The sequence below is a fragment of the Artemia sp. Qi Xiang Cuo genome, chromosome 6 (genome assembly GCF_049724085.1).
Source record: "Artemia sp. Qi Xiang Cuo chromosome 6, ASM4972408v1, whole genome shotgun sequence".
NCBI lineage: Eukaryota > Metazoa > Arthropoda > Branchiopoda > Anostraca > Artemiidae > Artemia > Artemia sp. Qi Xiang Cuo.
Window position 1 is genome coordinate 69,911,561 of NC_142799.1, and position 125,690 is coordinate 70,037,250.

At 35.8% G+C, this 125,690-nt stretch overlaps 1 protein-coding gene across 2 annotated transcripts; it reads right to left on the reverse strand.

The window, feature by feature from the left end:
• Positions 1–14,488: 14,488 nt before the first annotated feature.
• On the reverse strand, positions 14,489–109,627 carry LOC148951556 (proteasome activator complex subunit 4B-like). Of its 2 annotated transcripts, none has more exons than XM_089091194.1 (11): positions 109,506–109,627; positions 88,342–88,602; positions 83,923–84,063; positions 78,449–78,565; positions 74,873–75,375; positions 70,006–70,354; positions 52,907–55,656; positions 50,222–50,476; positions 38,801–39,534; positions 29,977–30,189; positions 14,489–18,465 (listed from the first exon to the last, which is right to left on the reverse strand). In XM_089091194.1, exons 2-11 carry the CDS (start codon positions 88,575–88,577, stop codon positions 18,331–18,333), a joined length of 5,433 nt encoding a protein of 1,810 aa, XP_088947320.1. In that variant the 5' UTR covers positions 88,578–88,602; positions 109,506–109,627; the 3' UTR covers positions 14,489–18,330. The 2 variants fall into 2 exon arrangements, with proteins under 2 accessions (XP_088947320.1, XP_088947321.1); XM_089091195.1 differs by having other exon boundaries at positions 109,527–109,620.
• Between the last annotated feature and the right edge of the window lie 16,063 nt (positions 109,628–125,690).

Below are 125,690 nucleotides of genomic sequence, written 5' to 3' on the forward strand. Positions count from 1 at the left end.
TGCCCTGGGGCCATATATGGTTTTTTATTGAAATCTTTGTCGTAGAAACTTGAAAAAGGGCTCATTCGATTTGAAATTCAAAGGGCTAGTACCCTTTTTAATAGTCGAAAGTGATTTGAGGGCAACTAGCCCCTTTCTCACACCCACCTTTTCCCCAAACACATCCAATCAAAATTTTTAGATATCCATTTTATTCAACGTAGTTCAAATTTTTGGAAATTAGGTCTTTCAGGATGACAACCCCTCCCCCACAGCCCTCAGGGCAGGGGTTGTAAGTTTTGCCCTGGCGGCATTTAAAGTTTTTAATTAAAGGCAACTAGCCCCCCTCCCACGACCATCATTCCCCCAAACACATCCAATCAAAATATTGAGATAGCCATATTGTTCAGCCTAGTTGATTTCCAGATAGAAAATATGTTTTTGAGGAGGACATTCCCCCACAACTCTCAGGGAAAGGGTTGTAAGTTATGCCCTGGGGGCATATAAGGTTTTTTTTATAGAAGGCGTTGTCGTAGCAACTTCAAAACAGGCTCATTCGATTTGAAATTCAAAGGGCTAGTGTCCTTTTTAATAGTCAAAAGTAATTCAAGGGCACCTAGCCCCCCCCCCTTCACGCGCATCATTCCCCAAAACACATCCAATCAAAATTTTTGAGATAGCCATTTTGCTCTGCGTAGGCTAGTTGATTTCCAGATAGAAAATATATTTTTGAGGAGGACACTCCCCCATAACCCTCAGGGCAAGGGTCTTAAGTGATTGGAGGGCAACTAGCCCTCCCCCGCGCCCGTCGTTCCCCCAAACACATCCAATCTAAATTTTGAGATAGCCATTTTGTTCAGCGTAGGCTAGTTGATTTCCAGATAGAAAATATGTTTTTGAGGAGGAAATTCCCCCAAAACCCTCAGGACAAGGGTTTTAAGTTATGCCCTGGGGGCATATAAGGTTTTTTATAGAAGGCGTTGTCATAGAAACTTCAAAACAGGCTCATTCGATTGGAAATTTCAAAGGGCTAGTACCCTTTTTAATAGTCGAAAGCGATTGGACGGCAACTAGCCCCCCCCCCCCGCGCCCATCATTCCCCCAACCATATCCAATCAAATAGCGACGAGCACACTGCCTTTCCATCGTAAACAATAAGTAGAACAACAGGGAATTTTTTTTTTATAAAAGACAGTGGAACGTTCCACTGTCTTGTATAAAAATTTCCCGGTTGTTCTACTTATTGTTTATAACATCCAATCAAAATTTTGAGATAGCAATTTTGTTCATTGTAGTTGATTTTCAGATAGAAAATATGTTTTTGAGGAGGAAACTCCCCCACAACCGTTAGGGCAAGGGTTTTAAGTTATGCCCTGGGGCATATAAGGTTTTTATAGAAGGCGTTGTCATATAAACTTCAAAAAAGGCTCAATAGATTGAAAATTCAAAGGGCTAGGGCCCTTTTTAATAGTCGAAGGTGATTGGAGGGCAACTAGCCCCCCCCCCCACGCCCATCATTCCCCCAATCACATCCATTAAAAATTTTGAGATAGCCATTTTGTTCAGCGTAGTTGATTTCCACATAGAAAATAGGTATTTGAGGAGGACACTCCCCCATAACCCTCAGGGCAAGGGTTTTAAGTTATGCCCTGGGGGCATATAAGGTTTTTATAGAAGGTGTTATTATAGAATAGCCGAGTCAAACTCAAAACGAGCAGAAATTAACATAAGTTGGGCGCAAAACCCCTATGCCTTCCCAAGGCCAGAAAAAAAATTTGCACTTCACTGAAAAAAGGCAAATGAATTTGCATTGTCAGTTTAATATAGATCGTGGCCGTACCAAATAAAAAATGTTTTAGATGGATTAGGATTATCCTATATTTGGAATGAGGGGCGAGGGACCTCAGGTCGGGAAGAGTTGTTTTTGGCTTTGTTTATATAGTTAGTATAATAACAGTAAGTACAAATGTAGAGCAATGCAGTTAAAAAATCTGGAAAATCGAAGTTTCATCACCAAACTGAATACATATTAGTATTTGATTACTATTTTAAAATAGCATTACCAGGGGAGACAGTGAGGGCGTAGTTTCTGATCCGAGCGAATTGCCTCCCACTAAGAAATTAGAAAAAGAGTATTTGAAAGAAATAGGGTGGCCCCAGATACAGATGCGGATTACTCTTGCCCCAGATGTAACCTAGGTATTGAGGATGTGGCCCATATTCTCACCGAGTACCAGCAACTTTCTCTATTAAGGGAAAAGTATTTTTAGGGTGGTAACTTGGAGTTCCGGGGTATCCTGAAAACGACTGTAAAAAGGACAATCAGGCAATTATGTAAATATGTAAATGAAGCGTTGACATCAATGAGTGAAACTTGATATTTATGTTATTTTTCTTGTGGAGTGTAATTAAGAATACTGTTCTGTATGGCCTGTTTTTTGGCTTATAATAAATTATTATTATTATTATTATGCACATACTGATATTTAGTAATCAAAATTTTAAATTATTTGATTTATTAAGTTTATAAAAGTAAAAACATCCTCATTTGTGTCGGTAAAGTGCAAATTTTGTTCTGGTCTTGGGAAGGATAGGGGTTTTGCGCCCAACTTATATTAATTTCTGCTCGTTTTGAGTTTGACTCGGTTATTTATTGTAATTTCTGTTCGTTTTGGGTTTCATTTATTTATCGATTCTGATTTGTGGTAGTTTCAAGCTTGGTAGATTATTTTATTTTATTTTTGCTCATTTTTTGTTTAATGGAGTTCTTTACTTTTCTTTGAAAAAATTAGTCTGCGGAAAAAGTTTTTTTAATTAATCTTAAAAAAGAAGATGTAGCCTTAGTGGATGTATTTTTATAAGACTTATTTTTTATGAACACTTGTAAAAACATTTGTGTTTTTTAAGAAGTATTTTGTATGTTTTAAAAGCCTTTCCTGATTTTTAAGAATTATTTTGTATATTGTTAAAACACAACCATGCACTCCCATCAATCATCAATGAAAATCAAGTAGTCAGCATAATAGATATGACAAACTTATTTGTATACCTTCCAAGGTAAATAAACTACAATGTTTAAGATACAAATATTGATAAGAATTGTTGCTAACAATGATAATTTTTATTACTGCTAAATGGAGTTTTTATGCTTGCTTAGTGGATGATACGGTTAGCGCCCACAGACGAAATTTCAGGAGGAGGGGGCTCACGTGGTTTCATGAGAACATCCAATGTTGAATACGAAAAATCTCAAAACAAAACTATTAAATACAAACTAGCATCATTCAGCCAGGGGGGCTGGAGCCCCCCACTGCCCCCCATATGGGCTCCCATGGAGCTAGTGAACAGGACTTTTTAGTGAACAGGACTTTTTAGTGAACAGGACTTTTTAGTGAACAGTGCTTTTTAGTGAACAGGACTTTTAAAACACATTCATAAATCTTTTTAGTGAACAGGACTTTTAGTGAACAGGACTTTTTAGTGAACAATGCTTTTTAGTGATTGCCAATGCTTTTTAGTGAACAGGACTTTTAAAACACATTCATAAATCTTACTGCTATAAGGCTCAAAATATTTTGGTCTATATTACGGATCCGCCATTTAAAATATTTAAAAAAAAGTTCGAAAACCGGAATGTCTTATTAAAATTACAATAATTGTAACTTGCTTTATTTTAATTATTTTAAATATAATCTTGCCCCTTAAAGTTACTTCATATGGGAAAACTTGGCCTCTGGGAAACTTAGCGGAAGATGCTCAATACTTTTTCAAAATGTATATGTATTAAATTTGAGTAAATATAATTAATAAAAATCAAAGAGAGGATTAGTGGCTATAGCAGACAACTAGTAAGTTGGCTACTAGTTTCTCACTTGCTTGCACTAATTACATGTAATATTTGACTAATCTTAACGAGTAAAAGGAACTGCCGAAACCTCCAAAAAACGTACATAGATGGTATGGAAGAGCCATCTAGGTATCTTTTTGCCTAGATGGTATCTCTTGGATGGTATGGAAAAGAGGTTTTTTTTAATATAATACACAATATATGTGAATTTTATAAATGTAAACCACGGCGTCTAAAGGAGGCTAGCTGGACCATACTAAATATTTTTCAAAAATATATATATTCATTAAATTTGGCTTAGTAAGAACTTGTTTTATTTAATTTTCATTAAAAACAATTTTTGAAATTTTCAGTAATTGTTTTTAATGAAAATTAAACAGAGGATTAGTAACTATTGGTGATACCTCTATAAAAAGAAACACGCCTTGACCCCCACCTCCTGGGTGGTGCGGAAAAGAGGTCGTGTGATAAAATGATGTTCTTTGAGATTTTTCTAGGTTGAAGAAACATTGCCAAAAAAAAGAAGGCTGAAAAAGAGAACAAGGAGGTTGTCTAAAAAAGGGAAGCGAGTCGGGAAGAGCTGGAACCAATCAGGAATCAAGTTGCACATTACTTCCATCCTTTTAAAGACATAGGAAGAAACCGAAGACGACGGCAACGTTCTTCTGTTCCGAAGACACAATCGCGATGAAATTTCCTACGTCGCCGCACTTGCCAACAAGTTATTGTCTATTCCTGCGACTAGTGTGACCGCAGAAAGACTATTTTTGGTGTTAGGCCTGATAGTGGCTATGATAGTGACTTAGAAAAGAAATGGCCTCATTCCACACAGAGTGGATAAGTTGATTTTCATTCATAATAACTATAGCCATATCCCGCAGTTCACATATACTTCTGAAGTGTTTCTCAAATAGTTGTTTTTCGACGCTTCGATAGTAAAAAATAAAATGTAATCACGGTGATGATGTAATTGAAGTTATACGCGCGGCAATTTTTAAGGAATAAAAATAACACTAGTTTTTACTGTCAGTTTGTTTAGAATTACACAATTATTGTACAAGCTCACTCTCCTATAAAGATTTTGAAATGCAACAGCCATTTCATTTTTTACCAGATTTCTACTTCTGTTGATGAATAATGAAGAAGAGCAGCGCCCGGCCAGCGACTTGCAAAGTTCCTACCTCATGAATAGGTAGAATATCTTGTAAATAAAAATTGGGTTTGAGGAAGACTTAAATCTATTCTATAAATTATATTCAACAAATTTCTGTATATGCCTTATATGCCCCCAGGGCAAAACTTACAACACATGCAATGAGGGCTCTGAGGGGGTTATCATCCTAAAAGACACAATTTCCAGAACTTTCAAATACGTTGAACAAAATGGATATCTCAAAAATTTGACTGGATGTGTTTGGGAAAATGGTGGGCGTGAGAGGGGCATTAGTCGCAATCCAACCACTTTCAACTATTAAAAAAGGCACTAGCCCTTTCAATTTCCAATTGAATGAGCCCTTTTGAAGTTTCTACGACAGCACTTTCCATAAAAACTTTATATGCCCCCAGGGCATAACTCACAACCCTTGCACTAAAGGCTCTGAGGGGGTTATCATCCTAAAAGACCTAATTTTCAAAACTTCCAACTGCGTTGAACAAAATGGATATCTCAAAATTTTAATTGGATGTTTTTGGTAAAACGGTGGGTGTGAGATCGCTGTCCAATCACTTTCAACTATTAAAAAGGGCACTAGCCCTTTCAATTTCCAATTGAATGAGCCCTTTTGAAGTTTCTACGACAATGCTTTCAATAAAAAAAACTTTATATGCCCCCAGGGCATTACTTAAAACCCTTGCCCTGAATGCTGTGTGGGGAGGGGCTGTCATCCTTAAAGACCTAATTTCCAAAACCTTCAACTACGTTCAATAAAATGGCTATCTAAAATTTTGATTGGATGTGTTTGGGGAAAAGGTGGGCGCAAAACCCCTATACCTTCCGAAGTCCAGAACAAAATTTGCCCTTTACTGAAAAATATAAATGTTTTACTTTCATAACTTTAATAAATCAAATAATAGTAACATTTTGATTACTAAATATCAGTATATGTATATTAAACTGACAATGCAGATTCATTTGTATTTTTCAGTAAAGTGCAAATTTTGTTCTGCCCTTGGGGGAATGATGGGCGTGGGGGGGGGGGGCTAGTTGCCCTCCAATTACTTTAGACTATTAAAAAGGGCACTAGAACTCTCAATTTCCAATCGAATGAGCCCCTTTTGAAGTTTCTACAACGACCCCTTCCATATGAAGTGCCCTGCTCTTGGCTAGTTGCTTGGCTAGTTGGCTAGGGGGGCTAGTTGCACTCCAATCACTTTCGACTTTTAAAAAGGGCACTAGCCACTCCAATTTCCAATCCAATGAGCCCTTTTCGAAGTTTCTACGGCAACTTCTTCGATACGAAGTGCCTGACTAAGAAGAAGAAGAAAAAAAACACATTGTGGCCACATCGTTCTTTACTGAAGGGGCGTGGGGGGGCTAGTTGCCCGCCAATCGCTTTCGACTATTAAAAAGAGTACTAGCCCTTTAAATTTGCAATCAAATGAGCCTGTTTTGAAGTTCTACGACAACGCCTTCTATAAAAATCTTATATGTCCCCAGGGCATAACTTAAAACCCTTGCCCTGAGGATTATGGGGGAGTGTCCTTCTAAAAAACATATTTTCTACTGGAAATCAACTACGCTGAACAAAATGGCTATCTCAAAAACTTTTATTGGTTGTGTTTGGGGTATTGTTGGGTGTGGAAGAGGGGCTAGTTGCCCTCCAATCACTTTCGACTATTAAAAAGGGCACTAGAACTCTCAATTTCCAATCGAATGAGCCCCTTTGCAGTGTCTACGACGATTCCTTCCATATGAAGTGCCCTTCTTTAAAGGAGAAAAATAATACATAGTACATTGTTCCAACATTGTTCTTATACGCCTTCAGGGCATAACTTAAAACTCTTGCCCCGAGGGTTGTGGGAGAGTTTCCTCCTCAAAAACATATTTTCTTTCTGGAAATCAACTACGCTGAACAAAATGGCTATCTCAAAATTTTGATTGGATGTGTTTGGGGGAATGATGGGCGAGGGAGGGGGCTAGTTGCCCTCCAATCACTTTCGACTCTTAAAAATAGCACTAGCCGCTCCAATTTCCAATCGAATGAGCCTGTTTTGAAGTTTCTACGACAACGCCTTCTATAAAAACCTTATAAGCCCGCAGGGCATAACTTAAAACCCTTGCCCTGAGGGCTATGGGGGAGTCTCCTCCTCAAAAACATATTTTCTATGTATAAATGATACATAGTACATTGTGCAAACATTGTACTTATATGCCCTCAGGGCATAACTTAAAACCCTTGCGCCGATGGTTGTGGGGGAGTGTTCTCCTCAAAAACATATTTTCTATCTGGTAATCAACTATGCTGAACAAAATGGCTATCTCAAAATTTTGATTGGATGTGTTTGGAGGAATGATGGGCGTGGGGGGGGCTAGTTGCCCTCCAATCACTTTCGACTATTAAAAAGGGCACTAGCCACCCCAATTTCCAATCGAATGAGCCCTATTTGAAGTTTCTACGACAACTCCTTCGATACAAAGTGCCTGTCAAAGAAAGAAGAAGAAAAAAAAAACACATTGTGTCCACATCGTTTTTTACTTAGGCAGCGCTAGCGCGCTGCCTATGATTTTTGTTCGTTTCAAGCTTGATTTGCATATTCAATCTAAGCATTACTCGCTTTAAGATCTATTTATTCATTTATATTATTTCTTGTTCTACGGTTTTGCTATGATTGTTTATTTAATTTCTGTTCATTTTGGGTTTCATTTATTCTTTAATAGTAATTTCTGGTCATTTTGAGGTTGAATTTCAAAAGATATTTGTATCTGCTGAGCTTAAGTTTAAAATGGCCGTTACTTTTCTCTGAAAAACTTATTCTTCGGAAAGTTTTCTTAATTGATTATTAGTAAAGATCGCGGATCCAATGAAGATGCAAAAAGTAGAATAGCCAAGGCCCAGGGCGTTTTTTCGCAGTTAAATTAAGCTTGGAAAAACTAGGAGATAAATCTGTGAACCCAAATTAGAACATTGGAAGCTATAGTAATAACAATGGCCGGTAATTTGCAGTGGGCGTCACATTTGCAGTGGAAAGTGAAAACGTCATTTGATACCTTTTTTAATGCTCTTTCCTAATTCAAGAATCGCTTCTGGGGCTAGTTGCATCTTGTGCCCTTAAAGGGGCCCCAAAGATATTTCATTTTGTAACCACACAAAGAAGTTATCAACACTAGTCAAGTTATTGAAAAATGGTTAAAAATATATCACAAGTTTATAAATAAGTTGTTCAAGAGTAACATATTCCAAAAATACTTATTTAGAACAATTCAAACCTCATTTATTTGGCAACTCAAACATAAAATTTTTTCCTCCCGTTTCAATGCCATCGACAAAAATAGCGCTGAATTTTGCGATTCGAAACTTTGCCGTCAACAATTCATGGTATATATTTGCACATTAGAGGGGTGGGGGTGGGCAAATTTCATGGCAAAGTTGCATTTCGCCATATAATTTACCTAGGATTAAAGTAAAAACATAATTTGATGCTTGTTTATGCTCTTTCTTTATTCATATGAAATACCTCCGGGGCCCATTTAAGGGTTCAAGATCCAATAACCCCCAGAAGCCACTATTGAATTATGAAAGAGCATAAAAAAGGCATCAAAGGGCGTTTTCACTTTCATCTTAGCTAAATTATGTGGCCCACTGCAAATTTACTCAGTGGTCAAGTATCATTGTGAAATGTGGCGCTTCAAAAGGCAAAGGAAGATTTATGAAAAATATTCCATATGAATCGCCTAAGAACAGTTTTAAATATCCTGACTGACCGTACCTCAAATAACAAGCTGTACCAAAAACAATATTCTATCCCGCTTACTAGGGATACAAATGGCTTGGACACATTTTACATATGAAGGTTGACAGATTACCAGATTATGCTTTCGGCCATCCATCTAGGGCAAAGCGAAAGAAAGGTTGTCCCTCCTCCTGCCCCTTGAACGGATGGAAAGAGGACACAAGGAAGGATTTAAAGGGAATCAGAATTTTGAGAGGGGATAAGGAGCAAGGCCTTGAATAGACTAGGGAAAAGGAAGAGCGTGTGCAGCAGTGTTGGTCCCAGGTGGTTTGGTGCTGCAGCTAGTTACCAGTATTAAAACAAATTAAGATTTGAAAAAATTTACAGTCCATCAATGAAGTTTGGCCAAGGGCCAGAAAACTAGTTCTGTCCTTATATTTTCCAGAATAATTCCCTTCTTGGTTTAATTTCTACTTATAAATCTATACATTCTACTTATCTCCTAATTTTTGTTAGTCGTGTGCCTCACATTATGCTTTATACGCTCAGTATTTTAATGTTAGCCAAAAGCATTTTTTTATTAGCATGAAATCGGGACTTGTCTTCTGTGGAGTAGGGGGTACCATGGTGCCAATTCACGAAAATGCAGGGATGACAAGAGTCTTCTTTCGATGTTTTTAAATACAACTACTACTAACACCTTACCGCAGCACCAATCCACCAAAGGCCAACACAGCTACGCACGCCCCTCCTCCATCCCACCCTACTCAAAACCTTCCTCTTTACACCCTCATAGGAAGTTCCCATTTCCCTCAAATCTTTCCTTGCAACATCCTCCCACCCCTCTTTTCCATTTAGACCAAAATGGTTGGCCGAAAAAGATAAACTTTAGGAAGACACAAAAAGGGTATTTTTCAAAATCTAGAGAGAGGGGAACTTTTTTGTTTGTTTAATAAAAATACCAGAGATAAAACATTTTTCAAAATCTAAAGAAGAGTGAAATTGCCCTTCCCAATGGGTGCCCTTGCTTCAAGATTCCTTCATGTTACCCAATACATGTTTGATCCAAAGAAAAACAAACAAACAGAGTCACATACACAGTTCTATCTGAGATTTGGATGATGTGTAACCTTGATTTTTTTTTTTTTTTGCCCCGAGAACGTGTCTCTTGGTCCAGCTCCCAGCGCATTACAATTTTTTATTATATTCAGGACAATTCATTGCCTCCTTGGTTAATACTCCAATAGGGTTTGTTTACTCCCACAATAAGATCTAGTAGAAGTGTGCTGCCTGAAGACTCATTTTCGACATGGCCAAATAATAAAGATTATAATGGACTCCATCTATTGACAACCGTGTGTCTATTTCAACATAATATTGAGTATATATGTGCAAGAAAAGCATAAACCAAAAGGGTTAAACAAGAATTATCCCTGGTTCACACATGAGCAAAACTCACTTGTCGAGTCAATTTGATTACTAACTTTATCAATATTAGTTGCTTGGTCATGCAATTAATAAAGCTGAAACATTATTAGGGAACTAGGAAATTTTTCTAAACAACAGGAACAGTCACAGAAAAACGTCTGAAAATCTGGGCGAACTAAAAATATCGCGTGAACATAACGGGAATCAAAACTGTTATAGAAGCTACTGATAAATAATGCTTATGTTTTCAGTGTGAACCAGAAGATGAAATATATTAGAATCACCGAAAATTGACTGCCTGAAAAATAGATTTCTTATACCAGCCTGATTGTAGGATATAATTAAAAAGTGTTTAAGCTCACCTGTAGCTAGGAATTTTCGGGGCATCAATTGCTCAATTACACGAATTTTTGAGCAGTCCTTTGCCGTGACATAAGACTTGTTTGAATTTAAATTCTCCGCCAAAATATGAGTCGAAAAACAAAATCACTGCGCATCTAGAACATAATCACCGGAAACGAAAAACAACAGAAAAAATACAAAACACTGAAAAAGGTAGATCGGCTTGTCTTGGGAGAGGCTTGTATTTGAGCTATGTGTTTTTATTTTTAAAGGACGAATGGTTGTTTCTTAAGGGATAGGATTGAATGTAGCTTCAATGTATTCAATACGGGTCCCAAATTTCACTTGGACCTAAATCACCACCGTCTCTATTAAGACTTGGTGTATTTTTTTTTTTATTCAATAGCCTCTCTGAATTTTGTTTCCAACATTTATGAGTTACTGATAGCATTCTAACTCTGTCGAAGTGAACAAGGTGAGACGAATTTTCAAAAATGAGGATTGTAAAGGGGGAATTGTATTATATCCCAGCTTTTTCAGGTAGCTTCAGCAAAGTCAGCATACTCTTTTATCCTCTGGTCTACGGGTCACAAATTCCCATCTAAATAGCCGTTACCCCAACGGCAAGGGGTCTCATAAACGCCAGGCTCTTAACTACGATGAAAGTTATCTTTCCTTTTCTTTACAGTGGAAGAGGTTGTGGTTTCGAAGGGAAATTAAGCCAGAACACCGAATTTTTCAGTTTCTTTTTTTCAAATAAGTACAACTTCTTTTAAGAAAGGTAATTGAAGACAAACAAGGTCTGCTTACTCTCTCTGGTTCCAGAGGTAAATAAGCAAAAATAAGACTATGTTGAGAGGAGATTGTGGCATCAAAAGGGTACTTTTGCAAAAAAAGAAGGAAAAGACAATCTAGGCGTCCCACTCTATTAACTAAGAGATGAATAATAAGAGGGCGAAAATTCCATATATTCTTAAACTCAGAGACAAGAAAAAATCATAAAAATAAATATCCATCAACTCAGAGACTATAACAACAAAATGAGAAATCTTTCCTTAAGCCAAAATAAAAAACAAAACAAAAAAGCCCTTTTCACCTGATGTGGCTATATGTCTAGGGAAGAAGGGAAGAACCCTATGCTATGTTTAATCATTTTCATTTATTACGGAAGCGTGAGGTTGTTCCGAAGAGTAAAGTGGGAGCTGTACAGCATGTTAGCAAAGAATCTGATATGTTTATGGGTCTCAACGTGCTTTTTGGCACAAAGCTGTGTATTTAAAGTTTGTTTGTTTCATTTTTATTATCAGTTAAATCAACCAGGAACGACTGAGTGTCAACACCCAACACCTCAAAATCACCCAAAGAAAACAAAATGACATATATTTTTGGAAATAAAATAACAACCTATTTTCAGAGACAATATAAAATGAAACGAGAAGTCTTTCCGCCTCACACGGAATAAAAAGAGATGTACTATTTAATTAATATGGAGAAAACAACAAGGAAGAAACATCCCATATATTTCTACGTCTGAGATTAAAAAAGAATGCACAAATTAAAAAATAACTATCCATTCCCTTGAAAAAAAGAAACTCTTCAGTGCTCCCCAGAACAATCCAAATACAGTAATATATCATATTTTCTTTAAAATAAAACAACGACCCTTCTCATAGACAACATACTACGAAACGAATCTCCTATATTTTTCCGTCTAAGACTAAAAATGCACAAAAATAAAAATAACTATCCATTCTTCAAGACAACACAAAAACGAAATGAGAAATCTTTCTTTCGGCAACAAAAAAAAAAGGTTCTTTCCCATTATATGGGAACTTATAAGGAAACCAGTCACAAAAAAACCCGTTTTTGACGTTTTATTTCAAGACACCGCTATACAGTAACGGAATGCTTAGCCTGTGTTTTCAATGCGTTTACGATATTTAAACTGTTGTTTTTTGGGGTTTAGGGGGAGAAAAGGTACCTAGGTTAGGTTACGTATTTAATATATGCAATGCTTCACCCCCAACCCCTAATTTGCAAATATATAGCCCAAATTTGTTTCTAAACTATTATATTTTCATCCTGCTTTGTTTTATTTCATTAGCATTAACCAAACTTGACTTTTTAGAAGTGCCCGTATAGTGGGAAAATACCAAAATAATAATAATAAAAACAATCACAGACTGTAAATTAATATTTGGAATAGAAAAGCCTATAAAGTCCCTATAGGTCCGTGATTCCGAACGTGAGGCGCAGGACCCATCAGTGAGACATGGAAACAATTTGGTGGGTCATGAACAGGAAGTGCATCCTTCGGCTGACAATACTTTACAGCCTTAATTTGAAAAAAACAAGTCATGTGAACACCGTCACATTCAAATGCATTTAAAGTGCAAAAATGTTACATGATAGCATTGCCATGACGTTGTACACTGTATAAAATGTGTTGTATTCACGCACAAAAAAGATGGCAAGTTAATGCCCTTTTAAGCTTCCTTCAGGTGAATACAGGTAAGATCTTGAATAACAAAATTTGAATATCACGACGAGGCCATGGCCCAGTATCGGTTGGTAACCACTGCTATAGGCACAGATGACGGTAAAGTTCTACATAAATACCGCCCTCTGAAGCCAACCCATTCCGTATAAAAAAAATAAGCTTCGTGTTATATGTGCTATACGATAATACGAATGGAGCGTTATAGGGATAGAGAAGGAGTGTATATCGAAGGCGATGTTAAGTAATACAAAAAAATCAAGTTAAAAGTTAAATAAATAAAAAAAAATTACGTCAGCCTCGTTGATTAATAGCCATGCCTCATGAGTGGTTATCGAACCTGTTCTAACGATTGATGATTTATAAAGATCGTTAGATGTCTCCTAATTTTAAACACATTATTTACCATAATTTTCCATGTAACTTTCATAACTTCAAGCTGTAATTAGTCAACAACTTCAGTTCACAGGGAACATGTTTTGATTCTGCACTTTGAGCAGTGAGCACACAGGCATGGCCGTATATAGGGGGGGGGGGGTTACCCGGTTCAAACACCCTCGAATTTTTTGTTTGAATCGCAAAAAAGTAAGAACAATACAGATAAACAATTGTTTGTGTTTTCTGAGTTTTTTCACACACCCCCCCCCCCCAACCGAACAAGAAGCCTGGATACGGCCTTGCATAGACTACATTATTCTAATACGAGTCAAGCATAAAGTTGATAGTTATTATTAGTAAGCGAACAGAAAAATGTAGTTACATATATCGGAAAAAAGAATAATTTTACTAGGTGCTAACAGCTTGACGCCAGCCATTTCCAATGTAACACTGGTAACTTCAAAACCCAATTAGTCAATAGCTTCGTTTTACAGAGAAAGTGTTTTAATATTGCACGATCAGCAGTAAGCATAAAAGGTACTTTTTTTTTTTTTTACTGAAACAAGTACAAAACTAATAATTATTATTAGCAGCCAACAAAAAAAAATATGTCAGAAAAAAGCATAGTTTTAACAGGTTATAATAATATGACGCGTCATTCTTATTCTTAGTTCATAGAGAAGCCCTTGCCACGTTTGAGTTAGCATATCAGCTGACCTGACGAGGTGTTTTGTCGTTTTTTTCGATCCTCTGTAGATACGGCAGACATTGGATAAAAAGTCCGTTGGTTTCTTTGTCGAGATATAAATTCAAGCGGCAAAATCAAAATGGAAAATGAAATGTATGATAAAATACTTCCTTGCCTCTAGGCTTCAGTTTTTACTGCATAACGTCGAGTAAGTGTTTCAGATTTGTGATTGGATGGGAGTTAAGGAAATTTACCAACAATACAAGACTGGTGAGAACTTTTATCTTTTCTTCCGAAAACGCAATTTTTACTGAAACTAGTTTACCTGTCGCACGTTGCTGCGATCTTAAAAGAAATTCAAGCTTCCGCGGAGACTCCCCCCACCCACGTGTTAATAACGACCGTATTTTTAAATTTAACAGTACCTGAACCCCCCCCCCTTGCGGAACAATCCCCCTACCTTAGAAGAGCTCCCACATGCAAAATAACGATAGTATTTTGAAATTTAAAAGTATTTGAAAAACGCCAGGCGTTGTTGGATAATTAGTAACCACAAAATGTGAACGAAAGCAACTGTCAATTATTTGTGTTTGGGGGTCTCTAGTTTTAGTCAGCGCGAAAAGTATTAAGAGGACCTGGGGGGGGGGGAGGAGACGGAGGGGAATTTTATACCTAAGATAGATTACATAGGAAGATTTTGAACTACTCAGGGTGCTCCTACTAGCACATTTTTAAAGAAGTTCTACATCGGTGCTAGTATGTAAATGATTCAATTTGTTTTACCTTTTTTTTGCACCTAAAATTGTAAAATTGTCATAAAATTGTTCAAATTGTCATCCATTGTCGTTCTATTCCAAGTCGACATAAAAGACAAAAACCAAACACTAAAAAGTAAAATGTCGACGGTCCGTCGACTTTATGATGCTAGCTCAAACGCACCTAATTCGCTTGCCAAGACAATTTTGTTGCTAATTTAAGCAGTTTTAGATGCTTCGTCAAGAAACTTACTGACTTGAAGAGACTGAACAGTTACTGGGATACTATACAATTTTTCTAGAAAACACCAACATCCGTGAAAGAAACATTCCTATGTGAGCGTAACGCCGGTTTCACTTTGCCAGTTTATCACTTACTCTAAGTGGTTTACGCCATGGAGCTTGAGTAAAGAGCTTTTACATTGAAGCTCCCTAACATAAGTTTCTGTATGCACTATTTAACTCTAAAAAAAGATGAAGAAACGTTTTCTATAATATATCTTTTATAAAGTTCGTGGTAAAGAACTGCAAGTAAGGAGTGATTAAGCCCAATAGTAACCGAACCCCTAAAAAACAGGATTTTTTATAGCAATTGATATATCAAGAGAGTTGCTTTTTATGCTGATACCGAATATATAAAATTCATTGGGTTTAATGTTACCCATCAAAAGCTACGAGCCCGAGAAAATTTGCCTTATTTTCAAACAAGGGGGAAAATACCCATAAAAATCAAGCGATCTTTATAAAGACCACATTATCAGATTCAGCATATCAGAGAATCCTTTGATATGCTGTCAAAAAGCTTTACGTTCTGTCACAATTCTTTAAGAAAGACTGACCAAACAAAAGGGTCTTTGAATTTGAATGAAAAGTATTTTTTAAGAACTCTAAGACTTTAACGCAAGGAGCAAGGGCTGAGGAAGGCATAGCCCCTTCATATACGGAATTATTTCTGTTCGCTGTAAGTTTTAATGTTGCTCCCGAATTGCAGTTGGTAAAACTTTTTTTTTTAATTTAATTTTATCTAACAAAAAGGAAAAAATCTAGAAGAAGAAATGGAATCAATTTTTTTTTATTCTAACTCCAGCAGTGATGAAGACTTAGCTCTGTCAGCTGTGTTACTTAAGGAAGAGGAACGAAAATTGAGAAAGTGGAGCAGCCTCTGCGGGTACGTGGAGCAGCCTAGATAGGCTAGGCTAGATGAGCATTGCCTTCGCATGCTGTATTATCAAAGTATCAAAATCATCCATGTTCAACTTAAATTATTCAAATCACTTTCGAAATTTCTATGTTGCGTATGTTACGGATCTTAAGTTGAAATTTTTTAACTTTGTAATCGGCTTACGTTACGAAGCTTAAGTAGCTTACGCTATGAAGCTTATGGGTCTCACGGACCTTAAGCGAACCAGTGTGAAAGGCCTACTTAGCCGATATGGAATCGGCACAACGGCAACTAAAATTACTCGCTAATGCAATTTCTGAATATTGCCTATCTGTATGATCCAGGGTTATAGATCAAAACTAAATAATATTTCTTAATAATATAGACTTCATTTTTAAGGACAAATCATAACAATCATAACACTGGTGGACAATGATTTTGCTATCATAAAATTAAAACACTAGAACCCAAATTACATTCCCCCCCCCTTCATAATTTCCTACCATGGTTTGTTTAGTTCGGTCAATCTGTTTAGGGAGGTCTTATAAAGCAAATTCTAATACTAGATCAATAAATTAAGAAGTGTTATCTAGCACCCACAATTTTTGCGTAAGGATAATTAAAGCTTTTTTCCTAACTGAAACACCAGTAATTCTAACAAGAAACTTGAAAAGTAGTTGCGTGAAAACCGTAAATGCTAGAAAATTTTTTTGATTTTATTATAATAAATACACTAAGAAATCTTCCTTAGTAATGAAACCTCTTTTGACAAATTAGTCAAACTTGGTCAGACAAGTGTCACATAGATATATTTAGGGGAATTTAAGGATGTTTTTCTTAATCAAATTTCAGCTTGCAAAGGTCTGAAATGCAGAGTCGAGTATAATTCCGTTAAACTGTTTCTAATTTTGTGCTGTATCTGACAGAAAAAATGAATATTTGATTTTAATTTTTGACTGAATAAATTTTGATTTTAGCATAAGAAATATACCAAAAAATGTTCCTCAGTAATGAAATGTCTTTTGACAGATTAGTCAAAATTGGTCAGAAAAAGGTCTCATAGTTATATTTGATTTCCTTACTCGAATTTCAGGTTGCAAAAAAAATGAATATTTGCATAAGCACTGGTGTTCAAAAAGCTTTATTCTACGCATCAGCGAAAAAAGCCAAACTAAACAAATATAGCAAAACCAAAAAAAAAAAAAAAATAGAAAACAAGAAAAATATAACGTTAATACTTCAGCACTCGCAAAAGACAAATTATAATAAAAAAGAAAAAATATAAACAATGCAGTCTTTAAAACAAGAATCCAGAAACTAAAAACCAAAAAATAATAAAGAACAAATTATAGAACAAAAGCAGAATATAGGTTATAATAAAATAAAAAAGAGGCAAATATACAATCAAGTTACTCCAATCCTACTCGGAGCATTACATTCTGGATTAGACTGGAGTACCTCAATTGTTTACTATGATTCCTTTTTATGTTTGATTTGTTATTTTCTAGCTTTTAAGATTTCTTTTATTAATTTTCCATTCTTTTTATTTAGGCTTGATTATTCTCTTAGTCCGTTAAACTTGTTGATCTTGTGATTTGGTTGAGCGGTTTTCCATTTCCTTGCGGTTTTGTTTTGCCGTTTGTTTCCTTAAGCATAGTTTGGCTGTGATAATTACAAAAATCGTCATTCTTGTTGCGAAAACAATAAGACCCTCCAAGAGCAGCCTTAAGAAGCCCACAGATGAGCAGTTTGAGATATACACAGCACACCAACGAGCCTTGCAAGATAATTACCCGCTATAATAACGTTCTGGCTCCAATAAGGAATACCGAGCTTTCGCAGGTCAAGGACCAATCATTTCAGACCTCAATTTTCCCCCTGGGATGACCTAAAGGACGGGGCGTTCGCAAGAAATCTCAATACCAATCGACACAGGAAAGCAGTCATGGAGATCAAACCTAAACAAGTCATGGAAAGTTAGACATTATGCCACAAAAACGCATAAAAATAAGCTAGGACCGTCTCGAGCATTTACTTGGAATGGAAAATCGTTCTAAGATTCTTAAATTTTTTTATTCACCTATAACCAAAATTTGATTATTTCTGGATCAAGAATAAGAAAGGAAGTCTATTGAAACTATGGCCACTTTTTTTTAGGTGGGGAGGGGGCATGGAAAAAAATCAAGCTGTGCTCATTACCCTGAATTAAAAAAAAAAGATAAATTCCCTTAGTGAAAACTGGTAAACACTTTGAATACGGCCAGGCATGTGAAAATACTAAACTAAAGATTTCCAGTTCTAAAGAGGTCAATTTTAGTCTAAGAGGTGTCACTTCAGCCCTTAACGACTATGAATACGTCCAAATTAGGCGTAGTAGCTTGGAGAAACGAGCAGGTCTGTTAGCATTAAAAGTTGGTCTTCAGTAAATTTTTCTTTGTGCTCATGCCAGGTTTCATGATGTGTTCTTTTGAAGTCACTCAGCGTCTTTCTTACACTTCCCTGGAAAAAACGAATTAGATTCAAAAAAGATATGTGACATTCAGGGAGGGAGGAAGCTGGGAACAACTTCTCCTGCTAAAATTCTGGATTCTAATACAAAAGAGATCATCACAGTAATACCTGCGCACAGAGAGGGGGGGGGGGGCATAGCTACCTGTAATTACCCCAGAAACAGCTCCCAAGGAAACCCCCAGAAAATTATTTCCCTAAAAATACACTTTTTTTCATGTCTTGAGTGTTCCTCCCTAGACGGACTTGAATAATAAAATACACATTATTTTTTAAACAAAAGTAAAAACGACGTTAAATTTCAAACAGACAACCACCACCATGAACAGGGGGAGGCGGTGGAGGCTGTTGCCCATCCGACTCGTAACGTTCAAAGGGTTGCTGGAGCTGCAGACATTTTTCTATTTTCTGGAAATCGTAAAACACTTACCAATTGGGCCTCTCTTTCATTATAGCAAGTTTTTTCCTAAGGCCCAAATAACACCATGAACGTCGCGAGTGGGGGGGGGGGGGCAAGAGTAGCAATAACCTCCCTCTCTCTCAGGATAATATTTCGCTCGTTTTAAGTTTTAGACTCACTGTTTAAAACTTAAAACGCCTTTAAAAAACCTGTTTTCAAAAAATCGAATTTCTATTTATTTTCTAATTTTTCATTTAGATTTTATTATCTCATAAATAAGCGGGCATACCCTCTTTTATAAGGGTATGCCAACCATCTATTTTCAACACTAAATTTGAATTTTGACTTCATAACAAGGAAAAAATAATCAGAACAAATTCTATTCTTTTTATAATGTTCAAATGTATGGAAATACGATATTAAATGGGCACAATGAGTATACATGTAAAATGAATTTTCTATCATATGCTATCAACTGAGGGTAACCATTTAGTTTACTTATTCATACAGACAACATAAAAGCAAGCCTAAAACCGCCAAAAACAGACAATTTCCCAACGAGATTTGAAGCCACACCCTCGTAAAGCGGAGCCATGGTGAATCAGCGTGTAACCAACTCGAATACAAAGAAATAATGTACAAGTCTATAATATTCTGTCTCAAGTTTCGAAACAGACAATTAGAATAACAATTAAAAAATTATAAGGAGAATTAAAAATCTAAATTAAAAAAGTTAAAAATTATATAAAGAGAGCTAAAACACAAAGACACAAATAGAAATATTCACTTGGTATACTAAAAAGTTAATTAAATCTGCCGACTTGGACAGACTCCTTTTCGGAATAGAAGTATTTGTGGCTGTGTTGGTAAAGAGTTAGAAGTCAATAAAAAGTTGAGGACTCACTTGCAGACGTGATTGGAAGAAATGCCCAAGAGAGGAAGAAATGGTTTCTATCTCCCTGCAGGTAGATTTATATGATAGAGGTCTATGGACGGGATCATATAATGGACGTCTTTTATGTTTAAAAGGGATTCGTGTGCTCTGAGTATTTGTCAGTCTTTCAGAACACTTCAATTTGTATTTTACATGTTCTGAGTTAAAGTAAATAGCCTCCCATTGTCTAATCTTGCATTTCAGAGAGTTCGAACCCCAACACCTACAAAGAGCAATTTTGGCCACACGCTACCATGAGCTTGAACATTGTATCATTGCTACACGCATAGCTACTCCAGCGTATCCACACGCATCGTAAACACACGTATCCAGGTATTGATAAGTAGCCTCTATTGTTTTTTTCCGTCCTTCAAAACATGATCTGTCTTAGCAGCTACTAGTAAATGAGTATTATCAACAAAAATAAGAAGCATTGTCCATAATCATTGCATCCTATCATTGACATCTGTCTTAAACATACCTTCAGATCATTCACGTAGATAAGAAACAGTGGCACATAGATCCCCGTGGCAGACTACATGGCACAAACACCATTATGACTGAGCCCAGTAGTGTCCTCTATGTTCTTTTTTCAAGAAATGAAGTTTTAATCAAATCCATTGTTTTAAAATAGGTTCCATCGTTCTCGAGTTTAGCCATACATTCCCCTGGTCGTTACTGGATGTTGCTGATTATATCTTATTGCGTCCACTTTGATATCTATATCTCAACTATGCGTGTACACGCATAGGGTATTAGTAAATAATTTCTGAGACCACACTGGCTAATCATGATAAAACATAGAATCGCGGAGAAAACCAGGACAATTAATTTAATTTTGTGTTTTTATTTTAAGGTTTGGTTTTTTATATTTTTATTCTGCACTGAGGACGATCAAGCGGAGGCTTTGACCGAAATATTTGCATAATTTTTCAATTTTTTCACTGGCTGTTAATTGTCCTCGTTTTCTTCGCGATTTTATATTTTAGGGTGTTAGTAAATGATATAACCGTAACTATGGACGTATTTGCAACAATGGATATAACCAAGAAATAAATTAAGCCGTTGTGTTTCGATACTACCCAGTGGTGGATCAAAAATTTTCAGATGGAGAGGGGGAGGAGACAGCCTATCTTTTTTTGGCAGGACAGATTCGTATAATTAGAAGTTGTAACTGTATTCTGAACAAAAATAAACTTCAACCAAGCCAAGGGGGCGACCGCACCATAAATACTACCCCAAGGTGCTTCACAGAAAAAATAAAAACAACCACAATCTGGTAATGGTATTAAATGATTTGGTTGTCATTCCAACGATACAATACTGACTTTTGAGCAAGGAATGGATTCTGGAAAAAGAAGGGGCTATGTCTATCAATGTCAAGGAGACAAGGAGCAGAAAACCAGCTGATCTGGATCAACGTTCACACCAAACAATTTCCTTAATAAGATCAATCTGAACAAGGTATATCAGCATAAAAACCATATCACTCAAGAAGATGGCACTCTAAAGCACTCTTTGTGTACTTTAATTTTTTAAAGTACAGTAAAGTAAAGTAATTTTTTTCTTTAACTTTTTGGAAGCGATTCTTTGAATAGCTACCAAAAACCCTGTTTTCCAAACCCCTTAGCCTCATCAGTTAAGCATAATATAATATAATAATAATAATAATAATATAAAAGTAATAATATAATAACAGATAATATAATAATGCTTAGTCCCAAATAGCTGCGTTACATCTTACACGAAGCTTGCTGGCGCAAGTGGAAAAAAACACGACCGTACCAAAATTTTTCGTTTTCGTGCAATATGACACTTTCTTTAGGCATTGGCATGAATGGTCTTATAAAAAGCACTAATCTCAAAAGCGATAATCCAAAAAAATATAATCTATCAAATGAGGCCCTAGTCTCCAACCGACAGCTATTCAGTAGACCACTAGTGTAAGGAAAAAGAAAAAAAACATCATGGCACCCGAAGGGACTGTTTTTTTTTTGTTTTTTTTTGCGTATGGCATTTGGTGTTGGTAGTCAAAGTTAAAGTAGGCATAGGACTGCAAAAAAGGTAAAAACAAAATTAATGCCAACGATAGGAAAGTGTCGAAATGAAATAGAAAAAAACACACACAAAAGAATGAGAATCAATTATGACAGACCTTTTTAGATTTGTTAAAGGTTAAGTCCAAAGAAACCCCCCCCCCCACCCCTCGACATACATGCCCGTTACATAGAATTTAACAAATAAAGAGCTCAAATAAGGATAGGTCCTTTTCTATTCTATACCGACGTCGTACAGATTTTAACAAAATGCGTCCTTAATGTATTACCCATTAATGCCTTACATAAGTCAATAACTCTTTTGTTCACAATAAGGTGAATATAATTTTGGTACACTCTTTCACCCGCTGCGTCAATTCAAAATGGAAAAACGGTCAATCAAATGAAAGGCAAAATAAACTACAAATAGTGCATAGCTACTTTAAAACAACAATCCATATAACTAGTATTATTGTGATTGCTACAACGTGGCAAGGACGTACCCAGGGGGCGGGGGAGGGGTGGTGGTTTAGAACCCCCCTCCCGAAATGTTTGTCCGACTCGTAAAACAGTCACAGTCACACTACCATTTTTTTAATGATGAAAAATTTGGCAATTTTCTAAATACACCCAAAACGATCACGGGTGGGAATGAGTGCAATGTGTCTAAATGTGCAAATTTGAGGGGAAAGAGCGTCTGAACAGGTAATCCCCCCGATAATTTTTTTTAGTAACCCCCCCCCCCCCGAAAAAAAAATCCTGGGTACGGCCTTGCAACGTGGTATAAATTGAACACGCTGGTTTACACAAGTATATCAATTTTAAAAGCAGAGAAAGGCAAAGAGAAACACATAAGCAATGTGTTACAAAAAGCAGCTGAGACAAAAATCTATATAAAAATGACTAAAGAAATTTGTATATTTTTCTTTGCCCGCGTAAAAATGTCAATAATTGTCACGTTTTACAAACTAAATACATTTACATTTGCGACAGTGCTATGTCACGTCTGAAAAATGTTGTTGACATTTTAAAATTCGTGTCTTGTAAAAACCACCTAAGAAGTATATATATTCTAAGATTTACTTAAATTTAAATTGTATTTATTTCTTAAACTATTTTACCTTAAATTCTTATTTTTATCTTCTTACAAATGAAAACAGAATACATCGTACACAGTGATTAATTGTATCTCCGAAGGGTTTGAAAAAATATCAGGTAATTGTTTTTGTATATACAATAAAACTTTAAGGCTTATACGTATTGATTCAGTATTGATTCAGTCTTTGAACAGTTAAGATCTATCTATTCTTTTAAAAAGGATTAATCCCAGTTTTGAACTAGTTGTCGGTAAAGGATTTTATTCTGATTTAATTAGACACTGGATTCTTTCAGTAGTTACGAAATAGTGAGAACGCTTTTAAGTCTCATAAAGTATTTAAACATTTATTCAGTAACTGTAACCTAGTGGAATGTGTGACGTCACTGGATAAATTGAATTGACTGGAGTTTCTGACCAATGCATTAATTGAACTTTTGACTTTGTTAAATTGAGTTATTTCATAAGATATCCAAGTGAGGTATTCCAGTTTGGCAATAATAAAGATTATTATTCATCATTCAATGCTCTCGTCAGAATAAGATGTAATTAAGACCTCTGTGTGGCGTGAATTTATGTGACAATATTATATCAAGGATTATTGATATATTTGTGATTAGATGGGACGTAAAAGGAAAAATGCTAAGCAAAAAGGCATGGACAGTTCATTTGACACCTCAGGACTCAGTTCTAACTCGAAACCGGAAATATCGATACTAGCTGCGGATTTTAAGCAAATTCTTGATGTTGTGAAAGAAAATGGAAATAAGTTGGACAATATCAACAATCAATTAGGAACTCTTACCGCACGGGTGGATAACTTGGAAAAAGAACAATCGCTACAAACGAATAAGATAAACAATACTGAATCGAAAATTGGAAAGATTGAGAATGAAACCTCTAGCCTCAAAATGCAAATAAAAACTTGCACGGATGAAATAATGGAATTAAGAAGGAAAAATGAAGATTATATGTTTCGGGTTGTGAGAATGGAAGCTGCAAAGCTAGAAAATAATGTCATCATATGGAACGCAGCTTGTAAGGATAATAACCACGCTCAAGTTCTATTCACAGAGGTAGTTCGTCACGGGCTGGAAATGCCCGAAGTAAATTTCACAGTTACTCATTATGATAGCAACCGTAAATTTTTGAAGGTGACACTGAACAAAAAAGACGATAAGTTTGCCATATTGAAGAACGCTAGCAAGCTTAAGGATAAGACATTCCCTGGAAACAACAGCAACCTGTTCATCAGCGATGATGTCCCAACTGAAATCCGTAAAGTGCGAAAGCTGCTTCTAGTGAAACGTGACAAATTACGAAAAGATCATGGATGTGATGCCAGGATATCGAAGGGGTTTCAGCCGAATCTGCTAGTGAAAAGACCAGACGGCTCGATTACCAATTACACATTCAATGATGCCATACCGGAGATTGACGATTTTCATAAAAAATTTTCCATTGCCCGAAGGGAAGTGCCTGTTATATTCCCTGTCGATGTTCAAATGTCGTAATGTCGTGGGTTGCAGTTGCAGTAATAGTTCATGTGCCCAAGTAATATGAATGAAAACATTTAAATTGAAAGTGTTTTTTTTATGTTTAGTTTATATAAGGTGTATTATTATTATTATTTTTTTTTCTTTCCTTTTTTTTTATTTTTGTTTAGATCCACATAGAGGTTAAATTAAAAGTTGCGCAGATTAGTCGTACTGAGGGAAAACGGAATGGAGATTATTATTTTTTTTTTTTTTAATTATTATTTTTTATTATGGTTTGCTGGTCTTTTGGGGCATGGTGTGGTTTCTCTTAACGTGGGATTAATATTTGATAATGGATAGAGATAATCGTGAAATTCCATCATCAAGGTTAAAAGAATTTGAGCGGAATTCTCTTTCATTTCAGTCAATTTTTCAAACTATTGTAGCTGGTGATGATGAAGATACTTCTAGTAATTTTGATATCCCAAAAAATCAATATATATTTATGAATGAGCTGGTAAGAAAAAATGTAAATACAAGTAGGATGTCGTTTTGGAATTGCCAAGGTTGGAGGACTGCGCAGGATGTGATTGAAACTTTTTTGTCGGATTCAGATACAGATATATTAGGCCTATGTGAAACTTTTTTAGATGATTTTTCAATTGAAAATATACATGTAAAAGATTACCAATTTTTTCACATCGGCCGGAAAAGACAAAAACAAGGGGGTCTAGGTGTTTTGATTAAAAATTGCATACCAGCACGTATAAGGATTGATTTTTTGCCAATGAATATTGAAATGATTTTTGAATCTTGTTTAGTTGAATGCTCTTTTCCAAATAATCGGAAGTTTTTAATTGCAGTTATTTACCGTACTCCGTCATCCAGCCAGATAGAATTTAAAAATAATTTTGAAAGTATGTTGGATAAATTAGCTAGTCTTAATACTCCTTATTTAGTTATGGGTGATTTTAATATTGATTTAATGAAACTCCTATCTGCAGATCAGAATAGAATAGATAGAAATACTTTGCAGTTTTTGGAGGGCCCACTATCTTATGGACTAAACCCCGTATGTTTTGTGCCCTCTAGAATAGCTGATACATCATTTTCACTTATTGATAATATTTTTTCACCTTATAGTGCTGTTAATACATTTATTATTCCTGATGATTCATCTGACCACTGTATAATTTATTTTCTTATAAATTTTCCGCATAATAAAAAAAATCAAACCAAGCGTAGAGATTTTTCACATAAAAATGTGTTAAGGTTAAAAGAAGGGCTTGGTGATGTTGATTGGAGTCCTGTAATTGATGAGAAGGATCCGAACCAATCATTAGATAAATTTTATTATATTATGAATGAAAAGCTTGATCTTTTTTGCCCATATAGGATCCCGAGAGGAAAGAAACTTACCCCAAAAAAAACTTGGATAAATGAATCACTTTTGAGATCTATTAATGAGAAAAATCGTTCATTTAAAATTAGAATAAAATATCCCACGGAAATAAATATAACGCGTTTTAAAAATTATAAGAATATGCTGGTAAGGATCCTTAGAGTAAGTGAAAGACTATATTATGAAAAATCTTTTCGAAATTCAGATTCCCCAAGAAAAACTTGGAGTTTGATTAAAGATAAAATTGGAAGAAATAAAAAGTTGTTACACCCTGAAGTGTTATTTGATATTAATGGTAAAGAATTTAGAGGACCACAAGCTGTTGCTAAGAAGTTTAGTGAATATTTTGCTAGTATTGGATCATCTGTTGTTTCAGGAGAAGTTGACCTTTCTTCCCCAAGGTCGCATAAAAAATATCTACCGCCCACTGAAGATACGAGCATATTTATGGCCCCGGTTACTTTTGCAGAATTTCAAAAGGTCATTAAGAATTTAAAAAATGGTAATTCATTGGGATATGATGAACTTTCAACTAATTTGCTAAAAAATATTGCAGGTGAAATTTTTGAACCATTGCTTCATATTTTAGATTTATGTATTTTCTCAGGTACATTTCCTAAAAGATGGAAAATTGCACGTGTAATACCATTGCATAAAAAAGGAGATAAATCTGATACAAATAATTATCGTCCTATTGCAATTTTATCACCATTGTCTAAAGTATTGGTAAAAGTTTTAAAAGGAAGGATTACTAATTATCTAGATAAAATAAATTTTTTTTACCAAATATCAGTTTGGATTTAGGACAGGCCATTCGACGGAACAAGCAGTTGCAGCTCTTGTATTAGAAATAAATGACTGCTTAGATAGTAATTATCATGTATCTACTGTTTTTTATGATGTTAAAAAAGCATTTGACACTTTAAACCATGAAATTCTTTTTGATAAAATGGAAAATTCCGGTATAAGAGGGAAAGGACTAGATATAATAAGATCATACCTTTATGGACGTAAAATCGTGGTAGATGTTGATGGACATTTGTCTAGTTTAAATGATCTTGAAGATATTGGTGTCCCACAAGGATCGGTATTAGGTCCGCTTTTATTTTTGATGTATATTAATGATCTTCCACGATGTTTGCAGGGAAATAATGGTCTTGCAATTTTATTTGCAGATGACACAGCTGTTTCTGTTAAAGCGAAGGATTCATCTACATTAATTCAAAATTTGTTTAACACTGTTAGTTCAGTTAATCGATGGTTTGTTTCTAATTACTTAGTACCGAATTTTAAGAAGACTGAATTTATGGTTTTTGGTCATTCAAAACGTGCTATTAAAAAAATTTCATGTCAGGAGCTTCAAGTTGGTGAGCATAAAATACGTAGAGTTCAATCGTATCGTTATTTAGGAGTTTTTATTGATCCCCTTTTGTCATTTCAAACTCATATTGATCATTTAAGGGTGAAACTTTCGCAAAATATTGGGTCTATGTATCGTTTGCAACATGTTTTTCCATTTTCAATTTTAAAAATAATTTATCATTCTTTGATTGCTCCTTATTTAAATTATTGCACAATTATTTATTTAAATACTTTTTGGACGCATATAAAACCCCTACAGATCCTTCAAAATAAAGCAGTGAGAATGCTTGGAAATTTTTTACATCGTCCATCAAAACTTAGAGATGCATCGGAAAATAAAACATTATTTCTTTTCTTGAATTTATTAGATCTGAAACATATAAGAGAACTTAATGTATCAATATGGCATTTTAAAATACAAGATCCTAGTAGTTATTTTTATGAAAAATCTCTGTTGATTCTGCCCCCTCCTTCGGCTCTTAGGTGTTCTGGAACATATCGAATTCCCTTTGTTAATTGTGAAAGGTCTAGATTTTCAATTAGATACCAAATACCATTTATTTCAAATAAATATAGGCTGAAAGATAGAATTCAAATTGAGGCATCATTTCGGCAAATATCAGTTCTAAGGAAGAAAATATTAAAATTATGTATTGACCTGTGATGGTGGACTAGAAATTTTTTTATTATTATTATTTTTTTTTTTTTTTTATATTTGTTACCCATGTTGGGATAGCCTTCCGTGCCTCACTTGTCCAGCGTTTGTTTTCTTTATGTTTGTTATGTTTTTTGTTTTTTTTCTTTAACCAGGTTTTTTTTTTATTTCTTTATTTTTTTATGATGAGAAAATTTTTTTTTTTTTTTTTTTTTTTTTTACCCAATTTTACGAGCTTTGCTATCTGTTGGGGGTATATGTTTTTTGTTATGTTGAATTAATCAAATAAACAGTGTGTAAACAATACGTAACCCCTTTAAATTTATTTCAATATCATGTTTCTCTTCAAAAAAGAACAATGGGCCACGGTTCGTGTGCTGATGAGTCCCATCATTTGACTCGGAGTGCTGCATATCTATTTTTTTTTCTCTAAAACAGCAAATAATTTTTTATAAAGATTGGCATAATAACATTTTCTGGCGTACGAAAAACCAAAGTAGAAAAACAATCAAAATAGGTCACGACTTTGGTAAAATTCGTTTCCCTCTCCCGGCGTCCTTATTGTATTTTTCTTAGATCCTCTGCTAACTTAAATTAGAGACCAAAAAACGGGCAAAACTGTCAAAATAAATTTTGACGGTTGGACAAGGGTGAAAGAATATCAATAACGTCATTACTATTCTTAAAAGATTAGGACCTGAGTTAATTCTGCCTTGGATTTAAACTCCTATTTGTATCAATTCCGTATGCAGCGATTGTTTAATTAATTAGCCCCCTATTAGGTCAATTGAACCTCGCCTTATTTGTCTATATCTTTCATAAATAATTGTTTCATTACTTCTAAACAATGCCAGCAGCTAAAGATGAAATGGATAAAAAATAGTTTGAAATATGTTCATTACACAAAAATATAATGCATGTGTTTTGAATGGCCCACTTGCTTAATTTAGGGTATAAATTCTACATTCATTCACACAACTGACTTTATTGCCACTTGTCATTATTCAACACGGTCCATCAAATTGGGGTTGATGGGCAATTAGGCCCTTTAACTGGTTGAGGGAGGTGGATTTTTCTAGCGCCCTCATTCTATTTAAAAAACTCGTGAATTTGGTCAATTATCGACGCCCTTGTCACATCCCCCCCCCCCCCCCTAAATATTTTGCTCTAGATCCGCCTTTGGTACCAATCACGATTAGAGTTCTTAATGTATCTTTATAATAGTTTGATTAAACATTATAACTGTATCATTTAGTATTTCACTAAAATAAATAAAATAAAAATAAATATCGTAGCATAGTACATCCTTTTTGTAATGATTGCCATTGTCCCTCTCACACTAAAGGTCGTGTCTGACATTTCCAAACTTCTAAGAAATTCCCTAAAAATCACTTGCTAGTCTACTCTCAAAGGGATTACTCGCAAGAGATTGCTCTAGACTGCTCTCCAAACCTTTAGCTGCAACAGTGACGATATGCTCTGATATTTCTCCTTGAGGTTTGAGTAATACCAACTGTGTCTTCTTGTCAATATGTATTTTAGTTGTTTTTTTCACAAGTTTTTTTTAGCATTCAAGTTTCCTTACAGTGCATCTTTTTTTCTTAGATATTGTTGTGTAGCCAGTTTTCTATATATATAAATTAGCTATTCAGCAGGACACTCTTTAACTAAAAAATAACTCTTACTTGAATTGTTGAAAAAAAAAGGAAACTGACCTAAAAGTTGTTCAAAAATTCTTATTTTTCCTCTTCTATAAATTATCAAAAAGTTAAATAAACCCAGTGCTTCCGACTATCCACGAATTTTTCTTTATTTTCCTAAAATTCCCCAAAAGAGAATTGGGTGTTCAAAATCTTCCCGCAAATTAATGTTTTCCCAATTCAGGATTTTCCCAAATTTTCCCGAAAGGAATTTGGCTATTCGAAATCTTCCCGAAAATTAACGTTGGGTAAATACGCAAATGTTAACACAAAATACAAATCGTCAATTTTTGGTGGGATTTCTGAGAACCCAGTTTTCTTTTTTTTTTGGGGGGGGGGGGGGATTCGAGGAAACCTCGAAGAATTTGGAAATGGTGGAAATACTGAATGCAGCTATAATCTTTTGGAAAAACGGTACAAATTATCTAGCCCCTCTTACAGAAATTGGTTGAGGGTCATGAACATGGATGCCAAGTGTCACAAGGATATCGGGAAGATAATCTGGAACATCATATGGATGAGCATTGACAAACGCACAAAGTCCTAAAACGCCACAATGTCTCTCTAATATGGACGATTGGAGATGTTTCGGGTCTATGATTTCTCGCTTCTTTCTTGAAACATCCTTCCGGGAATTTTTCAAAAAGCCGTTCTGTAAGAGAAATTAAATGTCAAAAATAAGTAAGAACAGAAAAGAAGGGACTCAAGGCACTAAAAAATCTACTTGAGTCCTACTGACGCCGATAATAATTCCATTTTCGTCTTACCAATATTTGCAACTTGAGCTATTTGAGTCGCAATTACATCTACTTTGCGAGCTCTTTCTCTTAACAAAAACCCGGCGAGAATTTTTTTTTTCTTAAGAAATTGCGACTCGAAGTGACAGGGGTACTGAATTGATTGACATAACCCTATTTCTCTGCTGCCAATTTTTGGGACTCGCTTCACCAGATTTCTATTTTAAAAATAAGCTTTCTATTTTAAAAAAGCTCGAAAAACTGGTTTTGCAAATGAAATTATGAACTGAAACGACCTGAGTATCAGAGTTGATTGACTTGATAGAAACTACAATCCCAACAAATCGTACTTAATCTACTATTGCTGCAACAATTATGACATCACGCCTCAAAATGACTCAAATCTCAGAGTTGATAGGCTCAGTAGAAAATGTTTGATCCCAACGAATCTTTTATTGCTGCAACAATTTATGACATATTACTTTCTCAAGGCGACGCCTATAAGATAACAAGAAATACCACAAGAAATATAGAATCAAATGTTAAAACTAATTAAGGAAAAATAGACTTTAAAGAAATTAAGAAATTTTCAGTCGGTGTATGCCACTGTAGATAAATTTAGACAATACAATCATCCCCTATCTCAACCATTAGACAAAGCCAGGCGGAGATGCAAGCGCCCCGGGGGACATTTAAACAAGTAGAAACATAAGCGACATTAGATTTTTTCACGGGTAGACAAGTCAGATATCTCTTGAACGCAAAACTTGGCTTCACCTTTTTAACATTAACTCTTAAAGAATCTAATTTTAAATTAATTTATTTCAATACATCCATTCCAATATATAAAAATCGGTAATTAGTAGTGTATTGTTATTATTAATTATTTTTAGAAGTTGGAAACCGTCTCGTGTTGGTTTCAAAGGCATTTTGAGAAAGTTAATGCCAAAAGTGTTCCAGGGTAATATACACTGGGCCGCTCATGGTAGATTAAATGGGAGCAGCTGTTTGTACGCACCGAGAATGTAGTGGCCAAAAATTATTGAGTTTGATTATACTGTCCAAATTCATACACAGTGGTGTATACGTACAGACGTCAATATACTTTCTGTAGACCACTTTCTAGGAGTCGAGTTATTTTGGTTCACAACTACAGAGCTTTCTGATTGTTAAACAGCAAGTCTTTTATAGAGGAGCCAAGATAAGAAATTATTCAAGTCCCAAAACTGAGAGTCTACTCGATCTTCTATTGTCATCGCAGTTCGGCTGCTGAAATAATAACAAAGAAAAAGACCTATGCATCGGAGTAAATAAAAATAAAAACAAAATAAAAAACAAAAGTAAATAAAAAAATAAAAACAATTTTATGTATGCAAAAACTCTGACTGCGCCACATAAAATCTCATTTCCGGATAGACCTTATTTTAAAATAATAATAATAACAATAAAAAACATAAAATAAAATATACTTCCTATGTTTTTATTACAATAGCTAACTTTGCAAATCTTATTTTCAACGCGCTTTCAATTCCTTTTTAGTACTTTGGTTGCGATGGAAAATTTAATTTCCAGAAGAAAAGACAAATCATTTTTAGTATATCTTTAATTATATTTTAAACTCAGTTATTCAGACAAGCCAAGAAAAAAAAACATTTTATTACGTTTGAATACGAAGAGGGCAAAAAAAAACTTGGTTTTGCGGGAGCAATTATTCGTTTCATTTCAAATATTATAATAGCCTCTCAAATTAATAGAACATAAAGAAAAGAAAAACAAAACAACACACTGGTCATAAAAATACAAAACAAAACAAATAATAATAATGGCTAATCTAGATCAAAGGTGACCGATAAAAATGCTGATTATAATCAAGCAATACATAGCATACATTGCATAGTAGTATTCGAAGAGTCATCATAAAAAAATAGATTATATATCATAAACTTCCAAAGATTCTAAAATACAAGTCATGAATTGTGAGTGTCGGTCCAAATGAACATAATTTTGTCTTTTCACATTTATTATCAAAATGGGATATTTCATGCCACAATGTTTTACCTGTGAAGATACGGAATGAAATTCAGACAATTTCCTAAAAATTTACCCTACTGGCATTTTATTTAATATCTGAGCCAGGTATGTACCCAAAGTTTTTTTTAATGGGGGAGGGGGTTTAACAACAAAAAAAACAGGGACGGGGGCAAAAATAAAGAAAACTTTATAATTCGAACAAGAGTTACCCAGAAATCCTGGGCACACCCCTATTTGAGCAATTAGAAGAACTAAAATTGCCGCCAATCCATGAAAATGCAGAGCGAGATGCAAGAATTTTGTGATTTTTTTTTATTTTTTTTTTGTGAACCATCTCAGTGTGCAAGATAAGAAGCTCAGGCTAAACCAAGAGCCTTACTGAAGATTAATTAAAAAAACTTTTTCCACAAAATAAGTTTTTCAAAGAAAAGTAAAGAACTCCATTAAACAAAAAATGAGCAAAACGAAAATCAAATAATCTACCGAGCGTGAAACTACCACAAATCAGCATTGATAAATAAATGAAACCCAAAACGAACAGAAAATAATAACCGAGTCTAACTCAAAACGAGCAGAAATTAACATAAGTTGGGCGCAAAACCCCTATGCCTTCCCAAGGCCAGAACAGAATTTTCACTTTACTGAAAAAATATAATCTTTTTTATTTTTATAAATTTAATAAATAAAATAATATTAAAATTTTTATTACTAAATAACAGTATATGTGTATTTAACTGGCAATGCACATTCATTTGTATTTTTTCAGTAAAGTGCAAATTTTGTTCTGGCCTTGTGAAGGCATAGGGGTTTTGCACCCAACTTATGTTAATTTCAGCTCGTTTTGGTTTGACTCGGTTAATTGTTGTAATTTCTGTTCGTTTTGGGTTTCATTTATTTATCAATGCTGATTTGTGGTAGTTTCACGCTTGGTAGATTATTTGTTTTAGTTTTGCTCATTTTTTGTTTAATGGAGTTCTTTACTTTTTTGAAAAACTTATTTTGTGGAAAGTTTTTTTAATTAATTTCTGTTCGATTTATATTGACATAGTCTTTTCAGGGAAAAGGAAAATAATACTTTAAATCTTTTCGTTTTTTAAGACTTTGTAGTTCGGCCTGCAATTTGTATGCCGGAGAAAAATTTTCAGCAATTTTTAACAGCATACACCTTTTTAAAAATCTGGACACAAATAGTACTGTTTAATTTAGTTTCATAGCTCCTCTAGTTGACCTGTAATGGAAAACTTGATACCATTCGCAAAAAAATCTGTTTACTTTCTTTGATAGCTTGGATACACTTACGCTATATGGATTTGGTTAAATTTTAAGAGTAGAAGTAGCCCCGAACGTTTGAACATAATACCCTCAGTCGTTCTTGGGATACTGCTGAGATGCCTTATTTGGGAATTAGCATTATCAAAGTGCATTTTGATTTAATCTTAAGGGAACGTTTGATTTTTAAACATATAAAAATTGGATTTGAGGAAGACTAAAATCTATTCTATAAATCATATACAACAACTTTCTATATAAACCTTATATGCCCCCAGGGCATAACTTACAACCCTTGCACTGAGGGCTCTGAGGGGGTTATCATCCTAAAAGAGTAATTTCCCGAACTTTCAACTACGTTGAACAAAATGGATATCTCACAATTTTGATTGGATGTGTTTGGAAAAATGGTGGGCGTGAGAGGGGCGTTAGTCGCTATCCAATCAATTTCAACTATTAAAAAAGGCACTAGCCCTTTCAATTTCCAATTGAATGAGCCCTTTTGAAGTTTCTACGACAACGCTTTCAATAAAAACTTTATATGCCCCCAGGGCATAACTTACAACCCCTGAGGGCTGTGGGGGAAGGGGTTGTCATCCTTAAAGACCGAATTTCCAAAACTTTTAACTACGTTGAATAAAATGGCTATCTAAAAATTTTGATTGGATGTGTTTTGGGAAAAGGTGGGTGATAGAGGGGGGCTAGTTGCCCTCAAATAACTTTTGACTATTAAAAATGGTACTAGTCCTTTGAATTTCAAATCGAATGAGCCCTTTTTCAAGTTTCTACGAAACAGATTTCAATAAAAACCTTATATGCCCCCAGGGCATAACTTATAATCCTTGCCCTGAGGGTTGTGGGGGAGTGTCCTCCTCAAAAAAAATTTTACTATATGGAAATCAACTAAGCTGAACAAAATGGCTATCTCAAAATTTTGATTGGATGTGTTTGGGGGAATGAAGGGCATGAGGGGGGGCTAATTGCACTCAAATCACTTTCGACTATTAAAAAGAGCACTAGCCCTTTGAATTTCCAGTCGAATGAGCTTTTATTGAAGTTTCTACGACAACGCCTTCTTTAAAAACCTTATATACCCCCAGGGCATAACTTAAAACCCTTGCCCTGAGGGATGTGGGGGAGTGTCCTCCTCAAAAACATATTTTCTATCTGGAAATCAACTAAGCTGAACAAAATGACTATCTCAAAATTTTGATTGAATGTGTTTGGGGAATGAAGGGCGTGAGGGGGGGGGGGGCCTAGTTGCACTCAAATCACTTTCGACTATTAAAAAGGGTACTGGCCCTTTGGATTTCCAATCGAATGAGCCTGTTTTGTAGTTTCTACGACAAAGCCTTCTATAAAAACCTTATATGCCCTCAGAGCATAACTTAAAACCCTTGCCCTGAGGGTTGTGGGGGAGTGTCCTCCTCAAAAACAAATATTCTATCTGGAAACCAACTACGCTGAACAAAATGGCTATCTCAAAATTTGGATTGGAAGTGTTTGGGGGACTGATGGGCGTGGGGGTGGGGGCTAGTTGCCCTCTAGTCACTTTCGACTATTAAAAAGGGTACTAGCGCTTTGAATTTCAAATCGAATGAGCCTGTTTTGAAGTTTCTACGACAATGCCTTCTATAGAAACCTTATATGCCCCCCAGGGCATAAATTAAAACCCTTGCCCTGAGGGTTGTGGGGGAGAGTCCTCCTCAAAAACATATTTTCTATCTGGAAATCAACTACGCTGAATGAAATGGCTATCTCAAAATTTTGATTGGATGTGTTTGGAGGAATGATGGGCGTGAGGGCGTGGGTTAGTTGGCGTAAAAAACCTTTCGACTATTAAAAGGGGTACTAGCCCTTTGAATTTCGAATCGAATGAGCCTTTTTTGAAGTTTATATGACAACGCCTTCGATAAAAACCTTATATAACCGCAGAGCATAACTTAAAACCCTTGCCCCGAGGGTTGTAGGGATGTTTCCTCCTCAAAAATATATTTTATATCTGGAAATCAACTACGCTGGACAAAATGGCTATCTAAAAATTTTGATTGGATGTGTTTGAGGGAATGATGGGCGAGCGGGGGGGGGGGCTAGCTGCCCTTAAATCACTTTCGACTATTAAAAAGGGCACTAGCCCTTTGAATTTCCAATCGTATGAGCCTTTTTTGAAGTTTCTACGACAACGCCTTCTATTAGAACCTTATATGCCCCCAGGGCACAACTTAAAACCCTTGCCCCGAGGGTTCTGGGGGAGTGTCCTCCTCAAAAAGATATTTTCTATCTAGAAATCAACTACGCTGAACAAATTAGCTATATCAAAATTTTGATTGGATGTGTTTGGGGGAATGATGGGCGTGGGGGGCCTAGTTGCCCTCCAATCACTTTTGACTATTAAAAAGTGCATTAGCCCTTTGAATTTCCAATCGAATGAGCCTTTTTTGAAGCTTCTACGACAACCCCTTCTGTAAAAACTTTATATGCCCCCAGGGCACAACTTAAAACCCTTGCCCCGAGGGTTGTGGGGGAGTGTCCTCCACAAAAAGATATTTTCTAATTGGAAATCAACTACGCTGAACAAAATGGCTATCTCAAAATTTTGATTGGATGTATTTGGGGGAATGATGGGCGTAGGGGGGGGGGGGGGCTATTTTCCCACCAAACAATTTCGACTATTAAAAAGGGCACTAGCCCTTTGAATTTCCAATCGAATGAGTCTCTTTTGAAGTTTCTACGACAACGTCTTCTATAAAAACCTTATATGCCCCCAGGGCACAACTTAAAACCATTGCCCCGAGGGTTGTGGGGGAGTGTCCTCCTCAAAAAGATATTTTCTATCTAGAAATCAACTACGCTGAACAAAATGGCTATATCAAAATTTTGATTGGATGTGTTTGGGGGAATGATGGGCGTGGGGGGGGGGGCTTAGTTGCCCTCCAATCACTTTCGACTATTAAAAAGTGCATTAGCCCTTTGAATTTCCAATCGAATGAGCCTTTTTTGAAGCTTCTACGACAACACCTTCTGTAAAAACTTTATATGCCCCCAGGGCACAACTTAAAACCCTTGCCCAGAGGGTCGGGGGGGAGTGTCCTCCACAAAGATATTTTCTAACTGGAAATCAACTACGCTGAACAAAATGGCTTTGTTTGGATGTATTGGGGGGAATGATTGGCGTGAGGGGGGGGGGTTAGCTGTCCTCCAATCACTTTCGACTATTAAAAAGGGCACTAGCCCTTTGAATTTCTAATCGAATGAGCCTTTTTTGGAGTTTCTACGACAACGTCTTCTATAAAAACCTTATATGCCCTCAGGGCATAACTTAAAACCTTTGCCCCGTGGGTTGTGAGGGAGTGTCCTCCTCAAAAAGATATTTTCTATCTGGAAATCAACTACGCTGAACAAAATGGCTATTTTCAAAATTATTTATTCCATAGGCTAGTTTTGAAATTTTATGTAGGTTAAACATATTTTTTTGCTTTAAATTTTTATGTAAATGGAAAAAAAATATGTTCAAAGAAACTTTATTATGAGACAATATGATAACAACTAATTTTTCTTTGTTTAAAATTGTCGGAGTTATTTACGTAAATTATTCAGACTTTAGCATACAGTAAGTAAAATATAAATAAGATATGAAGCATATATAAAAGTTAGCAAAGGAGCTACACTTTAGACCTAACGTAAACTATGGCCTTGTTGGTGATAGGACAGAAGCATTAACGGACGATATACGCCATGACCTGGAGAGCACAAATTTGCGGAACAAGATAGGTTAGACTTAATGATGAGTTAACCCTCCCCCATGCAGATCTGTGGGAGAGTTTGGCGGGCTTACTAGACGATACACAAGACCCGAACGACTAGGTCGATTCTGTTAATGGGTTCCAACCGACAATAATTGGCAGGAACTAGTGAACAAGATGTCATCTCAAGCCATACTCGATAAACAACGCAGTCAATAGTACTGTTTTGTTTTAAAATATTAAGATAATGTCTGTAACATGTAGTAATAAAAAAGAATATGATATATAGAAATAAAAAAAATTTTTTAAATTGTATTAGTTATTGATAGTCATGTTTGGGATTGGTATTGGGTTTATTTTATAATTTAATTCGTGGATAACTAACACTACAATAAAGTAACGTATCATACAGAACGTGGAAATTCTATGAATCGTAAAAAATTTTAAATTTAAAAAGTTTATTAATATAAATATGAAATTTTGTTAATTTTTTATTTTAAAATCTAGTTTAATTAAAAAAAAACTAATAAGCTATATCTATTTAACATACTCACTTCTAAAGAAAATACATAAATATGTACTTAGAAAATAAGGACGTGCCTTTACTCTAGTGGAGGTTTTATCTCTTTAACTCCCACATCAGACAGAAAACATAGAAGAAAGGAAGTGAATAAACACAAACTCTAGGAAAAAAGTAATGCGATCTATCGCAGAGATACCTGGGACAAAATTGCCTTTGTGGTTGGTCCCTCAAATTCTCTGACTTTGTAAAAAATAATTATCACTAAAGTGAGTAGCAGTAGATACAGAGAGACTCTTTGGAGGACATCGAAATTTCGGAAATTTAAGCTTACGTGGCCCCTATATCTGTAGTATCCCAGAGCATGGCCTCACCAGTCAAGAAGGAAAAGAAAGCACCTGCTACAACCCCCAATAAGGCTGCAAAACCTCCCGATGAGAAAAAGGCAAACCCACCGGCAAAACCACCTAAGGACCAAAAAATGATCACCAAATCCGATACTGACCTTAAAGAACACAGCAGACCTCACTGTCAAGCTATTCTCAAATACATTTTTGTGATTGTGATTGGCCCGCCAATCACTTTCGACTATTAAAAAGGGCACTAGCCACTCCAATTTCCAATCGAATGAGCCCTTTTCGAAGTTTCTACGACGACTCCTTCGATACGAAGTGCCCGGGTATGAAAAAAAACAAAAAAAACAACACATTGTGCCCACACCGTTCTTTACTTAGGCAGCGCTAGCGCGCTGCCTATGAAAGGACCCGACATTTCTTAGAAAAAAGAGCCTACTGAAAACAAGGAGCCTATCAAATTATTCTGAGAAGGGGCGGGGGCTGAACTTCTACTTTAAGGGACACTTTTTACAAGAACAGGGGAAAAGTTGAGCGGCACAGAAACCTATAATATCCCTTAGATTACTGAACTTGTAAAAATACATTACAGAAGCAGAAGTGAACTTACCATAAGAACAAAAAAGTCCTCTTTGGGTACAAAATCACAGTGCAGAAGGCCTCCGAAAACTTTAGCAGCTTTCTCCCTTACTTCCAGTCTTTCATCCCTTAGAAGTTTCAGTACCACGTTCACTGTTCTGTCTACCCAGTCCTTTTTCGTGGCAATCACAAACATGTTATTAAAAGCTAAGCACTGAAAAAAGTCCAGACAAGTAGCCCGAGATTTCCAGCTTGGACTTGAACTAATTTGCTCCACTGTTATCAATGCTATCTCAACACATTCCGCACTTAGGGCAGCCTGAGACATTGACGATAGACACATAACACAGTCTCTTGAAAGCTCGGGGTCAATGTCAAAACTTTCATTGGCACAAAGAACTGGAAGAAAGCCAAACATCTCTGGAGTTGCACCGTTCGGACTTCTTGTCAACAATCCACTTAGGATTTGACAAACAGTTTTGAACAGTCTTAAAACCTCTTTTCTGCCGTCCCCTTCAATCAATGACACCTTGTCATCTTTTAATACTTCTAGCTTCGGAATAACATTTTCCATAAAGTCCTTTTTTCTCGGAGAATGAGTTGGATTTACGCCCGGGATGTAAATGTCTTGCAAAAAGATGTTGGTTACCACGCTTCCTATGCGGTCCCGAACGTTCTGATACGAGTGTGTGAGGTAAGGCTGAAGGTAAGACATCAGTCTTTTATTCAGTTCGGCAACTCTCCATTCCTGCTGCGAAAGGCCACCTAATAGAAAAAAAAGTGACAGATGATTACAGAAAAAAATCATGAAAAGCAAAAACTTTTGTTAGACGATTGCTTTCTAACATTTGTTTTTTCACAAATTTTGATGATACTTTTGCATCATTGTTCCTGAGAAGATTAAGGATTATATTTAAAATTAAATTTTAATTTAACAAAAAAAAAAAAAACAAAAAAAAAAATTATAAACTGAGCATGAGAGAATAGAACTGTTCTGTAAGACAGGTGATGGTTTACAGCTACAAAATCTATTAAAAACCTGCAACACCGATGGGTACTAGATTATGTAGTAATTTAAATCTGCATCGCTTGTTCAGTTAACCATCAAAACTAAAATAAAATTTTTAAATAAACAAAAAAACATAATAAACAAGAAATATAGCTGAACTGGTCTACCATAACAAAACCAAGAAGTAACCCCTGAAAACAATGGGCCTATCTCTAGTGGGAAGAAAAAGAAGAAGAACAATTAATTGAATATTTTGGCTTTATTACAACACGTCTTCAATGTTAAAAAGGGAAAAAATTGAGACAACTAATGCAAAAAAATCAGAATAAGAAAAAAATTAAACAAATATTTTCTTCTTTCCATTCCTCTTTGAATTTATATTATTTCCTATGAGGGAGGGTAACCCTTATTCTAAAGTATGGTCAGATAATTTTTCCAAAGAGGTAGAGGACGAAAGGTCAAAGTAGAAAAAGCGCGTTTTAGGTTACCATTTCTCAATTTTCAACTGAGGAAGGTCCTTAAAACCTATCTCAGGAGTTTACCCTTCTTTAGGCACGTATGAGTCTTTATACTTAATAGATTCTTAGTTATATTAGAAACAAACTAAACTAAAAAAGTTGAACTAAGAAAAGTGAAAAAAGTGAAACTAAAAAAAGTGAAAAAATGAACTAAACTAAATCTAAAAAAGTTAAAAAAAAGAAGTGAGAGTAGCAACGCGCCAGTCTAAAAGTAAAGTAAACACCTGTTTTTTTTTGTAACCAAAGAAGGAAGGCCTCAGAATTTTACTGGCCTAAAATCAGGCCCCTAAATTCCGGCCCCAAAATTTTATATCAGTGTTTAATAAAAGATGTAAAGCCAAACTGGTGTACACTTACAAAACCAAAAAAAGTAAATTTTGAAAATAATGGGGGTATATCCAGTAGGAAACAAAAGAAGATGATCAATGAAACGGACATTGGGTCTGTATCATAACAAGACTTTTTCAGCGTTGACACAGGGAAAGAGTTTAAACCAAAACAGTTTAAGAAAAGGAAAAGGAAAAGCAGTAGTACCCTCTTTGTGGGAAGACATGGTTGCATATCCATACACAGAGGATCTCCCAAAATTGGTCTGAATTGTACCACCAAAATTGCATATAATAAATGACTGCGACAAACCTATAACAGCGTTATAGTCCAGGACTTTTAGGGTTTGGCCCGGACAAAATTGCAATATAAACGAAAATGGTACCAAAATAGTCAGAAAAAAATTCTGTACAACATACTAAAAGTCCCCAAAAATCCGAGTGGGGCGAGTACCCGAAAAACAGGGGAAAAGGGGGAAATGCGGGGGAAATTGGGAAAAATGCCGAACATGCCCAGAAAATAGTTCAAAGTGAGTTTTCTGGGGCTTTCCCATACGCTGATCACGAAACTGACATCTAAAATTCAGTATAGAATAAAAGTACTACGGAAAACGGGGGGAACAGGGGGAAGAGGGGAAAAAATTTAAAATCCAGGGTAGGGGTAGAAAGCACTTTGAAATATGTTTTCTGAGGTCTTTCTATCTGCTGATCCCGAAACTGACATCTAAAATGAAATAAAGAACATGAGCCCCACCATAACGGGGGAAAAGGGGGAAAGAGGGGAAGAAAAGGGACAATTGAAGTCAGGGGTAGAAATCAGTTTGAAATGTGTAATCTGGGGTTTTCCTATCTGCTGATCACGAAACTGACACCTAAAATGAAGGAAAGAAAACGAGAACCATGAAAACCGAACAAAACTGGAGGAAATAACGGAAAAGGGAAAGGGAAGCCTGACTCCTGAGCCAGCTGCTAATGGCTAATAAGTAGGCCTATGGACAAAATAACTCGCTTATGTATCAAACTTTTACTTTCTTGAATCACAGACATTTCTTACAACCATTTGAATTACTAAACATAAAGAAAACAACCGCTTGGCAGTGATCACAGTATAAAACTTCAGCTATTATAGGTAAAATTTGTACTTTCGAAGGCAATATCGTAGAATAAAAAATTAAAAAAAGAACTTCAGTAACTATAGGTAAAATCTGCACTTTTTAAGGCAGTAGAGTTGACTTGAAAAACACAGCATTGATGTCACTAGTCGAGCTCCTCGTCTTCGACAATCTCGTTGCCCCTGTTCAAACAGTTGATACCCTGACATTCTCCGACCGCGAACGTACACGCTAATCCATTTTTCTTGCAGCTGCATCGCGAGTTCTCGCAGCCTGTCTTACGGTTGCATCTCACGACACTCAAAAGAGTCTGAGGTGCGGGCAACAAATCGGTCATCACAGGTGAGTATTTATGGTCTCTGAGGACCCAACCCCAGTCAGCCGGGTCGAGGTCAGCTGGTTCCCCTTTCCGACGGGATACCTGGAGGCGCACTCGCTGGGAGTGGAATGAAGCTGCAGCTTCGGTTGGCTGAAGCCTTTCAGGCTTAACAAACGCCGTAGTATTTGACAAGGAAACTTTTTCCAAGAAAATTCGATGTCGCAGCTTAGTGAGATCTTCGTTTGGTCGTGCTTTATACAAGCTGAGGAGAAGATATTCACCCGCTTTCACAATTTCATCTTTAGACGATGATTCATCCAGAAACACTTCGCTCTTCTTCAAAAGAGGTAGCACAGCTTGCTTTCCAAGTCCGAAAACTCGTGAGGTCGTGTCACATCTCAAGAGTGCGTGTCCTACCAGAAGTAGCCTGGATACTTCTCCCATTTTTTTTTTAACTTCGTTGAGGCACCAGAACCGTATTATCGCTTCTTTTGCGTTCGTTGACGATTCGAAGTAAAGTGTTTTTGCATTAGGTGGGAGGTGATACAAGAGTAGAATCAGAAGGTCAGTGTCGTTGCCAAGAACTATTGTTTCAGAGTTTTCTGCTTTCGTTACGGCAGTCTTCACGATTAGATAGTCAGCATCGTCCTTCGCATGGACGACTTCAAATCCTTTGGCTCTGAGTTTTTCCCCGATGTAGCTTATAATTCGCTGTTTGTTCTGAGAGTTGCTCAAAAACTCTTCCTTCTTTTTCTGGAGCTTTATCCCTAAACTGAAATCGATCACTTGATGCTGGCTTCCCTTATACCGTCGATTGTAGGTAGCATCTTTCGCGGTTGGACCCGCCCTTTATCCAACGAAGACAACAGTAGGGGACGTACAGCGTCGAGTAACGAAACTAACATAGCTGTCACAGATTGAATCATAGGTATCACCAATCTTCCAAGGTACTTGCTGAAGCAGCCAACCTCCGTCAACTACAGTGACACGATTTGACACTGGCAGGTGGTGAATCGAGTCCGTTTTCGCTTCTTTCCATATTGCTTTCGCTAGTGCAGATTTGTCTGGCTGACGCATTATGCCAGAATTCTCAAACAAAGCGGGTGGATAACTGCACAGTTCGTAACGTAGAGTTTATGCCGTGTCATTTTCAGATGCATGGGCAGCAGTCAAAAGACGTTGAAAAAGCAGTGCAGGGTCGATATGCAAAATCTCGCCATCTATCCTTATGTTCCCATCGGATACCAGTGTAACGACTTTGTCTTTCTTCCTGAATGAAAAACTTTCGACGGATTGGCCATCCATGCGCTGGAGGATCAGCTCACCTACAGCTTTAGCATCCTCTGCATTGACGCCTTTTTGGGCAATCAGCCCGGAACCTATACTTCAAAGCTCTGTGGAACTAGTGAAAGGACAGTTCTCTAGAAGGGATTCAAGAAACGTCAGTAGATCCTTAGTATCTCTCTTTATTCGTGCTGCGGTTGCAGTAACGTGCTGTTCACTAGAACTGTACTCTGGGCCCGTCAGTTTCTGCATTAGATCATTCACTGAAGCGGGTACTGGCGCAAAATTATGCTTGACTTAACAAAAAAATCTCGTTGTACCTTGATTTATCCTGCTACCATGTCACATGTGTAAGCATCCACGCAGACTGGGGACTATTGGATCCGCTAGATGTCATTCCGTCAGGATAGGTTTTGTCGTCGGCACCAGGATAGTCTACCTTGCTTCTCTTACTGAATGTCGAAATAGAACAGGATTATGTTGACGAACCCACGCGCTTGTTGATAACGGCGAGGAATACGGAATAAAGTAATTTCAGTATCTTTCCGTATTTCTTTCTCGAGTTTTTTTTTTGCCTTTTCCGAACCTATGGGGTAGCCGAACCTCTATAGATCTCCTGTATTAACATTTGTAAACATTTCCACATGCTTTCTACCCCTACCCTGTATATTTCCCTTTTTCCCCTCCCTCCCCCCCCCATTTCCCCGTTTTATGTTAATCAATTTTTTTTATATAATTTTAGTTCTCAATTTCGTAATCACAAGATAGGAATACCCCAGAAAATATCTTTCAAACCGCTTTCTACCCCTACCCTGTATTCTTCTCCTTTCTCCCCTCTTTCCCCTGTTCCCCCGTTTTTCGTAGTAATCTTTTTCTATACTGAATTTTATATGTCAATTTTGTAATCAGCGTATGTGAAAACATCAGAAAACTCACTTTAAACTTTTTTCTGGGTATGTTCGACATTTTTCCATTTTCTCCCGCATTTCCCCCTTTTCCCCTGTTTTTCGGGTTCCCGCCCCACTCGGATTTATGGGGACTTTTAGTATGTTGTATAGAATTATTTCTCTGATCATTTTGGTACCATTTTCGTTTATATTGCAATTTTGTCCGGGTTCGACACTTTTTTGAGCTAAAAGTCCTGGACTATTTCAATTCAATTTATTATTCGAATAAAAACATAACACAAACATTAATAACAATAAAGATCCTATAAGAGAAATTGTTAAGGACCAAAAAAAAAAAAAAAAAAAAAATAACACTAAAAAAAAAAAAAAAAAAAAAAAAAAAGAAGAAGAATAAAACATTGGTATTTAAAGCAAATTGGTTAAAAATTGAAAGATTAAATTATATTATTAAGTTTTGTTACATTGTTATACAGCTTGCTGAAACTTTTGGCTAGTTGAACACTGGAGGGTATTTTGTTCCATTGAATAATAGATTTATAAATGGGAGATTGCTGGGCAGCACTAGAAACTCATTTAGGAGATATAAAGGCTCTACTAGATGAACGGTGACAATGGGCTTCCGAATTATTAATGTCATAAAAGGTTAGTAGTTGAGGGGGAAGATTATTGTGGAAAGCAGAGTAAGCAAGCGATAAGTTTAGTTTTTGTATGATTTGATCAAGTGGAGCTATGCCAAAACCTGAATACAAATCACGGATTGGATATAGACGGGGAAGGAGAAAAACTGCTTTAATGGCATGGTTTTGGGCAAATTTGAGTTTTTTAGTGAAAGACCGGTTTGTATTTCCCCAAACTGATCCGCAATAAGAAAAGTAAGGAAAAATAAAGGAATAATAGAGGGTAACTAGGATGTCAGGAGGAAGGAAATAATTCACACGGTTAATCATAGCTACTTGTCTCAAAATTATTGCTGTGATGTATGAAATATGATTAGAGAAGGACAAGCATGAGTCAATAAATACACCAAGAAACTTGGCAACCTCCACTTGTGGGAGGATGTCGGAGGAGTACTTGAGACCAAGAGCAGGTTGAATTACGTCTTTGTTGTGGGGGACTCTGAACAATACTATTGGACTTTTTTTGCTATTAATAGTCATGTTATTCGTAAGGCATCACGCCTGGACTCTGTTCAGAAGGACCTGGGCAGAGGTTATTGCCGATGGTAAATTGGTGCCAGTGATGAAGAAGTTATTGTTATCAGCAAATAGTACAGGATACACTGAACAGCCCAGGTCCATAACATGATCATTGATATATAGGAAAAATAAAATAGGGCCTAGAACGGAGCCTTGCTGGACACCCCTCCGAACAGGTAAGGGCTGAGAGGATACTCCACCTAAGCTCACGCTCTGTACCCTTCCAGATAGATAAGAATCAAACCAAGAGAGGGGTACACCACGAATACCGTAACTATTTAATTTACTTATTAAAATACTATGATCGACCGTGTCAAAGGCCTTAGAAAAATCCAAAAACAAACCCAATACAATTTTTTTAAGGTCGAGTTGTGAGTGTATGAACTGTGTGGCGTCAATTAGAGCATGAGAAGTTGAAAATTTCTGACTGTCATGAGTGCTGACTGTCAAACAGAAAGGGAGACAGACGTCTGAAGATGATTCTCTCGAGCACTTTGGATATAACAGGGAGAATTGAGATTGGACGATAATTACCTATCTCAGTTGGATCGCCCTTTTTAAGAACTGGGATAACAATGGCTGACTTTAGTAAATCAGGGAAAACTCCGCGGGTTAAAGACAGATTGGCAATATGCTTGATGGGCTCGCAAAGAAAAGGAGATATGTTCTTTGGGAATTGATTACTCTATTCAAGACAGTCGGTTGCAAAACTGGTATGGGAAGAATCAACAATTTGGAATACAAAACGGCTATTGTTTGGGCAGAGAAACATGGATCAGACCATGAAACAAGAGAATAAAGCTTGTAAGGATAGGTGATAATCACTATGAGGAACATTGGCAGAATAACTATCAAGTGTGTCATGTGCATGCACAGGCTCAATTCATTTGCCATTTTTTTCTTTAGGATGAATATATATAGACTTTGATTTTCTATTGTTTTGAGAACATATCATTGATGGCGGGCGAAATTTTTTTCGGGTTTCCTTTTTAACTGATATTATTTGTATAATAATAATCTTTCTTCGCTTCACGGATGAGTTTAGTTCATAAGTTTTTATCATTTGATACGTCGATATAACTACCGGTTTTACAGGCTAACTTATATAATTTGTTTTTACGGTATGAGGAGACAATGAGGCTATGTGACATCCAGGGGCATACAGCGATATTTTTCCGGTTAAGTTTAAGAATAGGAAAAGTTGAATGGATAATCTCACTTAGCCATTGCGCAAAACGATTTGTGGCAGAATTTACCTCTAGACAATTTAAAACATCGGACCAGTCAGTGGTTCTTAGGCAATCGATAAAATAGGTTATATTTGCAGAGCTGTAGTTTCTAGTATGTGTTGGGAAATTAATTCTAGAGTATAGAGTCATTGATTGCCACGTTAATTACAGGTAAACAATAGAATATTCTGACAGATCCAAAAATATTATATTTGAGGGCTGGTAATTCCCCAGGGACGTGGATACAAAAATTTTATAAAATATTGTTGAATTTGATCGCAATTAATCGACTCTACTGGGGAAAAAATTGTGGGTAGAAGACCCTTTGCTGTCACTGATTAAAAGAAAGTGTCAGATTCAATGTTTTTACCAACATTGATTAGGTTACAATTAAGTCCCCAAGAACTGTTGCCTTTTTATGGGGTAGATTAATAAAATTAGAGAAATCATCAAACAGATTACAAAAACATGAGGTCGGAAATGGAGGAGGTTTACAAAACAAGAAAGTATATAGGAATTTCGGCCGATAACTATGTTAACAATTATTGAATAAATACTTCAGAGATTTATTTGTGCAGAGAAAATAGAATCGCACTCTATTAGCCTGGTAAAGTTTATATTCGAACGGATGTACAGTGAGATACCCCCAGAACACTTAGTCAATCTCCTGGACATATGGATTATTTGGTAACCAGGGGGTAAAGAATCACTAGTGTCATCATTATCGGAAAGTCACGTCTCTTTTAATCCTATAACATCAAAGGACAAACACCATTGAATGAAATTAAATCTTTAAACTTTAGCCACTTATCGCCGATACTTCTGATATTGAAACAAAGAATATTAAAAGAATTTTTATTGACAAGTTTGGGCTTCGCATTCGTAGCAAAATCGAGAATACCAAGGCATTTACAACTAACATCAGTTAAGGTACCATCGGGGTTGCTTATAGGGTTGGCATGCTGATTTCTTTCTATATCGGAATAACTAAAAGTAATGCTATTAGAAAGAGATTAATTAGTTAAAAACGAAAAGTCACACATTAATTAGTCGTCAGGTATTCTTGTTGGGTATCTTCTCGCTTGGGTTTTACTTTGAACTTCATCCTCGCCCGAAGAGTCTTCGTGAGGGGTCGTCAATTTATGTGTTACTGTGTTGGTCGGCTTATTCTTGTTTTTGTTTTTTTTTGCTATGGCTTGGTGCTTCTACCATCGTTTCAAGTGCTGGTGATTATTTCAAATTTCTGGGGGACTTGGTAACAGTTTGGGTCGTATAAAATGTTGAGTTAGAATGGCATTCCATGCCTTCTTTGAAGGATAAAAGTTGGACCGTAGCTTTTTGCCAGATTTCCTCTCCTAGGAGTGTAGTAATGGCCTTTTTTTTAAGGATATTTCTCAGTTCAACTGGTTCACTGCCAACCTCGATAAAATGGGTAACGGCGAGGCATGTGGCTAACCTTTTCCATTCTTGATTGTGATGATGAATAACTTGTGGATGTTATAAAACTGGAAGTTGGGAAGAGGAAGGCTGCGATTTGGCCTCAAGTTGAGGAAATTGAGTGGACCTTGGGTAAATGAGAAGCCTTTATTTATTGGGGGCGGGACCTTTTTCCTCTGGTTCTTTGAAACTTCAGTTTGGCTATTTAAGGGTCGATTTGGAGTTGGTTGTTTAGGGATTGTAGCGGCTACGACAGAGTAGGGCAAGTTCAATCTCACAGAAGTTCGGAGGATCTCGGCTCTCTTGTGATAGGCCAGACAAAGTTTCTTCTGAAGTCCCATATGCCCTTTATTATTACTATTTTTACAGTAGGCGTCTTTCTCGATGCAATTTTCTGTAACGTGGCTAGGTTTACCACATTTTCGACATCATTGGAGTGACTGTTTACAATTATTTTTGCTGTGACCATGAGCTAGGCAAATTGCACATTGTATGGGCTTTATTTTATAGAAATTAGGGCTAAGGGCCATACCATACAGAAAAACTTCTCTTGGAAACTCGTTTTTACATGAAATGAGCACTTAGCGACTTGGTATAAGATTACCATCATTTTTCAAGCGGTCTTACGGCTCTCGCTGGATGGACGAGATGACCTGAAGATTCAATTAGTTCAGTTGTAAATCCCTCTCTTGGTATGCCGGTGTCAACACCATAAACCACGTATCTATAGGACTTTTCTTCTTCTTTAGAAGTGGCAAATATTTTGGAATTCTCAACGATTAATTCCATTGACCTTGAAAGGACTGAATCTGCGGCCTTGTGAGAGGTAAAATAAAGATCAATCAGACCGTCTTTCAGGAAAACTACTTCAAAAGTTGAGTTAGCTAGTAAAAATATAGGCTTTCTAATATCCATTGACTGCTCTCTAGTAAAGGGTCGACCATTGGTTTTCTTGATGGTCAGAATGTCATAACATTGCTGATCTAAAGAGCTAGGAAGCGATTCAATTGGTTGGGAATCATCAGGAAGTGATCCAAACTTGGTTTGGAGTTCCCTTAGCGGTGATTTACTTGCATCATTTTTTCTTTGATTGCAGGAAGCTACCCTAGTAATGTTGGCTTGCCATATGTTTATGACTTGTATCCCCTTGAGTTGTATATGGGATTTATCCAAAGGAGTTGGGGGGGGGGGGGGTGGTTCTAGTTAAGTTTCTTTTGACCGCAGGAAAGGTGAAACATCTATGTCGTTTTCAGGTTTTTCCTTTGTGGCAGAAATGAGCCATTTGAACCTAAAAGTCTCGCCTCTTATTTCTTTCATTGTTCAGCACTATAATTTAAATCCTATATTCAAATTTTCAAGAATTAAGGTCCCTAATAAAGTAGAAATAGTTTTGGATGCGGGCTTTGCAACTCTGAGGACATCTCAAAGGGAGCAAATCCACAGTACATATGCGGCTATTCTTTTTTATTTTTAAACTTCCAATTTGCTGTCTTCTTTTTTTTTTATACATGTGTCATGATTGATTTTTCTAAATTTGTTCATTTTCATTTTTGAGCTGGTTATAAAAGGGGGATGTTATATATTTTATTTTATATTTTATGTTATATATTATTTATGCTATATATATTATTATTTTATTTTCTTTTGGCTGTAAGAGGACAGTGTCACCTTTCTTTCTTTCATATATTTGTGCTTTTTTTTCCAGGTTTGAGAAGTTCTTCTGATTTCGTCCGATGTTGTCTGATTTGGGTCAATGAATGGTGATAATTGGCAGCAGTTGTTTTTTTTCTTTTTTTCTTATGACATTGTACAATTTTGTTCCCTCTTTCCCTGTTTCTCGGGCCATGGAACCCAGTAGAGGTAGGGAGGGGGCTGAATTGATAATTTCACCTTGTTGTTATAAGTAAACGAGCCTGTATGAACTTTGCCTTTCGGAATTCAAGATTTTCCTCCCTTCGTCTGGCTCTCCTACTTCTAACATGAAATGGTACGAACTCGGTAGCTTTATTTGCTAAAGAGTCCCTTTTTTCTAATTTCAGCCATGATCTTGAAAATTCCCACAACGTATTTTGATTTGGACTATGGCGTACAGCACAATAAGAAATGAAAATTACCTTGGAGGACGTATAAACGACTAGTTTCAGCAAAGCTGCCTTCTTCTTCCCTAATTGGCTCTTCCATAAGTAGTTCTAACAGCCAATGAAGTCGATTAGGGTCCCTACTTTCAGACGCTGTTGCCATACAGGTTCCCCAATCGCCGATTGTCTCATTAGTTATGTTTCCAAAAGCATTTCGCAATACTGGACAGAGAAAATCCCATAAAGCTTGAGTTTTGGAATAGTTCCAGTATTTAGAGCCTCTGATCAAACCTACGAAGTAAAAACATTAGATTAATAGTTGATGCCATCTAATCCTTAAAAAAATTATAGAGACAGTATGGGCAAGGTGGAGACAATATGAGGAGCTATTCGTTACATTCTTATGGTTAACTGAAAATTTTACAGGCAATTATAATAATTATAAAATGAAAAGTTTTAAAATAACGTTAGTTTACAGATAAAATATTTCAATATAAGCTATTTAATGAGTTTTTTCGTTTTTTAATTTATCTAAATGAAATAATTATATTATTTTATTCAAAGATGTTCCCTCAATCCACATGATAGTTAATGGCAACGAATCCAAAATTCGTATCATTAAATTTCTAATAGTATTAAGAAAACGTGGGATTCGTTACATTTCGTTACGCTAATTCGTTACATTCTTTATCGTTAATAAAAATTCACAAGGATTTATAATATTTATGCAATAAGAAGTGCTGGAATAATTTTATTTAAAAAAGAATCAATATAAGTTAATTGGTGGAGTTGTTGTCAATTTTTATAAAATAATTACATTATTTTATTCAAACGATACTGCCTCAATCCATGTAACGGTTAATTTTCGACATAACACCTTTAAATTAGGTGTTGTTTTCTTAGATCACACTGCCGTTCTAAGACGAACAAATAAACTTTCAAATGGGGATAAATCCATTTATTTAGACAGTGAAAAAAACAGGTACAAAAGTCCAGATATTTCGATCACATATACAGCGACCGTCTTCAGTAGAAATACTCTGAAGACGGTCGCTGTATATGTGACCGATATATCTGGACTTTTGTACCTGTTTTTTTCACTGGCTAAATAAATGGATTTGTCCCCATTTGAAAGTTTAGTTGTTCGTAACGGTTAATGGAATCGAACTAAAAATTCTTATCATTAATTTTCTAATATTAATTTTTGAATAGTTTTGTAAAGTGTAACAACACCAAAACTAATTTTCCAATGGATGTAATTGTGTCATTTTTCCAGTGAGGAGTAAGGTTTAACAATCCTTCCCAAAAGAGTGCTTCTGACATTTTATCTTTCAGCAAATTTCTACCAGCAATTTGATTGGCCCGTCATTAAAAAAACGAAAAGAAAAAAGATAAAACGAAAAGATAAAAAAAAATATAAAAAAAACAAAACGAAATAAAAAAAAAACAAAAAAAGGAAAGATTACGGCACCAAGAGACACAATTTTGCTACTTTTTTATTGATCTTCTTGCAAAATGTAACGCTGGTTCATTGCTTTCTTTTTGGTTAACAAAAATATATCTGTTAACCTGGAAAATGCATTTTTCAACTCTAGGTTGGGACAATTTTGTCATTTCCTTCTTTTCTTTCACTTTTTCAACGAAAATAGTAAAAGAAGTATTTTTCTAAATCTATTGCTGGGGTAACGGAAGGATTTCTTCTCAAAAGGATGCCTCTGTCTTTTTATCTATCTGCAACTCTGCCAGAAATTTGATTGGCCGTTGAATTACAGCACCAAAAAGCCACAATTTTACCAATTTCTTAACTATGTTATAGCTCATTTTAACGATATGACTTACGTCTTGCCATACTGATGTTTCTACCAACTGATAACTTTGTGAAAATCACTATCTTACTGGCAAAAGTACTGCAAGACGGAAATAAATTACCGTCTCCAAGAAACTTTTCACCAGAACACTAAACAAAATTGAACTTTTGTATAAAACACCTTTTTTTTCAATATAACCTACTGCAGACAGACAAACTGGTTAATCTACTAACTTTAACGGAAATAACTGAAATCCCTTATTTCCTGAGACGAGGCGTAAGGATTAATGATATGTACCTAAAAGCCCATATTTCAAAAAAAAAAAAAAAAAAAAAAAAAAAAACTACAAATAATACAGATGTGTTGCATGTGGTAGCCCTGTTGTCAGCGTTTTGAAAGAAATAAACTGGTCACATAACTGTCATCAATTTACATAACCATTACGATGAAATTTCCTCAAATTGTCCGAGATATTTTCCTTGATCAATTGTCAGATTTATGACTGAATTCCTAGCCAGGGAACATCTACTGGTCTATAAGCAGCCTACCAACTGTTAGTTCGACTGATCGATATTTAATGTCATTTGTACCTTACTTTGTGCTTAGTTTTATTTTCTCAAATTATTTTAAGCATATTGTAAAAAAGTGCATTGACACGTAATTGACAATCCGATGCTAGTAAAAAAATTTTATGCTATTAAGGAGAATATACGAGTAGTTTACTCATTTAATTGTCAATATTATACGTAAAATGTAAAAAAAATCTGTAACAAACTTTTTAATTATTGATGATTGTAAAGAAACGGCCAGACTGGCATAAACTATTTCACAAGTATCACTGATCATGTCTACAATTATTTTAATAGATAATTTTGGTTAGAAATAAAAGTAAAAAAATTAAAGCTCAAAGTACCTGCAATGATTTCAGCTGCACAACGCTGGTGGCTCTCCTGTTTTTCCTGCGTCAGTCGGTTCAACTCCAGCTTGAACAATTCCAAAACTTCATCTTCATGATTTCTAAACAGAACTTTGAACATTAAATATTTCCTGGAACAAAACTTATCCTTCCCTTTCCGCTCCTCAAGCGATAAATACTTGACAAGTGTTTTCACCTTTTCTTCATTAGTGAAAAAACTACGAATCGGTTTTTCTGCTTCTTTTAGCTCCTCCCATTTTCTCCCAAATACAGGCTGGTCTTTAGGTGGCGCTGATGTTTGTAACTGCTTCGGCCATGTGTAGTAGCCCCAATGGGTCTTATGAACATACCTGGTTTGTTCCCATTCTTCAGAAGTTTTAGGGACTGTACTCGAATGGTACTGTAGCCACTGATTATCATCTCTTTCTCCCAGTTCCCCAGTTGGCTTCGAAAATGAAAATGGGTCAATAGAGACTCGCTTTGCTTTTATTTTTTGCTGCTGCGAAATAGCTGCAACTGTCCAGAGCGAAACTTTCCGCATTGCTATACTTTCATGAATTAAGTTCTCTACGAATATACTAACACCATCTACTGGGAACAGAACATCTTTTCGGATTAGACGACCCAACATACTTGTCGCTAGCTCGTAATAACGCCAGTGTAGCGAACCGTCCTTCAAAAGTTCGCACAATGAAGCTACAAGACCTAAATATAAGGCCTCTTTTTGGTCTCCTTTTATTCTTTCCTTTTCTTTACCAAGTTTAACTCTATCATCACTTAAATTTGAATTCATTCTTCTCCCATATTCAACAACACTGTCACTAATATAAGTACGTAAATACACTGTCCTATAGAAAGAATCAATGTCTTTACTTGCTCTCTCTAGTAATCGAATAATAGAAAGTTTTTCAGAAAACTTTGTTTTTACCAAAGCGGGCCAGGCTTTTACCAATATTTCAAAATCATCACTTAATGTACGAGTTGTCAATCTCATATTCAATAGAATAAAAAGGGCACCTTTGAATTTTTCATGATGGGTTTCCGGGTCTAAAGTCAGGAAGCTTTCTATTTTCGGGTATATAGCAGAGGAGCTGTAGGCAAACAAATTGGAAACGGATTCGATAAAATTCTGAGCTTTAATTCTAACTTCAGAATAATGCGAAGTTGATAGTTTCACCATATAATCAAGAATACGCAAAAATGTTGGTGTGATATAAGAACAAGGTAGGTTCGACTCTACCAACCTGCTTAAATGCGTCAACTCTGCTTTCTCTACCATTACTGCTCTCAGCTGATCCCTTTTCTTTTTTATAACGTTGGTATACGTTCGTTTCATGGTTGAAAAAGATCTTCGTGCAAAATCCCACATTTCTTTACTTAATCCGCAGTTATACGTTATAGATGTCAGCACAGAAGAACACATAACAAGAGATTTAGTATCATCTTCACGTACCTCCAAGATTTTATCAATGACCTGAATGATAAGATCGGTAAGAAATAAGCGAACGTTTTGTCCTTTGTACGTTATAAAACGTTCGGGACAAGGGACATATATACTGTACGGTAATAACCGAACCTCTGATTCAGGTAATCTAACTTGATCCTCCTCCCATACTGGGAGAATTTGTCCCGCCCCACTAACTACATTATCGATAATCTTCAAACCTCTTTTCAAATTTTCTTTAGTAACGTTTTTGCCTTGTAGAAAGTTCATCAATATTTGAATTTCATGGGCAAAGACAACATTCAATAATTCGCTGGCAAAAGAAATTTCCGCCTCAGAAGGCTGATGCCACTTAATCTCCAAGTTTTTAAAATCTACTGGTTTTGCCCATTCATTCAGTAACAAAAACTTATCTTTGGAATTAGTTTTTGGTAGGTCTGGAAGGCTTCCACGATTCAGGACATAGCAGTTACAAAGGCGCTTAAATATATGGTGGATCATTTTTGCAACAATTTCTGAGGATTGCTGACTTTCCAACTTTAGAAGGCGCTCTACAATATTAATCAACTCTGTTTTGTAGGGAAGAAGGGCATCCCCTTCACCAACAACAATTTCTGAAAGTAGCAATATTGAAAACAGGAGATCCGAGTCCAGATTTTCTTCTTTAAAAACGTCTTCATTTTCTGTGAGAAGCTCTATTTTGTGGAAAAGATTCGGTAAAAAAGCCTTATAAGTCTTCTCTGCTTTAACACTGGCAAATGCTTTAACTAAACTTGCAGCTAATTTGCCAGAGACCCGAACTTCTAATATTTTGTCACTAAAAAAGTCACCGACTTTCCGAAGAGACAGATCAAATATTTCCTCAGAGCACTGAGTCAACAGCTTAGCCACCGCTCCTTCGAGAACAGCTTCCACAAATTTTTCTTCCATGCTCATCTTTTCCGTTTCTCTTTCAACTCTAGGGCTGACATACGTACTATTCTCCACAAGCACAAGTAGCCTGTCAATCATTTGAAGAACTAAGTCTTCAAAATTTGCAGTCGCAAGAGCAACAGCCTCTTCATGCTCGGTAAGGCCTTCAACTGATGAGACAGCGCTTGCACAGTCGACTAATGGGATTAAATATGCAAAAGTGACGAGAAACTGGAGAGTGGCTAACGTCTTCTTTATATCATTAGGGTCTATGCCTGGTAAGGCTTGGAACATCAAAGGTATTATGTGCGTTCTTCCTTCTGGGTAATATTTAGGAGATCTAAGCATCGGTCGACAAACATTTACCATTCCAAGCATGCAAGATATGAGTCTAAAATTAAGAGATATAATTTCAGTCAAAATAATCAGGCACTTGTCTTAAATCGACAACAATTACGCTAGTGCAGAGTACAATAACAATCATAATATGTTTACAGCCTACTATAAAACAGAAGAAAAAGAGAACGATTAACTTCAATGATAAAAAAGGAACCAAGGCGGTAGGTCTGGATTTACAAATAGGCCCACTAGGCCCGAGCCTAGCAATGCCAGGGGGAGTAACAAATTATCACTGAGAGATTTTTTCCTTGAAAAAAATTGGACTGATGTGCTTTATCGTCGAAATGCCAGGTGCACTCCATTGCCACGCTGCCTATTCAAAGAAAAGTGATTTTAAAACAACACAGGAATTCTGTGACTACTAGAAAACTATCAGATGTCTCCCAATAATGACAGCTGAGAGTTCGGTATCTCTCTCTCTTTCATTACTTTTGGCGCATCAGTTGCATTCTGTTCGGTGTTTTCACTATCCCTGAATTTTCAGGAATAACCCCAAAAATCTTGCAAAAAGGAGGGGAAAAACGTTTGGGCCTAGAAGCGTCAAAGCTTTAAATTCGACCCTGCAAAGTGGAAAAACAAAACTAGGAACAGAAGTCAGAAAAGACCATAAAATGTCTCTAACTTCGAAATATTATTTATTCGAATTTGATTTTATTCGGATTTTGTTTGTTGTTACCGTACGGAGAGTTGAAGAGCAATCTTTTTATTCCAGTGTCTGGAGATAGTATTATTTATTTATTGTTGAGTGTATATAAACCCACACACGAGTTATTCTCACTGTGGGTCATTAATTTGATAGTTTTGTCAAAACCTTTTTTATTGATTAATAAAGAACTTGAACTTGAATTAGACTCGGACAGCACCTCGTGCAGTAAGAACATCTTTGCTCTTACATCTGGACCATTTAACATCAACACATTTTCCTGTTTTATTTCACTGCAGTAAATACAATAAAATATTATTTTCTTTTTTTTACAGTCGATTTGGTACCAATTTCAATGATGTTTGGCCTAAATTATAGAAAACTAATTTGGAAAAAGTGCAAAAACAAAAGCAAAAAATGACTTAATGGAAGATATAACCAGCTAAACATTTTGAAACTTTCCCAGGAATACTTGTCCATAAGTTAGGAGCAGAAATAGAGCTGATTAAATCTATGTTAGTGAATCAAATTAGGTAATATACAGATTTTGTTTGAATCTAATAGCCTGTAGAACCTAACTAAACAAATCTACAATAACCCCAATTCGTCCAGCACTCGAAAACAGTCTCTATTTTGTAAGATAAAAAAAAAATTACAAAAATCATTTCATAATTCTGAATTTTACACAAAAGAAAAGAAAGGGAAATCGAGACAAAAGAAGTGGAAGAAAACAAAACCTTAACATAAAAAAAACTGATAACGACACATTACTAATTCAGAAAGTTATTATTTCCAACTCTGAGAAACGAAAATAATATTATAAACACGGTCATTAATTTTGAGAATTCCAACAAGAAGATCCAAAATCTGTAAACCATAAATTTTCTTTAAATGTCCCAGGAATGGGAAACATTATTTCGATTAGTCTTAATGGTAAATGCTTATTGCGTAATAGGTAGAAAGCCCCATAAACATGTCTCTGGTGATGGCATGGTCTCCATATCTCCTGGGGCAAGGGCCGCAAATAATCCGACATGCCAATTCTTTACACATGGGTTTTGTAATGGAATAGGGGTATGTTTGACGTTGGATGTGATATTGGCTCACGAAAACTCGGGATCCCTATCTTGTTCAAAAGGATCAAACATTTTGTTGAGGGTGAGGAAGGAGAGTAGGAAGATTGGAAATAAGGCGAAATTTTTTTGTCCCTGATCAGTTTGAGACTTACAGCCGCATGCCCCTAGGCCAACAGGAGCCTAGTGTGCGAAAAAAGCTACTCCTGGACAGGGTCCTACTCCCTCCAAAAATGTAGGTCCTGAAAAGGGCTAGAAAAATAATCTCCCGATCGGCTCAAAACTAGTATCTTTAGATAGGGATCTCAATCCAGAAGGACAAATAGAAGTAAACCGCTTGTTCCCCTCAAAAGCTTGCTCGACAAAGGAGCATAGAAGGGTCAAAATACGTTTTTCAAGGTCACTTCGTATGGAAGGCCTATTTATAAAAACTTGGATGGTGGTAAATTCGATTAGAATTTGAAATAGTGATTGATTGGAGGGCGACCAGTCTCCCTTTCGTGCCCTTTTCTGCTACGCAGCTTCCCGTAAGCCCCATGATATCTAAATTTGGCGAAACCATTTAGTCGAAAAACGTCGGAAGGTCTAATAAGCAAGCCTCTGGAGTCAGCATGACCCTAGATTATATAAATTATCCATTGTGCCAAGGTAGGTTTTAGTAGAAAAGCTCTTAGGGATTGTTAGGGTATCTGAGTAAAACAAAAGGTGCTATATGCACCGGAGTTTTTAAATCATCTGCCACATTGAGGGAAGATTCTAGGGGATCGAGTTGACATTTCAGGAAGGAGGGGGAGGGAGACGCCAAATGGCTCTCAAAGTATAACTTGGCGAAGGAGAAAAGTAGACCGATAGACACTATGCGCATCCAGGTAATCGAAATAGCATATCTGTATTATCTCAGGAACAGCTTGGGGACGAAGTAGAAACTTTCAGGTACTGTTGGCGAAAGGAAAGAAAATTGAGATTGAGGCAAGAAGACTTCAAAATTAGTGTTGGGGGAGGGAGAGGCTAAACAAATTTCTCCGCCCCACCAAAACATTTTGATCTATAAGCTTATCTGGAACTTCTCCCCTGAGAAAACTAGATTGAAAAATACTATGTACATCCAGGTTATCGAAATAGTATACCTGCATTATCTCAGGTGTTGGCGAAAGGAAAGAAAATTGAGGTTGAGACAAGAAGAATTCAAATTTTGTGTTGGGGGAGGGAAAGGCTATATACACAACACATGTATATAAACAACTTAATAGTAAATGACGTTAGTAATATATATACAATGTATATATATATGTACATTATATATACAACACTATAATATATATACATATACATAAAATATATACAATAATATATATACACTATGCATATATAAACTATCTCTTTAAAAGAGCAATAATTTTGTACATATGTATTTATTTTTCTCGAACATGGCTCAAATTTTTTTCGGGGAAATTGGCATTCTTGGATTTCCTGGCCTAAAATACAATCTAAATAGGTCAGAAGCTTGAGGAAATTTGTTAGAGGCCTTAATTTTGAAAAAAAAAGATTCATGTGAGTGACGCAATATTTATATACATCAGTATTGTGCAATGGCGTCATGTACCAAAATAATTTCCAATTGAACTTAACCTATTAACGACCATTGTTCCCATTCGGGAACAGACAAGTCTGGATTTTTTTTTCTGGTTGTATAGTCAGTAGAAGAGTGAATTTTGGCTCACCATTGTTTTTCCCGATGGCAAAATTGTTAACACAATTATTCTCTTGTTCAACATTCTAATGTCAGTATTGTTTGTATTCTTTAAAATAACGCAAATTTTTTTCTGCTTTAGTAAGGCTGGTAAGGGATGTGTTTTAGTCATCAAAAAGAAGAAGGATGGTAAAGGACTTTCGTTCTTTAGGTAGTTCTGATCTTATTTTCATTTCTATGGAGCGCAACGACAGAAAAGAAATAGTTTTGACAGTACTAGTTAACGCTACTTCTTTTTGTTCCCAAATGGGAACATTGGTCAGAACCTGTCTACCAGCGCTACTGTTCGGCTTTGGAGCGTTCATATTTTGTAATTTATAAGTTCCGGATGCTGGTTATAGGAGTTAAAGTGCAGTCCAGCAACTTATTTAGTGATTTTTAGGGACTTGCCCTTGGTAGGATATTGATGACACGTTTCTTTCTAGATGAAGAATATAAACTATCATAGGCAGTGCGCTAGCGCTGCCAAAGTGAAGAACGATGTGGGCACAATGTGTTTTTTTTTTCTCCATACCCGGGCACTTCGTATCGAAGGAGTTGTCGTAGAAACTTCGAAAAGGGCTCATTCGATTGGAAATTGGAGTGGCTAGTGCCCTTTTTAATAGTCAAAAGTGATTAGAGGGCAACTAGCCCCCCCCCCCACGCCCATCATTTCCCATAACACATCCAATCAAAATTTTGAGATAGCCATTTTGTTCAGCGTAGTTGATTTTAACATGGAAAATATATTTTTGAGGAGGAAAGTCCCCCACAGCCCTCAGGGCAATGGTTTTAAATTATGTACTGGGGCCATATAAGGTCCTTATAGAAAGAGTTGTCGTAGAAACTACATAAAATGCTAAGTCGATTGGAAATTCAAAGGGCTAGTGCCTTTTTTAATAGTCGAAAGTGATTGGAGGGCAACTAGCCCCCCCCCCCCCACGCCCCTCATTTCCCCCAACACATCCAATCACAATTTTGAGATAGCCATTTTGTTCAGCGTAGTTGATTTCCAGATAGAAAATATTTTTTTGAGGAGGAAACTCCCCCACAGCCCTCAGGGCAAGGGTTTTAAGTTATGCCCTGGGTGCATAGAAGGTTTTTAAAGAAGGCGTTGTCGTAGAAACTTCAAAAAAAGCTCATTCGATTGGAAATTCAAAGTAAAGAACGATGTGTGCACAGTGTTTTTGATTTTTTTTTTTTCTCCATAACCGGGCACTTCGTATAGAAGAAGTTGTCGTAGAAACTTCGAAAAGGGCTCATTCGATTGGAAATTGGAGTGACTAGTGCCCTTTTTAATATTCGAAACTGATTGGAGGGCAATTAGCCCCCCCCCACCCCCATCCTTCCCCAAAACACATCCAATAAAAATTTTGAGATAGCTATTTTGTTCAACATAGTTAATTTAAAGATAGTAAAAATGTTTTTGAGCAGGAAATTCCCCACAACCCTCGGGGCAAGGATTTTAAGATATGCACTGGAGGCGTATTAGGTTTTATTGACATCTTCGTCATAGATACTTGAAAAAGGCCTTATTCAGTTGTTAATTCAGTGGGATAGTAACCTTTTAATAGTCGAAAGTGATTTCAGGGCAACTAACCCCCCCTAACCTAACCCAACATAAACCAGAGACGACAGACATACAGAGACGACACACACACAGAGACGTAACACACACAGACGACACACACTCAAAGACGACACACACACAGAGACGACACACACAGAAATAGGACAAACACAGACATAGGACAAACACACAGAGACGACACACACATAGAGACGACACATATAGAGATAACACACATAGATAAAGATAGAGATAAAGTTTTTACTGAAATATTTGTCGTAGAAACTCGTAAAAGGGCTCATTCAATTTGAAATTTAAGCGGCTAGTGCCCTTTTTAATAGTCAAAAGTGATTTGACGGCGACTATCACCCCTCTCACGCCCACCTTTTCCCCAGGCACACCCCCACAACCCGCAGAACAAGGATTATAAGTTATGCCTTGGGGGCATATAAGGTTTTTATTGAAATCTTTGTCGAAGAAACTTGAAAAAGGGCTCATTCGATTTGAAACTCAAAGGGCTAGTACCCTTTTTAATAATCAAAAGTGATGAGGACATCTACCCACCCTCTAACGCCCACCTTTTCCCCAAACACATCCAATCAAAATTTTTAGATAACCATTTTATTCAACGTAGTTGAAAGTTTTGGAAATTAGGTCTTTAAGGATGACAACCCCTCCCCCACAGCCCTCAGGGCAAGGGTTGTAAGTTATGCCCTGGGGGCATACAAGTTTTTATTGAAAGCGTTGTCGTAGAAACTTGAAAAAGGGCTCATTCGATTTGAAATTCAAAGGGCTAGTACCTTTTTAATAGTCGAAAGTGATTTGAGGGCAACTAACCCCCCTAACCTAACCCAACATAAACCAGAGACGACAGATACACAGAGAAGACAAACACACAGAGACGATAAACACAGAGACAACACACACACACAGACGACAAACACACAGATAGGACACACACACAGAGACGACACACACATAGAGACGACACATATAGAGATAATACACATAGATAAAGATAGAGATAAGGTTTATACTGAAATCTTTATTGTAGAAACTTGAAAAAGGGCTCATTCGATTTGAAATTCAAAGGGCTAGAGCCCTTTTTAATACTCGAAAGTGATTTGAGGGCAATTATCCCCCCTCTCACGCCCACCTTTTCCCCAGACACTCCCCCACAACCCTCAGTGCAAGGATTATAAATTATGCCCTGGGGGTATATAAGGTTTTTATTGAAATCTTTGTCGTAGAAACTTGAAAAAGGGCTCATTCGATTTGAAATTCAAAGGGCTAGTACGTTTTTTAATAATCAAAAGTGATGAGGACATCTACCCACCCTCTCACGCCCGCCTTTTCCCCAAACACATCAAATCAAAATTTTTAGATAACCATTTTATTCAACGTAGTTGAAAGTTTTGAAAGTTAGATAACTAAGCATGACAACCCCCTCCCCCAAAGCACTCAGAAAAAGGGATTAAATCTATACGTATGGGGCCAATAAAGCTTTAATTTCAAGAGTTATCGGAGAAACGTCAAAAGGGTTCATTCAATTGGAAATTGAAAGGGCTAGTGCATTTTTTAATAGTTGAAAGTGATTGGATAGCGACTAACACCCCTCTCACGCCCACAATTTTCCCAAACACATCCAACCAAAATTTGAGATATCCATGTTGTTCAACGTAGTTGAAAGTTCTGGAAATTAGGTCTTTTAGGATGATAACCCCCTAAGAGCCCTTAGTGCAAGGTTTGTAAGTTATGCTCTGGGGGAATTAAAGTTTACATCGAAAGTTGTCATAGAAATTTCAAAAAGAACTCATTTGATTGGAAATTGAAATTGCCCTTTTTAATAGTCAAAAGTGAGTGGAGAATAATTAGCCCCCCTCTTACGCCCACCATTTCCCCAAAAACATTCAATCAAAGTTTAGAGACAGCCATTTTGTTCAACACAGTTGAAAATTCTGAAAATTATGTATTTAAGGATGACAAACCCCCTAGAGCCCCAAGGGCAAAGGTTGTAGTTTATGCCCTGGGGGCATATAAGATTTAATAGATAGAGTTGTCGTACAACTTCAAAAGGGGCTAATTTAATTCGAAATTGAGAGGGCTAGTGCCCTTTGTAATAGTCGTAAGTGATTGGAGCGAAACTAACCTCCCTCTCACGCCCACAATTCCTCCAAACACATCCAATCAAAATTTTCAGATAGTCATTTTGTTCAACGTAGTAGAAAGTTCTGGAAATTAGGTCTTTGAGAGTGACCTTAGGGTAAGGAATGTAATTTATACCTTGGGGGCATATAAGGTGTTTATAGAAAGCGTTGTCGTTTTCAAAAGGGCTCATTTGATTGGAAATTGAAAGGCCTAGGGCCCTTTTTAATAGTTGAAGGTGATTGGAAGGCTTGACATTTTTATAGTGAAGATCGATGTGGGTATAATGTATTATTATTTGTTGTTGTTATTATTTAGACCAGTGCATTTCGTATCGAAGGAGTTGTCTTAGGAACTTCAAAAACGGCTCATTCGATTGAAAATCGAAAGGGCTGAAGCCCTTTTTAATAGTCGAAAGTGATTGGAGGGCAACTAGTCCCCCTTCCACGCCCACCATCCCATTTGCCCATTATGTTTAAAAACTAAATGTTGCCTTAAGATTAAATCAAAATGTACCGTGATTATGCTATATTTCCCAATAAGGCATCTCAGCAGTATCCCAAGAAAACTGAGGGTATTATGTTCAAACTTTCGGGGCTACTTCTGCTCTTAAAATTTACCCAAATCAAAATAGTGTAAGTGTATCCAAGCTATCAAAGAAAGTAAACAGATTTTTCTGCGAATGGTATCAAGTTTTCCATTTCAGGTCAACTAGAGGAGGTATGAAACTAAATTAAACATTACTATTTGTGTCCAGATTTTTAAAAGGGTGTATGTTGTTAAAAATTACTGAAAATTTTTCTCCAGCCTACAAATAGCAGGCAAAACTATGAAGTCTTAAAAATCAAAAAGATTTAAAGTATTATTTTCTTTTTCCATGAAAAGACTATGTCAATATAAAACGAACAGAAATCAATTAAAAAAACTTTTTCTACAAAATAAGTTTTTCAAACAAAAGTAAAGAACACCATTAAACAAAAAAAGATCAAATATAAAATCAAATAATCTACCAAGCATGAAACTTAGACAGATCACCATCGATAAATAAATCAAACCCAAAATGAACAGAAATTACAAGAAATAACCGAGTCAAACTCAAAACGAGCAGAAATTAACATACGTTGGGCGCAAAACCCCTATGCCTTCCCAAGGCTAGAACCCAATTTGCACTTTACTGAAAAAAAACAAACAAATGAATGTGCATTGTCAGTTTAATATACATATACTGATGTTTAGTAATCAAAATGTTAAAATTATTTGATTTATTTAAGTTATAAAAGTAAAAAAATTTATATTTTTTCAGTAAAGTGCAAATTATGTTCTGGCCTTGGGAAGGCATAGGGGGTTTTGAGCCCAACTTCTGTTATTTTCGGCTCGTTTTGAGTTCGACTCGGTTATTTATTGCAATTTCTGTTCGTTTTGGGTTTCATTTACTTATCGATGCTGATTTACGGTAGTTTCACGCTTGGTAGATTATTTGATTTTATTTTTGCTCATTTTTTGTTTAATAGAGTTCTTTACTTTTCTTTGAAAAACTTATTTTGCGGAAAAAGTTTTTTAAAATTAATTTCTGTTCGTTTTATATTGACTTAGTCTTTTCAGGGGGAAAAAATAATACTTTAAATCTTTTCATTTTTTAAGACTTTATAGTTTGGCCTGCTATTTGTATGCTGGAGAAAAATTTTCAGAAATTTTTAACAAAATACGTCCTTTTAAAAATCTGGACGCAAATAGTAGTGTTTAATTTAGTTTCATACCTCCTTAGTTGAAATGGAATGGAAAACCTGACATGGAAAACTTGATACCGTTCGCAAAAAAATCTCTTTACTTTCTTTGATAGCTTGGATACACTTACGCTATTTGATTAGGTTAAATTTTACGAGCGGAAGTATCCCCGATAGTTTGAACATAATACCCTCAGTCGTTCTTGGGATACTGCTGAGATGCCTTATTAGGAATTAGCATTAACACAGTGCGTTTTGATTTAATGTTAAGGCAGCATTTAGTTTTAAACATAATAGGAAAATGAGAGGGGGGGCGTGGGAGGGGGATTAGTTGCCCTCCAATCATTTTTGACTGTTAAAAAGGGCATCAGCCCTTTTTATTTTCAATTGTATGAGCCCTTTTTGAAGTTCATAAGACAACTCCTTCGATACGAAATGCCTTGGTCTAAACAACAACAACGACATAGTCTTTTGAGGGAAAAAAATTATACTTTAAATCTTTTCGTTTTTTTAAGACTTAATAGTTTGGCCTGCTATTTGTATGCTGGAGAAACATTTTCAGCAATTTTTTACAAAATACATCCTTTTAAAAATTTGGACACAAATAGTAGTGTTTAATTTAGTTTCATACCTCCTCTAGTTGACCTGAAATGGAAAACTTGATATCATTCGCAAAAAAATCTGTTTACTTTCTTTGATAGCTTGGATACACTTACGCTATTCTGATTTGGTTAAATTTTAAGAGCAGAAGTAGCCCTGAAAGTTGAAACATAATACACTCAGTCGTTCTTGGGATACTGCTGAGATGCCTTATTGGGAATTAGCATTAACACAGTGCGTTTTGATTTAATGTTAAGGCAGCATTTAGTTTTAAACATAATAGGCAAATGAGAGGGTGGGCGTGGGAGGGGAATTAGTTGCCCTCCAATCACTTTCGACTATTAAAAAGGGCATCAGCCCTTTTTATTTTCAATCGAAAACAGAACCCTTTTCGTAGTTCCCACGGCAACTCCTTCGATACGAAGTGCCCTGGTCTAAACAACAACAACAACCAAAAAATAATACATTATACCACAGAGATCTTTGCTATAAAAATGTCAAGCCTTCCAATCACTTTCGACAATTAAAAAGGGCACTAGGCCTTTCGATTTCCAATCGAATGGGCCCTTTTCAAAACGCAATGCTTTCTATAAACAACTTATATACCCCCAGGGCATAAATTACAACCCTTAACCTAAGGGCTGTTAGGGTGGTTGTCATATTCTAAGACCTAATTTCCAGAAGTTTCAACTACGTTAAACAAAATGGCTATCTCAAAACTTTGATGGGATGTGTTTGGGGAAATGGTGGGCGTGAGGAGTCTTAGTCGTTCTCCAATTACTTTCAATTATTAAAAATGGCACTAGCCCTTTCAATTTCCAATCAAATGAGCCCTTTTGAAGTATCTACGACAACACTTTCAATAAAAACACTATATGCCCCCTGGCCATAACTTACAACCCTTGCCCTGAGGGCTGGGGGTTGTCATTCTCAAAGACCTAGTTTCCAGAACTTTCTACTACGGTGAACAAAATGGCTATTTGAAAATTTTGATTGGATGTGTTTGGAGGAATGGTGGGCGCGAGAGGGGGGTTAGTTACCCTCCAATCACTTTCGACTTAAAAAGGGCACTAGCCTTCTCAATTTCCAATTGAATGAGCCCCTTTTGAAGTTTTACGACTACTCTACCTATAAAAACCTTATATGCCCCCCGGGCATAACTTACAACCTTTGCCCTGGGGGCTTTGGAGAGTTTCTCAGCCTTAAATACATAATTTTCAGAAATTTCAACTATGTTGAACAAAATGGCTATCTCTAAACTTTGATTGAATGTTTTTGGGGATAGGGTGGGCATGAGAGGGGGGTTAATTACTTTCCACTCACTTTCGACTATTAAAAAGGGCAATTTCAATTTCCAATCAAATGAGCCGTTTTTGATATTTCTACAACTAAACCTTCTATATAAACCTTATATGCCCCCAGGGTATAACTTACAACCCTTGCCCTGAGGGCTCTGAGGGGGTTATCATCCTAAAAGACCTAACTTTCAGAACTTTCAACTACGTTGAACAAAATGGATAAAATTTTGATTGCATGTGTTTGGGGAAATGGTGGGCGTGAGAGGGGCGTTAGTCACTCTCCAATCACATTCAGCTATTAAAAAAGGCACAACGCTTTCAATAAAAACATTGTATGCCCCCCAGGGCATAACTTACAACCCTTGCCCTGAAGGCTGTGGGGGGGGGGGAGGGGTTGTCATCCTTTAAGACCTAATTTCCGAGACTTTTAACGGCATTGAACAAAATTGCAATCAAAAAATTTTGATTTAATTTTTGATGAAAGAAAACTGACATGAGAGGGGGGTTAGTTGCCCTCAAATAACATTCGACCTTGATAAAGAGTATCAACTTTTTAAGTTTTCAATCGAACTAGCCCTTTTTGACGTTTTTATAACACAGCCTTCTATAAAAACCTTATATGCCCCTAAGGGATAACTTATAACCATTACCCTGAAGACTGTGGGGAGTGTCCTTCTCAAAAATATAATTTCCTGAACTTTAAACTGCAAGGGTTGTGGGGGAGTGACCTCCTCAAAACACATTTTCTACCTGGGAAATCAACTACGCTGAACAAAATGGCTATCTCAAAATTTTGATTGGATGTGTTTGTGGAAATGGTGGGCGTGGAATGGGTGTTAGTCGTCTTCCAATCGCTTTCGACTATTAAAAAGGGCACAAGCCATTCCAATTTCCAATTGAATGAGCCCTTTTCGAAGTTACTACGACAACTTCTTTGATATGAAGTGCCCTAGTCTAAAGGAAAAAAATAATAATAAATAATACATTGCGCAAACATCGTTTCTATATGCCCCCAGGGCATAACTTAAAACCCTTGCCTTGAGGAATGTGGGGGAGTGACCTCCTCAAAAACATATTTTCTATCTGGAAATCAACTACGCTGAACAACACGGCTATCTCAAAATTTTGATTGGATGTGTTTGGGGGAATGAGGGGCGTGGGGGGGGGGGCTAGGGGCCCTCTAATCACTTTCGACTATTAAAAAGTGCACTAGCCACTCCAATTTCCAATCGAATGAGCCCTTTTTGAAGTTTCTACGACAACTCCTTCGATACAAAGTGCCCTGGTATGAAACAAAAAAAAAAAACATTTTGCCAACATCGTTCTTTACATAGGTAGCGCGATTGCGCTGCCTATGATATTGGATTTTTAAAGCAAGTCTGGTTTCTAACAACGATATCTACTAAGCTTCAAACTTTTAGTTTTCTTTTTTAGGGGTTTTGAATTGTTGTAATCCATTGTTAAAATATATACAAATATTTTTGTAATTACCAGCCACCGGGCCCATTTCTAACAACGATATCTACTAAGCTTTAAACTTTTGGTTTTCTTTTTTTTATGGTTTTTGAATTGTTGTAATGCCCTGTTGAAATATACACAAATATTTTTGCAACTACCAGTTTTTTGCTGTCTTTTGCTGTTTGTAATTTAAAGTCTTTTCAAATATATTTGATTATTAAAGAAAATCCAATTCCTAACAATGATTTCTACTAAGCCTCAAACTTTGGTTTTTTTTTAAAGTTTTTGAATTGTTGTAATCTCTTGTTAAAATACATACAAACATTTTTGCAATACCAGTTTTTTGCTTTTTACACAATTTAATGTATTTTCATACTGTCTTTTCAAAAATATTTGATTATTGAAGCTTCTCCGATTTCTGACAACGATATGTACTAAGCTTGAAACTTTTGGTTATCTTTTTTAAGGTTTTTGAATTGTTGTAATCCCTTGTCAAATTAGAGAATCATCAATTTTAATAATTGTAAATTTTCGTTTTTTAAGTCATCCTACTGTCATTATATAACTGGGTTCGTTCAAACCTATAAGCTTAATCACGAAGCGAGTGGATTTTATCTACAAAAAAAAAACTGATTTAAACATTTTCAGGAATTTTAGTTTGAATTAAAACACTAAAATTATTGCTCGGGTACCGTAAATATTTTTGCAGTTTATATTATAACTTTAGCGATTCTAAACTGAACTTAAAATTGTTTCAACTTTTTCATGACTTAAAAAGACATTATTTATAATTGTAAGAAAAGATATTCGGTAATGTCGTTTTTCTAACAATGATTTCTACTAAGGTTCAAACATTGGTTTTCTTTTTTAAGGTTTATGAACTGTCGTAATCCCTTGTTAAAATATATACAAATATGTTAGCTATTACCAGTCTCATAACGCAATTTAATGTCTTTTCATACTGTCTATTCAAAGATCTTTATGTGATTATTACCGCAAGTCCGATTTCTAACAATGATTTCTACTAAGCTTTAAACTTTTTGTTTCCTTTTTAAGGTTTTTGAATTGTTGTAATCCCTTGTAAAATATACAAATATTTTTCCAATTACCAGTTTTTTGCTCTTTAATCAACTTAATATAAACTTCTCCATACATGAAAATCTTCAATTTTTCCACATAAGTGTGACAATGTCATTGCAATACTGATGTATATAAAAATCACGTCACTCATATACCCCCCCCCCTAAATTAAGGCTCTTACCGAATTTTCGCAAACTTCGAGCCGTTTTCGAGAAAAACACTTACACATACAATTATTGGTCAATACCTTTTTTTCTCCTTAGATTTACTCAGCGTTGCCAGTCAACTTTTTCAACTTAATGCAAGGTTTGATGATGACAGGTTAGGTTAGAACAGATTAGGTTTGGTTAGGTGATGTTGGGTTAGCTTAGATAAAGTTTTTAACCCATTTCTGACATTTAGAGCCAAAAATATCGTAACCTAATCTAACCTTACCTAACCTAAACTAAGATAATCTAACCTAACTTTAACTTTTACCATCATAGCTTGCATAAGACTGAAAAAGATGACTCGTGAAGCTAATTGAATACAAGCAGAGAAAAGGAATTTTGAACATTCACCGGTGAATGTCGATATTAACAATATCCTGGACATTCACGGTAACATATACATTTTTCCCCGAAAACGGCATATATTTTTTCCGTAAAAATAAGTATACAAAAATTTTCCAGTGTGAAGAAAAGCGATCTTGATTTTTTTATGTGAATAGAATACCTCTCAGAGAAGAGGAGAATTACCCTTCAATACAAAAGCTCAACATGGAATGGAAAAACCGGACACCCAAATGAAAACACTCCTTTAATAGCTATATACTGACATTAAAATTTCTTGAGCTGAATTGGATTTTCTCCAAAATTAAAAAACTTAATGGCCCAGAAAAAGAAATGTAAAAATAAAAATATAGAAGAAGAAATGGTGGTATTTTTGCCTAGTATTCCAAAAACAGAGAAGGAATTTCTAGCAAGTTCCCAGGTGCTTATGTTATAGAGAAGAGGTTTACGGCCTTAACATAGGTATCTACCTGTGAGGTTCAGTAACAGTCTCCAGCGACGCATAGAATTTGTCAACGAGGTTCGGTATAATCTTCTCTGGTCGCATTTGAGCCAAATCGCGCAGCGCCATTAAGGGAGAAATTATCAAATTTTTGGCAAACATTGCTAATTCAGCGGCTGGCTTGACACAGTCAACAAATTTGTCGATGTCTTCTTCTTTAAGCTTCTTTTCTTCTGGAATGTTGCAAAACCACGCAGGTTTTTTATATCGTTCAACATACAAACGCTCAACAAAAGCTGATGTCACCTCAGTCAGAAAACTGAACAGTTTTTTATTCCATTTTCCAGTGTTGGATGGATGAAAATAGGATTCAGTGGCTGAAAAAAAAAATAGTAATTATATAAATTACAACTTTTTTTCCCTTTTCTATCCTATTTTATTCTTTCTATTTTCTATAGATTATATGTTTATATATTATAAATTGATTATTATTGTTATCATGCATTATATTATTTTATATATTTATAATTCATTTTATTTTTATAAGTAACCTTTGTCCTTTTCTTTCCTTTCTAAGAGTGTAGCCTGCTTAACTTGTATTCTTTAGCCATTCAAATAAAAAATCGAAAGCGGTTGCTGAAGAACAATAACTTAAGTGGGATTCGTGGCAATGCTGCATAATCTACACTCGTAAATGCACTTTTTCATTTTAGTACCTAACTATGTACGAAGATGTACTAATTTATGTTCAAAAGTAACAAATGTTATTTACATTTCCCAAAAAGGGCTCTAAAAAAAAGGTTGCCGGACCTCAAACCCCTTTTCTGTAAACCCGAGACATTTCCTGTTTTTTATGACACGTGGATCCGCTAATAACAATTTCTTTTAGTTTAAAAACAAAATGCAAATGACAAACAAAAGCCTTCTCTGCAATATTTTGAAGACAGTTGCGATTGTAAAAAAAATTTCCAACAGAGATAAAATATATATATGCTAGCACAGTCAAAAAGAAAGAAAGGAAGGACAAAAGCATGAGTCCAAACTAAAACCAAAATACAAAAATGGATCATAGCAGTACAATAATATATGGCAAATCAGAATCAGAATCATTTTAATGAAAACAGCTGTCACAGACACATTAAAAAAATGCACTAAAAGGCGCTGTTTTTTACATGAAAACTTTTTTACATGAAAACACTTCTCTACATTTTATTAAAAGCACTTGTAAAAAAAGGAACAAAGGAGTTACTAAGTCTGTTTGTGCGGCACGAGACGGGCATAAGTTTGCAAATGCAAAGAATCAATCAACATCAAAGGAAAAGATATCCCAAACATAGATCGAAGGATTCGCGAAAATCTAGGATGGGTGGGATTTTTTTAATTCTTTCTTTAACGATACAAAAAGTGTTTTCAACATCAAGAACTGGCATTCTTGTTCTTTTTCGTTTTTCATCAAAATACCAATAAAATAAATATTTTTAAAAGTCAAGGGGGAATGGGAGGGGGGGGGAGGACAATTCAATTTAGATTTTCCAATATAGCGCCTTTTGAGCAACAACAGCCGGCCACTATCATAAGCGATATCTGTGCTGCTTATTCACTGTCTTAACTAAGTATTTCTTTCTGCTTTTTGTTAATTTTAGCTCTGGTTTTAAATGGAAAACTCAGGTTCAATAGAACCCTATAGGAGTCTGGGGAGCTTAAGGCTAAACAAATTCCCACGAAACATCTGAATTTCAGAAATCATGTGAGGCGAAAACGTCTGGTCCTGCCGCAAGTATGTCAGTAAATTTCAACAGAACGGATCCTTTATTTTATTAAATAAAAAAAACAAGTTTTTTTTTAAACTGAAAGTAACAGTTGACATTAAAACTTAACAGAAATTATTCCGTATATGAAAGGGACTGTCCCCTCCTCAACGAATCTCTCTTTACGCTAAAGTTTTTATTGTTTTAAAAAATAAAGTTGTGAGACAGTCAAACTTTAGCGTAAACAGCGAGGCGTTGAGGAGGGGACAGCCCCTTTCAGGTTACGGAATAATTTCTGTTCGTTTTAAGTTTTAGTCGCTCCTTACTTTCAGTTAAATAAAACTTGTTTTTTTTTATTATTTCTGAACGTTTTTGAATTAATGCGGCTTTGGTTTTGGCTCACCGTACATGAATAATTAAAACGAAATTTGCATATTAATTTTACTTTTTTTGTCTAGATGGCTTTCTCGAAAGTTGTTTAATTTAATTTACGAACGTTTTTAGTAGTAATAAATATACGTAACTTACGAATTAACTTACATAACGAAATTCTATATTCGTATATTTTTATTACGTATATTGGGGGGTTCGCCCCCTAGTTAATACCTCGCTCTTTACGCTAAAGTTCATATTTTTTCCAATTCTTTAAGAATGGCCCCTTAATCACAAAGGTCGTTAATTAAAATAAATAGCTCTTGTGAACGTACTAAAAAAAACATTAACGTAAAGAACGAGACATTGACTAGGGGGAGAAACCCAATTAAAGACCTAACAGCTTTTGTTCATTTTAAGTTTTGATGTCTAAAAGGTTTCAGCTGAAAACTTGTTTTTTTTCTGATCGTTTTTTTAAATAATGCTGGGGAATCCAGCACCCCCTTTATAGCAGTATCCCTTCCCCTATGAAACCTTCCTCCATGGAAAGCTCCTCTCACGTATTTCCCCACCCCCCACCCCCACTATCATAAAAAATCCCCCCTGAAAACGTCTGTATACTCCCCAATAACCAATACTATATGTAAACATTGGGCAAAGTTCATAACTTGCAGACCTTCCCCAGGGGACTGTGAGGGATTAAGTCATCGTAAAAGACATAGTTATTATATGTTTCGACCATGCTGAACAAAATGGATATCTCTAAATTTTGATCGGGTGACTTTGGGGAAAAAATGAGCATTGGAGGGGGCCTAGTTGCCCTACATTTTTTTTTGTCACTTAAAAAGGGCACTAGAATTTTTAATTTCCGTTCGAATGAGCCTTCCTGCGATATTATGGGACCACTGGGTCGATACTATCACCCCTGGGAAAAAAAGAAAAAAAAACAACAACAAATGAACACGCATGCGTGATCTTTCTTCTGGCCAAAAAAAATACGAAATTCCACATTTTTGCAGATAGGAGCTGGAAACCTCTACAATAGGGTTCTCTGATGGTATGATTTGTATTAAAGTTCTATAACTTTTAGGGGATGTTTCCCCCTTTTTTCGAAAATAAGGCAAATTTTCTCCGGCACGTAACTTTTGATGGGTAAGACTAAACTTGATTTGACTAAATTTGAAATCAGCATAAAAATCTAATTCTTTTGATGTATCTATTGGTACCAAAATTCCATTTTTATAGAGTTTCGGTTACTATTGAGCCGGGTCGCTCCTTACTTACAGTTCGTTACCACAAACTGTTGGATAATTATCAATTATATTATTTATAATTAATAATTTACTGATAGATTAAAAATTTAGTGATAATAATTTTTTATACTATTTTACATAAATCATTAATAACAGCAACTGTATACACAAAATTATTTATTAAAATAAATATTCAAATCGCTATTTATAACGAAAACATTACTAATAAAAAAGATTATTCGATTACTGATGTTATACTTATAAGCCATGATTTACTTCGTATAATAAGCTTTTTTCTGTAGCGAGCCAATTTGTTTCTTGGAATTTCTTAGCAAGATTAGGGCTGGGTTAAACTAAGCTACTTTGAACTATTTTTTTCTTTCTTATTCTTTATTGGCCCTGTTGAAACTAAAACTCCCAAATTCCAAAGAATGATCTTTTTATTGTTTCAATTATTAAATTGGAATATTTACAGTAAGCGCTAGCTTGTAGCAATACGTCCTAAATTTTCCTGTCACCTGAACCTTAACAGCACAGTGGCTAAATTCACACCTAGAAACTCTGGGGACAGCAGTTCAAACCCAGCTCGAATTACAATTACATTTTATTTCACCAGTCACATTTTAATTCGTTAATCATTTTGATTAACATTAATGTATTAATTGACTTTTTATTACATTTTAACTATATTACATCTAGTTATTAGTTAGAATGTGATTTTAATTAATTAATCTTATCCGAGAGTAAGGGGGGGAGGGCTCCTCATGTATTAAGAAGATTTTCGCTTCCTTGCACAGGTAATGGATAAATAATCTCCTTCTTACGTGTAACTATCCGACTTGTAGCTCAAATCTTTGTTTATTCGATTTATTAAATTTAACTCATTACATAAATTTTACTACAAAAATAAACCCTGTATTTTAGTTAGTCAAATAATTAATGAAATTAAAAATCTGAAATCTGTCGACCTTTAAGCTAAATTTGAAAAAGTTGACATATCTTTTCGCTTTCTTGATCTCAGATTGCTTTGGATTGCGAGTGGTAGAGTAGTAATAATTTCCAATCGAAATAGCTCGATCGGTTCTTATTCTTCTAACCAGTTTTTTAGTTTGCAAGTGTCTTTGTAAAAATACTAGGCTACTCAACAAAACAAGGATTCATCAGGCATATTTTGCATCTTTAAAACTGAGCCTCAAGCAAAGAACAAATTCGCAAGTGGTGCCGGCCATATACAATACCCCCAATATGTAAGGACCGCATGAATTATGGTAAAAAAAAAGGCTCACCTGTAGGCACAATTACAGCCATCACCTACACCCCAACCCTCCGAAAAATTACTGTAACCTGCATTTTCGTTCCATTTTTTCTCCCTTTCCGTAACAAGTTTTTTCCTTCTTCACACAACCCATTATACACTATAAATCATTGTAGTCCCACTTCATCTGATAATGTTTAAATGTCTTGTTATTCCACTGAGAGGAGGGGGGGGGGGCAGTAATAAATTTATACAGAAATAAATTACCTTTGAAAAGCTTATCCAATTTCTGTTGCGCCGTAGAACTAATACCTCCAAGGCAGTTAACAATGAGGACACAAAGTGCCCTTCGACTTCCCATAGAGTTACTTCCCACATATGTATTTCGAAAAAGTACTGGTAAGCCAAAGCTAATCATCAGCCTATCAAATATTTCAGGGAGGTAAGGTTCAAAGTTGGGGTGTCCTAAACAGTCTGAAGAAAGCCCGGAGAACAGTGATATCACGTATCCTTCCCAGCCGGCCGAGTTTTTAATCTCCCTCCAAATCCCCATCAATTCGTCAAACCACAGTTTGTAGCCAAAGTGATGATAAGCTGGTGGTAAGTCAGTTGGTAAGAATAGTGAAAACATATGCATTGCTTTAACCATAGTAACATCCCATGGACAGAGTAAAGGACGCCATTCGTCAAGCATCTCCTGTGTGGCTTCTAGTGGGAAATACGGACGACATACAGCTACTGCGTTGCTCAAATTTTCTTTTACTGACTTCCTGAAATGATAAATAATTATATTCTTAACCAATTCTACTTGAGCTTCATTACCAATTTGGCTTGAAAATCACGTTAGGTAAAAAAATGAAAAAAGCTAAAGCCTCTTTGTATCTGTCATAGACCCAGGGGCGCTAATTGGGGAAGGGGGCAATTACCTTCTAGATTTCAAAAAATAAGTTTTTCGGAATTTTCACAAAAAAAAATATTCTCATCTAGATATAAAGCCTTTTGTTTTGTATCTTTATAAAAAAAAATTCTTACCGCCCCCCCCCCCCCCTACATTTTCGTTTATTAGCATCGCCGCACAGCTCTCAAAAAAAAAAAACTGCCAAAGTAGAGGAAGAGGTGTAGATCTCTTTCTTAATCCAGAAAGGTTTCATATCAAAATATCACAAAATGTTGCAAATTCCTTATATGTTCACTGTTAGGGGGGGAGGGAGTAGGTTAATGCACGTGTACCAAACTCTGCAGGCATTCATATCTCCTTATCCTGATGGAAGGTTTTAAGTAAGTTTCCTTGCAATAAGGTGGATCTACTTACGAATATTTTCTCCCGTGACCAAGAAGTAAAGCGAAAAAGGATGTTACAAGACTTCAACACAGCAGTGAGGATGCACAATCACACCGTGTTTGTGCACATTATATAAAAAAGATTTAACGTCGAGATATCTAAACATGCAATTTTTAGACGACAAATTATAAAGACAAAAACCAGTATATTTAGATCCTACGTTTAAATTATAGAAGCAGGGAAAACTGCACCAGGTCAAACCAAGGACGTTCAGTAGCTGATACATTTCATGAGCTACAGCAGCAGACCAATGACAAAGAAGAAATAACACGTAAAATTCCTTTTTCTCCCCTCCTCAGAGTATTTGGACATAAAGTAGGCCTTAAACGGTCAAGCGGCTTGATCAAGCTATTCCGTCAATTAATAGAAGTGTCCTTCAATCAACCCTGCAAGCTAACCAAAACCCATTTTCAATTTAGTTTTTGATTCGTGTTGAGGAATGTCTGATGTGAAATATCCGTGAAATACATTCTAATATTTACTTCGCCTGTTTGCCCTGACTTTGGTTGTCTATAAGCGAAAAAAAAAGTTAATAGGAATCGTCTTTGGTCTAAGGAGTAGTATAAAATGAAAAACCACTTCATACCGCATAATTTTCGGATCGTTAAAATCGCGTTGGGACTTCAGAATTTGGCTTTCTGAATTTTGAGATGTCTTTCATACTTGTTGGCGAGTGACTGACGCAATGCTTGATCAAAATAACATAGACCACGTCAACTGCTTGAGTCATTCAAACTTTCCATCAATGACCGTCAGTCAATTGATTCAAGCGCAATACAGACTTCTAAACAGTCATTCATAGTTATGTTAATCGGTTGATTGAAGCTTTTGATCAAAATAATTGACCGTTTATGGGCTCCTTCAGTGTGAAGTTTAAAAAGAAAAGAAAACGGTATGGTAGGCTTGAAAAAGAAGAAGAAGGGGAACAAACGTCCCTTAGAAAAATCAGAAAATTATGGCGAAATAAAGATATTAGTGATATTTTAAAATCACTTTTATCTTTTGCGAAGCTGCTTTCTAGAGATTACCGAAAAGGTCCATATGTGAGTTTCATAAAAAAAAAACAAAAAAAAAAAACAAAAAAAAAAAAACAACAAAGTGAGTATCAAAACCCGATGTCACATGTTACACCTATTACATGTAATAGCACATACAATAGATTTTAGGAACACCTGTTTTTTCTTAAAAAAAAAAACAAGCTGAATAATAAACAGGTAAGGTTTTTTTTTTATTTCCAGAATAAGAATGAGAACGTTATATAAGAGGAAAGTCGCGACGAGATCGCTTTAAGTACTATTATTTGGGGTTTATCAGGGGTACCAATTTACAAAACTGTAGGGGGGACAATGATTTTTTCCCGATCTCTTGTACGAAGATACGAGATAAGTATTCTGCAAAATCTTGGGGGGGGGGGGGGTATTTTGGTCTTTATGAAAATACAAGAAAAAGTATTTTTCAAAATCCAAGAGGGGGCGCCCAAAAGTACCTTAAACCAAATGTTTCTGAAGCGGGATACTTAATTTTCCTGTGATAAAACTTATCTTAAGTTTAGTTTAATTTTTTCATATAAATATTTTAGTTTAGTTAATGAACACCCAGTTACAACAGTAGCGACTATTGTTAACAATAAAACTACCATCAATAAACTCCCGCACTGACTTCAAACTACAAACTCTTCACACTATGTAGTTTTTTTCTTCGAAATAAATTCGGGAAAAAATAAAAATAAAAAAATTAAATGAAAGTAGAGAGCGGTAGTAATACATAATACATACAGAAATTACTCTGCATATAAGCAACCCCCTGCTCTTTCCGCCTAAGTCTCGCTAGTGCATTACTGGAAGGATTTAAGAGTTCGAAAAAAGTTGTCGTAAAAAAAAAAGTACTGATAGTTGTCGTAAAAAAAAGTGCTGATAGTTGTAAAAAAAGTGCTGATAGTTGTCGTAAAAAAAAGTGCTGATAGTTGTCGTAAAAAAAAGTGCTGATAGTTGTCGTAAAAAAAAGTGCTGATAGTTGTCGTAAAAAAATTGCTGATAGTTGTCGTAAAAAAAGTGCTGATAGTTGTCGTAAAAAAAAGTGCTGATAGTTGTCGTAAAAAAAAGTGCTGATAGTTGTCGTAAAAAAAAAGTGAAAGTCAGTTTTCAACTGACTTTCAATGGAATGTTTAAAGCAAATGTAAATAATTTTCAAGGCACTGGGAAGAAATCTCATATTGATCATATGTTAGAATTTTGTTCTTTAAGAATCTTAAGAATCATGTTATTCTACTCTTATAATTTAGGGTAAGGGCTTGGAGAGCCCTGATTCCATATCTCAAGAGTAAACACCTCTACTCTTAAATTAGTGCATTTTTCTCTATTCTCTCCTTACCATGTATATGTTTCTAAAAATTTACTCTCCTCTCCCCTCTCTATTCCCCTCTTACCATGTATATGTATCCGAAAACATACTATAGTCTCCCCTTACCATGTATATGTGTAAGCATTTACGCTGGTACTTACTCATTATAGTGGACCAATCCAAACATGAGATCTGAACTATAGCAAAAACGTTCAAACAATTCGTGCAAAGGCCTCCAAGGTAGTTCCAAGTCGTCCCTTGTGAGAAGCTCTCTTTTCCTAAGGAAAAAGGACAAAAATTAAAACCTGCATTAAAATATTGTAATTTGCTACAATTAAAATACAGTCAAAGGTACCGTCATAAATGGGTGACCAGAGGTCCGCAATCCCTAATGATACGAGGGACTACATAACAGCAAACTTGAAATTTTGAGCCAATTGCCAAAAATTTTCTGGTTCTTCGACCCCCCCCCTGAGAAATCCTCTGATAAGGGTCAGATATACGATCAGCTACGTATGTTCTTTCCAAACATTCGGATGAACAAACTTACGCCATTCTTGAATGGAAGTATTCAATCTGCCTTTAAAGTGTGATTACCAACGAAAACCATTCGGCAATAGAAGAAATATAACGTAAAATAATGTCAATCTTTCAAGAAGGTTCAAAAGATTTTGCAAAGGGAGAGGGGCCAGAATCTTCAAAAAGACGCTTATCAAGCCCAAAATAACTAATATATATATATATATATATATATATATATATATATATATATATATATATATATATATATATATATATATATATATATATATACAGGTACAGAAGAGGGATTGGGGGAGGAGGGGGTGTTTATGGTACGTGCTGTGAGTTTTGTCTAAGATAGGTATGCCACAGGGACCTGTACTAAAATTTTTAGGTAGAATCATAAACTCTCCTGTAACAGTCCGGTAAATGCTGGACAATGCCCGGTAAGAACACTTCCCCGCCCCGGTAAAAGAATAAATTTTCTATTGAGCTCGATGCGAGTCTTGCGGAATGTGAACGGGAAGTTGGTTTTGTTGTGTCTAATTCGTCAGTCAGTGAAGCACTCTCGCAACTGAAGTTGTCGAGGGGTGTGGATAACGTGTGCGGATTGCGTCTGCAAGCGGGAAGTCAGAACTTTGTCGAGCACCTTTGTCTCCTGTATCAAATGATTTTTAATGCTGAGATTGTTCCAGACCTATTCTCTACGGGTGTAATTACTCCTGTACCAAAGAACGGAAAAAACGGGGGGCAGTTTTCTTCTTGCCACCTGATTGCTGTTGCACCTCTAATTTGCAAATTTTTCGGATTGTATGTTGTAAATAGACTTAGTGCTAGATGTAGCGTGCAGGATAAGCAATTCAATTTAAAAAAGGAAATCAGTAGAGAACACGCGCATTATATGATTACTAATTTGTTGATTGACACCGATGATTCAAATGAGACACTGTATTTTGCCGGTCATGATGTCAACCACGCGTTCCGACTCCAGTGTGCACCCTCAGATATTGTTGTCTGCTTGGAAGCGTGGCAAGGATAAGTCTCTTCTACGCGCACTGAGACATATGTATAGTAAATTAAAAGCGCGTGTAAATGTACCGTGTGTTAATGCTTTAGCCCCATCTTCTAGTCTTGTACTCATAGAGAAGGGAATACGTCAAGGGGCACTTAATTCATCACCGCTATCCAATAATGGTATTATTTCATCGCAAGGACCGGTTCAGTCTACTTGTATCTTTAGATGTAGGGGAAAATCAACGTAGGGAAAAACAACGTAGGGGAAAATCTCATTGGCCCTTTTCACCATTTTGCTGCATGTGACTGTCTATGGACAGGAAAACCCTGTACATAGTTCCTTGTCCCTAAAATCAGCTCTTCTGGAGCCAGAAAAGTGATCTGATGCCTGGATCGTCAATTTCAATGCATAGAAAAAAAATAGGGATACCGATCACTCAATCAAAGGACTCGCATACACATCCTGACTTTCTTTTCAAGGTGAAACTATCAAGGGAGTTGGCAAACTTCGTCATTTGGGAATCAATTTCTCATCACAACTCTTTTGAGGTGTACACTTCGGTCAGATTCAATTCTTACGAGAGAGCTTGGCGGGCTTCTTCAAAAGGGCAAGTTGTACCACCAATCGGGTAACTTTAAAACTCTCAATGAGAGATGTGATGCGGTGCCAATCTCTATTTTCTACAAGTTCTTCAACTACCCTTCGTCCAACAAGTTTTCTGTACTTGTAACACCGTTTGCCAAGCTAATACGGCAAACACGCAGAAACACAGTACGGTTGGATATCTATAAGAGGAGCCCCCCACATTGAGTAAATGATGAACAGGCTCGTTACACGCTGCACCTCCATTCAGAATATTCTTCCGAGGGATACTATCCCTGAAAACCCATCTGTCAATTCCTTTAAAAGAAAATTCAACAGACACAACTCTAAGGAGAAAACACTGCCAAATGGCTGATTAGTGGCATATAAGGCCAAAGTTCCGGCACCATGAATCTCGCCATAAAAAAAAAAAAAAAATATTGAATCACACATTAAACAAAAGGAGCGCAGAGCTAGGAATTTACAAAGGTTGACATTTTACAAAGGTTGACATTTACAAAGGTTGACAATTACAAAGCCTTGACATTTTTGCTGAGGATAAAGCAGATGCGCGTTTTCATTAATATTCAACGAATGACTATTAGTATAGTTCAGCATTTTTATTTAATATGTTACAACTGACCTCGTTTATAAAATTTATTCACTGGCTATTAAATTTTTTTATCTTGTAATTGTTAAAGCTTAGGAACATATTAGATGTTATTACTCCTTCCCTCCGGAAATTGTAACTCAAACTTTTGTTTAAGTTCTATCTAATAATATGCATCTCTATTGACTGATTGAATATTTGAAGACTAATTCAGTCTCTTGACCCAACTCAGAAATTCCAACAGGGATAGGTAGAGTTACAACAAAAGTTTAAAAGGCCATATACAAAACGAAGAACCATATTTTAAATTAAAAAAAAAAACGCAGAGACACGAAAAAAAACACAACAAGGAACTTTCAAGTTGAATTTCTTATATTCTTTAACGGCCATTTTCCTGTCTTCTCAAAAATACCTAGTTTTCACATCTATTTATGGATGATTTTTTTTTTTTTTGCTCTGAACGACTCAAAATATAATTATTAAAGATATGGCGATGTTTTCTTTTTTTTTCTTTTTTAATCTACACTGATTGTAAAAATCTTATTGATAACCGTTAATTTCTTTGAATCCAAAACCAATCTTGTTTACAATCGTTTTATAACAAATTTCTTTAAATCCGATAGCCAAAACCAATAGAAAAACAATTTTTATTGGATATTCCCATCCACAAACCCTGATTATAATAAATTTAATGCAAGGCAGAGTTGCCATCCCAAAGCAAATCGAGAAAAATGTTGAAAACCAAATATTGTCGAACATTCCAAACCACAAAACCTGATTTTTATAAACCCAATGCAAGGCAAGTTGCAACCCCTAGGCTAACCTAGATCACTAAATTTTGAACACCAAAACCAATAGAAAACTGAATATTGTCGAATATTCCCAATCACAGAACTTGATTTTTATAAGTTGCAACTCCTAGGCTAACCTAGATCAATAAATGTTGAACACTAAAACCAATAGAAAGTCGAATAATCGAATCCACAAATCCTAATTCTTATAAGTTGCAACCCCATAGGCTAATCTAGATCACTAAATGTTGAACACCAAAACCAATAGAAAACTGAATATTGTCGAATATTCCCAATCACAGAACTTGATTTTTATAAGTTGCAACCCCTAGGCTAACCTAGATCACTAAATTTTGAACACCAAAACCAATAGAAAACTGAATATTGTCGAATATTCCCAATCACAGAACTTGATTTTTATAAGTTGCAACTCCTAGGCTAACCTAGATCAATAAATGTTGAACACTAAAATCAATAGAAAGTCGAATATTCCCAACCACAAATCCTGATTTTTATAAGTTGCAACCCCATAGGCTAATCTAGATCACTAATGTTGAACACCAAAACCCATAGAAACACATATGTTGATGAGCATTCCCACTACAAAATCTAATTTTGAAAAATCTAATGTAAGGCAGAGCTGCCATCCCAAAGCAAACCGAGAAAAATTTTGAAAACCAAAACCAGTAGAAGAACAAATGTTGTTGAATATTCCCATCGACCAGACTCATTTTCATAATTGAATTTTACTGCTGGAATAGGAAGAAGTTTTATAATAACGCATAATATGACATTTATTGACAAAAGCCTTTATTGGCCATGATCAATATAAAAATAAACCAACATAAAATTTATAAACAAAGACACTCCCTTAAATTCAAATTAATATACGAATAAATTAAAGAAAATGGTCGCTATGTGCCCATAAGCTTTATCAACTTCTCAATCCCCATAAAACTTCTATCACTTAATATAAAATCCACCCATTCCTCCCTTTTACAATACCTAGATATTTTTTATTCCTCCCTTCAAGTATATTCAAACATAAAATCAATAAAAATTAATTAATGAATTAATTAAAATAAAAATTGAAAAACTTAAAAGTTATATTAAATTTAATTTAAAAACTAAATTAACTAAATAAATTAAACATTAAAACTAAAGGTAGTTGTTAAATATCCCGGCACCACCCAAAAATTTTGATGTGTAAGATCTGAGAAAAACCGGTTTTTCCGTCTGCAGTAGGTTATAATTATGCTTGCTTAAAAGCAAGCATACAAAATATTAAACTCATTCCAGAATTAATCCTACAAAGCGAATTATGAACTTACTATAGATATAATTGAGCATTATCTGTCAAATTGACAAGGATGTTTCTTTACCCTTGTTTATTTCATACAATTATAAAATAATTTATTTTTGACCCACTAACATGGTAATAAATTGGAGTAACAAAAACAAAAGAAAACCCATACAAAAGAAGCTTTTCTATGGCAGTTCTAAATATAAAAAACCGAAAAGCAAATCAAAATAATCGCACGAGAGGTTGAAAAGGACCTAACCGCAGGCAGGCCTCTTCTTTCAGCTTGGCATCCAACTTATTTAAGATGTCAATACATCACTAGCACTGAACTTTCGAATAACCTTTTAGTTCCTACGCCAACGAGGCAGATATAAAAGGCATCTACATCTTTTTAATAAAAAGCCAAACGTTGTCGAACAATCCCACCCACAGAACCTGATTTTTATAAGTCTAATACAAGGCAGATTGTCATACCTAGGCTGACCAAGAAAACAAATGCTGTCAAACATTCCTACACACAAAGCCTGATTTTTTATTTTTTTTATCAAGTGCAAGGTGGAGTTGCCATCCCTAAGGGAAATCGTGCCACCGAAACACTTCTGATTAACAATCTCGATGGGCTGCTGATCGCTTATCTATAGGTTACACATAGCCTGCAATAAGTCTGGTGGAGATGTATGATTCACATAAACACCAAGAGATATACGAACATGATTCATGAACATTTTTATTTTCCATTTCTTCTCTCCTCACACTTCCTTTTCACCCAGTAAAATCAAAAGAAATAAATATATTATGAAATAAGAACTTACTTTAAAAGACCTGTCAAGGTTATTGCTAGCTTTTGAACAACTTGCGCATCAATGCCTTTTGTAATTAAGAGTTCGTAGCATAACTTAACAAATAACACATGATCCTCCTTCGAAAACTTCAAACCATATAATCGGATATACCTTAAAAAACATAATATTTGAAATATTATACATATATATATATAGTTTACTAACCCATCAAAACAAAGGCAGACGGAGCAAAACAACAAGAAAACAAAAGAAAACGCCAGTTCAAAATAGATAACACAAAATATAAAAAGCCATAAAAAGTAAACGAGAAAAAATTTGAGTCCATTACGGTCGTAGCAATTCAGCCCATGGGTAGCCGCAAATACCCAAATTAAAACGCCGGATTTGCGCTCCTATAGCATCCTCTGGGTCAATTATATTAAACCTCCAAGAAATGTAACGATTGCTCGTCCACGGAGGCACCCCGTGGACGGGGTGCCCTGTCCCGTTTTTATGGTTAAGATAAAAAGATCTATTTAGTGCTTTGAATACTTGAAATTCGAGTTCATTTTATTCTATTTTCAGGTTGTGTATTTATGGTATGGCTCTTTGGCCTTTAATATACCTATCTGCACCAAATCAAACAGTTCGTGGTAACGAACTGTAAGTAAGGAGCGACCAGGCTCAATGGTAACCGAAACTGTAGAAAACGGAATTTTGATACCAATAGATACATCAAAAGAATTATATTTTAATGCTGATTTCAAATATATAAGTTTCATCAAGTTTAGTCCTACCTATCAAAAGTTACGCGCCAGAGAAAATTTATCGTATTCAGCGTATCAGAGAACCCTACTGCTGAGGTTTCAAGCTCCTATCTACAAAAATGTGGAATTTTGCAGTTTTTGCCAGAAGAAAGATCACGGATGCCTGTTTATTTTATTATTTTTTCCCAGGGATGATTGTATCGACCCAGTGGTCCTAGAATATCGTGGGAGGGCTCATTCGAACGGAAATTAAAAGTTTTAGTGCCCTTTTTAAGTGACCAAAAAAATGGAGGGCAGCTAGGCCCCCTCCCATGCTCATTTTTTTCCCAAAGTCACCCGATCAAAATTTTGAGATAGCCATTTTGTTCAACATGGTTGAAAATATGATAACTATGTCTTTTAGGTTGACTTAATCCTCCGAAATCCCCGGGGGGAGGGCTGCAATTTATGAACTTTACCCAATGTTAACATATAGTATTGGTTATTGGGAAGTATACAGACGTATTCAGGGGGTGATTTTCCTGGTTGTGGTGGGGGGTGGGTCGGAGGTTATGTGGGAGGATCTTTCCATTGAGGAAGTTTTCATGGAGGAAGGGACATTGCTATGAAGGGGGCGCCGGATTTCCCAGTATTATTTAAAAAAAGATCAGAAATTATATATATATAAAAAAACAAGTTTTTCAACTGAAAGTAAGGAGCAACATCAAAACTTAAAACGACAGTAAACATTACGTATATGATTGGGTTCACCCCCTAGTCAATACCTCGCTCTTTAAGCCAAAAGTTATTTAGTACTTTTATAAGAGCTATTTATTCTAATTAAAGGCCTTTGTAATTAAGGGGTCATTTTTAAAGCATTAGAACAAAAATCAAAGTCTAGATTGAAGATCGATGTATTTACTAGTGTGCAAACCCCCTAATATACATATTAAAACTATATTGATAAATAAGTTCGTTAAGTACGTTAATTCGTAATTAATGCATATTTATTACTAATAAAAATGTTCGTAAATAAAATTCAACAAGTTTCGAGAAGGCCATTTAATCAAATAAAAGTAAACTTAATATTCAAATTTTGTTTTAATTATTCATGTATGGTGAGCCGAAATCAAAACCTGCATTAATTCAAAAACGTTCAAAAAAAAAACAAGTTTTTTTAACTGAAAGTAAGGAACGACGTTAAAACTTAAAACTAACATAAATTATTCCGTATATGAAAGGGGCTGGCCCCTCCTCAACCCCACTCTCTTTACTCTAAAGTTTTAATTTCTCACAACTCTATTTTTTTAAACAATGAAAAACTTTAGCTTAAAGAGCGAGGCGTTGAGGAGGGGACAGCTTCTTTAATATACGGAATAATTTAAAAAACAAACAAGAAATTTTTATTCCGTATATGAAAGGGGCTGTCCCCTCCTCAACGCCTCACTCTTTACGCTAAAGTTTGACTTTCTCACAACTCTATTTTTTTTAAACAATGAAAAGCTTTAGCGTAAAGAGCGAGGCGTTGAGGAGGGGACAGCCCCTTTCATATACAGAATAATTTCTGTTCGTTTTAAGTTTTAAAGTCGTTCTTTACTTTCCGTTAAAAAAACTTGTTTTTTTTATTTAATCATATACAGGTCCAACCCTAAGGGGAAGTGGGGTCCAATATACGAAACAAGCGCATTTTCAGGTTACAATTTCTTAGGTTTTTCTGAATCAATTTTGATGGCGAATGGGAGATAACCTCCCTTACCCCTTGTATTCAAGGTATAATGAGCAAACACGACATTTGACTTCTGTTTATGTTTGAGTAGCTTTTATTTACTGCAATACGAAACTATAGAGCACAAACATAGATAATAGAAGCTACCATAAAATAAGATACAAAAATTACAGAGATGCAAATTTAGGGAAACGGATTTACGATTATAGGCATTTCTCTTATATATCAAAAATCCAAATAGTCGATTACAATTATTAACTTGAGACCCCTATGTCCCCTAACTTCCTGTGTGGAACTATGTACATACACACAATCAACTATAATAACGCTTTTTAAGGCACAGTGACTAATGTTGTAGCAGGTGCTGCTACTTTGTGTCGATATTCTTCGGCAATTGTATTATTTTGATATAGGCGGGGGGGGGGGGGGGCGGGGTACTTGGTAAGACTGTTTTAGATCCTCCCAGACCTGAATTGTAGTTTTTTTTTCTTTTTTTTTTAGATTCTTGACCTTCTTTCCTTAAAAGTTATACTGAGACCTGAAAGAAGATACAGGAAAAAAGAATAAATCTTTAGTTATATCTAATAAATGCGTCTTTTCTTATACTTGCAAAGAAAAGGGAAGACAATTACAGTTTTGTAAACTTTGAAATGCAATCAAGTTGACAATCCAGTCCCCAAACGCTTGGCTAGAAGCTTTGATGGGTATAGTGGTAAGAATAAACTGGATTCTTGTGATACAAAGAAAAAAAAATTACTTTTATGGCTCGAATATTTAAAGTTGGATTCAATATTTATGATTAGCAAATAACTATGTGTACTGTTTAAGTATGGATGTGCATACTTAATTGCTAATACATCCCAGTTGAGAGGAAATATTGAGCGCAAAGAAATTTTTTTCTTCGCGATTACTTTTTTATTTTTCTGATAATATTTTACACTTATCACATAATTCGACTATTTTTGAAGTTATTGCCAAATTTACCCCCCACCCTCCCCCCCCCCCAAAAAAAAATACCAAAACAGTCCTACATGCGTGTCTGAGTGGGCCCAACTGTCATTGATTATGAGAGCAACACACGAGACTTTTCTAAAGAAGTTGTACAGATAAAATAAAAGTTCAAAATAGGGATAAAATCCCTTTTAATAGACAGTGTATAATAAATTTCTAAAAAAAATACCAGATATTTCGGTCACATATGCAGTGACCGAAATATCTGGTATTTTTTTGTGAAATTTATTATACACTGTCTATTAGAAAGGATTTTATCCCTATTTTGAACTTTTATTTTATCGTCATGGAAAGGCAGTGTGGTCTCCGAAAATATCTACGTTAGTACAGACTAAGCAAATAAATTTATATGGCAAATTAAAACAATAATAAAAGCAAATTACTAGACCAAAAATACTACTACCACTGTGTAAGTGTCTCTTGTGTTTGTACGTGTAATCAAGGGTATAATCAGGGGGGGACCGTTTTTGAGCCCCCCCCCCCAAAAAAAAAAAAAACTTGTCTGGCTCGTAAATTGGTCACAAGAAGACTATTTCTCCTAAAAAAACAAAAAAAAAATTCCACCGACTTGTAAAACAAGTAAAGAAACCCTTGAACAACCCCCCACCCCTCCCCTTCCTCTGGTCAAAAATTCTTTTGGCAAGCCTCCCTTCACTGATTCTTTTTGGTAGACTACCCTAATAAAAAAAAATCCTGGATACAGTCCTGCATATATTAACAAATGTTGAACTTCTTTACTTTAAAATAAAATACTTGATTTTCAAACCACAAAGTCTTAGTTTTGAAGCAAGCATTGCCCTTTTTTTGTTTTCCCTAAAAACTTAAATGCAATAATTTTGATCTTTTTTTAAGCAAGTCTTTGAGCTTGTTTTTCAAGGGGAAAGGGATCCAGTAAGAGAAATTTTGTTCCTCAGAAGTACTCCAAGCACCTTCCTTCTCTAACAGGAATATAATCCTCAAAGTTACCTATTCAGTCTTGTAAGCCAAAGCAAGCAGCCTGGTTTTAGTTCTCTTATCTGTGCAGCTTTGCCAAGATTCAATTTAATTTCAGATAAAAATCCAGCTGATTCTTCATCAATCTTATCAGCATATGGCATTAGTCTATTGTAGCAATTCTCTTTTTGTGGTTTGAATCCAAGGACTTTAGCCCGATCTTCAGGACCATTTTGACCAGGAATATCCTCCATATCAATGTCTTCCATCTTGCCAAAATTACAGCAATGAATTCTGCAACAAAAAACAATCCGTCATTAAGTCCTTGGTCATTAAGTCCAAGTCCATTAAGTCCATTAAGTCCATTAACAATCCGTCATTAAGTCCTAACAATACATCATTAAGTCACATACTCTCTTCTTCTAATCAGCTGGGTTAAGGACACCCTAGACGGTCAATACTTTTGATCAAAAGCTTCCGTCAATCAATTTATCAAAGAATGATTGACAATCTAGGAACCGATTGAGTCATTCAAACTTTCTATCAATCACCGTCAACGCTTGACTCAAGCGTCAAACAGGTTCCTAAATGGTCAATCATGCTTTAATCAATTAATTGACGGAAGCTTTTGATCAAAATGATTGACCGTCTAGGGTGTCCTTTAGATAGCACTGAGTGCAGGAACATTACGTTGTGCCTCTGTTTTTCAGAAAGCGCAGTACTAAACCTTTGCACAGAAAACATTTCCCCCAAAAGATACTCCTCATCCATATTCCACTCACGCTGGGCTGTTTCTCAGCCCGCACTCATTTTGCCATGTGCTTTGTTTCAAGAAAAGAAAAACCATTTGTTCTCCACAATTATATTAAAAATTAACAAAGCCTTCCACCAGTTATCTCTTCTTATTACCGTATCAGTTCTCTTATATTGCATCCTTTTAAGTTTTATTGACCCTTTTTTTATTTTACTAGTTTTAATTGCTTTTGATCTTTTTGACCTGTGATGAAGAGATACAATATATATGTAATTTTTCCGTGAAGTTTGTTTTTAAACTACTATGTTTCAATGTTATTGGCCTGCTTTTTTACTCTAAAATACAAATTCAGCCCATCTAGGCCTGTGATGGTTCTTCTTTTTGAATAAATATATTATTTCATAAGTCTTTACTAATTAAAACATTATGACACTTTTATTTTGGGGTTAAGATTAGAGTTACAGCTCAAAAATATATGGCTAAATAAAATCATTTTATAAAACTCGCATTCAATTTATTCAAAGATTTCAATCTCTTAACTGCAAAAAAATCCGTATCAGTTTTTTCCACAAGTTGGTATATACATGCCTCAAAATACAACTGTGTCTCAGGTCCAACTCCTCTCCTTAGAGGCTAGTGTGGATTTTTGCAATACTTTACAGTTCTGAAGCAGCCGATAGATTTTGGAATGAGGATTTAAGAGACTATTGCAAGAACAATTAGAAATTAAATCAGTATCAGGTCAGCTTTCGAGCAGTGCACTCGTATTAGGATAGCACTGTGAGAACTATTAAGAGACTATTGCAAGAGCAATTGGAATTTAAATCAGTATCAGTTCAGCTTTCGAGCAGTGCACTAGTATTAGGATAGCTCTGTGAGAACCATTAAGAGACTATTGCAAGAACAATTGAAAATTAGATCAGTATCAGTTCAGCTTTCGAGCAGTGCACTCGTATTAGAATAGCACTGCGAGAACTATTAAGAGACTTATCAGTTCAGCTTTCGAGCAGTGCACTCGTATTAGGATAGGACTGCGAGAACTATTAAGAGACTATTGCAAAAACAATTGGAAATTAAATCAGTTCAGCTTTCGAGCAGTGCACTCGTATTAGGATAGTACTGCGAGAACTATTAAGAGATTATTGCAAGAACAATTGGAAATTAATCAGTATCAGGTCAGCTTTCGAGCGGTGCACTCGTATTAGGAAAGGACTGCGAGAACTATTAAGAGATTATTGCAAGAACAATTGGAAATTAAATCAGTATCAGTTCAGCTTTCTAGCAGTGCTCTCGTATTAGGATAGCACTGCGAGAACTATTAAGAGACTATTGCAAGAACAATTGGAAATTAGAAGAGGGATATAATTAATTTACATCTGTTTATTAATTAGCGGAATTTCTTTTTAAGTAGCAGAAGACGTTTTGGGGCAGATAGTAAGAAAAGCAGCTACGAATAAAAGCAAATAATTATTTGGCTGCACAAGCTATATGATTTTTCTTAGTGATGGATCTTACACAAATAGCAGAAAAATGGAGAAGTTATTTAAGAATGAATTAATGAAATGCATAAAAATTATTTTTGATAACTGATAGATAAGTATGTTAAAGTAAATTGCGCTATTTACAAAAATATCATTGCAGCATTTAAGGTGGAAAAGAGGATTAGATGTTGGTTTGATGTGGAACCATGAGTGATTGAACGAATGTTTTTTTTTTTTTGTAATGATTACTCAAAACCTATAACTGCCAAATCTTCAATAGCTACATAATATTTAAGATTTTGGCAAAATAATTTGACTGCAAAAGTTCATTACCTGCAACACCAACAAGGCCACAAAAAATTTCTGATACATGTCATGCATTTACATTAATTTTGTGGGCAGGTTGAAATGAGTTGGAGGCAAATAACCAGAAACCCGATGATTAGAACAAGCCATAAGTCTAAACATTCTGCATAAAGCATACCTCCTCTCATCCAGAGTGGTTCGTTTGAATTTTTTTCATGAGAATTTCTGATGGGTATTATATCTCGATGCTAGACGATAGGACCTAGCAGAGTGCCCTGGGCTATGGGAGAACATGGTATTAATGAGGAGTTAGAATCCTCCTTAACTTAGATTACATAGATGAGTTGAGTGTCATACAAAAAAATAGTAGACAAAAAACAAATTCTTTGAGGTTTTGAAAGTTCAGGGTGCATGAACAAACTGGAAAATTACTGTGAGGAAGACAACTACTCCAGCTGGTAATAAACGAGAATAAAAAGATCAAGACAGAAATCTATTTCTTTTTTTAAGGATTACAAAACCTCTATTCAACTAGAGGTACCAGGGAGGTTTTGTTGTCTGGTTGTAAGCAGGCTTGAGTGCTTTGGAGAGAGTTCTTATTCCCTGCTCTACACTAGTGGGAGTCATTGCTTTACTTGAGACCATAGTGATTTCCAACATTTAAACAATATGGAACATTATGATATTAGAAAATACCCATCATACTGTCAGTTTGAACAGACTTTTTAAAAGTCTTGGAAGGATCTCTTGGGACTAGAATAGCCTATATGAATTCTGGTGATATAGAATTCCTTTATTCAGGTAGGAAGGATGGTCCATATAATCATGGAGTAGGATTCTTGATGAATAAGCAATCTTCGAAGCCATGGTTAAGAGGGTGTAATTATATAATTCTAGTTGAACATTTTATGACCATGAAGTCCATGTTAGCAGACACCGTGTAGTACCAACTGACAAGTGACTCAGAAAAGTGTTACACAAAGTTTTAGAAATGAGTGCACAAGATTGCAGCTAGAAATATGGTGCTAGGTTTAATCCCCAAGTTGGAACAAATAGGGGTACATGATATCCTGCTTAACCAACTTTGATGCAGTGAAAGAAAATAACAAAGATTATAGACTGCTACAATTTTGTAACAGCAAGAATCTAATTATAACCAATGCAGTAGTAGTAATCGTTTTAATAGTAATAGTAGCAGCAGGGGTATGCACAGAGTGCCTTTTGATTAGTTCAACGTCCCTCTCAACAAGCGCTGAAAGTTTCAACTCAATACTCTAAGCTATTCCTAAGAAATTGTCCATACATCCTTTTTGGCAGCCTGAATACAAACAGTGTGTTTTGATTTGCCCTCGCTATTTACGCTAAAGTTTAACTTTTTATTACAATTCTCAAAGAACAACTCCTGAAAGACAAGGGTTGTGAATTAAGATGAGAAGTATGCCTAAAAATCTTTGAGACTTTAGCGACTAGAGCGAGGATTGAGGAAGCGATAGCCCCTCTCATGTAGGGAATATTTTCTGTTCGCTGTAAGTTTTAATTTTTCACCTTCCTTTAGTTGAAAAAAATACTTTTTTTTATTCAATCATCTAGTAGAGATAGTAGAGGCCAAGAAGATGATAAGGATCAGTTTAAGATTAGCGAATTTTTCAATGTTTCATTTATGCTTTTACTCATAAAAAAAAAAAGTTTGCTTTTCTAGGTTCATCTTATATGCTACCAAGGATGGACAAGGAGTGAAAGTCATATCAACTTGAATATTTTTGGGTACTTGTTAATTACTTTTTACTTGTTTACTAAAACTAATTATTAACTAAAATGAATCATTATTATTAATACGTAATAAATAACAAAAATTAATAATTAACTAATAATAAATAACTAATCAAATACAACCAATATTAATAACCGAAGTATTAACTAATAATTTATATTAATTGAACTTCAAAATTAAGGTATGAAGCTGAAAAAGTTCAGGTTCGAGTGAGTATGACTGACAATGCATATTAGTCATGCAATTTAAAATCAAGCCACGAAGATAAAAAGGATATGTTTCAGGTAAATTTTACAATATGTTTCATTGAAGATTTTTCTCATATGATTTTTTTTTCTTTTCTAGTTTCACTTCATATAGTACCAAGACCGAAAAACGATGTACTTCAAATTAACCTTTCTTTTACATACAAGAGTAATAACACATAATTAACATATGCAGCAACATTAACTCATGAGTATGGAGGAAGTGAAGTATTTATAAGCTTAATGGAAGTTTTATAAGTAAAAGCACAAATACCCTAACTGAAGAATTTAATAGCTAATCATTATATAGTTAAGAAGAAAGGTAAATTAAATGACGTCATATTCTCTTCTTTCATGACGTCATAATGCGAAATAGTGACGTCATACGAGAGTATACATAGACGCAATATGTTGACTAATTTAGTTTCTTAAGAGTTCTCGGCAGGCAAATATACATTACTGCCATCAAGGAAGCCATCATATGGATTCTGCAAACACCTGACCAAAGTTCAATTTCTGGTAAGTCTGCCATCATACGGATTCTGCAAACACCTGACCAAAGTTCAATTTTTGGTAAGTGAATGTTTATACTATTCTGATATAAGCTGTGGTAAATAAATGTGGGCTATAGGAGGCATTTTACACGATCAATCTATGAGTTTTTCAACATGTGTTCAACAGGGTGCACGTAGTAAGGAGCAAAATGTCCTCCATGTATTATTTACACTCCTTCAAATAAAAGCAGTGGTGCTGAGAACTTGAGAGGGGTGTTATGATTTCTAGTGTTTTTTTAGGAGTCGAAAGTGATGGGAGGGCATCCAGTCCACCTCTCGTGCTGATTTTATGACCCAACCTCCACATAACCGCCAAATCTATCCAGCCAAAATTTTGAGATAACCACTTTGCTGAGGGTAGTCAAAACATCCAGTTAATATGCGTTCGGAAATGGCATGACCACAACCCCTGTGACAAGCACTGGTAATAATACCAATTCCCGAATGTTTACAAATAGGTTTTAAAGTGGGAAAAGAGGGGCATGTTTGATCTTGGGTGTGCAATTAGCTCGCAATCGTTCTCTGGACCAAGAAGATCGTATATTCCGCCAAAAAAAGAGGAGTGCTAGGGGTCCGCAAATGGGACAAAAAACTTTCTTTCTGGTCCGTTTGAAACTTCCCTTACAAAACTTCCTGAAACGATCCGTTTAAAAATGTTCTTCCTGAACAGCTCGAAACTTAAAACTGTAATCCCCGTTCCAATAGGGTCCTAATGAACAGAACAAGTTTAGTTTGGAAGCATGGGCACCTAAAATTGAGACTTGAAAAAGGGCCCATGTTTCCATTCCCTTGAAACTTGTATCCTTAATTCACTAGGCCATGAGAACCTCAATGCATAAGATGAAAAAAAAAAACTGGTTTCCCTGACAATGTGACGCGACAAAGGGCCAAAATAATTGTTTAGTTGGGGTTCAGCTTTTTGAATTGGCTTAAAATTTTCCAAGAATAGTAACCTAGGCTACAGGGACCAAACGTTCTGCAGGAAGAGAGATGGATGTTAGGATGCCCTTAAATGGGCCATTTGAATAATCTGTTCTCTCTGGTCGGATTGAAACTTACAGCTGTAAGTCCCTGGGTCAAGGGGAACCAAATGAACAAAAAATCTTGCCAGTCCCCCCGCCAAAAAAAAGGTCCGAAAATTTGCAAAAAGTTACTTTTTGATTCGGATCAAAATTTATATCCTCGTTTTCTAGGGTCAATAGGACCCAGATGAACAAAATAAAGAAAAAACATGAAAACATTGGTTCTCCCAGAAAAGGGCCAAATTTGTTTCTTCGAACGGCTTGAAACATACACTCATAAGTTCCTGGGCCAAGGGAACCCTAGTGAACACAAAAATTAAGTTGGGTTCACTGGTGCGCAAAAATGTCGATATAAAAAACAAAAATCTTGGCTTGCCTGAAAATAGAGGCCGTAGAACCCCAGCCAAGCAAACTCTAATTATAGAATAAATAGTTTGGAGACACGGGTCCCCTCCATATTGCGGTCCAAATAAAGGCCAAATTCTTTTCGATTGGTTCGAAATGTTCAAGGATTGTTGTCTGGGCTAAAACAACCGCATATTTCAGTTTGGAGTGGGAAGGTTTAGGGGGCCATACATGGCCCGGATCAGTTTCAAACTTGTAGTTACATGTCCCAAGGTCAAGTGTAACCTAATACAAAAATTAGTTTAAGATCATGGTCCCCCCAAAATGGATCCTAAAAAAGAAAAAAAAACTGAGTAGCTCAAAAGTTGTTCAGCAAAGAGGACACAAGTACACAAGAAAGATTGAAAGAAAATACTGGTTCCTCGAAAAATGGGCCAACAATTTTTTTTCCGAATGGTTTGAAACTTAAATTCATAAGTACCTGGACCAAGATGAACCGAATTCACAAAATAAAAAATGAAAAAAAAATGTTGGCTTGCCTGGAAATTCATAGGGTCAACCAGTTCTTTATCACGAATTGAAATTTCTGTTCAAATTGAAACTTTAAAATAGAAGTTCCTGGATGGACCCTAACGTGCAACAAAAATCTTTAATCGAAGGGCAAGGTCCTCTATCGTACCGAAATGGGCAAAAAAGAGGACCAAAATACTTTTTCTTCGATCGAATTGACACTCTCATGAATTGCTGTTAGGATAAGAAGACCAAGCACTTTTTTAGGGGGAAGGGGGTGGGGCGAGGGACAGGGGAGGGTGCTAGGGGGCCTGAAATGAGCCAAACATTATTTTGCCCTTGACTAGGAGTTTTATTTAAAGAAAGCAAACAAAGTTTGGAATTAAAAAACTAGACTTATTTTGGCTCTATAGGTTATTTTGCTCTATCGGTTATCGGTTTATTTTGGCTCTTTTGGCTCTATCGGTTCGTGACAGAATCAGAATCATTTTAATGAAAACAGCTGTCATAGACACATTAAAAAAATGCACTAAAAGGCGCTGTTTTTTCATGAAAACTTTTACATGAAAACACTTCTCTACATTTTATTAAAAGCACTTGTAAAAAAAGGAACAAAGGAGTTACTAAGTCTGTTTGTGCGGCACGAGACGGGCATAAGTTTGCTTTTGCTTCTGGTATTTGCGCGGACAGGCATTTTAGGTGGTAAAATTGTCCTATGTACAGGACTAGACAATAAAAACTGGCCAAAACGAATCATCAGCTGAAAACGGCAATCGCGAAGGCTTGGTATTTCAAGTGACTTCAGAGCGGAGCTATAATCTACATATTTGTCGCAAAGAATGATCTTTACAGCTCGTTTCTGGATCCCCCTCCAAATCATCACTTAAGTAATCTATGTGATGAACTTGTGGGCCCCAAACGGGACACGCATATTCAAGAATGGGTCGAATAAAAGTGAGGTACGCTATTTTCAGCTGATACACTGGAAAACATAGGCGGCGCATCGCCACCAGTGTCCGCATAGCATAATGTCCCTCCTTAACCAGCTCTTGTACATGAATAGAGAACGAACAGTCCACACTAAAGGTGACACCCAAGATAGTCGCACACGAAGCAGAAGGGAACAAAGTCGCGGGGTAGGTAAAATCGCGTTTAAGTGGGTTGAACCTCAAAACCTTTGATTTATTGACAAACGAACATGCCCCTTAAATTTGTCTCGTCTCTGATAAACTCTGAATTAACCAGGCAGGCAAACAGGGTCAGGTATAACTTTTATTCTCCCTATGCAATTTTTGGTAGCCTATATTATTTCTCTGCTTTTTAACGTTTTTAATACACCAGCGAAAAACGACACATTTTAAAACACAACGAAATACGAGACACAAGCATGGAAATTTTGCGATCATTCCATATCTGAAAACCACGTTTTTTAAAGATTTTCCTTTTAGATTATTTAAAATTATGAAGCTTTTAGGGCATTATCACATTTTCGTCAGCGTTGAACCATAAAAATAAGTAATCAAAATTAATTAATTAAATTTGATAACACTTTTCATGCTTAAACATACAAATACTAACAATCTGTCGATTTGCAGTAAAAACTACACTTTCAAAGGAAAGCACCATCTTAAGCTGTTTAATGCTACGTTTTCGGCTGATTTTTCTTGCTGATTTATTACCAACAATTCATTTAGATTTGGCAATCGCTATTACCAAAAACTGAATAACCGCAAATGAAGGTCTTTTTCATCAAGAAATGAATTCCTGATATTTCCTAATTTTTAATATGCATATGGTTGTCTAAGTTTTGATTAACTAATCCAAACAATCACATTAGATTTTCGCTATCCTTAGGAATTCAAACTTGAGGCATGGAGACAGGGATAAAGAGATCTCAATGAAGACAAATAATTAAAAACACGTTGTTGTAGGCTATTGGTTCGAGATGCCCAAAAACAAGCTGGAATTCGTTTTGTCTCACAGCTCGCAACTTACCAGGAAAACAACCCCAAGAAGAGAAAACATTTTGAAAAAATGATTTTGTATTAACCTTTGACATCTCGAGATAGGCCGAAAAAGCTGGGCCCCCTCCCCCCCCCCCCGGAAATGTTTGTCCGACTTGTGAAAATGCAACAAAAATGCATATACAAATTTTGATGTGTTTTTAAAGTTTTTTCTATAACCCCCGGTCCTGTTTGACTTCCATTTATATCTTTTGTAAGGCAGCAATATAGATTATTTTTTTATAAACAACGTAAAACAATTCCATTTAAAGAAACAAATAGTTACAACAGAACAAAGCATGAAAAGATTCTTTCAATAAAATGGAAGATTAAGATACGTGCATATTCAAGGGCATCTACAGGAGGGCTTCAGCCCTATGGAGCCCGTTAAACTACTCAGATTTTACATGATCATGGATGAAATCCATCATGAATAATTCCACAAATTTGAGCCTAGTCGAATATTTCGAATACTGAAATTTTGCTCAGAATTTTAATTACAATAAAAGAATCTTTACAGCGCTCCGTACAATTAACCAATAGCAAACTGCATCTATATACAAGATTAACAGAAGTATAGAAGTTAGTAAAAAAAAAATGTTCCAAAAAAAGAAAGCTTTCAAAGAAAAGTAATGAACAAATTAAAACCTAAAACGCGCAGAAAAAAAATATGATAACCCAAACTTAAAACAAACAAAAATTACAATAAGTTAACTAATGAAACCGAAAAGACAGAAACTAACATGAACAGAAATACACAAAGATAACATATACTGCTGTGGATGAATAGATGTATCCTAAAATGAACGTAAATTAAAGTGAATAACAAAATCAAACTTCGAATGAACATAAATAACCACTAATAAAAGGTGGGCTACACCCCCCCCCCAACCCTCTAAAGGCCAGAATTTCATTTATACTTTATTGAAAACAAACTATATTTTAAGCAGTTTCTCATTTATTATTGTAACATTTCAAATTAAACATTCTTAAGACTCCTTGGAATTAATATACTTACATTTAGATAATCAATTCTGTTCCATTAGTCTAATGTGCGGTAATTGCTTGTCAACACTTATTTCCTTTTTTAAATGCATTTCTATCAACACTTAAATTATTGGTTAAATAATTTTATATATTTCATTTTATTTACTTAATATGTTTGTTTTTAGAATATTATTCATTTTTTAAATATTTGTTAATTTTATTTATTTTACTTAGTCTATGTTTAAATTATTTTTACTTAAATTTAAAATCAACAGTTAAATTACCATTGACTCATTAGCTCAAAATGTTGCCTCATAATTTCCCCATCTCCAAACTAAAAACATCAGTTAGGAATCAATGTTCTATTTGTTTGTATGAAATAGGATCAAAAGCAAAAATTATAATAAAAAAGTGCCCTTAACAAATAGTAAAATTAAGTTTAAAGCAACAAATGTAATTATTCTGATAAATATTGTTTTTTTCTGTAGAAAGATACAAAATTCAAGTGTCAGAAATTAAGTGACGTCACTTTATTTGTTCATATGATATCATAAATTGAAACAAAGTGACGTCATTATAAAGCTTATTAAAGTCTTTGGAGTAGGGGCAGCGTAGTTGGCATAAAGAAGAAAACTTTAGCGAGAACAGTAGGAGAGAGGGAGGGTGAGGTTGGAGACTCATCCAATACGGGGCAGAACTTCACTTATCTCTTCCGTTCCCGATTTAGGAGATTAGAGAGACTCTTTGGGCTGTAGAATAGTGGACCGTTTGAGTTGTGGAAGACGTTAAAATACTCAAAAATTCTTCATATTCTCAGTTATTGCAGGATTACTTTCAAAGATTGTGGAATGGTGAGCCCTCTGGCCCATGATTTGAATGAGCCTCAACTCATAATATGTAATTTCGATTAATTGTTCTGTGTTATGTGTATATATTATTCTATATATGTTATTTTGAGTTATACTTTTATCGCATTGCGTTCGTCTTTAAGCCTTGAGATAAAAAATGAAACCTTAGCTTAAACAGTGGTGGGGGGGAAGTCTTCCCCCTCACATGCATAATTGAGCAGCCACAGAGAAAGTAATACAAATGAAAATAATCTGTCTTTTGAAAATGTCTTTTTTCAAGACACAAAAATAATTGTCTAAAGGAACCTTAAGTGCTATCTCTGACATTTCCGTTGATTCTTTAATCCCGTTACTTTCAGATGTGAAATTTAGAATATTATCGAATGGGTTTAGTCGTCCCCTCCCTGAATAATTCACATTTGGAAAACTCACCCCCCTGGGAAATTCCTCAATGTTTTATTATAATTAATATAAAAAAAAAACCTTACATAAAAATAAGTTTTCTAAGAAGATTAAAGAGCCAAATTGAACTCGGGACCAGCAGAAATTAATTCCTATTATAGTTAAAACTCAAAAAGACCAGAAATTACTGTTAAAGAATAAACAAAAACCCCAAACGAACAGAAATTAAAATTAACTATCTTACAAACATAAAGATAACAGGTGCAAACATAAATAAATGAATAAATCTTATATAGCTTCAGTATTTTTTATTATTTTCCCCCCATAGCTGCTTCTATGCAAGGGTTAAAAATACCATATTGTTAAAAATAGTTGAAAGGTTAAGTAACAAAACTCTAGCGTCGACAAAACCCCCCCAGGGCCCGGGGGAAGGAAGAGATTCTCGTATAAACTTCAGAGAGGGCTCATTCGATTGAAAATTGGAAGTTCTAGTCTAGCTCTTAAGAGTCAAATTGATCGAAGGGCAAATTGCCCCCCCCCGCCCTTTTTACCCACCCTTTCCTCTGAACCAATTCTGTTTATACCTGAAGGCCCAATGAAATTTAAAGAATGCTTTGGTATTAACACACACCTATTATGAATCTGCTCACCTCCCCAACAAGGAAAGAAACAAAGAATTTAAAGCAGTGGCGGATCCAGGGAAGGAGTGAGGGGGCGCCCCCCCCCTAACGTAGTCTAAAGTAATGTAATTTACTTTATTAACGCAAGATTGCGTTAATTAAACTTGCTATTTTTTCAATCCATTCATTGTTGTCAATCGCTGTTCACAAGTTATGCAAGCTGTCTTTTGTTCATATATAAGGTTTCTTATAAAAGAGGTAATCGTATAGACTTTGAAAATAGCCTCATTCAATTTCAATTGAAAGTTCTAGATCCTTTTTCTAAAGTCAAGAATAATCAGACAGTAAGCAACCCCCCCCCCCATGCCATAAGAACTTGAAAATTTTTACAATCAAAAAAGAACAAAAATTAATTAAAAAAACTTTCCGAAAAATAAATTTCTAAAATAAAAGTAAAGGTCATTTTAAACTTAAGCTCAGCATATACAGATACCTGTTAAAATTCAAACTCAAGATGATCAGAAACTACTATTAAAGAATAAATGGAACCCGAAACGAACAGAAATTAAATAAACAATCATAGCAAAAAACATACAACAAGTAATAATACCCAAACTCATGGCTATTCTTTCTTTTTTTTTTAATGTCTGAATATATAAGGGATCTAAGTTTGAGGGAGGGAGAATTGTCCTGTTATGAAAGAGGTACATTTTACATGGCCATTATAAAATCAAAACAGGGTATCTATACAGGCAGGATGATTTCTGAGTATCTCTACTACTTCTGTAAACTATTCTAATGAGTAGGAAATTACATAAAGACAATTCATACAATTTATCCTTGTCGTTTAAAATTTACTGTATTTTGTTTCATTTTGCATGCAATTCAGTTGGCATTTTTATTTTAGAGCGTTTTCTTGAAAGTACTTAAAAATAAACTTATTCATACGAAAAAAAATTCCTGAAACATATTCCCTCTCACCCAGACCCCATTGATATTTTGTTGTTTGCCCCCCCCCCCGGGAAATTTTCTGCCGGCGCCCTTGACTGGGGGATTTTTTTACCCTTTTCTGTCATTCTTTTTTGGGGTAATATGTTTTTTTCCTTCTGCATTAGAGTCTCTCTACTTTAAGGACTTAAATACAGATGATACCTTTTAAGCCAATCAGGAGAAACGTTTTTGGCCTTTTATTTAGCCCCACTACATGAAGAAAAAAGCAGGGAGCCATACTCTGGAATATTGTCTGTACATTTTATATGACTGTGCCTATAGGGTTACAACTCAAAGTTTCAAACTGATCCTGGGCAACAAGTTTTTAGCCTACTTTCAAAACCCCTTCCCCCACTTCACAACAAAATGATTCATCCTTCTTGCCTAAACATTGGTCCTGAAAGCTACAATCCAATTAAACACCCTATTATCAAACAAGCCCCTTTTTTCATTATAAAACCTAGGTGTAAAGAATTGGAAATTTGCATTCTTTATGGCCCTTGCCCTGGGATTGTAGGGATAATACCATCCTCGGATGCTTATTTATTGGACCTTTCAACTATTTTGAATAATATAATTATCTTAAATGATCCCCTGCCAAGTTGCAGGGCAAAACAACTTTTATGGTATTTTTTGGCTTGTTTTTGAGGGAACCAACATATCCTTCTTTTTTTTCTTATGCACTGAGATCCCCTTGGTCTTGTGACAAAACAACATAACTTTCATGCCAATGAGTAAAAAAATGGAGGGGGAGGCTTTTTCAGGCCCATTTTTGTTGAAGTAGGGAGAGGGGCTGTATCCAGGAATTTGTTTTTGTAATCTTGGTCCAAGAACTTATGGCTATAAGTTTCAAACTGATTGGGGACATTTGGTCTATTCTCACCACCCTCCTATCACAAGTGGTGCCAATTAAGAGAGGGCGCAGGGCGGCTGGGGCTATTGCCCCCCCCCCCCCAATTTTGAAAAAATATTTGTTTTTATTGAAAAATACCCTCTTTTGGTAATTTTATTGGATAAAACTGAAAAAGCTTTCCTCCCACCCTAAGGTTTTGAAAAATACACCCCCCCCCCAAATGTTTGCATGAATTGGCAACACAGCATCCCACAACGCAACATTTGATCCTTTCAACCAAAAGAACTATGAACCTTGAAGATTTTGAGCCAATCACATACCCAACTTTAGACAAGCCCCCTTTTCCATTAAAAAGCAGAATCTTAAACAAATACCAACTTGCATTATGTACAGCTCTTGTCACATGCGCTATGGGTGTCATCTCATATCTGGAGGCATACTTATTGAACCTTTTGATGATTTTAAGCAAAATGGGTCTTTCCAAACCTTACTAGGGGTCTAAGGGGGTTAGTCCTTGAAAAACAATTGGCTAGCTAGGGTGTTAATCAAGACTGAGGAAAGAGGGGCCTAGGAGAGTAACTTGGGATACTTTACTGTGGACAGAGAGAGGATTAGAATAAAGATTCAGATATTTAACTATTTGTGACAAATTTAATAAGAAGGAGGCAACAAATTAGATTGCCAGGAAAAAATTAATATTAAATTCAGTGACAAGTTTTTCAACAAATATATTGTGATGAACTAGATCAAATGCTTTTTGGAGATCAATGGAAATTCAATTTAGCCAAGTATTAGGTTTTTCAAGAGTTTTTCCAATGATGTTCACAAGATGAACAAGGTAATTGGAAGTTGAAGTGGATATGATGTTCCCAAATTGCCTCAGGTTGGATTTGTTTCTTAAGCCAGTCTGCTGTGTTTAGAGAAAACAAATTTTGGTAACAATCTTATACTGGCAAATAATAAGATATATTGTAACACTACAATATAAGATCTCTTGATAAGGAAACATCTTAATAAAATAAAAGTAGTAACAATTGATTCCTTATTTTATGCTCCTTTTCATATAATAATCATTATCCTGAAAATGTACCCCCCCCCTTGATGATGTCCTTATATAGCCGTAAATAACATACTTCTTCATTAATTCAACTTCTTTGTACATTATAGATCCTTCATTCAAGTGAGTATTCTTCTAGTCTGGAATCTATCTTCGTCTATGATTCAATGGATTATGTACCACAACATTACTTAAAATGATTTTAAAGGTGGATAATAATAGAAGGAACCATGATAACCTGATTAATAGAAACACCCTGCATATTATAAAGTAAGAATTTCATTGTTTTCTTTTATTTTTATATATATATATATATATATATATATATATATATATATATATATATATATATATATATCCAATGACATATCTAGGAAACTCATGGGCAAGTGGGGTACACTGTCAAAAGTGGCCATGGCATTTGTAAAAAGCATAAAAAAAGGAATTTAATGGTACTACTTTTAATTTTTTAAGATATTTTATTCAGCCAGTAATAGCACAACTTATCTGTTATGTAAATAGTTTTGTTCCCTTGTTCATTATAGTTTTAAATGCTAAACTCACTTGTCAGTAGTTGCATATATGCATATTTGTTTTAGTTCATTATTATTTTTATCCATTGTTGACTAAAATGTTTTTTTAATGTGATACTTGAATTTAATTTATTTTTTCAGAAAATTGAATATGGACCTGTGGTGGAATAATCACATGTCAATAATTGAATAAGGACTTGTGGTGGAATGCAAAAGCTCTGACAGGTGGCAGTGTGTGTTTTTAAAATGTCTGGCTTTGATTATTATTTTTACCAAAAATATGAGATTAGATCATGTTTTATGGTGATTAAATCTGTAATTTTGTTTAATATTTGTCTGAAGGCCTATGCCTGACTACAAATACTAGAAAAGCTACAGACTTATTCTCTTATTATTTGCCTGTCTTTTGGTAGCTTCTGAGACCTGGCATCTTCACTGGTTTGCTGTTAGCATTTTTTTATCCTGCAGGACGGCAAACTCCCATGTTTGGCCACAATACCTGGGGTAAGTTCAGCATGCAGTACCAAAGTGTCTGAAAGTAGGCTATGCTTGTAACAGCTGTGTAAACAACACATTTCCTCAAAACCCACACTTTGGCTCAAAACCAAAAACTTGATTTATTCTGGCATTGTTTAACCCTGTCAAACCAGTAGGTGAACTGAAATTCTATTTTTTCCTGTTAAAGTTAATTCAAGATAAAATGCTTAAAAAGTAAAAAAAGAAAGGAGAAAAGCAAGAAAGGTGGCTGGGATCCAAAAAAAGCAGTTTTTTCTGTCTTAGTCAACAAAAAGTCAGTCAGATTCTCTGGAAGTGCCACAGGTATCCCTAGAGGAATGCTGCAAGACTGCAAGAGGAAAGCAGGTGTGCCTTTCCAAAAACTAAGAGGGTCATAATTACTCTCACCATTTAAACATTTGCCTCTCCATTACTTGGAAAATCTGTCTTGGCTTTTTCCACAATTAGCCATGTCTTGATGCCTACTGCAAAATACTTGATTTTCAATTCAAAATCAATGTACTACATGACTGCATGAAAAAAGTTGAGAAGCTTGCATACACTTATGCCAAGATTGGTACTGTAGTTTTATGAATTGTTTTAAAACTCTATCAGTATCAGAACACTAGAAGGTACAAGCTTATGATGAGCAACTGCTTTCAACTGTCACAGTGTAGGAGCTTTCTTTGACAACCTGGAGCAAGACCTAGATAAACGCATGTTCAGACCACAAGACATTTGGAATGTTGACAAATCAAGTCTGAAAAACATCCACAAGCCTGGTAAGACCACTGCACAACAATACCAGAAGTAAGTAGGGAAGGTAATGTCAGCAGAAAGTGGTCAGTTGACCCCAATTTGTACTGGAGTTAATGCATTGGGAACATAGTCCCTCCTTTACTTATTTCCTCAAGAAAACAGTGTCCAGAAATTTTACTCAGGGGAGCTTTACCAGGAACCATCATTATTGGCTCAGAAAATACTTCTGGCTGAATGACATGTGTGTGTGTGTGTGTGTGTTACTGTGAATGTCCAAAATCTGGTTAATTTGATAAATGTCTGAAATTCCTTTTTCTCTGATTGAATTCAATTAGCTTTAAGTCAGCTTTTTCAGTCTTGTGCAAGCTATGAAGGTAAAAGTTAAAGTTAGGTAATGTTAATTTGGGCTAGATTATGTTAAATTTGGTTATAAATGCCATATATAAACCAACAAAAATATGGTTGGTTTGGTTGTAAATACAGGTTAAAAACCTAACTGAATCTAACCTACTCCAGTGATCATCAAACCTTGCATTAAACTGAAAAACTTGATAGGCAACACTGACCAAATCCAAGAAAAAAAGTATTTTGGATGTTCTATGTAATAGGCATATATATATATATATATATATATATATATATATATATATATATATATATATATATATATATATATATATATATATATATATATATATATATATATATATATATATATATATATATATATATATATATATATATATATATATATATATATATATATATATATATATATATATATATATATATATATATATATATATATATATATATATATATATATATATATATATATATATATATATATATATATATATATATATATATATATATATATATATATATATATATATATATATATATATATATATATATATATTGTAATCCCGAATAGAGGATTACAACAACCAAAAACCCTAAAAAAGAAAACCAAAAGTTTAAAGCTTAGTAGATATTGTTGTTAGAAATGGGCCTGGGGCTGGTAATTGCAAAAATATTTGTATGTATTTCAACAATGGGTTAAAACAATTCAAAACTTTTTAAAAAAGAAAACTAAAAGTTTAAAGCTTAGTAGATATCATTGTTAGAAATTGGACTTGCTTTAAAAATCAAATATCTTTGAAAAGACTGCAATATGAAAAGACAGCAAATTGTCCACAATTAGAAGACAAGCAACAATGAGAATCCATATATAGAAGCATGCCATGGTGTTGCTGATTGGCCCTGGCACTTGGCACATGACAGGCTTCTATATATGGATTCTCATTGTCACTTGTCTTCTAAATGTAGACAATTTGAGCCTGTTCTTGATGATGATGTCCAAATGGACCTTAAACTAGAAGAAGTGCCTTAGTAAAATTATGTCTTTTTTATAGGATCTTCAACTTTGCCTTAGCTTCTCTTTTGTCATTATGAAAGACATATTGCCAAACCTTTGTTTCTTTTAATTCTTCAGGTCATGGGTCAAAAACTTCTTTTTCTTCCTATGATTCATACAGTCCAGGTTTTTGATATTCAAAGGTATGGTAGGCATTGATGATATTATTGATGTCAAAATCCAAAACCCAATCACCATCACTATCATTTTCAATTTGTTTGGTTTGCTTTACCTTGGCTTGTCTTTCATCATCATGAAATACATATTGCCAAACCTTTGTTGTTTTTTTTTTTTTTTAACAAAGGCATGTAGGCATTGATGACCTTATCTATTTCAAAATCCCAAAACCAATCATCATTGCTATCATTTTCAATTTTGACACTTTTTGATTCTTGCTGTCCAGGTTGACTTTCATTGACTTGCTCACATGTTCAGTGTCATATATCTTCTAACCATGTGTATCTTTGCTCTTCATTTGCATTTTTGACATGCCTCTGCTGTTCTTCTAACCGCATTTGCTCTTCCATTTTATTCTTGTCTTGCTCACATGCTTGGTGTTGCATGTCTTCTAACTGCATGTGTCTTTGCTCTTCATTTTCATTGTTGACATGCTGCCACTTTTCTTTTAACCATGTATGTCTTTGCTCTTCATTTTCATTTTTGACATGCTCTAACAGTTGTTTTTGTATATCTTCTAACACCCGTGGGTTTGCTCTTCATTTTCATTTTTGACATGTTTTTGGATTTTGGTTGCTAAAGACAATTTAGCAATGAATTTGCTTTAGCTGCATGTATTGGTGTTGTGGCAAGTGCTGGTGCAATTTTTGTTTTTTGGGCCTTCCAACAGACATTATATTATATAAATAACTGATGTGTTGGAAAATCTAAAATCTTATTTATGCTATGCATGGCATCATATAAGAAAATGCTTATATGATGTACTAACATAGTACATGTCATTTGCAAAAACCAAAATTAAGGCTCTTACCAAATTTTCTCAGACTTTGGACCTATCTAGATCATTTTTTATGCAAGAACATTCCAAGATACCAATTTTTCCAAAAAAAAAGTATGGAGCTGTTTTCCAGAAAAAAATAAATACATATATAGGCTATATACAATTACTACTCATTTATAAAGATAGTATATGTAATAATAATATATATATTATCACATATAAATAGGAATAAGGTAATACTAACATAAGTAAAGACTAGTAAAGACTAGCAGTAACATAAGTAACACAGTAAAGACTATACAGTTTAATACTGCTTCTGAGTAGAGCAACTATTGTATTCTGATAGAGCATAAATAAAAGGTATAAACTGGCATGTTTATGCAAATTGTAGGTCAGGAATAGAAAGATCTCCACATTTTCCATGCAATTTCTTGTTTTTGATTTCATCTTATTTACAGGTACATGGGTTAAACAAGAGTAATTCATTGGAAAATAGGCCTAGGCCTACTGTAAAATTCTAGTTTATGTACTTTTTCTATCTTTGAAAAGGGTTAGGTTAGGAAAATGAAACTTTCAGTAATGAATCTAGGCCCAAAAACATAATCAAGATTGCCAAGCTACTATGTTACCTCTCTTCTGATTTTTAAGGCTTAGAAAATTTTGTAAATATTTACCAAATCATATTATTGAGTTACAACTAAAGTGAATATACCACTTGATGCCTTTTTTATGCTCTTTAGGAATATAATAATCATTTTTGTCAGAAAAGAATTTTAGCCCCCCCCCCTATATATAGCCTACCAATTCAGGGTAGCCTATATATTCGCACATTTGGGGGGTGGGGGGAAAGTTTAAACTTACCTCTCATTTACATCAGAAATAAAATTACCCCCCCCCCCCCCTAGTATGGAAATATATATGCTGAATTGGTATATATAGGGGTGGGGGCTAAAATTCATTTCTGACAAAAATCATTATTATATTTGTAAAGAGCATAAAAAAAGGCATCAAGTGGTATATTCACTTTAGTTGTAACTTAATAATTTGATTTGGTAAATATTTACTGAAAATTCCCTACTTGACAGGAATTTGTCTAGCCTACTTCAGTTTATTTTTCTCTGGTTTTAGTTCTTAAAAATGCAATTCCTGCTATTTGAGTAAAATTCTAGGCCATATTAATGGGCTTTTTTCTTAATTTAGGAAATACATTTGCAAATTTTTGAAGCCTCATAATTTGGGATTGAGCTAAGTTGTTAAGTTGAAAATACTTTTTTTATGCTTCATTTTAGTAGAAAATCTATTTGCAAGGTTTTAATTTAGGAGTACCAAAAATATTTAAAGTTCACCAAAGTTCAGTGTCCTGCAAAGGGAGAAGGAGTGGAGATAGGTAGGCCTCTACCTATATATGTATATAGGTATACCTATAGATAGGAGAAGGATAGGAGCCAGGTAGGGTAAAAGACCTCTTTTTGGGAAAGACCACTTTTCTTTGGCATTCCAGAAAAATAGCAATGGGTTTTTGGACCACCCCTTTTTGCTACAACATGAAGCAATGTGAGGGCAGTAACAAGAACCCCGCCTTCTTAGTCAAATTTTCACCAATGATTTGTCAGCATAAATTGAAAATGTGGTCTCTTTTTGACAAGCAATTGAAAAGAAAATATTATATTTAATATTTGCAATGTATAGAATAAATATCAAGCAATAAAAGTTACATTTCTAGAATCAGAAGAAAATCAGCTTTCTGTCAATATGTGAATAAAACTGAAACACTAAAAGGATATTTACATGAAAATAGGATAATTGGTATTTCCAAAGAGGTCCCTGCAGGTAAGTCAATAAACTAATAGCCTACGCTAGTTTCAAGTGGTTGATCTTAAATAATCTGAATAGGCTAATAACCATATTGATGCATAGCTTAGACTTTTAGCTATTCATTAATATACCCAATCCTTCTCAATTCCTCTTTGGTAACAAGATGTGAGGGTTTTAATTTTACACCATTTTGCTCAATTGGATACTGGTTTTTTACCCTACTTCAAAACACCTTCCTGGGACAGTCTGGAAATTCATCCCCAATAGTTTCATTTCTCTAACCTAACCACTTTCCATGGTAGCAAAATTAGCTTGTCTAGAATTTGCCTAAAATTCACAAAACTATCACCTTATTTATCCATTGTCTAGGCCTAAAAACACCTTAAAAGCACAAAATTAGCCTATCACTATAAGCTGAAAATCCCTTGGAGCTTGACAGAAAGTGGGCTGCAATAGAAAAACGACTTGCATATCTCAAAGTTTCAGTTACCAAAGGCTTGTCAATAACAGTTTTTTTTATTCTTGATTATATAATTCAAATGATATCAATTCCTCTGAAAATTTTTAAAATAAGACAGTCACTTTTATTTCTTGCATTTCTTCTCTAAAATGGTTTTTCGAATTTTGGCAACTTAAGGTGCTTTTTTGCAAGCACCGGTCGGCTCAGCCCATGATAAAATTAGTTCAACCAACTTGAATTTTTGTCACAAGAATAGACTTGTTTGAAACCGGAAAAAAATTGTTAGTCAAGCGAAGCATTCTCGTTAAAAAGGTTGTCTTGAACCAAAAGAGAGGCAGCATTAACACATGAATTTAAAACATTAACACGTGAATCATGGTTGCAGAAGTAGGTACAACCTGGTAAAGTAAGCATCGCGCCAAGGAAACTGACGTCGTTGGCAAAAAATAATAAGCTGACTGCACGCTGAATTTGCTGGAGCAAAGCTTGAGAATAGCAGCCTGGAAGAATTTTTCTATCAAATGTGATGTGGCGCAGGCTTTTACGGCTGCAGAAGTTTAGCGTTATAGGTTGGATGTTTTATACCTAACGGGGAGCAGAGTGAACGATCGGATCAAAAAATAATGAAGGACCCGTCCAGTGGCAAGAAATTGAACTTCTATAACCCTTGAAACAGTGGCGGATCTTGTTTACATGGCGACAGATTCCTCCTAAATGAGGTTACAGAGTCAGCAGTCTTGGAATGGGAGCCGATATCAAACCACATAGCCCGGATTTGCACCTTGAGTCATCCCTTTACCATCAAAGTCATCACTGCTTACGTATCAACCCGCGACGCATCTAAACCCCAGAAAGGTGAACTCTGTTTTTTGCTCCAGCAAACGATAAAAGTTGTACAAATCGAGACCAACTGTTTATTGATGGAGACTCTAATGCAAGGATTCGTCCTTGGCTCGACCCCTCTGAGCATGCTAGTATTGGACAGCATGGTTGAGGACAAAGATGCTCTAACGGTACACGGCTGCTGTTACTGGCTATGTAAAACCACCTAATGGTATCGAGTACCTTCTTTTAGTATAAGACCCCCCTCCCCACACACATACACACTTTCACATAGAATCGAGAGATGGTCGTTGCCTTGCTAAATTTGACTATATATTGACCCTTCAGCAATGGTGGTCGTCCTAAGTGAACTATAGAGTGTTTATATGAGTCGGCACTGGATCAAAGAATGACTCCGGTCATTTCTTCTTACTGACAAAATAAAAGTAAAAAAATAAAACCTCTAATCGGAAGAAATACTAACCGCTTCCCAAATTTAACACGGGAAAATCCAAGTTTTAGAAGTACGAGTTGAGTTTGACCTGCAATTGAGAATTTATTTTCGGGTCTTAGAACAACTGGAACAAAAATCTGGTACAAGGGCAAAGAAAACCATAGAGAAGTCCTGACAAATAATAGAAGTTATCCACAGGAGGTTGCTGGACAAGTTCTAGTAAAGAGGACTTGAGGTATCAAGAAATGGTGTAACAAAGAAACACTTACTACAGTGAAAGACAAGAGGAGACTCCCCAACAAGGCAACATTCAGAGAACTGCTCAAAAGAGCCCACAAGCTGGCTTCGAGGGACGAAAAAGCCTACTGGTCAAGCTTGGCTAAAAAGTTAGAGGAGGCAGCAGCCTAAAATAAGACTTTCAAACAGTACAAGATCCCTAAAGGGCTTAGTCTGAAAAGGAGTAGTACCACAGAAAACGTGAAAACGGAAGTCAGAAATATCAATATCAAACCGTCAAGAAAGAATGGATCGGTGGAAAGATGATTTCAAAGATCACTGCCGTCAACAGTAGAAGTCGAAAATCCAATAAAAACCTTAAAAAAACACAAATCCCTCTGCCTGCAGATATTTATAAAGCAAGCCAAGCACTCGTAAAACCCTGACGAACCTAATCGATAAAACTTGGAATGTGGATTATGCCCCTCAAGACTGTCGCAAGATGATTATATTTCCTAAGTTCAAAAAACGAGATTGAGGCAATTGCAAGAACTACCGATAAACTTCATTGATTGACATAGCCGAGAAAATTTTTGCAATAGTTGCCAAAAACCTTTTCAAAAAGGAACTAGAACAACACACAAGAAAGAAACAGCCTGGGTTCCACCCAGGGAAGGGGAATGTTGATCATACTTTCACTCTGCGACTCCTCTTCCACCATCGATTCATCCACGGAAAAGACACCATCGCCAGCTTTCTCGATTTCCCCGCCGCGTTTGACTCTATACTCATGCTTATCCTCTGGCGCATAATACTTGATGTTGGTGTTCCAACTAGATTGGTCGACCTACTCAATGCTCATGATAAAGATACGAAGAACAATATCCGAGCATATGGCAGAGTGACAGAACTTTTTGAAATAGAGTACAGTGTCTGCCAAGGCTACCCAGCGTGCCCAATTTTTTTCAATTTCATAGTAGATTGGATTATGAAAAAAACATTGAACGAAGAAGATGGCGTGATATTTTAGCCGAAGAATGCGTGGCTGACCTCCAATATGCAATATGATGGTACTCTCCTATCCATATTAATACCAAAAGCAGAAATTATAAAAAGAGTGGGGGCTGCTACAGATGTGGCAGGTATCACAATCAGTACCCCGGAAACTAAATACTTATCAAGTGAGAATGATACCAGCTATTTCTTATATCTTAATAGAGATCCTATTAACAGAGTTGAAGATTTCAAATATCTGAAATCGCTTATGGACGCTAAGTGTGGAGCATCAAACGAGGTCCAAGCTATGATCAGCAAAGCTTGGTGGGCCTTCGGACGACTGCACAAACCTCTGTGGTCATAAAGAGAAAGTGAGCTCAAACCAAAACTCAGAATATACTCGGCATGTATATGCTCCATACTGCGATACGGCTGCGAGACCTGGCAACTAAAGATAGAATAAGAATGAGAACTAGTTGTTCTGGACCGGAATTGAATAAGAGCAATTTGCAACTCGGGCGGTCGCAAAAAATAAGCAAACCAAGACCAAGAAAAGATGCCTCAAGTAGATTGACCATATTGTGTGACGCCCAGAGTCCTTACACACCCTAACACACCAGATCCTTGCTGCAGTGCCTCCCTCATCTTGAAAGTTAGAATCAGGAGGTCAGATCATTAAGATCATCGAGGCTAGATATTGAAAGAAAAAACAAGGACGTCGAACCACTTGGCGATTTCTGGAAATATGGCTAAAAGTGGGAAAAGTCGTGGTGTCAACTCATTCAACCACAGATAGAGGACACATCACTTTGGCAGAACCTGATCCAGCACCTTCTTGGTGCCAAGTTTGGCTGAATGGCCTCTGCTTTGTCATAGATAAAAATTTTATTTAAATACGCCTTCAATAGTTTCCGCAATTCTTTCTCGATAACTGACGAATGAGATCTTTTTTGCTACTTATAAAGAGCCCTAGATTTTTTAACTTCCATTAAAATGAGTCCTCTTTCCGTAGTCTACGACTACTGGTTTGAAACACTTTCCCCTTTGATAAGAAAAATTAAATAAATACGAATGCGCGACCGTCCTTCTCCGGAAAACAAATATTTGTATTTGTGTAGATTGTAGCTTTAACATTATCATACAGGTCTTCATGTATCATTTTCATCAAGGCTGCCTGACCTTTTTGGAAATTATTCACCTATTTTTTCTCTGAATTATCAAAATTTCATATGCTAATTGGTTTAGCTGAAAAAGTTTAAAATTAATGAGTTTCGGTTACTTCGAATCAGAATTAACAGTAGATTCAGTTGGTGCATTCATTGTAATCCAAACTTGACTTTCTTATCAAGTCAAGTCGTTCTTTAATATCAGTTTGCTACTACAGACTGTCTGATTTAGGGTTCTCTTAAATGTTAGGGAGGCTAAACCTCGCTCTCTCTCCTCAATCTTTGCTTTTTAAATTCAAGTTTAGTATTTTAAAATTATATAGTAATTTTACTCGTATAAAAAATGTTCAGATCATCACTGAGTTGTGATCTTCCCTGAAAAAGTGCATAACGTAAAATTTTTCTCAGGATGTGTGTGTGTGTGTGGGGGGGGGGGGTAAAAAAAAGTCTAGTAAAAATAATTTTGGTTTCTATTGGGAGTTCTTTGAATAAGTCTTTTTTTTATAGAGATCGGATTGCCACCTCCATCCATTCATTTCCAGTATCCATATGAACACGATCTCTTATGTTACACTTAAAATTGCCCTGTATCAAGATGAAAAGTATCACCCCGCAGTGCCTAAATTACAGGCTTAGTCTAAAACTACGCCTCGGAATGAAGACTTGTGGGTAATTCTTTCCCCTTAAATTTCTACTTTTATTTGAAAGCAAGTTAAAATTTAGAATACTTGAGCCTAAAAATGTACTGTTTGAGGCTTTAGTCACCCCTTCCACCCAACACAAAGGTCAATTGACCCTTCTTACGAATAGCTGAGGCAAAACTATACCGACATCTCTTTGCATTCCCTTTCAGTTAATACACTCTTCTCACTTTCTGTATGTTGCCGCCTTTAGGAAAAAACTTTTCCGAGTAAGATAAAAGCAACTTCGTTCATGACTCTTCAGGTTTGTATCAGCGACATTTCTCTTTGCTTACCTTGTCATCCTTTAATTTTAGGTTATGCACCAACCATGGTTGCAACGTGTAACGGGGAATCGATGCTAAATCGTTTTATGCAGGCTAAAATGAACCAACTCAATTAAACAAATCTTAAAAAAAATTGTCTATATTAAACTTTACCACAAACAGATTCTAGTCAAAAAGGGATTGAAGTGCCAACACTTTTGGGTGGATTTGAGACAAAACTGAACCTTTCATACCCCCTGCCTCAATTTAAAATTAAAGGTCCAAATGTCTCTCCCTCCCACCAAAAAAAAAACTCCTTGAAAGGTTGTAAGTTGATATCCCGAGCCATTCCTAAGATATTCCCCATACCCTGTTTAGATAACCTGTTAACAATAAGATTTACCTCGCTACCTAATCGTGAGTAGATTCTAAGTCCTATAATTACCTATAGTGCAAAATCATTAGGGCTTAATGGAAACAAAGTACATTTCGGCCATCCCCATCCCTCAAATAACAACAATTGAAGCCCCTTGCCCCTCTCACCTTCCTTCTCCAGTACTATTTGAAAGTTTCCCTCCATCCTCCGAAGTCTTACGGAATTACTGTAGGTAAGCTATTTTGACAACCAAAATGCTCATAATGGCTTTCGACTTAGCTCTGCCCTCTCCAAAAGTCATAATTCAGCGTCTCCTTCCCTTCCCCCATACCGTTTCTTGAAAGTTCCAACTTGATACCTAAAGTCATACCCAAGATATTACATATGTGACATTTGATAACCTGGCAATACTTAGTGTCTCTTGGTTTACCTCACTGCTCAACCATGCATAGATTATAAGCCCCATAGGACCTTTTAATGCAAAAAATAAATTGGTGGATTGGAGAGGAAAATGTATTCCCTTTTCTCCCCCCCCCCCAGCACAAAGTCTTAAGTCTTCTTGCCACACTCTCTCCCCACCTTCCCCCAACATTACTTGAAAGTTGAAACTCCCGAACCCACTCACAAAATATTGTAAATAAGCTATCTCGATGACCTGAATACACATAATGTCTTTCATTTTACCACTGTCCTTTCTGCCCTGCAAAATTTAACGTCCACTTGACGTCCCCCCAACACTGACTGATATTTTTAACTCAATCTCCTAAAACATTCCTGAGATATTGCAGATAATTTGAAAACTTGGGCGCATGTAGCGTCTTTTAATTTACTCAGGTACGTGTGTCAATTCCGGAGTATATCTTGGAATCTAGAAATTCTAGAAATCTTGGGATCTCTGGGAATCCTGTCTTAACGAACGATCCTTATGAGTTCCTAGCTGATCGAACACCCAAGGCCAAACATGGCCGCGTTTTATACTATAATCTATCTATGAACAATTGGTAGACCACATAATATAGGGCCCCTAGGAATATGGGGGTGATTTCAACCCCAGAGGTGTGCTTACTAGTCCCTTCAACGGGAGGGGGATGGTTGCATCGTTTTCGGTTTTTGAAAAGCACACTAGAACATTCAATGTCTAATAGAATGAACCTCCTCCTAAGTTTCTACAACCAAATATTTTTTTTCGCCCTTTTCTCTGCCTTGGTAAGACTGTTTTCAGTGGGAACAATTTTTTTTTCCTGTTTTCGCTTCTGCAGTGGGGTCCCCTTGGCCTAGAGACTCAAGGATGTAAGTTTCAAGCCCATTGAAAAATGTTTGTTGGTCCTTTTTTGGGCCCCCTAACAACATCCCCCTCCAATAATAGGATGTGCGATTCTTTTAACCCAGAAAACAATCTCTGGAAGTTTAGATCCAATTACACACCCAGGGTCAAACAAACTTTCCTTTTTCCATTGTAAAACCCATGTGTAAACAATTAGCAATTGCATTACTTACAACTCTTACCCCGGTGTTGTGGGGATCACGTCATCCCTCAAGGCATTGTTTTCGCACTCTTTGACTACTCTGAACGAAATGGCTATATCAAAATTGCGATCAGAGTATGGGGCCCAGTAGCAAAACAGGGCAGGATATGGAAACAGGTTTCCCTTCATTTACTTTTGACTTTGAAAAAGGAATCGAAACTTTTAACTTCCAATCAAACGAGCCCACTCCGTGAATCATCCCTTCCATGAAAAGTAGCCAAGAAAACAAAAGAAAAAAGAGGGGGAGTGACATATAAAAGGCACAGGAGTCCTTACTTTTGGCTGGTAAAGCCTATTAGCCAAAATTACTGTTATTAAAAAACAGTTTTTCCACAAAAAGTAAAGGACAGTTTTAGACTGAGAACGACCATAAATTAGCATTTGTAATGATTTATATTTAAAGCAGGCTGATATTGCCATTGACATGTACGGTTTTACCTTCCCATTAGATCCTCTCCCTCCATAAAACCAGTGTCATTTGTGCCTTCGCGGCAATAAAATGCATTTGGGATTTTTTTTTTTTTTTTTTGTGCAAAAAAAGAAAAATTTAACTAATACTCCGTGAAAAACAAATTCTTCAATAATATTGACTTATGGCACTCAATTCCATTTTACTATTACGCCAGTGTTTATTCCTTCTAAATCCATTCCTTTAAAAGAGTTTTATTGCGCCAGAAGCCTTGAAACTTTTAACATCGATTATACAATCGACATTAGTCATAGGCAGCGCAATAGCGCTGCCTATGTAAAGAACGATGTTGGCAAAATGTATTATTTTTTTTTTTTTAGACCAGGGTAATTCGTATCGAAGGAGTTTCGTAGAAACTTCGTAGAAACTTCGAAAAGCGCTTATTCGATTGGAAATTGAAGTGGCTTTTGCCCTTTTTAATAGTCGAAAGTGATTGGAAGGCAACTAACACCCCTTCCGCGCCCACCGTTTCCCCAAACACATCCAATCAAAATTTTAGACAGTCATTTTTTTCAGCGTAGTTGATTTCCAAATAGAAATTATGTTTTTGAGGATGACACTCCCCCACAACCCTTAGGGCAAGGATTGTAAGTTATGCCCTGGGGGCATATAAGGTATTTATAGAAAGCGTTGTCGTAGAAACTTGAAAAAAGGCTCGTTCGATTAGAAATTCAAAGGGCTAGTGCCCCTTTTAATAGTCAAAAGTGACTGGAGGCATGGGCTTAGGCAGCATATTGTCTAGGGGGAGGGGGCAGTCGATAGTGTGATGGAGGGCCTTTTATCAACTGCTTTTCCAACCATCTGCTTTTTCAGCCATTTCTAATGTAAATTTGAAGGTCCAGGGAGGGGGGAAACAGCTGCCCCCCCCCCTGCCCGCGCCCTACGCCCCTGATTGGAGGGCAACTAACCCCCTATCACGCCCACCTTTTCCCCAAACACGTCCAATCAAAATTTTGAGATAGCCATTTTGTTCAGAGTAGTTGAAAGGTCCGGAAGTTATATCTAAGAGGATGACAACCCCCCACAGCCCTCAGGGTAAGGTTTGTAAGTTATGACCTGAGGGCATATAAGGTTTTTATTGAAAGCTTTGTCGTAAAAATTTGAAAAAGGACTCATTCGATTGGAAATTCAAAGGGCTAGTGCGCTTTTTAATAGTCGAAAGTGATTTGAGGACAACTAACACCCCTCTCACACCCATCTTTTTCCCATAAAAATCCAATAAAATAGCTTGATTGCTATTTTGTCTAACTCTGTAAAAGATTTCTGACACTAGACGGTTAGTATCGAGGTATCCTGGGAGCCCTCGGGGTATTGGTGGTAAGCAATTCTCGTGTGGTGGGGAAGGTTTTTTACAGATAGTTATGATATAGAACGTTCAAAAAAGGCTCATTCGATTTGAAATTAGAAGGCCTTTTGCCCTTTTTAATAGTCGGAAGTGATTGCAGGATAACTAACACCCCTCTCACACCCACCATTTTCCCAAACACCATTATCCAAATTTTGAGATAGGTATTTTGTTCGACGTAGTTAAAAAGTCTGGAAATTATGTTTTTCAGGATGACACTCCCCTCACAGCCCTTAGGGTTGTAAGCTATGTCCTGGCGGCATAAAAGGTTTTTTTTATAGAAAGTGTTATCATATAAACTTCAAAAATGATTCATTCGTTTGTAAATTTAAAAGACTTGTGCCCTTTTTAATATTCAAAAGTGATTGGAGGGCAAGTAACCCCCCTCTCACGCCCACCATTTCCCCAAACACATCCAATCAAAATTGTGAGATAACCATTTCGTTCGACGTAGTTAAAGGGTCTGGAAATTATGTTTTTGAGGATGACACTCCTCCCAGAACCCTTAGGGCAAGGGCTGTAAGTTATGCCCTTGGGGCATACAATGTTTTTTTTATAGAAAGCGTTGTCGTAGAAGCTTCAAAAAGGAATCATTCGATTGGAAATGGAAACCGCTAGTGCTCTTTTTAATAGTCAAAAGTGATTGGATGACAAGTAACCCCCCCCCCTTCACGCCCACCGTTTCTCAAAACAAATCCAATCAAAATTTTAAGATAGCCATTTCGTTCAACGTAGTTGAAAGGTCCAAAATTATGTCTTTGAGGATGACAACCACATCGCTCAGGGCAAGGGTTGTAAGTTATGCCCTGGGCCATATAAGGTTTTGATTGAAAGTGTTGTCGTAGAAACTTCAAAACGGCTCATTCAATTGGAAATTGAAAGGGCAAGTGCCTTTTTAATAGTTGAAAGTGATTGGAGAGCAACTAACGCCCCTCTCACGCCCACAATTTCCCCAAACACATCAAATCAAAATTTTGGATAGCCATTTTGTTTAACGCAGGTGAAAGTTCTGGAAATTAAGTCTTTGAGGATGACAACCCCCTCAAAGCCCTCAAGGCAAGGGTTGGTATATGCCCTGGTATATGCCCTGAGGGCATATAGGGTGTTTATAGAAAGCGTTGCTGTAGAAACTAAAAAAGGGCTCATTCGATTGGAAATTGTTAGGGCTAGTGCCCTTTTTAATAGTCGAAACTGAGGGGAAGGCTTGACATTTTTATAGTAAAGATCGATTTGGGTACAATGTATTATTCTTTTTTTTCTTTTTTTGTTTAGACCAGGGCACTCCGTATCGATTGAGTTGTCGTAAGAACTTTGAAAAAGAATCAATCGACCAAAATTGCAAATGGCTAATGCCCTTTCTAATATTCGAACGTGATTGTAGAGCAAATAGTCCACCTCCTACACCCACACTCTCATTTGTCCATTCTGTTTAAAAACTAAATGTTGCATTAAGATTAAACTAAATGCACTGTGTTAATGCTAATCCCCAATAAGGCATCTCAACAGTATCCCAGGAACGACTGAGGGTATTATGTTCAAACTTTCGGGGCTACTTCTGCTCTTAAAATTTAACCAAATCAAAATGGCGTAAGTGTATCTAAGCTATCAAAGAAAGTAAACAATTTTTTTTTTTGCGAATCTTATCAAGTTTTCTATTTCAGGTCAACTAGAGGAGGTATGAAACTAAATTAAACACTATTATTTGTGTCCAGATTTTTGAAAGGTTCTATGTTGATAAAAATTGCTAAAAAAATGTCTTCAGCATACAAACAGCAGGCCAAACTATAAAGTGTTAAAAACACGAAAATATTTAAAGAATTATTTTCTTTTTCCTTGAAAAGACTATGTCAATATAAAACAAAAAGAAATTAATTAGAAAAAAAATTTCCACAAAATAAGTTTTTCAAAGAAAAGTAATGAACTCCATTAAACCAAAAATGAGCAAAAATATAATCAAAATAATCTACCAAGCGTGAAACTACCACAAACAAGCATCAATAAATAACCGAGTCAAACTCAAAACGAGCAGAAATTAACATGAGTAGGGCTGAAAACCCCTATGCCTTCCCAAGGCCAGAACATAATTTGCACTTTACTGAAAAAAATACAAATGAATGTGCACTGTCAGTTTAATATAAACATACTGATATTTAGCAATCAAAATGTTAATATTATTCGATTTTTAAAGTTATAACAGTAAAAACATTTTTATTTTTTGCAGTAAAGTACAAATTATGTTCTGGCCTCGGGAAGGCATAGGAGTTTTGAGCCCTATACTCATGTTAATTTCTGCTTGTTTTGAGTTTGACTCGGTTATTTATTGTAATTTCTGTTCGTTTTGGGTTTCATTTATTTATTGATGCTGATTTGTGGTAGTTTCCCGCTTGGTAGATTATTTTATTTCATTTTTGCTCATTTTTGGTTTAATAAAGTTCTTAACTTTTCTTTGAAAAACTTATTTCGTGGAAAAAGTTTTTTTTAAAGAAATCATAGGCAGCGCAATCGCGCTGCCTAAGTAAAGAACGATGTTGGCACAACTTATTATTTATTTTTCTATACCAGGGCACTTCGTATTGAAGGATGTGTCGTAGAAACTTTGAAAAGGGCTCATTCGGTTGGAAATTGGAGTGGTTAGGGCCCTTTTTAATAGTAGAAAGTGGTTAGAGGGCAACTAGCCCGCCCCCTCACGCCCATTATTACCCCAAATACATGCAATAAAAATTTTAGGATAGCCATTTTGTTCAGCGTAGTTGATTTCCACATAGAAAATATGTTTTTGAGGAGGACAATCCCCCACAGCCCTCGGGGCAAGGGTTTTAAGTTGTGCCCTGGGGGCATATAAGAACGATGTTGGCACAATGTATTATTTATTGTATTTTTCCTTTAGAGCAGGGCACTTCGTATCGACGAAGTTATCGTAGAAACTTCGAAAAGGGCTCATTCAATTGGAAATTGGAGTGGCTTGTGCCCGCTTCATTAGTCGAAATTGATTGGATGGCGACTAACGCCCCTTTCACGCCCACCATTTCCCGGAACACATCCAATCACAATTTTGTCACAGCCATTTTGTTCAGCACAGTTAATTTCCGGATAGAGATTATGTTTTTGAGGAGGACACTCCCCCACAGCCCTCAGGGCAAGTGTTGTAAGTTATGCCCTGGTGGTATATAACGTTTTTATAGAAGACGTTGTTGTAGAAACTTCAAAAAGGCTCATTCGATTGGAAATTCAAAGGACTATCGCCCTTTTTAATAGTCGAAAGTGATTGAAGGGAAACTAACCCTCCTCTCACGGCCACCTTTTCCCCAAACATATCCAACCAAAATTTTGAGATAGCCATTTTGCTCAGCGTAGTTTTAAGTTATGGAAATTCGGTCTTTGAGGATGACAACCCCCCACAGCCCTCAGGGCAAGGGTTGTAAGCTATGCCTCGGGGGCATTTAAGGTTTTTATAGAATACGTTGTCGTAGAAACTTCAAAAAGGGCTCATTCGATTGAAAGTTGAAATGGCTAGTACCCTTTTTAATAGTTGAAAGTGATCGGAAGGCAACTAACACCCCTTCCACGCCCACCATTTCCCCAAACACATCCAATAAAATTTTGAGTTGGCTATTTTGTTCCACGTGGTTCGAAATCTTGGAAAATGTACCCTCAAGCAAGATACTCCCTCCACAGGCGCAATGACGAGGATTATAACTTATCTCCCGGGGGCATGTAAGGTTTTTACTCAAATATTTGTCGTAGAAATTTGAATAACGACTCTGTTATCTGGAAATTGAAAGGGCTAGTGCTTTTTTCAATAGTTGAAAGTGATTGGATAGCAACTAACGCCCCTCTCACACCCATCATTTTCCCAAACACATCCAATCAAAATTTTGAGATATTCATTTTGTTCAAAGTAGGTGAACGTTCTGGAAATTAGGTCTTTTAGGATGATAACCCCCTCCTCTCACGCCCACCATTCCTCCAAACACATCCAATCAAAATTTCCAGATAACCATTTTGTTCAACATAGTAGAAAGTTCTGAAAATTAGGTCTTTGAGAATGACCCCCCCAGCCCTCAGGGCAGGGTTTGAAAGGTTCTGCCCTGGGGGCATATAAGGTTTTTATTGAAAGTGCTGTCGTAGAAACTTCAAAAGGGCTCATTTGATTGGAAATTGAAAGGGCTAGTGCCATTTTTAATAATTGAAAGTGATTGAAGAGCAACCAACGCCCCTCACACTTCCACCATTTCCCCAAACACATCCAATCAAAATTTTGAGATAGCCATTTTGTTTAACGTAGTTGAAAGTTCTGGAAATTAGGTCTTAGAGGATGACAACCACCCTAACAGCCTTTAGGGTAGGGTTGTGATTTATGCCCTGGGGGCATATAAGGTGTTTATAGAAAGCGCTGTCGTTTCAAAAAGGGCTCATTCGATTGGAAATCGAAAGGCCTAGTGCCCTTTCTAATAGTCGAAAGTGATTGGAAGGCTCGAAATTTTTATAGTAAAGATCGATGGGTATAAAGTATTATTTTTTGTTGTTGTTGTTGTTTAGACCAGGGCACTTCTTATCGAAGGAGTTGTCGTAGGAACTTCGAAAAGGGCTCATTCGGTTGAAATAGAAAGTGCTAATGCCCTTTTCAAGAGCCTAAAATCATTGGAGGGCAACTAGTCCCCCTCCCATGCCCACCCTCCCATTTGCCCATTATGTTTAACAACTAAATGTTGCCTTAAGATTAAATCAAAATGCACTGTGTTAATGCTAATTCCCACTAAGGCATCTCAGCAGTATCCCAAGAACGACTGAGGGTATTATGTTCAAACTTTCGGGGCTACTTCTGCTCTTAAAATTTAACCACATCAAAATAGCGTAAGTGTGTCCAAGCTATCAAAGAAAGTAAACAGATTTTTTTGCGAATGGTATCAAGTTTTCCAATTCAGGTCAACTAGAGGAGGCATGAAACTAAGTTAAACACTACTATTTGTGTCCAGATTTTTAAAAGGATGTATGTTGTTAAAAATTGCTGAAAATTTTTCTCCAGCATACAAATAGCAGGCCAAACTATAAAGTTAAAAAAAAGAAAAGATTTAAAGTTGTATTTTCTTTTCCCTGAAAAGACTATGTCAATACAAAACGAACAAAAATTGATTAAAAAAAACTTTTTCCACAAAATAAGTTTTTCAAAGAAAAGTAAAGAACTCCATTAAACAAAAGAAATGAGCAAAAATAAAATTAAATATGCTACCAAGCGAGAAACTACCACAAATCAACATCGATAAATAAATAAAACCCAAAACGAACAGAAATTACAATAAATAACCGAGTCAAACCAAAAACGAGCAGAAATTAACATGAGTTGGGCTCAAAAAAAAAAAAAAAACTCAAACCGAGCAGAAATTAACATGAATAGGTCTCAAAACTCCTTTGCCTTCCCAAGGCCAGAACATAATTTGCACTTTACTGGAAAAAATACAAATGAATGTGCATTGTCAGTTTAATGTACATATACTCATATTTAGTAATCAAAACGTTAAAATTATTTAATTTATTAAACTTATAAAAGTAAAAACATTTAAATTTTTTCAGTTAAGTGCAAATTATGTTCTGGCCCTGGGAAGGCATAGGAGTTTTGAGACCTACTCATGTTAATTTCTGCTCGGTTTGAGTTTTTTTTTTTTTATTTTTTTTTTTAGCCCAACTCTTGTTAATTTCTGTTCGTTTTGGGTTTCATTTATTTATTGATGCTGATTTGTGGTAGTTTCACGCTTGGTAGATTATTTTATTTTTGCTCATTTTTGGTTTAATTGGGTTCTTTACTTTCCTTTGAAAAATTTATTTTGTGGAAAAGTTTTTTTTAATTAATTATAACCAATAACAGTTACCTCAAATGAAAGTGGGGTTTTGGTCCACCCCAGTCCCTCTTAAGGCTGAACCCTTATTTGCGCTATGCTGAAACCAAGATTAAAAGTTTAATCAAATACTGCTTAATTTCCAGGAAAATTAATTCCTTCATATGAAAACGTTTTTGAAGATTTAATTTAGTTTTACCACTTTAAATTATCCCACTTTACATCACTGCTTATGTTATCCTAAATTCGTTTTAAGCTTTAAATTCTTCCTTTACTTTTTCTTGAAGATTGTAAGCGTGTTCTTTTTTAGATCGATCAAGGAGGACTTTGGGTGTCCGTTTCCATTGCGAATTAACTAGTACGGGCTCTATTAGAAACCCAAAAAGCTTATATCTGGGGATTTCTCAGAAAAATAATAATTGTATATGCTACTTTTTTCTTTGGACAGTCTCTCTCAAAATTAGAGAAATTATGATGAAAAACTTTACATCTCATTTGCCTCCCCCCTCCGTCCACCCTTGCGCATGGGTGTGCTAGATCCCCAGTCTAGGTATAATTTTGAGATAGCCATTTTGTTCTACGCAGTTAAAAAGTCTGGAAATTATGTTTTTGAGGATGGCACTTCCCCCCACAGCCCTCAGGGCAAGGGTTGTAATTTATGCCCTGGGGGCATATAAGTTTTTTTTTATAGAAGGCGTTGTCGTAGAAACTTCAAAAAGGAATCATTCGGTTGGAAATTGAAACGGCTAGTGCCCTTTTTAATAGTCGAAAATGATGGGATGGCAAGCCCCCCTCTTACGCCCACCATTTCCCCAAAACATCTAATCAAAATTTTGAGATAGCCATTTTGTTCAACGTAGTTTAAAGGTCTGGAAATTATGTGTTTGAGGATGACAACCCCCTCACATCCCTCAGGTCAAGGGTTGTAATTTATTCCCTGGGTCCGATCAAGTGTTTTAAAGTTCTTCTTCACCCCCCCCCCCCAAAATGCCTCCTAAGATTTTCACATCATTTGATCACCCTCATTTAGAGTATTTTTGCACAGGCTGGCACTACGTACGCGTCAAAGCACAATCAGAAAAATTAGCAACAGCACTGGAAAGGGCCTTAAGATTAGTATACGGCCAAGGCAAGCTCCCTTGCTACTTTCACCTGCAAAAGTTGAAAAACCACTCTGGCTGGGAGGAGGGATACTTTGTGCAGAAAGTTTGGGCTTGAGACTTATTCTGATCGTCAGGTTTCTGGTACTTTTTTCTGACCTCACATTCCCGCCTACCCCAAAATGACCGTAAATGCACGAAAAAAGTGCCTGTTCTTTGTTTTTCCATGCAGGGTCGCCCTATGACAGGTAAAGGAAATATTTTAGGTCCTCGTTTGTCGAGCGATACAACAGAAGCAGGTAGTGGTAAGTAGCCTGTTGTCTCTCTTTTATTAACTTTTTTTAATTCCCTATAGTGTTACAGGCAATACGCTTCTGAAGTTAAATTATTTTGCATAAATATTAGACTGACGAAGATACTGTTTAATGTACTGGGGGGATGTCGTATTTTAGAATTTTTTCGATTACAGTAGGCTACCAAAAAAATGCATTGTAAATGAAAATGCAACAGAAAGGGTATATTTTTTTTAGAATATATGTAGGGGGGGACTACAACTAAATACCTTTGATTACTGCACTCCAAATCCTCCTCAGCAAAACTGATGAGGATTTAATCTTTCCATTAGATAGCCTGATGTTTTTCTTTTTTTTTCTCTTAGTTCCCTTAATGGTGCAGGCAATTAGCTTCTGAAGTTAAATTATTTTGCATAAATATTAAACTTAAAAATGAACAGAATTTGATGTATGTATTAGCTGTGTTTTTTTAATCTCTGCATTAATTTAATAAGAACACGAATTCAGCCATTTGAGCTCGTGAGTAGTCATTTGAAATAACATTCATATATTTAAATCAAACTAACTGCTAATCCTTTTTCCAGCCTTAGATATTGCAATATTTTCCCAATGACTCACTGATTCGAGCCATTTATATTGTTCTATTTTTTT

Bases quoted from the DNA above. Each gene is read 5' to 3' on its own strand.
- LOC148951556 (XM_089091194.1), bottom strand. From the start codon at position 88,577: ATGGAAGACATTGATATGGAGGATATTCCTGGTCAAAATGGTCCTGAA. The intron at 78,566-83,922 runs GTAAGTTCTTAT...CTTTTTCCTTAG, and splicing joins ACCTTGACAGGTCTTTTAAA to GAAAAGAGAGCTTCTCACAA. The intron at 39,535-50,221 runs GTAATTTTCATT...TTTTTCTATTAG, and splicing joins TCGTTTATACGTCCTCCAAG to GTGGCCTTTCGCAGCAGGAA.